The 144,179-nt window shown below is 39.0% G+C and overlaps 6 protein-coding genes across 8 annotated transcripts in view; 3 read left to right on the forward strand and 3 right to left on the reverse strand.

The window, feature by feature from the left end:
- Positions 1 to 5,056: 5,056 nt before the first annotated feature.
- Positions 5,057 to 27,337, reverse strand: cep76 (centrosomal protein 76). 3 transcript variants are annotated; one of them, XM_041792729.1, is made up of 12 exons: positions 27,080 to 27,337; positions 26,412 to 26,652; positions 26,081 to 26,302; positions 25,795 to 25,980; positions 23,639 to 23,736; positions 23,295 to 23,423; positions 22,975 to 23,166; positions 13,733 to 13,899; positions 11,005 to 11,164; positions 10,316 to 10,489; positions 8,337 to 8,554; positions 5,057 to 5,393 (listed from the first exon to the last, which is right to left on the reverse strand). In XM_041792729.1, the coding sequence occupies exons 1-12, from the start codon at positions 27,140 to 27,142 to the stop codon at positions 5,255 to 5,257; spliced, it is 1,989 nt and encodes a 662-aa protein (XP_041648663.1). In that variant the 5' UTR covers positions 27,143 to 27,337; the 3' UTR covers positions 5,057 to 5,254. The 3 variants fall into 3 exon arrangements, with proteins under 3 accessions (XP_041648663.1, XP_041648664.1, XP_041648662.1); XM_041792730.1 differs by having other exon boundaries at positions 26,087 to 26,305; XM_041792728.1 differs by having other exon boundaries at positions 26,081 to 26,305.
- A 761-nt stretch (positions 27,338 to 28,098) lies between these two features.
- On the reverse strand, positions 28,099 to 42,872 carry ptpn2a (protein tyrosine phosphatase non-receptor type 2a). Its single transcript, XM_041794129.1, has 9 exons — positions 42,662 to 42,872; positions 38,205 to 38,295; positions 38,009 to 38,109; positions 35,323 to 35,421; positions 33,852 to 33,989; positions 33,430 to 33,639; positions 32,544 to 32,708; positions 31,170 to 31,372; positions 28,099 to 29,838 (listed from the first exon to the last, which is right to left on the reverse strand). The coding sequence occupies exons 1-9, from the start codon at positions 42,716 to 42,718 to the stop codon at positions 29,649 to 29,651; spliced, it is 1,254 nt and encodes a 417-aa protein (XP_041650063.1). The 5' UTR covers positions 42,719 to 42,872; the 3' UTR covers positions 28,099 to 29,648.
- A 4,686-nt stretch (positions 42,873 to 47,558) lies between these two features.
- seh1l (SEH1-like (S. cerevisiae)) lies at positions 47,559 to 63,737 on the forward strand. Its single transcript, XM_041792546.1, has 9 exons — positions 47,559 to 47,769; positions 50,428 to 50,478; positions 50,629 to 50,775; positions 51,599 to 51,810; positions 53,987 to 54,085; positions 54,177 to 54,317; positions 54,505 to 54,659; positions 57,311 to 57,464; positions 63,460 to 63,737. Exons 1-9 carry the CDS (start codon positions 47,659 to 47,661, stop codon positions 63,635 to 63,637), a joined length of 1,248 nt encoding a protein of 415 aa, XP_041648480.1. The 5' UTR covers positions 47,559 to 47,658; the 3' UTR covers positions 63,638 to 63,737.
- Positions 63,738 to 66,491: 2,754 nt separating this feature from the next.
- LOC121513480 (gastrula zinc finger protein XlCGF57.1-like) lies at positions 66,492 to 75,511 on the forward strand. Its single transcript, XM_041793267.1, has 4 exons — positions 66,492 to 66,556; positions 72,875 to 73,372; positions 73,457 to 74,464; positions 75,468 to 75,511. The coding sequence occupies exons 1-4, from the start codon at positions 66,517 to 66,519 to the stop codon at positions 75,509 to 75,511; spliced, it is 1,590 nt and encodes a 529-aa protein (XP_041649201.1). The 5' UTR covers positions 66,492 to 66,516.
- Positions 75,512 to 79,228: 3,717 nt separating this feature from the next.
- On the forward strand, positions 79,229 to 91,283 carry LOC121513165 (oocyte zinc finger protein XlCOF6-like). The gene is made up of 2 exons (XM_041792727.1): positions 79,229 to 79,439; positions 87,075 to 91,283. Exons 1-2 carry the CDS (start codon positions 79,277 to 79,279, stop codon positions 88,868 to 88,870), a joined length of 1,959 nt encoding a protein of 652 aa, XP_041648661.1. The 5' UTR covers positions 79,229 to 79,276; the 3' UTR covers positions 88,871 to 91,283.
- Positions 91,284 to 95,569: 4,286 nt separating this feature from the next.
- The window catches only part of LOC121513481 (transient receptor potential cation channel subfamily M member 4-like), a 75,315-nt gene continuing 26,705 nt past the window's right edge, over positions 95,570 to 144,179 (reverse strand). The window contains exons 12-33 of the mRNA XM_041793268.1: positions 143,527 to 143,556; positions 141,532 to 142,040; positions 141,286 to 141,447; positions 140,554 to 140,872; positions 139,629 to 139,727; positions 138,621 to 138,728; positions 136,575 to 136,704; positions 134,710 to 134,855; positions 128,684 to 128,796; positions 125,381 to 125,420; positions 124,480 to 124,924; positions 117,503 to 117,577; positions 117,119 to 117,351; positions 112,286 to 112,401; positions 109,976 to 110,108; positions 108,782 to 108,956; positions 105,489 to 105,654; positions 105,219 to 105,400; positions 103,665 to 103,797; positions 102,283 to 102,346; positions 98,392 to 98,520; positions 95,570 to 95,688 (exon numbers count right to left, since the gene is read on the reverse strand). Coding sequence (XP_041649202.1) covers positions 98,392 to 98,520; positions 102,283 to 102,346; positions 103,665 to 103,797; positions 105,219 to 105,400; positions 105,489 to 105,654; positions 108,782 to 108,956; positions 109,976 to 110,108; positions 112,286 to 112,401; positions 117,119 to 117,351; positions 117,503 to 117,577; positions 124,480 to 124,924; positions 125,381 to 125,420; positions 128,684 to 128,796; positions 134,710 to 134,855; positions 136,575 to 136,704; positions 138,621 to 138,728; positions 139,629 to 139,727; positions 140,554 to 140,872; positions 141,286 to 141,447; positions 141,532 to 142,040; positions 143,527 to 143,556 — 3,507 coding nt within the window. The 3' untranslated portion in view covers positions 95,570 to 95,688. The remainder of the gene's footprint in view (positions 95,689 to 98,391; positions 98,521 to 102,282; positions 102,347 to 103,664; positions 103,798 to 105,218; positions 105,401 to 105,488; positions 105,655 to 108,781; positions 108,957 to 109,975; positions 110,109 to 112,285; positions 112,402 to 117,118; positions 117,352 to 117,502; positions 117,578 to 124,479; positions 124,925 to 125,380; positions 125,421 to 128,683; positions 128,797 to 134,709; positions 134,856 to 136,574; positions 136,705 to 138,620; positions 138,729 to 139,628; positions 139,728 to 140,553; positions 140,873 to 141,285; positions 141,448 to 141,531; positions 142,041 to 143,526; positions 143,557 to 144,179) is intronic.

Here is a 144,179-nt window from a genome sequence, read left to right on the forward strand (position 1 = left end):
TTACATGTTATTTAATAGTTTATATTGTGTTAATATAATGGTGTACATTTCCTCTGCCTTCTGGCTGTTGGTGAGTGCATGTACAATAAATTAACTAAAAAAAAATACTAAGCATAATGCTCAGCAAAAAAATAATAATAATAGTAAAAATTAAAAATAAAAAAAGGTTTATAGTAAGAACCAAAAAAATATATATTCTTATGGACAACATTTATCTGAAATGTGTAATCTAAATGGAAATTAATTGTTTAATTAATTTAATTTCATGATGTACCTGTTTACATTCTGCAGCCATCTGTTGATGAATGTGCTCATATGACATTTGAAGCTTTGAACGTGTGGGTTTGACTTTATTTGCAGATTTTTCTTAAAAATCATGATCAATTTCACCCTTTTTATCACATTATAAAATTTGACCATTTTGCATTTTTTGCGTCATTTTGGATTTTTCTACTCCTTTAGACTGAGAGTAGCCAACTTCCTGTTTGGATTTAGACCTCCTTTCATAGCTAGATTCAAGATTATAACATGAACTTTAACCCCTTAAAGCCTAAAAACACAAATTAAAGCCAGAAAATTCTATTATTTATTTTTTTACTTGAAATGTTCATGTCACTTTCTACTGAAATCCCCAAAAATCTAAATTTCCATGAAATTTAACTTTTTTTTTGTATCTGATTTGATACACTAGGTGTTTTTGGTAACTGATAATCAACTTGAGGGCATTTTTTATCATTTATCAGATTGTATTCAAAATATTTTTTTTTCAGTAATTTATGATCAGATTGATTAGATAGAGGTATCATTAAAGTATGTATCAAATATGATAAAACAGGCTTTAAGGGGTTAACCCTGGAAAAAAGCAACTTGTTATGGATTGAAATTGAAATAAGAGACCAGTAAGAAGGTAAAAATTTGATCACAAAGGCTCAGAGGATTTTTGACTTGTCCACTGAGCTGTGTGTAAAGTTTTGAATGAAGTGAAATGAGACATTAAGGAGCAGTGGTGGAGATATTTTACAGCCCTGTAGCTGCAGGGAGACGCTGCAGTGGCTAAGCTGAAGTGTGCTGAAAGTGACGAGAAGCGTCAGTGTGCTAATTATGGAGCTTAATTAATCATGATTAATGTGGTTAATCTTGACAGCCCTAATGTTCATTTATATCAGCTTATGATTATTAGCTCATACTTAACACAGAGCAAAACGTTGTGTCTTTTGAAAACCTACTTGCAGATAATCTGTTGTACAAACCACAACTGAGCCCACCAGATGTTAAGAGTCTTATCTCAAATTTTGTTAACATTTTTTTCAAATAGGTCAAATCAGAAGAAAGCATTAAACAAGCTTGGGAAGAAGACCTACTGGTTGAAATTGACGATGTTGTCTGGGAGGGGCACTTAAAAACATCAAAGCATGTTCAGTTAATTCTAGACTCCAGTTAACTTAATTCAAGGTATGACACAGATTACACTACTCTAAGGTTAGACTGCAAACATTTTTCCTGAGCTCTCAGCCCTACATGATAGGTGTAAAGTAGCCACGGGTGCTTTAGCTCACTACTTCTGGACTTGTCCAAAAATGTATGATTTCTGGTCTCATGTATGGTACTCAAGCATCTTAAAAACCACACTGATTCCAGACCCTGAAACAGCTCTGCTGGGTTACTCTTCTGTAGTGAGGAAACTTGACCACAATGGTAGAATAGTGCTGTAGTATGGCATGGTAGCTGCCAAGAGAAACATTTAAAAGTTGTGGAAATCTGAAGCAACTCCACAGTTGGATGTTTGGTTACGGGATGTAGTGGACGTTTTACATACAGAGACTGAGATATGTACTCTTGGGTACACCTCAGAAATTTAAGAGGATTTGGGACTCAGTGTTACAAAATACAGAAGAATAATCCAGCCCTCACCTCTTTCTGTAAAACCCTTTGTACACATTTTTTTTTCAGCAAGCAGCAAAAATGATCAGTTAATCCCAAATGTTGTCCAAATTACCCCTTTTTCCTGTCCTTTTTGTTATTTCTGTCTTTTAAATTTTTAAATCTCTGTTGTCTCTTTACCTGTCTTTTTGTTTTCAGTTGAGTATTTAGCATTTTTCTGTGCATGTAATTGTTTATAAAATCACTAAATAAAATGTAAAAAAAAAGTATATGGCACACTTAGAGATTGGATTGCACTACTCTAAATTGTTTTTAATTTTTTCAAAGGTCCTGTCCTTTTGCAAATTGAGAACAATTTCATTTTATTTCTGTTTTTGCCACAGTTTATAAAGATGAGTGTATTTCAAAAATGAAGCTATGACCATACTCAAAATAATTTTGGGGGGGTTTGAAATAATCTTTTGCAACTTTTTCACAATCACAATTTTGAGGGATACAGCTATGACATCTCTGTATTTAGAAAAATATGTAAACAAAAAAAAAATTTCTTTTTTCTTGTTGTTTTTGCACATTTGAGCAATTTAGCTTTCTACTATAGACTTATCACATACATATCATTAAAATTTGTGTTGTTAGGATAGTACTGATGGATAGCCAATTCAAATACTCCAAAAATGGCACTAAAACATGTAAAAATGTAAAAATATGCTGAGGCGGACTTACTCTATGGTAGGTCATAAAGGGTTAAATAAAATTTAAATATCCTCCAGTATTCAGCCGTCACTGGTTTATCCTACAGGACAAATAGCTGCAGTGGGATTGAATTTTGTGTTTATGACCTTAAATTTATTTGCACCAGAGTTTCAAAGTGTAAAGTAAGTATAACTCATTTTATATTTGTCCTTTTTGTTAAATTACAAGCATGTATAATTGTCTGGCCCTCTGGCAGAGAGGAAAACATAAATGTGGTTATTAAAATTATCCATCCCTGTTTCAAATTGTTGAGATTTTTCTTTTGACAAAGCGATAAACTCTCATGTTACTTCCAGGCATAATAAACAAGCACAGAAAAGTAATATGCTAAAGATACCTGCAAGGTACAATATATTTGTCCCAATCAACACCATTTTAACAAATGAGGCTGCAGGTATGGATAATCCCTGTGAAGTGTAGGTGAATCGTCAGCGGATAGAAACACTCATTAACAGCACATGCCACCTCAGAGGAGGAGAGTGATCACATGTGTGAAAACTAAAGAGTGCGTATGATCATTTAGACACAAGGAAATCTGATGCAAAATTCATTCTATAGAAATGAGGTGTATTAGCATCACTGATGATCCAAATACAGGCTAAAAGCACCTAAAACTGTTAGTCACTTTACATAATCAATCCATGCATCTGCTTTAGGCTAAGTGAATGCCTTCTTCTGAAAAAAAATTAATTTGTGCGTCTCACTGATGCAAACACTCATGTCAGCCGCGGTGTTCAGATGCAAGGTGTGACTGATGATTTTGTTACGCTCAGTTTAGCTAGAATCCAGCATCCTGTTTCTTCACTTCCTGTTAGATAAAGCAGCTCTGCCCCACAGGACCTATTAGTCACTTTCACCTGATCACTGCTGCTTAATATGGGCTGAAAACCTACCTGCGTTCTCAACATCAAACACTTCCTATGCTGTACATTCTTCCTGTGGTATATAGTAATGAGGGCAGGTGTGGTGTGCATGCACTGTGACATTCACAGAAAGGGAGGAATTATTCATTAGCTCTCTATTTCGCTCTTTCAGCCTCCCTCCTGATCCTCCTGTTCAACAACTCTGGGGCAAATGCAGAATTGCAAATGAGCTTTTGGAAATCAAATTAATTGGCCATCCTCACAGGCTTCTTGTCAAAGTTTTAGCTGATGTGTCAACGATTCCCCCACAACTTCAAACAGCCCTGCACTACACAGCGCAGAGCGGAGAGCACAAAGGAATGGCGCAAGAAAAACTTCCCATTGTGTGCCAATTAATAAAGAACTTCAATCAGAGCCAAACTTTCAGAGCTGCTTTTTACTAACAGCACAATAACTTTCTAAACCAGGCAGATGTCACTTTGCCCTCTCTGCAATTTCCCAATTAGTCATTCTCAAATTAGAAGTCAGCATTTTATCTCTGTGCTTTCTGCCGCCGCAGTAATGGCTTTCCTGTGGCTTCAACTGCTGCACATAAAGAGAATATCTTCAGGATTATAACATTAACCACAATGAGATTTCAGTTGTTGTTGGTCCTGGAGTTAAGGCCTTTCTAATGATGGTTTATTTTTAGTATGACAGCTGATTTAAGTACACAAATTTATCATCCTCTACCTGTCATGTTACCCAGTCTTCGTTCAACCATGCTCTTCTTGCGTCTACATGTCTTTTCTACTGTAGCAAACAGGGCAGAATGAAGCAGCAGCAGTTACTGAGCCAATAGTTGTGTTAACACGCCATCTAGTGCCACATACGTGTATAACAACACAGAAATTCAGTACTTATCAGATTTGACTCTCAATGCAAAGAGAAATACTGACTTGCTAAAAATTTAGTTTCAGAAACACAGAAGGTTTCCTATTAAAGACAAACTACAATCATTGGTAAAGCATGAGAATTAAAATGTGTCACAGAGGCAGGAGTGGAAACAAACTTATCACATTTACTCAAATTTCTGTAATTTAATAGTTTTTTTGAGTACTTGTACTTTTGTGAGTACATTTTGAAATCAGCACTTTCATTTCTACTTAAGTAAGGTTTGACCTTTGAGCTAAAAATTCTGAATGCACTGTATGTTATTGAATCCCATTGACCAAAACTAAAGTCAGAATTTTAATGTCACAATTTGCTTTTCAAACTTTAAATAACCAGATGAATGTCTGAAAGAATAATGAGTTTGTAGATGTTCAAATAAAATTCAAATATGCTTTCACTTGCTGTAGCATGTTTTCATCACCTCACAGACATTTCTTCTAATTATGAATGTCATGTGGAGTTTATGTTAAAGTGATGTGAGTTTTGCAAGGAAGATGAAAAGAGTGTTATGCTCTGGATTTTAAAGAATCTGTTCTTTCTTCTTTACTGGAAATGTAAATAAAGTACATAGATGATCAAGTTTCAATTTATTTATAAAAAAATAGAAATATAAACACAATTCTCTGTATACAAATAAATGGTTAAAATCATAAAATCTTCAGCATCACAGCAGTCAGAGTACAGCATCTAATGTAGGCACACTGTGGGTCCAGGTCTGCTCATGTAAATATATAAATCCACATAAACCAGACCTGGAAGGTATTAAAGGTTTCTAAATTCATCAAAAGTGCAACATGATCTGGTGGGTGTTGGGTTTGTGTTGGTCAGAGGACAGAGCGGTATTTACATGCAAACATGAGCCACACTGCACACGCGTTCTCAGGATAGAAGAACACCCGAACACGGACTGCAAGCCTCACATGGTCGCCACGACAATTCACTATCTCCTCACAGAATGGAGACCTGTGTGAAAGGGTTACAGAAGACACGGAGGGACATTTGTAATGAAACAGTGCAGAAACTGATGACCATGTGTAAATGAGACCTACCAGATGTGTACAGATTATCTGTCAGCTGAAACACCATAAAGAACACATATAAAGAGGGAGAGGAATATGTCTACGTCCTGCTGTGAAGGCTGCCATCAGTTACAGGTTCAACTGTCCAAGCTCACCTCTGTAACATGAAGCCCTCCCAACTCCCCAGCATTTCCAGAGAGTAGAGATCAACAAAGCTCAGTGCCACACACCTCCTTAGCCTCCTTCTCAGTAATACTTCTTATTTTGTACTGAGTACTCTGTTAACTGTTCAATGAAGAAACCAGGGTTGCCAGGTCTGGGTGACAAATCTAGCCCAATGGCTGATAAAAACGAGTCCAAAACCAAGCCCAACGCTGAAATTCAACATAAGCCAGTTAAACCTCTGCCACGCCACATATATTGCTTGTGTAATTGCAGGTGTGCTGCTCCTGTAAGCCTATGTGCCGTTGTGTGTCATGTTCTGTTTTCTTCTCTGCTGGTTGATTGAGTTGCATTTGAGGGTAAATAAAGTCGTTTATTCTGCTTTGGATTTTAAATACACATACACAAGACATAAAAAATGGGTCTGCTCAGGCCGGGGACAAAAAAATCTACTCGCTGCAGTACATAAAAAGTAGCCCTATTCTGCAGGAAAACCGCAGACCTGCAACCCTGAATGAAATGCACCTCATAAGGTGGATGTACTAAAATAAACTTTTCATTCATAAATTTCTCACAATGATGGACAAATACATTTAAATGTACAGTTCCACTTTCACACCGGAAGTTACATCAGAGTGGATGCCCAACCTGGGACCATTTCCAGAGCAAACGAGGAAGTAACCTACTAAGTGAGTTTCTCCTTCAATATGAGGAATTTATGAATGAAAACAAAATGTTAATTTCCTATTTAGTAAAAGAGCCTTATAATGTGTTGTTTTATCAACCTGAGTCCTCAATTTAAAGCAAGAAGTAAAAAGTGGAGACAAGTGAATCAGTGGGACCCTCTGGTGGCAGAATTTGACATTTTCTACATTTTAATTAGATGTTGCCTTTATAAATTCTGGTATATAGAACATTTTAAATACTTTTTTCAGCTAAAAATTGTCTACAAAATCCTGCATACTGTTGTAACCAATAAACCATTAAAAAGCGCTAAGACATGCTCTGTTATGACCACGACTGCAGCCACCAACGTCACATATTTCACTAAATCTGATGATACTGAAAATTTGCCTCAGTTTATTTATATTGCAAGTGTGGCTGCTTTACACCTCCGCATCCTGGGATACATACCAACACAGACCAAGTCTGTGGAGGTTTTCTCAATAATTAAATTTACAGTGAAAAGAGGGATACTGTTAGTAACTAAACAATGTAAAGTAATAATTTACTTAAAGTCTCTTCAATATAAGACAACAAGTAATCATAAAGTTAAGCTTTCAGTGTACTTGTTTATTCAAAATGTGAATATACACGTGATAGCTTTACTTAAAGGAGATTTACTTTTAATACTTCCTAAAAAAATAGTCGCACTACTTCTACAGTGTTTTTAACAACTATTCGTATTGATTAATGTATTTATAGAAGCTTTTGACGCTTTGACGCTTTACATCAGATGCTCGCAGTCCAAACTGCATCTCTTTTAATATTTTATTCTCCACACAATAAATTTCTGTTTTCATCCTAAACAGTATGACATCTAGTGCTTTTATTCTGACGGCAGAGAAATGGAAGTTCAATGCCTTGTACTGATGAGTATTTGACGGCAGTAGGCTGACTGGTTTTGCATTTGTGCAAGGACAAGTTGAAGAGTAATATTTTAAACATTGATATGATTACCTCTGCCAAGGAGGTTATGTGATCAGGTGGGTTTGTTAGTTTGTTTGTTTGTTTTTTAGTTTTTTAGCAGCATAATTCAAAAAGTTGTTGACGGATTTTAAAGAAATTTTCAAGAAGTGTCACAAATGGCATAAGGAAGAACTGATTAAATTTTGGGACTGATCCGGATCACCGTCTGGATACAGGAATTTTTTTAAAGATTCTGTACTATTGGGAGATAGGGCTAATGGCGGAGCTCTGCGCTGTTACCACTTTACACCAGGAGATGGCGGACATGAGTAACTTCAATCCCAGCAGCACTTTGGCTGTGTTTCCATTCAAAGTTTTGGAGTTTATAGAGTTTGAAAGATGCACGCCCGGTCGAGGAGACGAGTCGGATCGTAACAGAGAGAAAGACAGCGAACTGTAGCGAGAATACTCGAAATGCTGGGAGGAATAGAGGAATATTCACCCTCTGCCATGACTTCCAGTCGTCCAGTGAGACCATGGGTGAGACTGTCAGTGCATCTGTTGGCACCAGCAGGCAATTCTTCCACTATGATAGTTCACCCATAACAAAGCCAATGCTTTGCTTCACTGTGTTTCCACCCCACCGGGGAGGGAGTAATCAGAGAATGCTGTGGTGCGGGGCACATGGGGACGGATCCAGGAATTTATTTAAGAATTCTTCACTGTTGGTAAAGATAGGACTAATGGTGGCAGTCTGCGCTCTCTGAGTCTTTTCTAGTTGTTAATGTACCACTATCTACACTGTACAATAAGCTAACAAAAGCTCTATGAGTGAAAAGAGTGATAAAAAAATCAAGATAAGTTTCCTGTAATGCAATCCCAGCACCTTTTAGATCTCTCTTGTTCATTTAAGGATTTGCTGTTAATCTTTTCAGAGGCAGAGGGGTGTGTTGGCAGTGCTGCTTGGAGTTTCAATTATTGTAGTGTGCAAGAGCTAAACACTAAACAAATTTTAAGTAATATATTCAAGAACATCGAAGTTCACCACTTAGTTCAAACCTTAATCATACTTTGAAAAGACTGCCTGCTGTCTAACCTGAGGCAGGTAGCAAAGGCTCTACGAGCATTGCGGTGAAGGAAGTGGATGGGGAAGCCTTTGAAGGTGTGTCCATCCGGCACGGCCCTCCTTACTGCATCCTGGAACTCCTCGTTGCCACACGAGACGCCGTAGCAGCGCTCCAGCTCATAAGCTGAGAGTGCAGAGGACAGAAGGTAGGACAGGCGGTCATCCCACACGGTTGCCATGTCCAGGTCCTGTGTGAGGAAGATACCAGTCAGTGGTCTATTGTCCAAGTTAATGTTCATCTACTGGTGCCATACTAGACAGAACAATTTTGAAAATGTCACAGTTGACACACTGTCATTGTATCTGTTTACATAAACGCTGTTGACAACTACTGATTATATGTCAGAAGCTTGAAGGGTTGTTGCGTTTTGAAGGGAATATGACCTCTACCTTCATAACTTTTTTTAAGGAACAAGAGGGCACTTGAAATGGAGAGGTAGAGGACAAGTTAGTCAGTGGAGTGAACCCAAGTTTCCACATGACAAAATTTGTGGTTGCTCTGCAATTTATAAAAAATGCACTATATTGACTAAAGTATTTGGCCACACCTGTTAATAAATGAATTGATTTAATCAGACTTGTTGCCACAGGTGTATAAAATCCAGCAGCTCGCCATGCAGTCTCCATTTACAAAAATTAATGATCCAGAAGGGTCGTTCTGAAGAGCTTAGTGACTTCAGTCGTGGTACTGTGATGGATACCGACACAGACACTGTACTGTGGAACAGTGGAAACATGTTCTGTGCTCGAGTTCCAGTGCACAAGGGACTATAAAGACACTGATTGATGAGTTTGTTGTGGAAAAACTTGACTGGCCCTCACAGAGCCCTGACCTCAACTTCATCCAGCACCTTTTGGATGAACTGGAATGGAGATTGTGAGCTAGGTCTTCTGGTCCAACATTAGTGCCTGACCTCATAAATGCTCTACAAAGTGAATGTGCACAAATTCCCAGAGAAACACTTTAAAATCTTGTGGAAAGCCTACTAAAAAGAGTGGAGGCTGTCATAGCTGCAAAAGGGGGGAAACTCCATGTACAAATAAATGTACTTGAATACAATGTCATTACAGTCCCTGCTGTAGTAAAGGTCAGGTGGCCAAATACTTTTCTCCATATAGTATATTGTATGTGCCTTAAATTAACAATATGGTTGGAGATCCATGTTTTCTTGTTTTTTTCCTGAGGGAAAAATTATATTTTACTTTTTAACCTAACCTGACACACCAGATAAATTTAGACAACCTTCGATACACAGCGTTTGGGAAAGGGCAGAGCCTTTAAAAAAAATCTCGGAGGGTGGTTGGATGAAGGTTCTGTCTGTCACATCTCTACGGGCCAATCAGAGCAACCAAACACCTGACTTCGTAGCTGCTACCGAGGTGCGTGTGCGCAGCTACCGCGGAATAAACACCATATATGGAACTGCATAATGCGAACCATGACGACTGTAGACATGTCAGTACACAACTTTTCTTGTTTTTGAAAAAAAAACACAACTCAATGCCGTTCTTTGTTCTTCTTTTAACAAAGAAACATCGTCAAGTTCTGATAAAACCGGTGCTTTAGCAGCATCCACACTAATGTCTTCCGCCATAACAGCCTCTTGTTGCTGCTTGCTTACGTCATGGCTCCACCGTGCCCAAAAGTACTGTCCCTCATCACTGATTAGTCCTGTCACTTTGTCACCGGGTCCAAACTTTTCAGACAGAAGCTTTGCAAGATGGATTTGCCAGACAGAAACAAGGAAACGGGCATATCAATCTGCTTTGCAAGGTTATTTTTAGCCCCTTTAGGTATCAAAAATGAATGAATGACGTTTTACTTGAGTAGATCTATAGACCCGTACTTTTACTTCTGCTGCAGTACATTTTTGCCACAGTAAGCGAAATTTTACTTGAGTACAATATTCTTGCACTCTTTCTGTCACTGTTGTCCAGCACTGTTTTACCTTCCTGTGCTCAGAGACCAGGAAGCGCATCTCCAGCTCTAGCTGGTTGCTGGCAGCAGCAGGATCCAGAGACGGGGCACAGAGAGGAGGCAGAGGGGGCAGGGAGGTGGTGGAGCCCAGAGCACAGACAGATGCCAGAGCCTCTTCACTCATCGCCTTCCACCGAGACTGATTCTGAGGAAAAAAGACAGACATTTTATTGATACTTTAATCCAGGCAGACTTTTCTTTAATAAAGTAGAAACAAACTATTGTAGCCACTGATTTGTTGGAGCTGTAGCAGTTGCAATCTGTAGCAGAGATTAAGTCTTTCTTCCCAAAATCTGTCTCCTTATTTGATGACTGATACTTAAAAACATCCAGCCATAAGCTCAGTGCTGTCTGCTCCAGGCTACCCCTGCCCTGTGACTAAAATTACAGTGTTATTAAACTTTCCCAGCACAATTTAATCTGCTTTGTAAAAGAAGATTTTTATGTTTAAACCTTGGCACGGACTAATAACACAAGAGCTTCCCTGAAAAGAAATGTCAGCATTTTACTGGAAAAAACTCAACACTGAATTGTCTTAGCAGTTATAACTAGAAAAATACAGCACGAAATATGATTAAATTTATTTTGGAGATAGTTTAACCTTTAATAATCCAGTTATCATGGTGACAGTGCAGGCCTCGGGGGACGCCTTTCTCTTACCTGGAAGTCAAACACACAAAGCTCTACAGCGTCTGATGGCTGACAGTTGGCCAACAGAGTCTGGTGGTTAAACACGCAGCCCACAGTCCTGTAGGGGGAGGATGGTTTGGGCTGGGGGGCCAGAGGTGGGGCGTCAGGGTCTATGGGCCGGTGCAGGTATCTGATCAGATATGGGATTAAGAGGATAATAAATTCCTGCAGCATTTTTGGACAATTATCTTAGAAATGTTGTAAAACTTTTACGGTATCATAAAACCATTCCAGTTGTCCCTTCATCATTTGATAAATTACATCAAATCCTGATTCTGAGAAATGATCTTAAAGGTAGCTTCAGTAAATAAGTAACAGAAAATAGTGTTGTGCAAAAAAGCTGAATTCCCAATGCAGAGATGTGATTGGAAATCTGGAAACTTCCAGCAGCTGTGGTACTGCCAAGTGAAAAAGGCAGAGCTCATGTATGTCCACTGAAAGATTTGATGTGGATGAATTATTAGAAAAAATCCCAAAGCTGGAGCTGCATCAAAATGCAATCAAAACTTTGGCCATAGAGACAAAATTTCACAGCAATGCCTTTAAGCGTCTCAGATATCCTGCTGTTAAACACACAAGGAGTAAAGAGCCAATTTAGGCAAAACAAAAGGCTTCAGATCGAATCACAGAGGCAGTGCTTAGTAACAGATCAGCTCAAACTTAAGCCTTTAAAGCCAGTTGTATCATATTTGATAAACGATTTTTGTCTCTCTGTCTAATCATCATGATTAATAAATTCCTTAAAAACTTCTTGTATACAATCTGATAAAAGATCAAATATATCCTCCATTGGATTATCTACTGAAATACATGTGTAGTGCAGAAAATGTGATACAAAAATACCCCAAAAAATTTAAAAAACATGGGAATGTTTTGGCTATTATTTGAGGTATCAGGCTTTAAAGGGTTAACTCATTCACCAACAATTCTTAGAAAGAAACTGCTTTTAAAAGCCGCTTACACAGTTTTCAAGAATGTTCATTTGGAATTCACCAAACATTTCTTATCCAGGTATTGTTCATAAAAAAGAAGAAAATATACAAACACTCGAGAGTAGTGCTGCACGATTTGATAATTACATGAGTGCGATTATACTAGACAATATTGCCATTGCTATAACGATACAAAACACACATGGTAGCATGTGTCTACTTACTTGGTTATGAAGAAAATATCAGAGAATAGTAATAATTTTGAAATGTGCATTTCACGACCAGAAACATACAAATATTACATAGCATAAAAAGATACAAACTCTGAAGTTTAGACAGTACTGCTTTGAAATAAGTTAATATTTCCAAAAATCAAGGTACCTCCACAAAGAGGAATAGTGTCACAATCGTAAGCTTTAAGGCCTTTCTGCAGGACTTTTTGTACAACTTACAATTTCTACTCTGAATAACTGCAGCCTTTTGTGCAATTATGTAATTGCACAGCCTGGTAATATGATCATGTGACTTAAGCAAACTCTTTGTAAAATTTCAATGGGGGTTTGACATGTACAATGACTATTTTTGCACTTTTAAACGTTCAAATATGATAGATAAGGAAAAAAGCAATAACAGATCAGTATAAATCATATTTTACTGTGTCTCTATTGAATAAGCATTTTATAAGATTACATAACATGTAAACACACTTGATTTAAATGTGGCCAGCCTTATTTTCGTTCATACAATGTTTGATCTTAGCTGCAAAATGTTAAATCATCAATATGAACTTAGAATTTGAATCTATAAATTAAACTTTTTATTGAATGCAATAAAAGCCCTGCTCCAATAGATGTTCTGTCATTTAATAGCAGTAAATATACTGTATTTGTTTGGAAAAAATATAATATGGCTAATGTCTCTCTTTCTCTCTGGGTACTCAGGCTTCCTCTTCCACCAAAGACGTGCTCGTCGGTTCATTAGTGACTTTAAATTGGCCGTAGGTGTGAGTGTGACTGGCGACCCGTCCAGGGTGTACCCCGCCTCTCGCCCAGCTGGGATAGGCCCCAGCCCCCTAAATGGGAAAAGCGATGTAGAAAATAAAAGGATAGAGTCTCTTTTTGTGTCCAGTTGTGCTCCCCTCCCCAGATTTATCTTTTTTTTTTAACTTAATTTGTTAAGCATTCTTTTCTGATAACAGCGGGAGGCAGCCTACATTGTTCCTGTCATCAGGAACAATGTAGGCTGCCTCCATGGTCTGAACATGTTATAAAATCAGATCTATTTTCATGTATAATTTAATTTGCATTCATTACTGATGCTACTAAATATTATATTATAACCTCAGCCTCTTTGGATTGATTTCAAGCAGTACTGCTCAAGTGAGCTTCAGTGTCTTCAACTTGGCATCCAATGGTAATAATTTGGGTATTTTTTCTTTACTTCCTTTTTTTTATCCTGTTTGACTTTGTGTGTTCACCATGAATCTGATGTAGAGTTTTCTCAAGAACTTAAGAACAAATTAAAGAAAATTATTAAGAATACACCATTAAATGAGGCCCAAAGTGTCCAGTATTTATGAGTTTTTTTGTAAGACATTTCTCAAAATATGCCTAATCAAAATTTGTCTGTTTTCCCCTGAAATGTTGTAGTCCCACACAGGCCCAAGCTTCCCTCATAAAGGAAGCATAAAGGAAAAGTGTCTGGTCACTTTAACTGTCTTGATTGGGAAACACAGGAAAAACTAATAAAAAAAATAATAATAAGACCTGTGTGCTGTCAGACTTTCCCAGAAAGTGATGCTCCCATCAGTCCCACGAGTCAGGACCCAGGTGTGTGGAGTTCCCTTGTTTTTAGTTCCCACACAGACATAGGCATCGAGTTCGAAGCCCAGCAGGAGGCTGCACAGCAGGGTGGCGTGGTCTTCACAGTCCCCCTATTGAACAACTGACAGTTAGTTCAGGTTCTTTAGAGAAATCAGACGGTAGAAAAATCAGAACATCAGGGTGTATTTTAGAATCTTGTTACAATTAGATGAAACTGTATACATTTGTGTTTTAAATATTAAATTCAGTTCTACTTCAAGAGGCAGAACCTTCTATTCCTAGGTTCAATTAAGTGACTAATAAGTGATTAATTAAGTGCTTTAATAGTGTACCTGTTAAAGCTGCAAAGGTGTAAACAATTATTTTAAGTCAGGGATGAGAAGGCTTGGTTACCAAGAGGGCAGCATTAATTTTATTGTCAGTGCCAGAGGGGCAAACTGTTCCAGATTACTGGATATTCTGAATTTAACGACAGTGATTACTAATAACTTAATGAAAAGAGGAATATGTTGCTTTCCTGATAATTTATGATCCCAACATTTATGTTTCTAAACTTAAGTGCAAATAGAAATAGTATATCTAATGAGATATACACAGAATTATGCCAATTTCAAGGTGCTTTTCAATGCAGTGAACATGATAGTTGCTTGGTATTTTACTTGTATATCTTTTACAAGTGAATTTAGTGATGCATATAATTTTTTACAGAAACAATTGCAGCCAGTTGAATCTACTAAAAAGCCCAAAAAAAGAAAAATAAATTAAAAATATAAAAATAAGTTTAAGAAATAAGAGTGATGAAATAAATTAAGATTAACAAACAACAAACTTAAAAAACAAAATATTTAAAAATGAATAAAAGAAAAAAAGGATTAAATAAATAAAGAATAAATAAATTTCAAATACTTAAGTGAAACCAAATCTGAAAAATGGCTCAAATTGGAAAAAAATTTTCAATTTAAAATTTGACAAAGAATAACAAAGAAAAGTAAGTAAAATAAAATTTAACAAAATAAAACTTAAAAAACTTAAAAGAAATTAAGAATTGTATAGGTAAATTTAAATTTCTTAACATAATAGAAAAATGAAATTAATCATTTTTAACAGAAATAAAAAGAAATTAAGAATGAATACAAAAATTCACAATAAAAAAATATAAAGCAAGAAAATTAAATAAAAACACAAAAAATACATTTAGAAGTTAATAGATGAATTTCAATTTTAAAATTAAATCCAAAAACTAAAAATAAAGTCTCTCTATATCATATAAAAAGTGTTTAATTTCTCTAATTAAATCAAAAACAAAATAGTTACTAACTATATACCAGTACCAAAAAATCGTGAGAAATTTTTCTGTTTCCTTGCTTTCATTGCAAGTTTTAAAGGAGACATATTATGCAAAAATCACTTTTTCAGGCTTTTCTAAGACAAATATGTGCCCCTGGCCTGTCCACAATCCCCTCAAATACCAGAAAAATCCATTCCCTCTCCCCCTCTCTCTTTTCTCCACCTTTCAGAAAATGTGTGCTGAAACAAGCTGTTCTCAGATTTAGCTCCTGGTTACCTCACCAGGAGTGTAAGCACCCGCCCCCAGGTTTGGTTGGCCCTCCCCCACTTGGAGGAAAGTTCTGCTCTCCTCTACTGATCCTCTCAACTACTAGCTGAGGTGCTGGATAGCTCAATGGGTAATCCTGCTGACTACAGTCTGGGAGGTTGATGGTTCAAATCCCAATCAAGTTCTAACCTTCGGATAAAAGTGTCTGTAGTACCAGGAGTACTGCATCCATTTCCTGAGAGGGGTGTGGTCAGGGGTGGATTCAGACCGCTAATTACCATATAAAGCCACAGAAATGGCTTGTTCTGAGAAGGGCTGAAATTGAGTGGGTTTAAAATGTACAAAAATCTTATACTGGAGTGTTTTTTCAGCAACAAACTTCACAGGCATGTTCTGGGGACCTCTGAGACCAATTTAAGCTTGTCTTAAAAGGGTATAATATGTCTCCTTTAACTGGTTTTTAATTTTTATCATTTATTGGCATTTGAAATTGACTTTATGAACGTATTCAATGAGGTGGAGGGCCTAATGTGGCTCCCAGGCCACCAGTTGTCCAACCTTGATCAAAGTTATTAGTCCCATAAAACAAGCCAGCAGTAATCTCCTCCTCTCACAGACGACCATGAGATAGTGAACTCCATAAGCTAGTGCAAGGAAATATTTGTGTTTTACAAATATTTAAACTTAGATATATTTTACAGTTTAAAAGTAAAACCACCTAATGTCTAAAATATGTATGTAATTGTCAAATATTACAACTTTGCCAAAGTATTTGACAACTCTTTTCTCAAGAGCTATTACTGTCTTTTAAACAGAAATGACTTTTATAATTATAGAACCTCAAATAGCAACTAAAAAACGTATCTCTAAATAAAACTGCAGAAATTCAAACAAATAATATCTTATACTGAATATTATATTTGGCTTCATTTATACTGACCTTGAAAAAAAACCAAATGAAGTTTAACACAGAAAAAAATGTGTCATGTTGTTTGCAAAATTCATAATTCATTCACAAACTTTAACCAAGATGTACACTCACCAGCCACTTTTGAAGCACATCTGTTCAACTATGCATTAACTTAAATATCTAATCAGCCAATCACATGGCGCCAACCAAGTATCACAATGGGAAAGAAAGGAGATTTAAGTGACTAAGAGCGCAGCATTGTTGTTGGTGCCAAAACAGCTAGACCTAGTATTTCAAAAACTGCTGATCTACAAGAATTTTCACGCATAACCATCTCAAGGGTTTACAGAGAATGGTCCCAAAAAGACAAAACATCCAGTGAGCAGTAGATCTTTCAGAGAAGAAAAGACTGGTTTGAGCTGTTTGAAAGCTAACAGAAACCCAAACAATAAACCAATGTACACATTAAAGCATCCCTGAATGCACAACACGCCCATTGCATGAATATATTTCATATTTATTTGGGAAAGCTCCCATATAAAGTGTTTGGGAAAGACTTTTCAAAAAATTCTCATTAGGTAATTGGAGGAATGTTCTGTCCATCACATCCATGATGGGCCAATCAGAGCGACAGGCTAAAATGATGTATGCATGTGTTTCTTTTCTGGGCATGTGCTCCACTGGTGGGCACTTCCACCACCAGAGATGACAGGCTACCGCTGCCTTAGACTGTTATGACAAAGCTCTCAGGGATTAAAACTGATACCAAGGCCGGTCAGGGGATGTGCAAAAACATCTTCTCAGCCAAGACAAGCTTTAGGTGTGCCTCTATGTGCTTGATTCTAGAAAAAATGTGGTCCAGTTCTAATTTAACTGCTGCTTTCCTACGGCTACATCTGAGCTAACAGCTACCGCGGCAGCAGCCATTGGCTACATGGCCAAACTCCACCCATAATGATCACAAATTTATGCTGAAGCAGGCCCAGAGTAGAGTGAAAACATCTTTTCTGTCACAAAAAGCTTTCAGTGTTGTTTTAATAGAGAAATGTTGTCCAGTCCTGATAAAACTGCCACTGTGGGTAAGTCCGAACTCATCACTTCATTTGCAGCCATTATACCCAACCATTTACACAACAACTAACCCTCTACCCCATAACTATCACATACTCATGCCGAAGCAGGTCAACTGAAAAGAGAAAACATATTTCAGAGTTTTTTATCATTTTTGTCATACAAAAATGTGGTCCAGGTCTAGTAAAACTGATGCTATGATAAAGCTACATCCGAGGTAATCATCGCAGCGGAGACAGACAATACAAATGGCTTTGAGTATAACGAAACCCTGCCCATAGCACAACTCCATGTAGAGCTCTGCAAGTATAGTGACTCAGTGGCCAGCAAAAACCAAAAAAAACACTTCTATACACCATGTACATAGCCTCTCGCACTACTAGATCTTTGCTTGTGATGTACTGACTCTCAAATGTATGTCACTTTGGATTAAAGCATCTGCTAAATGATATTGTAACATTTTAAAGTGTTGAATTTGTAAAAATGCAGTAAAATGTAACTAAAATTCTAGATTAGTGCTCTGAAGTGTTGGTAGATTTTGTTCTTAGCTAAGAACAAATTGCAGATAAGAACACTTGTGAATGTGAGAATCTTCTTAAGAACGGCGTAAGCAGGTTTCAAGAACAAATTTCTTTTTAAGAACAGCTGGTAAATGGGATCCATTGTACTCAAATGGCCTCCACAGTCACCAGATTTCAGTCTGATAGAGCACCATTAAGATGTGGTAGAATGGGAGATTTGCATCAAGGATACGAAGCTGATAAATCTGCAGAAACTGTGTGATGCCATTATATCAAAATAGGCCATATTCTCTGAGGAATGTTTCCAGAGCCTTGTTGAATCTATTCCATGAAGAATTAAGACAGTTCTGAAGGAGAAAAGGGGGTCCAACCTGGTACTAGCATACTGTACCTAATCAAGTATCCTGTGATGTATTTTCAGACAGATCCTTTTCGAACCCTACTGCTTGTCTGATTCATCATGTCTCTATAACAATCTGTTTAAACTGGCATAAAATACCCTGTTCTCAGTGCTCTGTTAGCTTTTCTCAGAAGTGTTAAACACACAGAAGAAAAGCCTGCTGGAGAGGAAATAACCTCTGTAGTCATCAAATTGTCCATGACAGTAAGCAACTCTTATTTCACTGGTACAACTTTTCCAGTAAAGAGGCCGGGGTTGAGCTGGGGACTGGTGCTGCTGCTTTGTGCTGGCTCGAGCTTCAGGCAAGTCAGAATGATAGATGTTCCCCAGAAGTGCTAATATGGACGGCGGCATCGGTACAGGCTGGGGACTGATGAGGCTAAATTAATTTTCCCTGGAATGAAACTCATAAATCACTGCTGACAAGGGCCACTTTGTGAGAGTTGTGTTGTGTCTGTCTTGCCAGCCACTCACAGAGGAGAGGTAGGGAACATTTATCCTGTGGTGGTCTGGGAAATTCCCGACTATCTGGTTGAAAGATGAAAACGCATCAGTCAGCCGAGTCAGTGCAGATCTTTCTTACAGAAGTGACACTATCAGCTGTGCTCAGAAAGGGAGCAAATGTAAGCTGACCCAAGCCTACATGATGCAACCCTGATGGAACGAAACTGCAAAATAGACAGTTGTTTTATTAATCCAACCTCAGGGTTCTAATCTGAGGTCACATGAGAATCAAAACTAAATATAAAACAAAAGCAATTTTCTTCATAAGATCCCATACTTTTTTGAAAATTGAGAGCAATAATGCATTTAATGCATTCAATCAAAACTTCGGTTGCTTTGCTTAAAGTCTAACAGTCTGTGGATATCTGTAGCCTGCAGCTCTGTACTTTGCAGTAAAGGCATACCTCTGGACTTTTGCTGTAAAGTTTATAGCTTTGACATTCACTTACTCTTCACATTAATGTTCTCAAGCTGTCTCTCAGATATCAAGCAAAGCATTCTCTGAAAAGTATTTGCATAATGGCGACTTGTACTGTGGTTGAAAGCAGTCACATTCAAACCATCACCAGGAAGTGTCTTCCAACTTTGCAATAGAGCCAAAAAAGTCAGTGACTTCATCTTCTTTGGGCTGCCATCATTTTGATGCAGAAATTGTAAGTAGATGTAGGAAATGCTGGTGCTGCAAGAGTGAAATACATCCAAACTGCTCAGCCTTTGTTATTAACAACTTTCACAATATGTTTGCTTCTAGCAATATGCATAATCCTAGCAGAGCACTGAAAACAGTGGTGTAGCAGACATGCATGTGTTAGATTTGTTTGGCCTCATGGTTCAGTCCCCTAGATGAGCCCAGTGGATCGGCCCATTTTTACTGATACATCATCTACATGTAGAAATTAGTATCTAACTGATATTTGGTACCAGGATCAGATAGACCATTGGTTCCCAAACTGGGGTCCAGGACCCCCCAGGGGGGTTGCCAAAGATCTTAGGAGGGCAACGCGAGGCTTTGTCTGCTCTGAGGTTGCTAAAATTAGATCTGCAAATATTGACTCAAAGCATGATAAAGCAGTTATTAAGTAGTTTATATAACAGTATTTTGATGAGAAAAGCATGCATATGCCTTTTTTCAAGGTTTTATCAGTGAAACAATTAAAATATATGTTGATTTTCAATGGTAGTGTGTCACTTTTTCTTCTCTCTTGGGTCTTGAAGGGGGCTCCGCTCTTCTTAGATACATGTGTTTGTGTGTGTGTGTGTGTGTGTGTGTGTGTGTGTGTGGGGGGGGGGGGGGGGGTCCAAGGAAAAATGGTTGGGAAACACTCAGATAGATGACCCCTATCATTCTTACTCATACCATTAATATCAACTCCGAACTTTAAACCACATTAAGAACAAATACAGGTTTTTCCTGGTTAGACGACTGAAATAAAATCCCATCCAATAATCACAACATTGATCTAACCAAGTTAGTGACCTTCGATGTTGTATAAACATTTTATCAGAAAAAATTATGACTAATCTGGAAAAGCCAGCTGTACACTGACCGACTTCCAGCTAACTCTGTAATAGATGCAGTGGAAATTAGCTACAATTTATGAGTTCACACTGCACAGTCATGCAAAACCTGAGCACTCACAGTGCACTAATGAAGCTGGGATGGACTGTGACAGATGTCACAGAAGTTTTCTTTGGAAAGTCTCTCATTCAGAGGCTGACGTCAGTTCTAGTGTTTTGTTTTCAAAGCTACAAACAGCTACAGAAGCTCTCTTGCAACCTCTCTCTTATACACATAAACAGCATCACAAGCAAACACACCCGGAAGCTAAATAAAAACAAATATTCAGCAGGAGGTCCACAGGTAGGCTTATATTCATTCATTTGTGATAGCAGGAAGACCAGAGGCAAGGCAGGCTAGCTGTTTACATTTTAACTGACTGATTATCTGCCTGGATGATTATTGAGGCCTGTATTTGGCATTTGGCTGATTAGCTGCATGATAATTTTATTTTATTGATAACCAATTACAATAATTAATCAAAAAGTGCCCTAATTTGGCTCCCCTGCAATGTGTGCCTGTCCCTCTGGCTTTATTTTCACTCTCCACAGTCTCACCAAATGTCCTTCATACAACACAATCTGATTGGCTGAATGTAACGTAAGTACCAGCCAATCAGTACTTCAGCCTGAGTTCCACTGACACAGTTACCATACAGCTTCACTTCCTGTTTTCCTGCTACTGCTGTGTTGCTCTGCACAGTTTCTCATGCTGAAAGAGCTTGAAATAAATTGTTTATTTTCCTTCATTCTTTGCTCATTCAGTTTTACTTCTGCCACATTAAGTACATTTTGTATGTCATAAGAAATTCTATCAGCTATAAATATCCATTATCAGTCTCATTAACTACTAAAAAAGCTAGCCAGTTCAAACTGCTGAGACTAAAAGACAACCTAATGCTTCAATGGCAATGACTCTCACAGTCACTCAGTTTAAAGGGATTCATTTCTGAAGTTACTACACAATAAACATATTTCTTGAAGAGACAAAGTGTTGCACATGAACTTTTTTTCCTGCATCTTTATCATCATAACATCAGGCTGATTGATACCCACTCATCACTAACTCACCTGTCATCAACATTAAGTGTGGCAGAGAAATTCCAAGGCACATGAAAACAAAAAATGCTTTGCTACTTCAGTTGTGATATAATCAAGATTCTATTCGCTGAGAATACATTTAATTTCCACCTACAATTTTAGCTACAACATTAAATTTCTAATGCATTATCCCATATAACGCCCCATGTCCTGCTAACATGCGCAGCTGGATAAATGAGAGCCTTTTCCGCTATTTCTATTTTCACATTTATCTGCTTTTTGGAAATGATTACATCTTTCTTTTTAGTTTTCACACGGAAACCTCAGTCTGTTAACACTCCTGTCTCCTCCATCAGCTGTGCATTTAGGCACCATGTGCAGCTGATGAAGGAGACAGGAGTAATGGTTGACATTTTTTATGAAAACTAAGAAAAAACTAGATGTAATAATTTCCAAAATTCATAGCATGGCTGTATCTCATGAAATGGGTGTTTATAGCCTTTCGAAGCAAGATTTATATTTGCCTTTTCACATTTATATGCTTGCAACAACCTGAAACCATCTGTCTGCGACTTGATAAGCTGAATTGCAGGCAACGTTTCAGACAGCTTGATTTGAGCGGCAACGACACAGTTCAGACTGCTGTGACTGTTACCAGCAACATTCTGAGACCGCATCATGGTGTTGTGAGTCTTTGGTCTGAGCAGGGCTTGAGAGCTTCCTCATGGTTCTGGTCTCTTTGGGGTCTGTGGAGTCACTCAACCAAAATATCGAACACACCAGAGATATATCTGCCTGGTCTGGAGCAGCAGAGAAGTCAGGACGGACTTTGACAAATGTCAGAGAAGTATCCTTTGATACAGACAGACGCTGAGGTGTGATCCATTGTTTCATTTGCATGGCTCAAATAGCTACAAACTGCAAATAAAAACAGTCTTGCTCATACTCTCCTGTCTTGTGATGGCACAGTACTATGGTCTGTTCTGAAGTCAAACTGTACTGTGCACTGCTTGTTGCAATGTAAACGACAGTAATGTGGTTATGTTGTTATTTATAGTAATTTATTGTCAATACTCTTTTTATTTGTAAATTTTTCAATCTTCATTCATTGCTTGTTTTTCCAAGCGTTCAGAATTTTCAAGTGTTAAGAAGTATTTAAATTTGATGAAATGTTTGATGCATTTGTTGTAAAATTAGTGAGTAACTGTGTTTATCAACTGCGATCTCATAGTCAAGTTTTGCTATCATAGAGCAGCCCTAGAGGGAAAACACTGTCATCAAGCACAGACAAATGAAGAGTTAAGGGCCTTGCACTTCACACTAAGAATATTTGTTGCCAGCGTTCCTAAATCATTTTATATTAAATGTGTAAATACATTGTTGAGAGAAATGCCCTTAGGGAGATTAAAGGACTAAGCTTCACCTATGACAGCCAGATTGCTTTCTTTTTGATGGTGAAGAATGAATAGAGCACAACTTCAGAGAAGTTCTGGTTTGACCAGCTATAAATCTGCCATTGTGTCTGTCTTTGGCAGCAGGCATCCAACTATACAGTAAGTGCATTGTCATCTGCAGAATGAGTCCATCCCTGCTATGACTGCCAAGAAGTCAACCAATTCTCCTTACCTTCCCTCTGCACAGGAAAGACATTAATGTGCACCACTGCTCCTGTTTGCCTCCTCCTCCTCCAATCATGGGAGCCTTCTCATGAGGCAGGAGGCTGACAAAGCGGGCTGCCTGTCGAGGGCTCTCAAGGAGCCGGCCTGCCCTGAGGACATGTACGTAAGAACACACAGGCCTGTTGATGCCATTCTCATCCTGCAGAGAGCATGGAGGAACACCAAAATAAAGCAGTTGGTCTTTGTGAAATCAATTCATTTAAAAGGAAAGATTCATCACATACAATTTTAAGATTTCCCTCACAATACAAGAAAATGACGACATACCTGTGCAAAGATTTTGACCATTTTAGATTGATGTGATGGGCGTATTTCGAGAAACTCCCTCCACCACTGTTTAGCATAAACCAAAAAGAGCCTCTCCTTCTCCTCTGTCCTCTGCTTCTCAAGTGATTTCTGACGAAAAAGGAAAACAGTGATGTCAGTTATTAAATATGGAGCTTTAAAGTTTACAGCGCTGCTTTTGTTTCAACTCTGATTGACTCTTTATGGAATTCTGATGTAATGATTCACTGTTTGCTCAAGGCGTTCCTCTTTTCATGAATAATGAAACAGATGAATAAACAGAGGGATGAACAGACAGAGGGATAAAGAGACTTCAGTGTGCTGACCTGTGTGCTGATGATGTCACTGCTCAGCGTCTCTGTGAGAGGAGGGTAGAGCTCCAGACTAACAGTCAAAACACCAGCTGGGACTTTACATTCACTCCCTGTTAACACATGGGCACACACATACACGCATATATCAGTGAAAACTCGAGAAGGGACAGGCTAATTTGAGGCCTTTAAGAAAATATTGTATATTTCCAGCAATGCTGTCAATTGATGAAAAATCTTATTAATGATTAAATGCTTTATAATAAATTAATCATAATTAGTTGTACATCTACGGAGAATGGACTTGAGCTTGCAGAACACAATGTTTTTTACACCACAGATCGCACTTACCCATTCACACTCAGTCGTTCCACATTGATGGTGGTGTAGAGCGTTCAATATCAGCTAATCCCATTCATATGCATTTGAACACATTTAAACACCACTGACACAGCAGTGGGAGCAAAGCGGGATCGGGTGTCTTGCCCAAGGACACATCGACATGTACAGTGCTGTGAAAAAGTATCTGCCCCTTACTGATTCCTTTTGTCTTTTTGCATATTTATCACAGTTAAACATTTCAGATCATCAAACCAACTTCAATATCTCTAACCTTGCAAAGCAGATGGATACGCCTGTTTCCGTGTTTCTCACTGGCGAATCCATCTTGCAAAGCTCCCGTCTGAACCGTTTGGGCCCGGTTAGAAAGTGACAGGACCAATCAGCGATGAGGGACAGTACTTTGGGGTGCAGTGGAGCCGTGATGTAAGCAAGCAGCGACAAGAGGCCGGTGCAATTATTGCGGAAGACATGAGCGTGGATGCTGCTAAAGCGACAGTTTTATCAGAAATTGATGACATTTCTTCATTAAAAGAAAAAAAAGAACAGCAGTGAGCTGTTTTCTTTTCAAAAACCACAAAAGTCTACAGTCACCATGGTTTGTGTTATGCAGTTCCCTATGGAGTTTACTCCTCAGTTGCGGCTACGTCACATATTTTGTTGCTCCGATTGGCCTGTAAAGATGTGACACACAGAACGTTCATCCAATCACCCTCCAAGTTTTTTTCAAAGGCTCTGCCCTTTTCCATACACTGTCTATGGAAGGTTTTCCAGATGGATGTGTGAAACAATGCCATCTGGCAAATCAGGTTATTATATCTCACAAAGACAACCCAAATAAATACAAAATGCAGTTTCTAAATGATGATTTTATTTATTAAGGGGAAAAATCCAAACCTATCTGACCCTATGTGAAAAAGTAACTTCACATATTTCCCCTTTTATCAATTTTATCTGCTTCTTGGAAGAGATTACAACTATCTTTTTCAATTTTAGCATGGCAACTTCAATCCTGTCTCTTCCATTGGCTGCATACTGATGTGCAAATGAATTCACTTGAAATTCACTCCTTTGTTTAACTGGTGCTTAACTGCATACAGGGATACCTAGCCATGAGTTAAGTAGTGACATTGGATGGACATGTGAACAACATTCGAGACTTTGTTTACATTTTGCATGAACATCAGTGTTTGGTAAGTGGATATTAAGTGGACTGCACTTATGCATTCCCGCTTTGATGTGGCAATACGTCTCTAGCAATTCAAGATTAGCTTCCAGCATAGACCAGGAAAGAAAATTTTTAAAGATTATTTTGGGGGGGCGCGCAGATGGTCGAGTGGTTTAGGGATCGCACCATGTGCGCAGGCAGCCTGGGTTCGAATCTGGCCTGTGGCCCTTTGCTGCATGTCTCTCCCCTCTCTCATTTCTGAATCTGTCCACTGTCCTCCACTATCTAATAAAGGCATGAAAAGGCCCAAAAACATATCTAAAAAAAAGATTATTTTGGGAGCTTTTTGCCTTCATTCAGATAGGACAGCTAAAACAGAGACAGAAAATATAGGGGGAGAGAGTGGGGGAAAGACATGCACCAAACAGCGCTGAAACTGGGAATCAATCGTGCAGTGCGCTGAGAACTACAGCCTCTCTATATAGGCACCTGCTCTACCCACTGAGCCAACCATGCATTCAGGGAAGCCACTTTTAAGCGCCTGCCCCTCATGGCAGGCTCCACATACTGTGCGTTTAAATTGGGTTGGGCTTTTTTTGGAGGTTTAATTGTTCTCTAAAAACTATTAAATTTGTATTATTGCAGTCAAATCCTCTTTCCTTACCAACTCCCATCAGCTCCACAGCAAAGCAGGTCTTCCCACTGGGTGAGCTAAGGACTCTCCTCCAGTCCAGGAAGTAGGACGAGACCAGCGTTGTCTGACTGGAGGTGTCTGTCTTAATAAGAACTAAGTGAACTGGGTCACACATTGACAGCATGGTTGTTGGATCTGCCATCGTGCTGCCTTTTCCTGCAGGACAAAGTTAATGCAAAATTCAAATTCCTAACAGACTATGAATAAAGCAACATCCTCATCCTGACTGACAACACAGCTGCTTGTTCACATATACCTGTACCCTCTCTGTGGATCTCTAGGAGGAAGCCTTCCTTAAGGTCTGGTTCACAGGCACATGGTACTGGTTTGGAGTGAAACCTCTGGTTTCGGAAGTGCAGGTACAGTGTAAATGTGGAGCACACCTGCCCAGGCAAAGGCTCTGGCTCCTGGAGGTGCTCCAGAAAGGCTTTACCACCAAGCACTTGGAGATAGAGATACCTCCTTGATGGGTCAATGTCTGCTGAGAGAATTAAAAGAATATTCTCAATCAATAGTTAGGACATTTAGGTGAACATAGTTGAAAATCAGCCATGTTTTTACACTGGCTGGTAAAGAATATACCTTACTTTTTTCTAACTGAGTTACACTCTTGTCAACAAAGTGGGTAGCAGGCCTTGGAGGAGATCCTATTTCTGCATCTAAATATTCCCCATCCTTGGGAAAGTGTAGGTCCTCCATCACGTCATCAATTATTCCCCTTCTCTGCAGCGCACGCAAGAAATCCACCTCAGACAGCTGATGTGCTGAACCTTGACTATCCTTCACAGTCTCTGCCAGCACCTCCCGGATTTTCCCATGGATATCAATCTAGCAGAGAAACATTTCAGAGCTTAACAAAGTGGTTTGACATATCAGAATATCTCCATCAAACAGAAAGTTGATATCATAAAAAAGCATCCACAGCCATTGTTTTAATGCTCTGGGGAGACAGGTCATAAAAATCTTCCCTTATGATCTTTCAAATATGAATTGACCTCATAAAACAAATATGAATTGATCATTTTTGATGATGCACACTCTCTGTGAGCTGCGTGTGTGATATTAGCTTTCTTTATTGTACTTTGAAACAGAAGAGGGCAAGTGTGCAGTTTTCACAGGCATATTCATAATCACGTGCAATACTTCAGCACTACAGCACTTGACCATCTGTCTTATACATGGGAAGACCTTATGCACTTTAACTGCCAAATACCATAAAATTCACAGCAGGACTAAAGCTGTGTAGGATGCTTACCTTGAGCAGATGGTTGCGAATGACTTGTTTAAGCTCGGAGGCTCTTTCTGGAGGCAGAGACATTACAGTGGATCAGCCGTTGCTCTACTAAGACTGCCAATAGCTGCGTAGCTAACAGGGTGCTAACAAGAACGATTAATATCTGTCGTTTTGTTGTTTTGGAAAAATTTAATTCAACAATACACTTTTGTCACAGAAAAAAAAGCTAGCATGTATGACAGCTCAGACAAGAAAAATCCATAGAAACAAAACAACCGTTTAAACTGTGGCGGAAAAGGAAGCCGGAACCCGTCTACACAGATGCCTGTAAAGATTCTTTAGCCGATGTTGTGGTTTTGCAGCAATTTTATCCCATGCTTTTTTTACATCGATATTAATGTGGTTAGAAAAAAAGTAGTTTCATAGCGGTAGTTGTTACCATTCATACATTTTTTTTTAATTTGAGAGAGATTTTGTTTTCAATCAGGAACTTTTATGGTTGCCTCATTCATTCATTTTCTGCGACAGCCATCGATGGACCCTTTTGTAGTCCAACTTGTAGTTTCTGCTGAAAGTGTTCGGTGTCGATAGTGTCAGGTGGAGATTGCTGGATAGCTAGGTGTTATTTTAACTTATTCATTAATTTAACCAGTTTTAAAGATATTTTAAGCATAAAAGTATGATTTATTTAATTTTATAAAAACAGAAAAAGTCTCTTTAAATAGATAGCTAAAGATCTATAGATTCAGAACTGCCTCACCCTCACACGCCAATGTCATCCCACAGACAAGAGAAAATGAAATTACTAAAGCAGTCAATATGAGCAAGGCCTCTTCTTGAAATATTGAATCAATTCCTGGAATCCACGTTCAGAGGCCTCCAGTCTGGCTGCATTGATTTAGCTCATGGTCAGAATGAAATTATGACTACAACACAGCAGAGCAAGGATGGGAAAAGCTGTGGGCAGACTCCATAAAGCTGCTTTTCATAGAATTGAGCAGAAAAAAAAACACAAGCAGAACAAGGTTGGTAAAAAAAAGATGAATGTTTTATTTCATGAAGTAGTTTTTGTTTTGTTGTCTTTTTTTAAACACCATATGTCATGTTTTCACTGCAGTTTAACAGTGTACATAACAAAACTCCCCTGAAGTCTTACGTGAAAAACAAGAATGAATGGAATGTTATGTTTAACTGTTTCTCTTCTGGGTTAAATAAGATCTGAGAAAAAGCAGTGTCAAAGAGTGGTATCTAGCCAATCATCTCCCCACCCATTCAAGGATGTTAATGACACATCCACCTCCAGTTGCAACAGAACTTTCTACGCCGTTACTCATGTTTCATAAGAAACAGCGGCTTAGGTGAGCTTTCATCTGAACTGATCATGCTGGCAAACCTTGGAGCACACATATTTCCACTTAACTCACTTCAAGGCACATAAAGAGCTATCTCAACCAGCTAACAAACAGATAAATTTACAAGTAGGCTATCACTATCCTAAGTGGAATTTCTCCAAAGTGCTCTGCTCCAACTTCTACATTGCACTTTTACAGTTTTAGACTGGTCCCAGTCAACTGAAAACCATTTCCTTGATTCTGTAGGTTCAAATGAAGAATTCACACACAGGGCAAACTACGGCGCCATACCTTTGTAATGCAGATTTTTGTTATACCCAATGGAAATCACATTCCACATATTGGGAGCATTAGGTTTTTCATTTACCAGCTTGCTTGGCTGCAATCTTCTGAAAGTTAGACAGCTTTGCTTTGGTTTCCTTAAAAACAGTGGGAAAATCTAAACACACAAACAAACCCATCCAGTGGGTTAATACACGTTCTATGTGGTGAGGGACCAGACAAATTGTAAAAACAAAAACCTATGGAAAATGTCATGCTCTTTGAAGAGACAATAAAAGGTTAACATTCTAGCGAAGTTTAAAACACCAGCAAGGCGGCTCCCCTTGAAGTTACCAGTCACAAAAATATATATCTGGCCATACTGGGATGCCCTGCTTAATGTCAACGGAAGAACAAGTGATGCTCAGGAAAACGTCTAAATACATGCATGAAATGCAAGTTTCATTACTGGTGAAAATAAAAAAAAAATGCCATAGCTGACTCTTAGATTTTAAAGTCTTCCTACTTGTCAAAGGTAGGCTGTAAAGTCAACACAAGTTTGTTGAAATGTAAATAAAAAAAAAATCCAATGATGATCGACACACCTGACCATTTAAAATAAAGAATGCAAAACAAACCTGTCAAAATATATATGTCTATTTGCTTTGTACTGCAACTTTAGTAAGTTTCTTTCAAAGCAATTTGCAATGATACAGTACATTCATCAACATTGACAAGAAGAAAAGGAAATTAAATCATCGTGCTGGCACCAAGATCCTGAGATGTTACTATATTTGTTAAGATCTTACATGAAAAATATACACACACAATCATTTGATCCAGCGCTCCCACATTTTGACCTTAAGAAATAAATACCCTCAGTTATGCACATATTACCTTCTAAATCTACCTAGAGAAGTACCTAATCCCAGGTACTGGTGCAAAATATGAGTCAGTTAAGAGTGACCACAAATGTTTCACTGGGAGTAAATCCAGCACACCAGCAGGCCCACTGCCAGAGCTGCCCCTGCACCCACATTGAGAAGGATGGGTCTCCAGTACAGCCACTTCTCCCGTTTCCTCTCTGAGTCGTTCAGTCTCTGTTTCATCTGCAGGACCTTCTGTGTGGTGCTGGCGATCCTCTCCTCACGGTGCCGTTTCCTGACACTGGGGGGAAAAAAAAAAGTCAGTTTGGCACAAAATGTAAAGCACTATAAAATTTTTCATATTTTGTTATTTTACATTCAGCTGAGTTGTAACTTCTAACTTTCAGCATGGTCAACCTAAAGTCCAAGAAGCTCTTAGCTAAGTTAGACATACAGTACTTCAATTACTAACACCCCCTTAGTGCTAGTGTACCAAGACAAGGACAGTAATCCGTTAAATGGCATAAGCTAAAACTTTTGACTGAACTGTGCATGTAAATATATCGAGAGGATCTGGCTTTTGGTGAGCCAACTTGGCTCCTTTGCATACTAGAGGTGTATGCCAGCATTCTAATGGTAAAGAACCTGTGACCGTAATAGCTGAAAGAAGTAGTAGTAGTAGAAGACTAAAAAAGATTTTAGTAATGAAGACTTTCCATACATTAAATACATGTTTAGCTCTGTAGCAAGCTGTCCATGACCAATAAACTAGTGTAAAATCTCCCAAAACTCTTCTATTACAATCGAGCTTGCATCTGTGACCTCTGTGTATCTGCAGCAGATCAGACAGAGAAGAGGAAGCAGAAGAAAGTTGAGCATCCCTCCTATTAATGTATAATAGAAGCAAGACGCCTCATGTTAAATATGAACATCTACTGCCATTTTTAACAGCTTTTGTGCAGCTGATGCTGTGGATGTTATTGTGCAGCTGATGCTGGGATTGTTACACCCTCCTCCTGCAGATCAGCCTTCGGAGCCTAATCACTGAACAATGAGGCATACATAACATAGTAAACATAAATTGTGTAACGTATGAATCGACGGCTAAATAAGACTGATACAAGATGAGGCACTTGGAAAGTGAAGTGATTGGAGGAAGAGCAGAAGCTCTGTGTGTATTAAGAGAGCAGTGGTGTAAAAAAAAAGATTTAGATAGTTGATTTCAAATAAATAAAATAGAGTCATTTTTGAACATAAGCTGAAATTAACTTAAAGAAAAGAACTTCAAATAACATATATGTGTCAAAACTTTGTTGACAGTCTCCGATGCAGCTTCTATTATTTTTCAAATTCAGAAAAAGAAGCAGAAAAAGCCGCATGGAGTGTAAAGAAGAACAAAATTACTGCCCTAATCATAGAGATGCCACTTAGCACTGGATTAGTATTTCCTGTGGTAATAGGTTATTTGTCCTGGAATTTTTACAATGAAACTACAGACTTGGTCAATACAGACGTCCTGCATGATTATTACAAATAGGTCCCTCATTCATACTTCTCCTGTGTGAATAGGGCTATAGTCATAAGCAATAGAGACTGAAAGGACATTAAAATGAGTCTTCAGCTGTCACTTACTGTCCAGAACTATCTGCAATGCTGTGGTCTTGGCTGTCTGAATCTCCTGCAGGTAGGTGGTCTCCTGAGGCAGGTTCAGGGTCCAGACAGGGTCCTGGCTGACCGTTGGGTCTGTTATCATTGAAGTGAGGTCTTGGGGGAGGTGGTGGAGGGGGCAGATCTGGCTCCAGGTCATCAGTTGACATCACCCTCTGTTTGTTTAGCTACAGGCGACAAATACAAATACATAACAAAAGGAAAAGTGAGTTCATTTCAGAATTAAGTCCCACAAAACCAGTGAATCAGAAAATGTACTAATGGTCGTCACACCTTTGTGTTCATGTATATTTAGTTGACAGCTAGGCAATTTGAAAAAAATCTGAGATGTCAGAAATGTAGTTAGTGTCCCCCACAAAACATCACGGATGTAAAACAGGAAAGAAAAATCTTACAAATCTTCAAATACATAGATGCAGTGCCAGCAAGTCAACTTCACCTGCAATATTCATTTTTATTTGCAACAATCTATACTCATTTAACAGATGGCTTTAAAACTTAAGTGTGGGGTCTATACATTTTAGCATTGGCATTCCAAATTTTTACTGCAGTTTGATCATTTCTATGCTCTTTCTTACATATTTTAAGCACTGACCAACAGGTTGTTGCTGAAGACAAAAACAAATTAAAAAAAACATACTTGACTAATTAAGTCAATATTTATGCATTAAAACGTATGGTAAATAATGGTCAGTAACTTAGAAATTAGTTTAAAAATTTAGAATGACAAGAATTGTGATAGAATCAATTAAGTCAAAGTCCAACACAGGGTCCATAAAAATCTTCAGCTTGAGATTTAAAGTAAAGATGAGAGCTGGAGGCTGTCAGAGTGTCTGTGTTATGGTTTCAGTAAAAGCCTGTCCTCTTATCAGATACATATGGACACTAGCAGTCACCTGATCAGTCTCAGACATCAAAGTCCCACTGGACACAAGTGGGGGGACTTAGTTGTACAAATGGTAGAACAGAAAACTGCCTGGAACCTGGTATTATTAATAATTACTATTATTATTGTTATTATTACTATTATACCATTTATCATCGCTATTTATCATTGTTATCATATTATGTTTTATTATATCTCATGGAGATCTATCTAGGGAGGGGGGACGTTGCCATTTGTAATCTCTTTTTTTTTTTGTTTGTCCTTTTTTGCTTTATTTTAATTTGATATGCCTTGACGTGTAATATATAATTGTTTCTACAGTGAACTGCATATCTTTGAAAATGTTAATAAAAATTTGATCGCAAAAAAAAAAAGTCCCACTGTCACATGAGTCAACCAAAAACAGAGTAAATCAGTGCTGCACATTCTTCACAGCATTGTGAACAAACTACCTGTGCTGCTGAGTTGTCTGTCAGGATGAGCTTGGCTCCCTCAATGACAGCCATATAGGAGAAGCGGAGCTGGTCTGGGGTCTGGATCAGACCCATGCGGTATTCCCTCATGTCTAGAAGAACCTTCTGTATGTCCACTGATGACGGGTTTTTTCTCTTGGCCATCTGCAAAACAGATTAACCTGTTTATTAAAGCATCAAAGCATGTCTATCCTAAATACAGTGACCCATTCAGATGGGTTATCACAGGCTAATATTTTAATATTGTTAAAGCTGACTGCCCTCTTCAACAGTACAGCTGTTTTCTTTAAAAGCAGGATAATTAGGGAGAAAAGCTGTTTTAAAAGTGGCCCAGTCAGCCAATCTCAATGTATGTCTGCATATTTTGCACAGCAAAGCAGTTGCTTGCAAAAAAATGGGTCAGTTTTCCAATCTTGTCAAGTCCTGTGTACAGAGTGATGGTAGCAGCTGTATTTACGACCATGCTGGTGTATGCCTTAGCATTTTGTACACGTATATCAGTTGCAATGGTGTATAGGACACAGCCTGCTTTTTAGATGATTAATAGGGAATCAAAACTGTGCCTTTCACTCTGAATCTTGTTGTACTTGAACATCCTCTTCAAATTTAAAAAGGCAAAAAAAAAAAACCCTCAAGTATTTCCATTTTCCTATTTCCAAGGTATTAAACTTTGCCTAAAAATTCAACAACATGTCACAACCTCTCCCTTTTACTCTGTTACTAGGCAAGTATAATCTTAAAATCTCACCTAGCTCTCTTGCCATAACTTGAAACTCTTGAGAAACAGTTTAACCCTTTGTTGTCAACCTTGGGAGACGTGGCCCTTTCTGTTTCCACATATCTAGGGTAATTCCCTTTTTCTCACCAGGATCAGGCAGGTGTCCACCAGGGCAAAGGTCCCAGAACGTCCAATCCCAGCACTGCAGTGCACCACAGAGGGCCCATGTTCTGGGTCTAGTGATCCTGACTCTCGCACTTTGAAGAGAAATTTTAGGAAAGAGGCGGGGGATTCTGGGACACCAAAGTCAGGCCATGTGGTGTAGTGAAAGTGGTAGATCTCCCTAGATTCCTTTGTCTGTAACAGAAGACATGTAATATAAGCTATAAACAAATCATTTTTTAAGCAGAGTTCTGATAAAATAAGGCATGTTAAAAAACATATTCTTACATACAGAATTGCCAACCACATTGAAGTTTTAATCTCGCAAAGTAGCATCTCTGAAATTTCACCACTTAGCATTTGAAAAAAAGAAAGTGATTATCTAATAATCTGCCTCTCACGCTCACCATTGTGTTTTGCAGTTCTAGGACTCGGATTGTGTAATAGGATTGGTCCTCCTCAGAAAGTAGCCTGACAACAAACCCTGTGTCCGTGAAAGACATCTGTAGCTCTTCTGTGGTGGGCCAGTACTGTGCACACTTTTCCTGTTGAGACAAAATTTTCTTAGAGCTACATAGTGAAACAGAAATTCTATAGAATGCTTGCAGAATAATGAACACTGATTGAACCTAATGACCGTCCACTGTTGCAGAATTTATTCCAAAGAAAATGAATCAACAGAATCTGTCTTAGCAAGAAATGGCTTACACTGTTAATGCATGAGTTATGTACACAACACTTCTGTGGTACTGGACAACATATGACTCATTTCCACAAAGCCTAAACCTGCGTTAACCTACAACTCTCAGGAGACTCTGTTAAGTCCCTACATTTCTAAATCATGTCTTGAGAGATCCCGTGATATAAAAGACATAACGGTTTATATACTGGCAAAAAAAGAATTGAAGATAAGGGGAAATTATTCTATTTTAGATGTGTGAGGAAAAATAGAAGATAGTTAGAACAAGGGAAATAATTATAATTTTTGTCGCAAAATACTGAACAAGTAAATAACATTTATATAGACTATTTTTCCACAGTAGATATAAAACCTAAAAATACATCTATTTTCTGACCAAAAGCAAAACAAATGTTAAACTTTTGATGCTGGATCATTTTTTTAATTCCAGTCGGTTCAACGAAACACACAAAAATTCACCGTGCTACATAAGTTGCTAAATCAAACACATTGTGTCTGCGTTCATAGCATCATCTAGTGGCTCAATTGTTAACCCCATCTCCAGGGATCGTTTGGATTAAGTATCCTGTTGCTTCCTGCCTTTTGGGACATGGAACCAATGCTGTTTAATGAAAGGCTCAACTTGACACCAGGGTTTACTGGATGGACACTCAGTCTTTTTCAGCTGCAGAGCTCATGTTTATCGGTCTCTGATAAGTTCCAGTTCTACGGTACTGAGGAAGGAACATGTCCACTACAGTCTTTCTCGTGGTATTGAACAAAGAACATCACATTAGCTGCAATGTGATGTCATTTGATTTATTTATAAGAAACTCATACAAAGAAACCATTAATACTAAACAATGATGCAGATTTAAGTGCTGCCAATAGATTTTTGGATATCAGTTTTTAAATAGGGCCCCTGCCGCAGTTACAGGCAAAAGTATCAGAACCTGTCCAGTTGTCCCAAGTTAATGTTGGTCACAAATGATTTTTTTTTTTTTGCCAGGACAGCCAGCAGAGGATTTTGATCATCCTCTATGTTTTTTTTTTCTCTGAAGTCCCGTTTGGCCACATGAGTTGGTGTGAGATCTTGTGTGTGGACAAGCTTTGCCATAAACCAGTTTCACCCCAGTGTGTTATACTTGAAAAGGTGAGTTTTAAGAAATCAGAGTTGGCGGTGGCTGAAGTGTACTTACAGATCCCTTTTCAATTACTCTGTTGAGCATTATAACTGCTTTGGAACACTGCTCCCAAATCATCAGCCAGAAATGACCACAGGTATTCCTCAAAGGCCCCTGAAGAAACAAAAGGAACAAAATAAACACATGAAGACTGTTTTTCAAATTAGCGACAGGAATTAGAGGCACAAACTGACCATTTATACTGAATGTGAACAAACATCCAGTTTGTTAGGTCAGTCATTTTCAAATGTTTTTTTCTGTAAAGACACACTTTAAAATTTGAATAAATCCCAAGTCACATCAGTCAAAAGATGACAATCTTAAAAGATGAACAACTGGCATCCCTACAACTGCCAAATTACACACAAAAGGGATGTTATTTGACCGAATTAGGGCTGTACAACAAACCAAAATGTTATGTACCAATTATGGGATATCTGAGTCTCAGATGATGCAGACGGGGCAAACATGAAGCCACTGTTCCTCACTTGCTGAACTGATAGAAAAAAACATTGTGTACTCAATGTGGTAACTGTCCGACAGCAAAAGTCATCTTAATTCATAATTTTAAAAGGGGCTCAACTAAGTGCAGCATTTTATTAAATAGGGCTGGGCAATTAATGGAAAATTAGATTAAAAATGCAATTTTCAAATTGCAGAAGTTGCAATATTTCTATAACCTGAAATTTGCGTCAAAATACCAGTTTAAAACTTTTTGCAGCAGAGATGTTATGCATTACACATCATGCAATCATTCAAGATCTATTTTTTGAATAGCCAACAAAAAGTCCTACTTTCTTTATTTGTACATTTTTCTGATTAAATATGAGAATGACACAAAAAGTATCCTTCCCTTCAATACAGTAATTCATATCCAATTTACAATTCAAGTCAAAATCATCACAGTTAGATACTGTTAGATTATTCAGCCCTAGTTTTTCTAATATTGTCTTTATAATATAGAATAATTCATTGCTTGTGTTCGTTGTAAAATACATACGATGAGGAATAATCGCATATCAAATCGCAATTGCAATATTAGGAGAAAAATTGCATTTAGATTATTTTCCCGAATCGTTCAGTTCTGTTACTAAACTGACTTAAACTGGGGTCTGTTTTTGTCACTCTGAGTGCTTTCAATTGAAAACAGTTCAGCTAGAGAACAACACTGCTCTTGTCAATGGCTAAACTTATGATTATTGCAGAAAAGAATCAGATCTGACCCGCCTTTTTTCCTCTGTATTTCTTTGAAATACAGAAATATGAAGCAGATTGTTTCAAGGATTCTACAGAGGAAGACAGCTGTTTTGAGCATTGCCAGAGTTAAAAACACTGGCTGTGGACACGGGCCCTTAATTAGCTCAAAACCAAACAGACTGAATCAGTTTGACTGGGAGGTTGTCCAGACAAATCTGCAAGAGCAAATAATAAATAAGCCAATAGATCTGGCATTTTTCCATGCTTAGAGAACTGTTATTATCAAAAAGTCCACAAAACATCAAAATGATTTCCTGCACATACACTTCAAATAATCCACACATATCAACATACATTCAGAGTCAACAGGCCTAATTCACAAATATCTTAATGGAGTTATGTGGGGAGCGTGGGAGACAGGACGCACACCTGATGGCAAAAAATAATTATGGTCCTTCACAAGTATGCAGTATAAAATATGAATAAGACGCAACAACAGACCTGCAGCTTCCAGTAGTAGTTCATGCTTCTGTATGAAGCAGTCTTTGGCATTACCCCAGTGATTATAGCCAAGTAGTGTCTGTCACAGCAACTCTGTTGTAGTGACCACAGTGACATGTCCCATTACAACTTTAAAAATTAAGGATTTGTCCCACTTTGAAAATTTTGTAAATATTTGAGGTAATACACGTACTCAGTTAAAAACATTAAACACATGAGTAGCCAGTTTTTAATTAGTGTAGACTTTTCAGGGCATAAACTCTACATATGGCACCTTTAGGGACATGATATTCAGCAGCATCAGTAATAGAAACTAATATATTCTATAAAAAGATTCATCTGATTATATGAATAGCTCAGAGAGTGCATCATCAGAAAACGTGTACATCACACTATAATCGGAAAGGAGCACAAACTAGATGAACTAGAGTTCAATCTGGAGGGAAATTAACCAGAATCAAAAGAGCGAAACTAGTCATAACTTAAGTTTTTCCAAAATTAGTATGATTGGTAGGAATCTGTGGATGCACCGACACATAAGCTTCAAACTTCAATAACAGCAGATATAGACGGTTGACAAACATCGGCCATCCACAAACAACGTGGCATGAACAGATGTCAGAAGCCGGTGTTGTATCTGTTAAGTCAAATCAACCAATGCAGCTATTTAGCATACCTAGCTGCTGATTCAAAGAAGTTTTTTTTTTTTTAATTGAGCAGAAGAGGTCATCTGTTGGACAAACTCTGATCTCTTTTCATGGCATCGGCCTTTATTTTCAGGATCGAGGCATCACTCATTGAAAACTTTACAACTACTCTCTGCCTGAGACTGCTCTCAACTGTTCATAGATGTTGTTCTTCACTAAGAACAATGCACAAAAGAGAAATTTTGGTAAACATCAGAACCTCCTTAAAACTGTGTTAGTATGTTTCTGGAATAAATGTCTTCTTAAGAACTGTTTGTGAATGAGGCCAGATACATAAATGTTGCACCAAACCATACCTGAGAAAGAATGTAATCTCTTTGGGCTTCTTCCACCATGACTAAACTTGCATTGATGTAGTCATTTTCAGAGTTTTCAAGTTTTACACGACTGTGATCATCTGAAACAAAAAAGATCATGAGGAAATTAGAGAAACATAAAGACTTCAATAGAAATCACATCTTTTACTAGTATCCTTTTTCACATAAGACTCACATGGGCTGACATCTCTGTAGCGGTTCAAATTCCGATTCACGGGAAGTTTTGCCACTTTGTAGGGATATTCACTGGCTTGGTTGCGAATCTCCTATTGTAGACACAAAGAAAAGCACAGAGTCACGTATTTAGCAAATGAGGACACAGAGTGAGATATTAGAATCAGAAATGCTTCATCAATCTATGGAGGGGTTAGCATGTCATGGATGCTGACACACTGTCTTTAATGCTATGTCATTTGTGTTCAGTTTATTTTAATTGTCATCTACAGCTGGCATGTCAGCATTGCATTAGTCTGATTGTCATTAGACATATTGCGGTCATGTTCTCTTGTTAATCCAACACATAGCTTTCTTAGTGCCTGTGGGTGCGGCCATAGAGACTCCAAGCCTCAGCTGAACAGGTTTATCTTTTTCTTTTTAAGAGATAGATCAACGGAGAGTAAATAAAGGCAACCAAAGTACAAAACTAAGCTTCTACAGATACCAGGGGAGTTAGTACATTTTAGTACACATGGAGAAAACAATCCCACCTTTCAGACTATTGTATTTACCCTGAAAGTCTTCAGTTCTCAGTGAAATTATGAGTCTAGTGACTGAGTTCCTTGTATGAAGCCTTAGTTCAAACTATTTATTTTTCCATCAAAAATGAAAATAGGGATGCACAATGTAATCGGTGTAATATTGGTGTTCCCAGACAATGGTTTATTAATTACTATTATCATCAATTAGTGCAGTGGCAGACATGAAAAGTTCTATCTGCATCATGTATCCACAGAATATACGAATGCACTATCATGCTTCACTCTACAAGGTGAAGGATTAATTTTGTGAAGTTGTAAGCAGAACCAACAGACATACCTCTGCAAAAAATGTGTAATTCTGTCCTTTTGCATCCTCATTCCTTAACTAAGGCTACGTTCACACTGCAGGCCTTAATGCTCAATTCTGATTTTTTTTTGTTTGCCTGTTCACACTGCAGTCAACTTCCAAAAGATCAGATATGTGGCTTATCTGATTGAGAACCACATACGAAATGGTCAAAACGGTCAGATTCAATGTGACTTGCGCTGTTCACACTGTCTGAAAAAAAATCGGATTCAGGTCACTTTTTAAGTGCAGTGTGAACGTAGCCTAAATGGGCTCCAAAGGCCTTTACACATCAAGTCTGTTTGTCTGAAATTGCCGCAAGCTTAAAAAAACAGTAATTTTTTTGTTGTGAAAATTATGTTTGCACCCTGACTATGAAACTTTGTCCATCATTGCTTTTTTTAGCATCTGCCCAAGTCATTTAAAGGCTGACTGAGTATTTACTGCACTAGTAGAATCTCCCTTTCTTTCGCTCTCCCTCACAGTTAAACTTCACTTTAGACACTGAGCTTTGCCCATGTATTCTGTGGATACCAACCATTGAGCAAAATAGATAAAGGCCAAAATTTGTGCTCTAAGTCACATAACACAGAGACTGAATTGAATTGCACTCAGCCTCTTCAGTTCTGCACAGCGATGTGACACATGAGCTTGAGCAAATCATAACCCATACGTAGGTCTCTGTGAGGATGGATGGACCCAGTGTTTCTTTTTCCTTTTAATTTTCGTGACGTGAAAGAGACAGAAAATCAGCTTTGTTATTTTTATTCTTCACATAATGGCACCATTTGCAGCACACTGTGAATTTTTGCAATAAATAGAAAATACATTTGACTCGATGTTTGAAGGTTTGATATGTGACATTTTTCATCAAATCCAAAAAAATGCAACTGCAATTAAAATGATCAGTGTTCAAAGACTGTAAGGACTGAAATTTTAAATTTATATTACAGCTGCCTTATTTTTTTAATGGAGGAAAAAAATTATTGTGCTATCTCTACCACTTTCAGTGTCTGACTCAGTGAACCAAACTGCCAACCAGAGGTGGAAAAAGTGTCAAGACTATTTTACTCAAGTAGAGGTTTAGGTGCTGTAGAAAACTCCCTGTTCTCTTTACAGTTATCTTTGGTAAAATTTACTCAAGTAAAAGTAAAATCACTGGTTCATAAATCTACAATAGATAAGTAAAAAGTTTTTCATTAAACTTTTAGTCAAAGAACTGAGAAATGAGCAGCAATGGAGGAGCTGCAAAGTAAATTATGATAATTCCTTATTGGTAAAAACAACAAGAGAATATAAATCTCCAACCAGGTTTTTCAGGTAAAGTCACACCTTTATAATCGAGCTGTTCTTGGATGTGATATCATTCTCTTGCTATGTGCAAATGGCGATGTGTTTTCAAAGCTAAACTACTGGCCAGCTTTGTTGTTGATAGAAATCTACAACCTCCTCCTTTTCATTGTTAGTTTTTCTTTTTTTTTTTTCTTTTTTTTGGTTTTTAAAATGTAATGAGTGGATTATTATGTTGTTGACGTTACAAAACTGGCTGATTTTTTCATGGGTTCTTCTGTTGTGTGAGTTTTGTCTTTCTCACTGTGTTCTTTTCTTGTTTTATGATGCTTCATCTGTGATTCTGCTTATTGTCAAAACACTTTGTAAATCTCTGTTTTTAAAGGTGCTATACAAATAAAGTTACTATGAAGTACAATACATGTTCCAAAATAGACATAATATTAAAACCACTGATTTCAAAATGTACTTAAAAAAAGTAAGAGTAGCCTATACAAAAGAGCTACTTAGTTACGGTCATTTGTGTAATCTTTATTCCCTTTTTCTAACTTTGCTGCTAACCAGTGGAGAACTAAGATTAATTTAAAAGCTAACGTAAAAACAGGCTCTTTTTTGCTTTGTGCACTGAAGAGCTCACTGTCTTGAATTTCCCTCAGGATGTGTAAAGCATCTATTAAGGCTGTTAAAAAATACAAATTTTCAATCGCAAGTGATCTCAGTTTCTGAAGTTAATTGCAATCAATCACATCCTTTATATTTTATACAGAGTTCCTCTATTTTGCATTCAAAATTATTTTTTTGTCATGTCAGATTTTTCTGTTGTCTTTAACTAAGGGTAATGACTTCCTGTATAGATACAGACCTGCTTTTATAGTCAGATTTAAGATTGAACAATGAACTTTACCACAGAAAAAGGAACTTGTTATGGGTTGACTGAGAAAAAGGGAACAGTATAAAGTTAAGTGTTTGATAAAAAAAAGATGCAGATGCTGTTTGATTTGTCCTGAGAGCTGTCTGCAAGTTTTATAAAATGAAGTTAGACATTAAGGAGCAATGGTGTACTTATTTTATATCACATACACTGAAAACAATGTATTAACAAAAATTTACTGATTGATTGACATCACTATGGCTGCTGGGAGTCACTGCAGTGGTGGACATAAAGAAAGCTGAAGGGGATTTTTCACCATGTGATTAATCCTGACTAAAAAAAAGTGTATCAATTGTGGACTTTAATTAATTGCAATTAATCTTGACAGCCCTAGTATTTCTATATCAGTTGATAAATCTTATCTGTCTGTTACATGGTTGTCACAGAGTACATACAATCAAAAGAAGTTTGTTTTTATCCTGGATGTCTTTATTTAAAAGCCTACTTCTATCATATATGGTAGAATCAACTACTGTTGCCTTGATTTAAATTAGGGCTGTCAAAATTTTTAACTAACTTTGATTAATTAATTAGGGTGAAATATTAGACTACAAAATCACACACTAAAGCCATCACACAACTGGCTAAATAGCTTTGTAACTTTAATTGGAAGTAATGTAAAATTCACTGTGCTCTTAATGTTTAAGATTTTTATGAATAAAATCCAACTACTAGAGATAGTACTAGATTGACTAGTAAGTGGATAATCTGTACTAGGTCTCAACTTCTCCTGTTTCAAAAGCTCATAAAAAAAATCGGTGCTATTCAGAAGAACATCCTTTCTGCTTGTTTTACGTAGTTCCCTGGTATTTTAAACTAAGCTTAATACTCGACTAAACTGTAAATCAGAGTTAGTGATGACTATAAAACATCAACAGTTACATTTAGCCATCTGCTTCGCTGTTTCAGACAGTATACAGAACCCGGACCACAGCTAATATAAACTAAAAGCTGCCTTCTTTTAGACAACTAGAAGCAAACACACGCGCTTTTCTCTGGAAGTACTGCCGACTTCTCAGAAACTGCAGCTGACGTCTACCAGCGTCAGCCAGTATTAGCAAACTGAGCTCAACTATGAGGACTCTGCCGCTGCACGTTTTCTAGCTACGGAAGTCCGCGACTACTAGCGAGGACTGCTCAGTTAGTTTCCCTCTAGCCTCTGTTAAATGTAAAGACACATATTTTTCACCTCACAACATCATGAAATCTACACGTTAACACGGCAACCCGAATCTCAAAGAGACTCAAAAAGTGACCAGATATTTCTAAAGGAGTCTACGAGCCAGCTATCAAATTAGCAGGCTAACGCTAAGTAAGTTAGCAACCAATCGTCATAGAAACACGAGAGGCCCAGTGTCCCTACTTACATTGTAAAGGTTTTGCCATCTCCCGGATGAATCAATGTCGTCAAATTCTTGCTCCATGGTGCCGTGAACAGTGTCCAGAGACACACGCTGGGTGATTGCTGAGTGTTTTCGGCGACGCTTACCAAGTTAGTCCTTTCTATGAGCCATCTAAACAGCAGTCTGTGTAACCCTGGGAATCCCTGCGGGGAGTCTGCTGCTCCGGCACAATACTGCATGCACGCTCACTGACCGAGGTTGCCAGTTATGTGTTAATCTCAACCTACAGACCACATGTTCATCAGCTGAGTCACTTATTACGTCCATGTCAGTACATAAACAAACATCCAAATGAAGATAAGAAGAAGTTTTTTCTGTAGTTTTTAAAAATCTGCGCAGGAAGTTAGTGTTGTTGAAAAGATAGAATAGCTGTAATATCTAAGCATGCGTGCGTTTTACATTATACAAGTGGAAACATTATATGAACATAAACATATTATTAAGTAGAAAAAATAAATATGTTTTACACATTATTATTATTTTCTGTTGATACGTAGATAAATTACTTATTTATACTAGACCTGGCAACTCATGTATAGCAGAAACGTTAATGAAGGAGGAAAGAAGTTTATTTTAAACTCTTCAATGGTGGAAAGTAACCACTTACATTTACTCAAATAACTTTAACTGATTAGTTTGTTGGGGTGATTTTCCTGTTTTGAGTACATTTTGAAACTAGTACTTTTACTTCTTATTAAGTACATTTTAATGTTATGTCCAGCATGAGTACAGACTGCTTATTGGGTGGAGCCAGCGTTAATTTCGTCGACTAAAACTATGACTAAAAATGTTCCTCGAAAGACTTTTTTTCCATGACAAAAACTAGACTGAAACTAACAAAAATAGATCTGTGATGACTAAAACAGACAAAAAGTAATGTTAGTTCTCATCAAGATGACTAAAAGTAGACTAGAATGTCATTTAGTTTCTGTCTGACATTCAAAATCCATATTTCTCCACTGTGGGTAAATCTGTCAAAATACAATGCATCCATATCTATTCTGCTTCTAAGCTGTGGAAAGCAGGAACCCCAGGTTTAGCAGAGACCACACTACTATGATTTGGTACCAGATTTAGGCAAGAGAATAAATGCTTGGACTAAAAGGAAAAACTAAAATGTAAGGACTTTTTATGGACTAATACTAGACTGAAATTTTTCGAGTTTTCATCGACTAAAACTAGACTAAAACTAAAAAGGTTAGAAATTACTAAAATATAACTAAAACTAAAATTCATTTCATTGAAAGACTAAAACTAAAATTAAAAATAGCTGCCAACATTATCACTGGTTGGATCACAGGGTTAAAATGTGGAGAAGACGCTGAGAATGCTATGCTGATTGTTGCACCTACAGAGTAACAACTTTTGGTGGAAGCAGTATGATGGTGTTCTCTCACTGGAAAATTGAGGCTGGTCATTGTTGGAGGCAATAGCAATGCAGAGAGATATGGAGATGAGATTCTTGCAACCACTGGTAATTCCATATCTCCACAGTCTGGGACCAAACTATCCTCAAAAATGACAACGCTCGCCGCCACAGAGTGGGGTTTATCAGAGACTACCTCCAGAATTTCAGTGTGGAGAGGTTTGAATGGCCCGTCAACAGTCCTGACCTTCCCAGTGAACACTTGTAGAACCAGCTTGAGACCAACATGAGGAGGAGCCAGGCTGTTGTGGCTGTGTATGGTTCTTCCACACACTGCACAGGCTCTGTTTGTTAAACGAATCAGCTCTTAAATTGCTAGTATGTCTTTTTTCTTCAGACTTGAATTATTCAATCCACCAAACAAGAGTCAAAGTAAGCTGTTTGGCATTGGCAGAGAAGATTTGTCAAAATGTTAATGGGTGCAACCCACATACTCAGCTCTGCTGCTGATCCCACAAAAGTATGTTCCTTACAAATGTGGTACCATTTAAAAGAGAAATAAAAATGCTTTCCAGTGGTACAAGATTTATTGCCATGAATCATTGTTACAACAAAAAAAAAATCTACCAAACACAAATTTTCTTACTTTTTGTGGTAGGTTTATATCCACTGTCATCTTGTGTATTTTTCAGCAAACATTTAAATAATACTACATTCTAACCAACACAATATTAAAGAGACTAAACAACTATTCTTTCCTGTAGGCCGGGTATATGCTAGGATGTAATTAGATTAATCAGTCTGAAATACATATTGTAATTTATCTTTATCAATCACAGTAGTACATTGACAGAGCTGTTTAGCTCACAGCCTTGTAGCTATCACCATGGCAACATAACAAAGCTCTACCAAACAAGTGTGGTGTAACCATCAATATGAAAGTCAGTAGACCAGGCTGAAGAATTTTTTTAAATGTCTAATTGAAATTATTTTGACATAAAACAAATTCAGACTGCACTGCTGTATTGAGGGGAATAATCATTTGTATGTAATTCTCATTTTTATAAGAAAAATGCATGCAAAATTAAGGAAAGCTGGATTTTCTGCAAGCTATTCTGAAAATTTGACACGCAGAAATTTGTATGATGTCAGAGCATAACGTCGCTGTTGATGCAAATAAAATGTATTAAACTGCTACATATTGTGATTTAATTTCCAAGCCTTAGTATTCACGCAGTACTTAAAGTGAATTTTAAATTTAATACTTTTTACTTCTACTTGGGTAGATTTATGGACCAGTACTTTTACTTCATTTCAACCAGCATAACTGTACTTTTACTTGAGTAAAGCAGTCCTGTGCTCTTTCCACCTCTGAAACTATTTATTTTATCCATGTGGCGAATTTGTGAGGGTGAAGTTTATTTGTATACATGTAGTTATTATAAATTTGCATTTATTCACGTGGGTACTGAATGCCAGGGACCTCTCCTGTATGATTCTAATCTTGGGTAGTTTTAGGGCATAATCCATGCATAGTGAGTTACAAAGAAAGTTGCTTTGGAGCATCATAAATTAAAGTTTGGTGTGTTTATGCAACACAAAAAGGCAGAAACTTTTGTGTAACGGTGTTAAGATCACATGTAAATTATATTTTCACATACAGAGTTATTTTTTTTAACTAAAAGTATGACTGAAAATGTAAGTTGACTGCAGTGGAAAGTAATAATAATTACCTTTAATCAAATTTCTGTAATTGAGTAGTGAGTGCTTTTTAATATCACTCCTTCTACTTTTACTTAAGTATATCTTCAGGGAAGTATTGTACTTTAACATACTTTAAAAAGCATCAAGTACTGAGTAAAAAATAAGCACTGAAAGCAAAAACGAGGATGTCCAAGCTTGAAACATAAAGTGGCCGGTAGAATTACTTTCACAACAGATGTCATTGAGAAGTACATAGCAGAAGAATGAGCTCACATTTATTCCCAAATCTGCTGTTACATTTTACTTTGGTTTAAGCCACAAATATTAAAATAATAATATAAAATATATACCAAATATCCATGCATGCATCCATGCTTTTTAAGAGTGGAGTTTAATTTGCATAGTTATAATGTGTCTTATCATGTTGATATTGAATCTCAGGAACCTTTTTGCTTTCTCTGGCAAGTTTCAGGACAGAAACCATAAACAATTAATTACGAAGAAAAATCGTTTCTGAGCATCATAAAGTAGAGTCTGTTTTGCATAAACAGGTAAATTCTGAATTCACAAATGTAGTTTTTTTTTCCAAAATCATTTGACTTGAAAATATTTTTATTTATCGGTCTAGAATATAGAGTATATTTATAAAATAACTGTAAAAATTATAAATATAAATCATTTAATGAAAGTGTCTATTGCAGGGATACTCAACTTGTGGCTCTTTTGTGATGGTTTGTGGCTCTTTTATGTCTTAATTTGAAACATTATTCTAATCGTTGACACTTCTTTTTGACACTTTTATTTTGTTTTTTTGCAATTTTTGCCACTTATTGCCCATTTAAACTGCCTTTTGCAATTAAATTCCACCTATTTCCAATTTTGCCACTCTTGATGCGTTTTGCCGATTTTCTCACCTTGTTGCTGATTTTTGCACATTTTCTTTTTTTCACTTTTCACTTATTTTTTGCCTTGGTTTTGCCACTTTTGGACCACTTTTGCCACCTGTAACTCATTTTTTGACCACTTCTCACCCATTATTGCCACTTCTTTTTGTCACTTTTCACACATTTTTAACACTTTTCTCCTGCTTTTGCAAATTTTCTACCCCTTTTTGCCTATTTTGGCCACTTCTCACCCATTTAAGCTGCCTTTTGCAGTTAAATTCCACTTAATTCCCATTTTTCCACCTTTTTGCTGATTTTTGCCCATTTTTGTCACTTAACACTCTTTCTTTTTGTCACATTTTTTGCCACTTGTGGACCATTTTTACCACTTGTAACTAATTTTTTTGCCACTTCTTACCCATTTGTGCCACTTTCTGCCCTTTTTGCCTCTTTTTCTCCCCATTTTTGCTACTTTCCACCCAGTGTTTGCCCCTTTTCACCTATTTTTGCCACTTCTCACCCTTTAAGCTGCCTTTTCAAAGTACATGCAGCTTTTTGTCCATTTACGCACCTGTTTTTCTGATTTTTCGCCATTTTTCAGATTTTTGCCACTTTTAACTTGTGTTTTAGTCACTTTCCACCCATTTATTCCACATTCTGCTCTTTATTGCCACTTTTCTCCCAGTTTTTGCCCCTTTTTTTCCTACTTTTGCCACCTTTAACTTTTTAAATCGCCACTTTTCACCGCTTAGATTGCGGCTCTTGCAAAGGTATTTTTCAACAATTTGGCTCTTTGGTTGAGCAGGGTTGAGTAACACTGGTCTATTGTAAAGGTAGACATTGTCATTTCAGTACCAGAGACGATAAGTACAACTACGCCCCCCAGTGGTGCTTCCTGCTGCTCGCACCCTGCGCGGACCCGCCAAGCATCCAGACCTGCTGAAACACTGGAGTGGACACATGACAGTCTAGCTAGCTAGCTGGTTGAGCTAGTGCTGCTGCTAACCATGTTTGTAGCGCGGAGTATCGCTGCGGACCACAAAGATCTTATTCACGATGTGTCGTATGATTTCCACGGTCGGAGGATGGCGACGTGCTCCAGTGACCAAAGCGTAAAGGTAACGATAACGTGAAAAGTGCTTCAATATGCTAATATTAGCGTTGGCTAATAAGCCTAGCTTGTTAGCCCCATCCACATTATCAGTACAGTTGACTTGTTTTTCCTAAACTCCGTCATCTGTTTTTGTTGATCTGTTGTTATATGATAATAAAAACTTTTGGCTTATTCAGACCATCAGTGAATTTGGTTATTTTGCTTGATATGATTCCCTGAAGCTTGCAAACAGAGGAATAAGTACAGGCTTTTCATACTCAAGTAAAAGTATCATTATTTTGACTAGTATTTCCTTAAGTAATTACGGATCTATAAATCTGGCTAAGTAAAAAGTAAGTTAGTCAAAGTTTACTCAAAGTACAGAGTGCCTTACTTTTAATACCCAAGGAGCTTGTACGGTGAAATATAGCTTAATATTTCCTTAATAACGATAAGAGAAAACGAATCTCTAACCAGGTTAGCTGTTGTAAGTTTGACTTGACTCAAAGTAAAATTTAACAGCTGTTAAAGGATTAAATGTGCATTCATTCTTTGTATTGGCCATCGTGCTGTCAAAGCCAAACAGCAGTCCAGTTTCATGTTGTTGGCTGAAAACTTGGACCCCATCAGTTTGTTTATTTGTGCTTAATTTTTACTCTGTGTTTAAAGCTTTTTTAATATGTAGTGAAGGGACAATACTTGCATGAAAATAAACTTGAAACACAGCAAATCACTGATTTTAAAATATCCTAAAAAGTGTAATGGAATTAGTAACTTTCCTCCTCTGCATACAAGCTGAGTAAACACTGAGAAGTAGTCATAAGAAAGTTGCAGTGGCCTTCTTGCATATTCTTATTGGGTTCAAACTAATACATTCAAAATCTAATCATTTGATTCTGCTGGGATAAAGAATTATAACTCAGAATTAGTAGTAATAATAATAAATAATTGCATACTGATAATGAAGACATAACTCAAGTCACATCAAGATTTTTAGGGATCTTGACTATCGATGAAGTTACTTCGAGAGATCACATCGGTTTTGTCTTGAACAAGGTTAGTAAATCCAAGTGCTGCACAATAAATCTAATCATAAAGCCAGTCAGTGCAATTCTATGCTGTGATTTACTTTTACTCATTTTTCTTTGTGTTTTATAAATGTGAAAATATGCCAAACTAAAAATGCATCACAAACATTTATTATCCTCTCTCTTTTATTCAGCTGCAATGTTTATTTAGTTAAAAATTAACAATAACGTCTTAAATGACTCATGTTTGGGCTTCTTGATTGTGGTTTATAAAACATACTCACTGTTATTTGGATTGATATTGGCATCATGACTTAAAAACACTATTACACATTGATTTTCAGCAGCTGTATCACAAGAATTTTTGCTATAAAAATCTGCCAACATTTTTAACACTTTAACATTCAAATTACTTGAAATAACAAGCAATGAATTAAACAAGGGGAAAAAGTTAACTATGATAAACAAACTGTTAAATTAATACTTAATTATTAGGCACAATATCATTGAAATGACACCAGTATCTGCAGATATTACCTTAAAAAGTTTATTACCTCCGCCAAGGAGGTTATGTGATCGGGTGGGTTTGTTTGTTCATTTGTTAGCAACATAACTCAAAAAGTTGTGGACAGATTTTGATGAAATTTTCAGAAAATGTCAGAAATGGCATAAGGAAGAATTGATTAGATTTCGGGACTGATTCGGATCACCATCTGGATCCAGGAATCTTTTTAAGGACTCTGTACTATTGGGAGATAGGGCAAATGGTGGAGGTCTGCACTGTTACCACTTTAAACCAGGAGATGGCAGACATGAGTAACTTCAATCCCAGTGGGAGTTTTTGGGTGTGTTTCTATTCAAAGTTTTGGAGTTTATAGAGCGAGAATACTCACAATGCTGGGAGGAATAGAGGAATATTCACCCTCTGCCATGACTTCCAGTCATCCGGAAAGACCATGGGTGCATCTGTTGGCACACGTAGCAAAGCCAGTGCTTTGCCTCACTGTGTTTCCAGCCCACCAGGGAGGGAGTCATCGGCGAATGCCGTGGTGGGGGGCACATGGGGACGGATCCAGGAATTTTTTTTGAAGGGTTCTTCACTATTGGGAGATCGGGCTAATGGCGGAGGTCTGCGCTCTCTGAGTGCTTTTCTAGTGTGTATCTGCAGATAGGAATATTTTTACTGATATTTATAATCATGTATTTGCTGTAAGTATGGGCGGTATGTGTGATGTAGTTTGTGGATTTATAGGCGCAACCAACCCTATATCAGTTGAAGTCTTTGTTCACCCTCTTTCTAAAAAGTAGTATCTGCATTGGCTAAAATAAATTTGTAAGTATAGGACCATCGGAACAGCAGCAAAAATCCAGTATCATGCATACCCAAAGTTTGTTAGAGGTTGTGGTGCTTTATTCTTGTGGCAAAACCTGTGGATAAAAAACAAGCTTACTAAGCATGTAGCTCATTAGTCATCAATCATTATTATGTTGTTTTCATGGTTGTTTGAAGCCAACATTTGTCATTGAAATTGAAACTGAATTATTTGGCTATGACAAAGTCAGGAATTTAATTGACTGTCTCGTGTTAAAGGTAGTTGACAGATGATACCTAATATCAGTTTATCTTGGCATCACCTTATGTCTTCTATTTTCAGGTTTGGGACAAAAGTGAGAATGGGGAGTGGCACTGCACAGCCAGCTGGAAGGTAAACTCTTGCTGCATTTTGATGTTAAACTCTAAAAAATACATTCCTGGTAAAGTAACAGTGTGCTTGTTTAAGTGTATGTGGCATTGAATTACTGCCTTGAATTTGTGCTGTGATTTATTGACAACATTGCCTCCTTCCTTTGTTTAGACACACAGTGGATCGGTGTGGAGAGTGACCTGGGCTCATCCAGAATTTGGCCAGGTCCTGGCCTCCTGTTCCTTTGACAGAACAGCTGCTGTTTGGGAAGAGATCGTAGGGGAATCCAATGACAAGCAGAGAGGACTGAGCCACTGGGTAGGTGAACTAAAGCATCCTTAAGAGAGCAAACTACACCTCACAGGCACTATTGGAGCATTTAGACCAATCATACCCACTAACTTGATGAAGCTCTATTTGCATGGTTAGTATTAATTTGAGATCTCCAGCATTTTAAAAGCACCCCCAGTGTCAGTGTTTCATGTGCCACATTCACACCTTATAAGCAAAATCTGTAATTAATTCATTTTTTTACATTTTCTGATTAAAACTGTTGAAGCCTTGCGAGACATTTGCACCACTTCATTGTTGTACCTAACGTATAGCAGCGGACATCTCCTCAGTGAGCACTTCATGATTTGAGCTTCTTGAAAGTTCCTAATCACCTGTCTGTCTTCTGATGGATTTCAATATGCTCTTCTTGTAAATGGGTCTTCATACTTTGTGCGAAATCAGCCAGCTGAATTTGCACCTAAAGTACTGTGAAAACCTTTGTTTACAATATCAGTGTAGCCCTCACTAAAGTGGAAATGGAAAAAAGTGGCAGAAAAGCTATCAAGAATCACATTACTGGGTCACTGTTATCAGAGCATCTCTGTAATTGCTGATATATAGGATGTTTTTACCCTGGATTTACCACAAATTACACACATGGCTGATTTTCAAGGGGTTCAAAATTCAAATGACTTCATAAATGTTACATATTATCAGATCTCCCCATGAAACACTACCCCAGTTTGAGTAGGATTTGGTTTATCAAATGCTGCTGTAGATTCTCTTTTGAATCATGCTGGTCACTGTTTGTGGTCAGTTTGTTGTACACTTCTGTCTGACTCAAGTTCTTAATGCTTGTCTGTTTTAGATAAAGAGAACAACCCTGGTGGACAGTAGAACTTCTGTCACCGATGTGAAGTTTGCCCCTAAACACATGGGTCTTATGCTGACCACCTGCTCGGCAGACGGAGTGGTGAGGATCTACGAGGCTCCTGACGTGATGAATCTGAGTCAGTGGTCCTTGCAGCACGAGATCTCCTGCAAGCTAAGCTGCAGCTGCATTTCTTGGAACCCCTCCAGGTAGGACAGTGGGTTTGTTTTAAAAACAGGGATGTCTAATATGTGCAGAACATTTTCAGTTCTTTGAAACTGTGAGCTTGAACATCTCATCTTGCATTGTGTGATGTAGCAACATAATTTGAACTTTTTTTTTTCTAATTTGAAAGAACTGATTTGTTAAAAGAATCTCAAATTGAATTCAGCTTTCTTTATTCATACATCAGCTATATGAACTAAATATTTGTGTGCTTTGGGCATCCTCCATTAGGGCTAAATGATTTGGGAAAATAATCAAATTGAGATTTTTTCCTCAATATTGCAATTGCAATTTGAAATGTGATTATTTTTAGGTTTCTCATCTTATATATTTTTCAATAAATACAAGCAATATATCATTCTAAGTTATAATCTACACAGTATTAGATAGAATATACTTATGCAAAACAGTTTAAAACAAATATCTAATTGCATTTGTTTGGCTCATTTTGCGAATTTGATATCATTTGCTATATTAAAGGGATAATAATTTGATGTCATTTTAAATAAGAAAAACATACAAAAATAAAGTAGGATTTTTTATTATAAAGAAATATTTGAATGTTTGCATAATGTGTATAAGATATCTGCTGCAAAAAAAATGGTATTTTGATACATTTTGGGAATTAAAGATATTGCAACTTTTGCAATTTTCCAGTGACAGCAGGCAGTATTGCGATTTAATCTAATGTGCGATTAATTGCCCAGCCTTATCCTCCATGCAGGTAATTTCAAGAGTACCTTGATGCAGACAAGATGGCCGACATACATCCAATCCATACTGGAAGTCTCAACCAGAAGTCTGTACGTCTAAGGTTAGGCTTAGGCATTAAAACCCGAGTGGTTAGGTTCAGGGTAAGGCAGTGGGGAAGGTGATATATGAGAGATCCAGCACCAAGGGTTAGGCTTAGGCTCGAAAAAGACTGACAAACACTGGCAGCTGAGTCCAAACGAAGAAGAAACTTCCGCTTGGGACTTCCGGCATGGATTGGATGTATAGCGACACCCATGTCGGCCATCTTGACTGCAGTTGGGTCCCTCTAGGTAATTTAGTAACCAATCAGTGATGAAAAGTAATTGTTGTGGTAGTTCTAATAGAAATTAAAATTTTTCAATGAATGTGTTGATTTGTTTTCTGATTTTCCAACAATCTGTAAGGAAAACTTTGCATAAGAATAATCTTGTGACCAGCAGATGAAACTTTACAAAGCCTTGGGGTTTTCTTTGTCTAAAAAGGATTGAATGCTCTGTTGTTTCAAAATGTGCAAACAGGGACATCTAGTGCCTAAAAAGCTTATAGCAGCCGTTTAGATTACATGAACATGTACATCTCGCTGATATTGATAAAAGCCTTGGTCTCATACCAAATATATATTAAAGACCTTGAAGATAGCACAGTTGTCCTTATTACATTTAAAAAAAAAAACATTTTCTTTTGTGTAGTTTAACTTTATAATTACTGTAGATATTTGCCTGAAGTATATCAAAACCATTTAAAATGGTATGTTGTCTAACAGCCTGTATATGATTTTTTTTCTGACAGAAAATTTAAACTTATTTGATGTTTCTGTTTAGGCTCCAAAACTGGAAAAGTTGCTATTTGTAAAGTCAACAGACTGCATTTATTTGATTTTAATATATTATCAAGCAGGAGTTTTATCTTAATAGCTTTTCTAAGTGAATTACTATTTTCCTTGATTTTTCATCAATCATTTAAGCTTTATTTTTCTTTTTCAACACAAATCAGCTTACTACAAGGGCTTCATTTTTTTTTAATATGAATTCTTATGGATACTATAACTTTTTAAAAATTAGTTTGATTGCCATTTTGTTTCCATCAGATGTTCATCACCCCTCTCTTAACAGTCTAGTGTATATATTGCTGTGTGCTGAGTTCTGCTAGTGTCATCCAGAAAGTTTTCAGACCTGTAAAAGTATTCACAAAGTATTCAAATCCATAAATATTTAGTACACCCGTTTAACACATCAATACACAAAGTTATGACCTATGACCTTTTCAGTGCCTTTTCAGTTTAACTTAACTGGATGCTTTTGTTGTTTTCATACGACATACAGCAGAATTAATAGGAAAATTTTAGATATTACAGTGTTTATTGATAACTTATAAGTGTAATTTTGTGTGTTTTTTCCTACCACCCAGCTCTCGTGCCCATCCTCCAATGTTTGCTGTGGGGAGTGATGACAGTAACGTCACGTATGGTGGGAAAGTTCAGATCTATGAGTATAATGAAAACACAAGGTGGGTAAACCTTTGTGAATCATTATTTTTGAACTTTGACAAAAATCCCTGTTATTTTTGTAAACCTATAGAAATGTTTCTCTTTTTACAGGAAGTATGCTAAAGCAGAGACACTGATGACTGTCACTGATGCTGTCCATGACATTGCGTTTGCTCCGAACCTGGGAAGATCGTTCCATGTGCTCGCTATCGCAACTAAAGATGTCCGAATCTTTAAGCTTGTTCCTATGAGGTGATATGATTTTTTCCCCTGTATTGTCAAAGTTGAGACCTACAGAAGTAGTATGATTTAGATTTCTCCTATGCTGCTTTAGAATTACTACAAGTATTTTTTACAGATGTTCTCAGATGTAGAGTATATGATAAAAATGAGCGATTCACCACTGAATGAGTTAACGCTGAATCTTGGATCCTGACAGGAAGGAGAGCACATCAACGGGGCCCACTAAGTTCGAGGTGCAGATTGTGGCTCAGTTTGACAACCACAACTCTCAGGTGTGGCGTGTGAGCTGGAACATCACCAGCACCCTTCTGGCCTCTTCTGGAGATGATGGTTGTGTGCGCCTCTGGAAAGGTAGTTACTTTTTGGGTACTGATAATGACTACATAACTGTTTTCTTTCATTATAGTGATAGCCATACAGCAGGCCATTTTGGTTTAAAATATTTTTCACTACTAGGTAAACAGCGATTCTCACCAGATTTAAGGTGACCTATTGGTTGCGATCTGTCTGTGTCACACTTCCAACATGGTGGACAAGTTAAATTTATTTATTTATTTATTTATTTATTTATAAAGTGTATTTGATAGGGACAATGCAAATTACATAGTAAAATTTCAGCCTGTTACAAACAAGCTAAAAGCAACTGATGTTTCACATCTAGAGATTATAGCTATTGCTAGTTTCCATCTCCTGTCCCTAGTTAGGCTTTTAGAAAATGAAAATGAAAGAAGGTAAAAGTAAAGATTTACATAAAAATTGTGTAAAGACAGTTACAATTGATTAAAAGAGCAAAGTTAAAAGACAAAATAGTAAAATTTTACATCATAGTTACATAAAATTACAGCAAAACATAGAGTAGGCTATTTAAAAGTGCTCACATCTCTGATTTTGAATAAACAAAGATGAGGTATAATGCTGTGAAAATGTATCTGTCCCCTTCCTGATTTCTTATTTTTTGCATATTTGTAAAAGATATTAACCAAAGATAAACTGAACAAATACAAAATGCAGTTTTTAAATTTGGATTTTATTTATTGAGTAAAAAAGCGTCCATTCCAAACCTACCTGGTCCCATGTGAGAGTAATTCCCCTCTTTATTTAGGTGAATCATCATTAATGAACTCCTATCTTATAATGGTACTAAAAACCTAATATAATAGACTTTATTTAGTTTTAGCATGATTAATAAAGCTAAAGTTTCCTGTGGGATCTCAGAAATACTGCAGAGAGTTCACCAGTTCTTCTCATCATTATTTTTAATCTGCAGGAGGCTGTCACTCTTGTTTAAAGGGGAATAGAAGAGAAAACAATTTCCTAGAAATTGCTGCATAATTGCTCAGCAGATGATTCTTTGCAGCGGCAGCATACAGATGTGTAGGAATGAGAAAAATATTTCTTTGATCTAAAATTAGAACCCCTGTTTATGAGACCATGTCTACAGTTCGTGCAACATTAACACCCTGCACAAAGTTTGAAACATGCTGCCCTGCATCTCTCTGTGACACGCTCAGGATCCGCCGGCAGCCTCACAGTGGGCTGTCAGCACAGAGACCGACGTGCTTCCACAAGTCTATGGTCAGTGACAAAGCCCACAGGCTGTTAGATTTTTTTTTAAATAGATTTAATTACCTCTCTGATAGTCCACGTGTGCAAAATGGAAAAGGTCTTTCCGTCTGTCTTTGAGTGTGCTTTAGCAGACTCATCCTCATTCCAGTCGGTCAAAATGACAGCCTTTAAAAATGTGTCATCCTTCAAAAAAATCTGTTAGTGATGGAGAATTTTCTGTTAACACGACCTCTGGTTTACGTGCTGTTAGAAGGAGTAAGATTTATGTAATATATGAGCTGTTTGTGTCTTCATCTAAGGCCAGCCACACACTACAGGATTTTAAGCCCGATTTGGTGCAAGATTTGACTCCCCCAACGATCGTGGGGGCGTATACCAACTGGAGCCTCGTCGCAAATGTTTCTTTGTCTGAGTAGTCGTCGTGTGTGGTGTCAACACGATTAATTTACTGCTTCAAATCGCATTGTAGCCTCCCAAAACCGGAATCGTAAATATCAAACATGTTTGATGTTTATGATTCTAGGTTGTAGTGCCGCTGACAGAGTACCCACAACAACCAATGAGAGCAAACACACCGGGTAGCGTCATCAGACGAATCATATGTACTTTCACTACTCACAACCATAAACACAACGTTACCTTAATTCCAGCAAGGATTTCCTGAGTCTCTCCCTTGTTTTATGATCGTTGCTGCACCTGTAACGCTTGCCAGGACAGCCTGTTGTGGAGAGACAGCAAGATGGTATTGACAGACATCCGTGGGTTTTTTTCTGAAGTCATGTGGTCACGAAAGGTCATAGGCAGGTCGGCAGGTGTGTGGTCTGCAGTGATCTGACAATCTGGCTGAGTCGTCTAGTGTGTGTTCAGAGGATTAAAGATAAAAAATTTTTGGAAATTGTCCTGAAGTCTGTGGTTTCTCACGGTTTTAAAATCGTTTCAGATTAAAAAATCGTCTAGTGTTTGGCCGGCCTAAGTCAGGTTCAGGTAACTTTATTTGTACCCGTAGGTAGATTTGCTTTGCAGTCAGTGAGTTTGCAATATCCATTTTAAAATGCAGGTCACAGGACAGAAGCAACAAGAAACAAACAGGAGAAATGTAAGGTTATTTAAAACCTCCTAAGATATGACAAAATTCTTGATTGCTTGATACTTTTGAAGCTGACTGGATTAGACTTGTGGTAGTTGGGCTCTTGTCCTAGCATCCCTGGGAGGTCAGGTAACAATTTTCTGCACCTTGAACACATCTTTATTCTGTTTCAGAGTGTGTCAGTAGTATTTATTGGCAGAATAAGAAATGTTCTGCTCTGCTTAACAGACTTTGGAGTAAGAATGACAAACACAAAAGAAAGAAATTCACTTTTACATTTATATTTTTATTAAATCAAATTCAGTATTGATGTGAGCTTTGATTGTTATATCTTTTTTTCTCTTTTCAGCAAACTACATGGACAACTGGAAATGTACAGGCATCCTGAAAGGGGACGGCAGCCCACTCACCGGCTCCTCTGGCCAGCCCACAGCTATGAGCACTGTGGTGGGCTCCTCAGTTCAGACCTCCCAGAATGCCTTGAACGGGATGGCTGCCGGAAGGTAGGTGGTGTGGTTCTTGTGATGCCACTCACCCAGCCTGACTGAACCAGTCAGAACTGACAACTTACAATCCCTCACACTGACTGGGACTACGGCTGCTCACTTACAAACTCTCCGGGCCCGCACTGACCAAATGTTGCACTTATGCAAAGACCTTGGCTTCCAGCATCCGGGTTGTTGGCATAAAGCCTGTGAAGTTGGATTTTTGTGTGATTTTTTTTCTTGATTTGTACTTCTGCATGTTATAAGGGTGGTTTCTTGTTCCCACTTTAGGGCTAACCATTTTCATGGCATAAAGAGTCAAATAAACTTGTTTATATAAACTGATATGTGACTTTTTTTTCTAATAATGACACAATTGAGCAGTTTCAGTTTTCTGCATCTGGACATTGCAGACAAGCAATTAAATCAAAGCCCAAAAACATTATTTATTCCCTTCTAATTTTTCTGTAAACCTCGAGCAACTCTTGCCAAACTCTTTGCGGAGCTGAAGCACAGCTTGACTGAACCACATTAACACTCTGTGATAACATCAGGAATGTTTCTGAAGAACTAAAGTGTTTTTATTAATCCAGTGTGTCGCAGTTATGGCTTTAAATTAAGACTTGCCTTGGGAAAGACACCAGTTTAACCCCAATTTGCTCCCACTGCTTCGTCAGTGGTGTATAAATGTGTAATGGTGCGTATGAATGGGATTAGCTAATACTGATGGCCAAGCCTCCATAGAAACCTCCGCAATCAGTGTGTAAATGTGGATTGTTAGGGTGTGTATGGGTAGGTGTAATAAGCGCTTTGAGTAGTCAGATGACTAGAATAGCTCTATCCAAGCTCAAGTCCATTAATCATCCTGTCTCCATTAGGTATGCTCAGGGACTTTCATCATCAAACTTTACTATATGTCATCACAGGCACCTGTCAGTGGCTAAACTTAGTAAACATGGAGGCAGTTTTCAAATTTTACTACCCTCATCTTCATCTTTGACTTGTTTTGACTGCTACAACGATAACACCCAAAATTAATGCATCCAATTTTTTAATATCCCATCTAAGACTGGGCAATTAATCTGCTGCAATTTTCAATTTGCACAGATTGCAATATTTCTTTAACTTAAAATTTGAGTCAAAATATCAGTTTAAAACTTTTTTTGCAGCAAAGATGTTATGCATGACAAATCATGGAATCATTCAAGACCCATTTTTTAAAAATAGTCTACAAAACATCCTACTTTCTTTATTTTTGTACATTGTGATTGATTAAATATGAAGATGATATAAAATAACTTTCCCTTCAATACAATAATTCATATCCAATTTGCAATATGAGTCAAAATTATAGATATTTTTCAAACATTTTCAGCCCTAGTGTTATCTAATATTATGTTGGTTATAATATATAATGATTTGTTGCTTGTGTTTATTGGAAAATACACAAGATGAGGAACTTAAGTAATAATCGCATTTTAAATTGCAATCGCAATATTGGGGACAAAAATGTAACTGGATCATTTTCCCAAATCTTTCAGCCCTAATCCCATCATTGATGTGCCATCATGTTCTGCTCCATAGTTAATCTACCATGCATGGCAGCAGCAGGATACAACATAACGCTCTCCTGCTTTCAGTGATGGAAAATAAGGACACTACTGCACCTTTTGAATTTCTCACTTAACTTGGAGACAGCTCAGCGGACAAGTCAAAAGTATTTTGTACCATGTGATAACAAAACCCTTTTTTACTGGTCCCTTTAGCTTTTTTTGTTTATTTCTCTATCTGTAGCAGAATATTTTTGCCCCATGGTTAAGCTTATGTCAAGGTTCAGTGCACCATAATCTTTTTTCTTTCATAACAAAAACGGGTTTTCAAAACAGGAAGTGAAGTAGAAATAATAAGAAAAAAGCATAACAAAGAACAGTTTTTCTTTAAAAGTTCCTTTGGCTAAATGATTCATTTTAACAGGGTCACTGAGGGAAAGCAACTAAACTGGAAGTACTGAAACATGTAAATGCTGTTGCAGCTACTATGAAAAGTGCTGTGCAATTTGGTAAAAATGTGCAGTTGCAATTATTCTTAACTGGACAATATAGCGAGTTGTGATTTAAAACATACATGGTATCTTGAGTCTACTAAGTAGACTACTTGCTTGGTTATCAAGGAAAAAAAACAGAACAATGACAGTTATGAAGCATGTATTTCTCAACTCAAATTATACAAATATTAAGTAGCATCAAAATACAAGTTTTCGCAGTACTTCTTCCGAGGTAATATTTTTTTTTTAAATGTTTGTTTTTTTAAGAAAAGGAACTTCTTAAAATTGCGATAGTAGCACTATTACAAACTTAAAGGCTTTTCTGCAAGTATTTTGTAAACTATTCCAGTCCTACTTAACGCAAAAATAATTGCAGCTTCTTATGCAGTTACCTGATTGCACGGCATGGCATTGAGATTGCAATCCGATCAATCGTGAAGCATGGTATAGTGTTGAATTGAGTTTTTCAGCAACACTTTTCAGATGTCTCCCATCTGTAAATCATGGTTTCAGATCACACTGGTGAAGCAGCACAGCACACATTTAAATGATAAACTCAAAAGTCAAGATTGTACATCTCTTTAAATCAATTTGATTACCAGATGACGACTCTGTAAAGAATTGTTTTACAATGTCAGAATGAATTTAGATTTGTGTTTGAAATGGAAAAAAATTAAATTTTTAAAATATTTTTGAAGATCAAAACACAGAGATTCATTGTGATGAAAAAAAGATATCTTATCTTCGGATATCTTAAATTAAGTTTTGACTAGGCAAAACGATGTTGCAGATATCTGTAATTACGACAAATTCGGCCCGCCTCCTACTTTAGGCGGTGAGCGGAGCGGGTTGTTCAAATTATTGGATCTATGGAAATCCGCTCGCCATACATGTCACGTTGTAGGCCTACCTGTGTGAACTTTTGACTGTTGATTAGCACCACGTCTGAGGAGCTGGGGGTCGATGGAGTTTTTAATGGTCTTTTTAATGCTGCAGCCCGTGCATCCTCCATTTATGAAAATAAGGGAATGAACCCACTTCTTGTTCGATTATGGCGGGGAGGAGAAATTACGTATTTCCGGATATCTAGAATAGAGCAACGTCATTAATGACATTTGAGATATCTTTATTTCTCATTCTACCTAGGCGAAATTGAATTAAAGGTAGATGTGTGATGAGTTGAATGATGTTTTTGGTGACGTCATTGCAGATATCTGTAATTCATTTTCGCCTAGTCAAAATTGAATTACAGATATCTTGAATTAAAATTCCGACTATTCAAAATGTAATTACGACTAGTCAGAAAGACGTTGTTGATATCTACAATCTTAATTCCAGATAGTCAAACTTAGCTTTTAAATGTTAAAACGGCTTGCTATAAACATGGTCCTTTTTCTGTGGTTTGGCTGATGTCATCATCCTCAACCTACCTATAAAAGCAGATCTGTATCAAAACAGGAAGTCAGTTGCCCTTAGTGTAAGACTGGAAAAATCTAAAAAGCACAAAAGTGTTTAAAATGCAAAATAGTGAAATTTTAAAATACAATGAGAAGGATGCACTTAATTGTGATTAGCAGCAGGCACTCTGAAATTAAAGATTTTAATTGTTTGACAGCTGCAGATACCGTCACTGATAACTGATAAAACATTCATTTGTAAAATAATGTTTAGTTTGCTCTGCTGCAAACTAAATAGGGGACTGTTTTTGTCACAGTTGGTGTACTGTGTTAAAATTTAACGCCCTTTAATGGCATTACCACTGAATTTACCTTCCTTGTTATTCATGAATCACCTCTAACACGAATAACACAATATCTTTGTGACTATGACAGTTTCATACCTCCATAACCAAATTCATCTGTGCTGTCCATTTTGTTAAATGAGTAACTGAAGTCCTCAATAATAACATAAATGATTGGATTTATTGCAGTGATGTGATGTTGTACTGCTTATTGCATGCAGGATTGCCAAGAGAGCTCCCTTTGCCCCTCCCCTGCGGCAGCTGACCTCTCCAAAGATACACCAGCAGCATCCTGCATATTACTAATGTGTCCTCTGCATCAGCTACTTATTCCTGGGTGTCAGTGTGCATTCAAAAATGTGTGTCATCTGAAAACTATAGTATATGTAGTGTAACCAGGTAAAGGAGCAGTGTGTAAGATAAAGTGACATCTGGAGGTGGAGTCAAAGATTGTAAGCAAAACCTCCTATGGCAGTGAAGGGAAAATGTATGATAAAGAATCATTCTTTGGTTTATTTGGTTTTGGCTCCTGATGAAACATAAAATCCTTCCTGACAGTCTATCTTAAAGGGGCAAATGTAGACTCTAATCCAGGGGTGTCCAAACTATGGCCTGGGGGCCAAATGTGCCCTGCAGCCTGTTTTTAATTGGCCTGTGGCAAATGCTAAAATAACTATGGCCCACATTAGAAAAGAAAGCTTGTGCCTGACTGTATTGCACTTCTTAATTTCAGCGAAGGCAACCCATAAGGAGGGATAAAGGGGAGAGCTTTCTGGGGCCATGGATAATAACCACACCGCAACATTTTTTTCTATTCATGCTGTTGTATATAGCCTTCAAAATCAACATAATACAGGGACAAAAGGGTGGCTTAAATGGGCTAAAAGTAGAATTGAAAACACAAGCAAAGAGGGGTGAAAATTAGCTAAAAAGTTGAATTAATATGGCAAAAATGCTTTAAAAGTGGGGAAAAGTGGTTGAAAAGCTGCAAAAGTAGGTAAAAAATGGTGAAACAGGATTAAAAAGTGGTAAAACTTGGTGAAACGAGGCAAAATGGGGTAAACAGCATGTTCAGTCACCAAGCATATCTCCCCCTACATACGATTGGTTTTACTAAATGTAATAACCTCAATATAAGGTATAGGAAAGCGGCCCCACCGCTGTTTTGTATTTCTGTATGTGTCCCTCATTAATATAAGTTTGGACACCCCTGCTCTAGTCCACAGATAAAGATGTAAACACCTTGTTTTAACCCATTTAGACCTAAAGCTGCCTTGAAAATCTCTATTTTAAAGCAACATCCAAAACCTGCTGATTTTCTGAAAAGCTGCACAGCATTTTAAAATTTACCAAAACCTTTATTTCTCAGCCTTGGTATCAGAAAGAAACACAAAGGAAGAATTACCATTGAAGTCTTAAATTCCTGGATTAAAGTGTGAAAAATTGAGCTTGTTATATAAAGCTTGTTGTTTTTTCAGAACCACAAACATCCTCCTCTCGTAACAGTTCTCTTATCCAGAGCCCTGGACAGGCCTTGACTAGCAGATCTAATCTAAGTTGTGTCCACTGTTGTTCTCGTTGACTAAAATTCAGCTGTGTTCAGCCTCTGTTTGCTTCCTCGCTTAGTTTACCCATACACCTTCCAGTGTGCCTAATGCAAATCATGTCGCAGTTAGTTGGTGACATATTTTAAACACATTAAGATCATCCAGAGTGCGCCGACATTACATCAGGTCATAAAAGTAGAAGCACATTAGCATCTCATCCAGTCTAAATGGGTTAATGCTTCAAAAGTTGTCATTTATTTTATTTTATTGTTTTTTGTTTTATGAAGTATAATATTAGAACAAAAAAGCCTGAAATATTTGATTTTATGTGTAATAATTGTAGAATAGATGAAAGTTTCACTTTTTGAATTGAAAACTGAAAAAAGATCTTTTAATCTTTTGGATGCTCATGTATTGGTTAAGGTCTAGGGGTTTGTTGTGCAGTTCTTTCTGTCCATTTCCACCCTTTTTATTCCACCATATTTTTGCCTTTCATTTTTCTTTTTCACCCACTTTAATTCCCCTCTCTTTGTTTCTGTAGCATGTATACGGCCGTTCTTAATTTTAATCTCTCATTTCTATTTCCCTTTTTTGTGTTTCCTTCCGTTTCCTGTCGTCATTGTCTCCACCCCGTCCATGTATTTGTTGTCTTTGTCTCCTTCCATTTTTTTGTTGCTTCAGGTATTTCTTTCCACCTCTGGATACTCCCAGAGAAGGGACCAGGTATGGTCACCTGTTGCCTCCCTCCTCCCTCATAGAGCACTGTGATGTTGAGCCCATTCAGACTCAGCAACAAGCTCTTCCCCACAGACTCTCCTCTAGGGCTCTGCTGCCTTTACCAGAGGCTGAAGGGCAGTGATGGGGAGACGAGGCGTGTGTTTTTCACCTGCATGCAATACACAGTCAATGACAATTTTGTGACATTCAATAACACTGCCAAGTAAGCAATTTTATAGCCATTAAATGCACAATGTAAACAAAATAATGGTCTGAATGTTTTGTATTGGGTCTTGATTCTGTGGAGTCAGCAGAACAGCACGTCTAAATGTTGTTTTGTTGCGTTTATTGTTGGTTTGAAACAGAGACTAAGCAAAAAGTGCAGACATGGACAGATTTAACATTTACATTGCCAGTGGAAAACTACGGTGCATCTGGAAAGTATACACAGTGCTTCACTTTTTCCACATTTTATGTTGCAACCTTATTCCGAAATGGAATAAGCTATGCCATTCAAAATCGAGCTCAGGTGGAGTCAGTTTCCAGTGATCATCCTTCAGATGTTTCTACAACTTGATTGGAGTCCGAACCTAACCAAGCCATGAAGTCAAAGAAATTATCTGTAGACCTCCAAGACAGGATTGGCTCAGATCTGGAGAGGGGTACAGGAAAATTTCTGCAGCACTGAAGGTCAAAATGAGCCAAAGCCTCCATCATCCTAGAAGGACAAAGTTTTGGAACCAGGAGATTGGAAAGAAAATTATACACAAGCATGCAAAAGGTAAAGGCTACAAGACCATCTCCTAGTAGCTTGATGTTCCTGTGACTACAGTTGACCATAATATTCAGAAAGTCCATGGGACTGTAGCCAAGCTCCGTGGATGTGGCCACAAGAGGAAAACTGATGAGAAATTGAAGAGACAGATAATATGGATGGTAACTGCAGAGCCCAGAACAACTTCCAAAGAGATCAGAGGTGAACTTCAAGGTCAAGGTACATCAGTGTTAGAACCTCCCATCCGTCGCTGTTTGAGCCAAAGTGGACTGAATGGAAGACAACAGAGGAAGACTCCACTGTTGAAAGCAAATCCTGAAATGCAAGACCAGAATTAGCCAAAATGCATATCAACAAGCCACATGGCCTCTGGGAGAATGTCCTTTGGATATATGAGACAAAACTTGAACCTTTTCGTAAGTCACATCAGCTCTATGTTCACAGACGCGAAACTTAAGCAACAAAGAAAAGAAGACTGCACCTACTGTGAAACATGGAGGAGGCTTGGTTATGTTCTGGGGCTGCTTTGCTGCATCTGGCACAGGGTATGTTGAATTTGTGCAGGATACAATAAAATCTCAATATTATTAAGGCATTCCAAAGCGAGGCAAGTTTGGTCTCAGCCACAGGTCATAATCCAACAGGATAATGAGCCAAAACAGAGAGCAAAAAACTGCCAAGAATGGCTGAGAGCCAGGGCCGTCACTAGGACTGAAAGACAGGGGGGCTTAGCCACAAGGGTTGCAGATAATGCTTGGCATAAAGCATGCACCAAATTCTTTTTTCCACACCTTAAAATGCTTAATCAATTAATTAATTAGTTATTAGTTGTAGTGCATTTATCAGGACTTATAATCTGGCTCACTCCCTTTTCATTGGAAGACTGTCCTTTCCTGAGCCTTGAGGAGGTCTTCCTTTTTTCTAATAACAGCCCTAGTGAGTTTATAAGTTGGTATTTAAAGGTCTATGCTGGTGAGGTCATGGAAAAGATGTTGGAAAACATCCATTAATGCATTTAGTTAAATATAAATGTGGTATAGAATTTCTAAAAATATAGTTTATAACTCCTCTCTTTCTTCTTTCAGGCTGTTCATGCTTTCCAAATAAAACTAGTTTATCTGTGTCTGAAGACAGTCTGTACCAGTGGAACTCAACCTTTTTCTACCCAAGAGCCTTTCTCGAGAGCCACATCCCAAAACCGAGGATGTAACGAAGATCCATAGATTAACTGATCCACACTGGGACATTTACTGTAGTTCTGTGGCTTTATTAACACAAAAGAGATTTTTTTCCCACTCATTATTGATGCTTTTAGCTGAACGGGGAGGGGGCTCATAGTGATCTTTGCCCTGGGCCTCCAAATGACTAAAACCGGCCCTGCCTTTTACCTACAGATCTCCCAGACACATCGTTCCACCTACATCATTCTGAAGCTTTGGTTCACTGTTTCTGCTCTTTTGACAGCTTTGATTATCAGTATCATTAAAGATCAAGTGAAACACCCACGTTTGGACAAGTTTCACTAGATATTACATTATCTCAACCTGTGATCCGGCTGTGTGTGTGTGTGACTGATGACCAATGGCATGTGGCACAATGATCATCATAAAATACCAGCGTGGAAGAGCATGGGCAGAAAGTGACTGAAGAAACTTGTTCAAAACGAGGACAGACGAAGCTTCAGTTTGAACACAAGACGGCACAACACACTACAACATCATGCATCGTGGATAAAGGAGTTTCTTTCAGGCTGATACAGAACAGACAATGGCAGGTAATTTTGTGAATTTGTGCACACCATGCATTTAGGAGACAGTGTGGAGACAGTATACATGTAAAAAAAAAAAAAATACATGATATTTTCAGCAGTTTTAAAAGTGGGCATTGTTGGAGTAAAATTCATGCCCAAGTATTAATCAGATGTTATGCTATTGCAAAAACTGCAGGTCAAATGAAGGCCAAAGTGTTCAAGAGTCGGTTGTTCTCCTGTGGAGGGCAGCAGTGAGCCTTGGTGGCGTATAGTCTGCAAGAAATTTAAATGAAGAAGAAGAAGAAGCGGGGGAAACGCGCCAAATAGTCGGTTGAAAACATCGGGGAACTTTACAGCTGAGTAAAGAACACAAATGTTTTCAGTGGAGAAGTTTAGAGATGTCAACGAGCAGCCAACTGCTGCAGCTTAGGAAATCTGTGACGATGCTACAAGAGCTGCCGACGAGGACGAGGCAGAGATCAACCGTCAGCGCAGAATGCTGGGTATCAAACCTCTCATCCTCTTACACAGAATAGGTGAGAACATACGGTTTAAGATTTGTATTAGTGTTCACAGATGCTGTTAATAAGACGAAATATAGGTCTTAAATGTTAAATACACACAGATTTCTGAAGATTGAGTTGTAATGGGCTAAGGTTAGCTTTAGTGATGCACGATAACTATTTTTCTGAACCGATACCGATAACCGATAACTTCCGACTCCTTATGGCCGTTAACCGATAATAACCGATATATTTTTTTTCAATTGTTGATTTAACAAAAGAAGTTTATTTGATGTGTTTATGCACATCTGGGGGTAAGAAGGGGTTAATATGTAGTTAGCAAAGATATTTATAACTCATTTTAACTAATATTACTCATGTATTTCAAAAAACAAAGAACCATTCTGACTTTATAACTGTTATTATAGTTCACTTTTCTTAGTTAAACTTTTGTGTACCAAGTACAACATACACAAACAACTGACATAGGTTTTTCTCCCATAAAACCAAATGATAACAGGCTTTTATGCTTAACAAATGGAGATATTCGGGGGTCTGTTTTTTTTTTTTTTTTTTTTTTTTTTTTGCTTAAGCCAGAATTAAAGCGAGCTGATGTTTGACGTAAAGATTAAAAATATGCAGACATAAGTAATATAAGAGATAGGTTAAGAATGTAGCCCACCGTAGTCTGTGGCTAACTTCTGTTCATAACGTCGATCAGACTGAATGAAACCACATCAAACAGAGCAGGCAGGTACACGTCTATGAAAGTAGCGATTGATCAGGAGACTGTCAGACTGATTTTGTTATTATAAAGTTGCGCCTTTTGGCTCTGTCAAGCTTTCTGCAGTTCTCAATGCCTGCTAATGCCTGCGGCTGAGGCTAGTGTCTGCTGCTTCTTCGTTTTAACGTCGTTAGGAAAAGATCCATCGAGGACTTCTTTCTACCCTTTGAGACCTTTGCAGGGCAAATTCTACACACACGGTCGTGTTATCCTCCCCATAAATACTAAACAACGCCACCGTGTTGTTAGCATTTTAGCACAGGGGCTGCTACTTTCTCTTCTTCTTTGGTGCTTAAATAGCAGGTTGTGTATTGCGGCGCCGCCTGCTGTTTCAGAATGTGTAGTCTCCTGAGAAAGAAAATAAATGCCAGCACTGCTGTGCTGACAAAAATATATATGTTATCGGGGCTCGTCATAATGATATCGGACCAATAAGAATGACGTAATAATTTCCTGTTATCGGCCCGATAGTTATCGTGCACCCCTAGTTCGCTTACATTTTCTGGTGAAAGGGAATGAAACCAACTAGGGCTGCAGTAATAGTAGATTCTCTTTGTTATTGAGTACTCTGCTGATTCTTTTGGCGATTAATGGAGTACTCTAGTAAGAAATATTGCATTTTATCGATCAGTCACTTTTGTTTTTTCAAGAGAAGTAGTATTAGACAGATGAGAAAATCAGCAGGGTTCCTTAAATGAACTACTTCTATATTAGAAATTGGTAAAGGTGTGGACTCGAATTTACAAAACCCCCTGAAAAAATAGTAAAGCACATTATTATTTCTTGATTAATATGTGAAATTATAGTTATTTACTTGCATTCCTGAACAGAAAAATGAGTTTTAGTGGTTGAATGTTATGCTTGATTAATTTCTGACTTCTCAGAGAAGCCCAGTGAGCTGGCTCAAATTTGGGTATGAAAAGGTAAATTCAGTTTGAAATTCCTCATTCCTGTTCAAAATGGTAAAACGTGGAGAGCTCTCTGAAAATGAAAGAGTGTGCATTAAAGCACTTCATGATGCAGCTGTGGCTTAACTCTTACTTTGGGTGGTGGTCTAATAAATTCGTTAAGCACTGTAACTTGAGGTTAAGAACTGGTTATAACAGCTGAAACCAAATAGAGGTGTTTCAATGGGTAAACCAGGTAAACCCAATGAAGAAACTGGAGCACACGAATCACTTGATGACGTTTAATCAGGTGCAGAGGACTAACGTTTCGACGCACACTGCGTCTTCATCAGAGTCAAACAGCTTTTGACTCTGATGAAGACGCAGTGCGCGTCAAAACATGTTACGTAACAGTGAAAACAAGAGCATTGTGCCACATAAATAGCCATCAGTGCGAAACACAGGACGCCGTGCAACACATGGCACGATACAGCTTGGGCGTACATGAGATATGACTAAAGTAACCAAAGCCTTGAAGCAGATAATTAGCCTTGAGGAATTTTTTTAATCGAATCACCCAGATAATTCAGGGATTCATGGCTAGGTCCGTTTGAAAAGTCCAGAAAATCACCTCTCAAGTCCTTGGGTTGTGGAGTGGCACAAAGGGACAAAAACTTGCAGAAAAAGTGTCGAGAAGAGGTTAAAATGTGGCAAACCATTAGTATTAAAGTAAAAAAAGGGACAATGGGTATATCAAAAATGGGTGAGAAGTGGCAAAAATGGTGACAAAAGTAATGAAAAGTGGCAAAAAATAGACAAAAAGGGGCAAAAATTGAAAAAGAAGGGATAACACAGGCAAGAGAAGTGGTTTAAAAGAGTTAAAGAATGGCAAAAAGTTGGGTTATAGAGGCAAAAATGGTGAAAAAAGTATCAAAAATGGGTGAAAAGTGGCAAAAAGGTGAAAAAATAGCCAATGGCAAAGTAGTGAAACTGCAGAAAGTGGGTTAAAGAGTGATAAAATAGCAAACATGGGTTAAACATGGCACAAAATGTTGCAGAAATGGCAGAATGAAGCAGTGAAGTAGTGAAAAGTGTTAAAAATGAGTTCATATTTGTGCTAAATCATAATTGTTGAGGGCCAATTGTCTGGTATTTTCAGGAGCCCAGCCAGTTCTGTGGGCATGCCTGTCTCCTTGTGGTCTACAGCATTATATATTGGGATATATCTCACTGGTATTGTGTAAAAATGTCCTGCGATTTGACAGAAAATACAAATACTAATAAAATAAAATGTTAATCAGAACAAAATATAGATTTAATTTTTCTTTTTGTGGAAGTCTGGCCCCCAGAGACTGTCAACAATAAATCTGGCCCTTGTGCAAATATACTTGATGACCCCTGTCCTAAAGTCTCTTTAGGACGAGGAACCCTGACTGTGAACATCTAGAACAGCAGAAACTTTTCTCTAGGGCGGCAACAAATGATTATTTCAATCATCGATGAATTAGATGATTATTTTCTCGATTCATTAATGAATAGGACCCCCCAGTCGCGCGACACAACGAATCAATACATAAATTCAATAATCCAACTTTTTTAATGATCAATTTTATTGATTCTTTGTAGCAGACCTACTTTTCTCTTAATCTAAACTGTCTGCAAAGTAAATACAACTGGATGAATAATATTCAAGTCCATTTTTTTCGCAATGATATTAAATTGTTTTTTTTTATTCCCTACCTATCCATTCCTTTTTTATTTCTGTCATCTCTGTTAATTCTATTAGTCTACTCTGGTTATGTCTTTATTTAAGATCGTTATGTGAAAAGCTCTTTAAACCGCGCCTTACTTTTGTAATTATGATGATATATATATAATAATCACAGTATGGCAAAATGTAAACTTTATTGTAGGGCTGACAGCTTTAACTCAATTGGTCGATTAATTGACCGAAAAGCTTTTGTTCGACTAAGATCACCCTGGTAAGTTAACACCCCCCAAAAGACACTGGTCAGGGGGCAGAAGCAGTGTGCAGCTGACTGATAGAGAGAGACGTGCTGCTGTGGACGGGAGCATCATATTGAATCAATATTAGTAGGCTGTTGCTACAGACCTCCAGGCTCCAACTGTAATTATTTACAAGCTATAGGTGACATGCTGGATAGAGTGTGTGATTTTAATATGGAGGTGGTGTTTACAGGAGATTTAAACCTTGACTGGTTTGCACATAATTGTCATTTGAAACATCAGTTAGCAACTATTACTGATGCATCCTGTTTGAAACAAATGGTGACACAACCAACCCAGTTAAGCACAAACAAAAAGGGTACTAAAACATGATCTTGTATAGATCATATTTACCTGAGTGACACTGACTACTATTCTAAGGCTGTATCAGTCCCTGTTGGCTTTCGTGATCACAATGTGGTAGCAATAGCTAGAAAGAGTGAAGTACTCAAGGCCAAGCCCAGAACTGTGTACAAGAGATCCTATAGAAAGTTTTCTCAGGATGCTTTTCTAGTGGATGTAAGCAATATATGTTGGTCTAACATTTACAATGAAAATGAACCAGACGGAGCCCTCAATTTTTTTCTTGAAAAGTTTCAACCAGTTATGGATAAACATGCTCCTATTAAGAAACTGACAGTGAGGACTCGTCGAGCACCGTGGGTTGATGAAGAATTAAAAGATTTAATGTCTCAGAGAAAGAAAGTAAAAGAAAAAGCTCAAAAAAGTAGTTGTATAATTGACAAACAAAAATATTGTAAACTGAGGAAAAGTTATGCCATTTTGAATTCAGTGAAATAAAAGTGGAAACTATTGATAAATTGATAAAGTTAACTTGCACAGACAAACAACCAGGTATGGACAATATAGACGGTAAACTGATCAGGTTGTAAAAAAATTACATTTTACACCCTATTTGTCATATATTGAATGCTAGTTTGAAAAACAAAATCTTTCCACAGCTCTGGAAGGAAGCAAAAATCATACCACTGCCAAAAAACAGAAAAGAAACACTTAACGGTCCTAACAGTCGGCCCATAAGCTTGCTATCAGCACTAAGTAAGATCCTGGAGAAGGCAGTATCCGATCAAATACGGGAATACTTTTCAGAAAATAATTTGATCACTGATTCTCAGCATGCCTATAGAAAAGGACACTCTACATGCACAGCTCTCACGCAAATGACAGACGACTGCTACAAAGAGTTAGACAACAAAAAGATATGTGGAGCAATCTTATTAGATTTTACAGCTGTTTTTGATGTGATCAATCACAAGCTTCTTCTAAGTAACTTGGATGGAAAGCTATCTGACAAATAGATCGCAAAGAGTTTTCTTTAATGGAAGTTTTTCAGACAATGTCTCCTCAGAATGTGGCCTTCCCCAAGGTAACTGCCTAGGCCCTCTGCTCTATTCTATTTACACAAATGATTTACCTTTTGTTCTATCCGATGCTAAGTCAATAATGTACGCAGATGATATTACAGTATATGCATCAACAACTACACCTGCTGATTTGACCACCACCTTGAACAAGGAATTAAATATCATAGGAAAATGGATTCAAGAAAACAAGCTTATACTGAATACATCCAAGACAAAAAGCATAATTTTCAGGACTAATCATTCTCTGAGGCAAGAGCCAGAGCTTAAACTCTGCATCAATAATTCACCTATAGAGCAAGTAAAGGAAATTAAACTCTTGGGTGTTACCTTAGACAACAAATTATCCTGGTCAAAACATGTAGAATCTATTGTCGGTAAAATGGGAAGGTCCTTGGCTATAGTAAGGAGAAGCAGAAAATTTCTCACCCCTGAATTAACTAAACTTGTACTGAATACTCTTGTTCTCTCACAGCTGGTCTATTGTCAATTAATATGGTCGAATGCAACAAAAAAAGATTTAAGTAGACTGCAGCTCATACAAAACAAGGCAGCACGCCTGGCTCTACAATGTCCATATGATACTAATATCAGCTGCATGCACCGAAGTCTGGGCTGGCTAAAGGTGGAGGACAAGATGACTGCTTCATTACTACTGGCAACATGGAAACTTTTGCAATTTAAAACACCTATTTATCAGTATAGGAAACTAAAACTGAATTTAGAATCATATAGATACAACACTAGACAGGCAACAAATCAACAGTTTTCACTACCAAAAGGAAACACTAACCTCCTAAAACGTACAGTAGAGTATAGAGCAATGAAGGCATGGAATTCCTTACCTCTATTACTGACTAAATTAACACAAAAATTTATTTTTAAAAGTCGTATTACAAAACACCTTGGCACATCATATTTGTAGGACACTAGCCGTAGACAGAGTGATTGTAGTTTTCTTAACCTAACCTTGGTATTAATGTTTTGTGGTTGACATTTGTTTTATTTTTGACAGAAATTATTGTATAATTTCAATGGACATATTAAGTTTCTGGATTTCTGTGAACTTTGATTTAAATTCTCTTTCCTATATATGATGGTTTGCACAGACTGTGTTGCTTTCTTGTAAAGTTAAATGTATATATGATATGCCTGTAAATATGTTTGTTTTTAGCCTGGACCCCAGGGAGACTAGCTGTGCTCCATGGTACAGCTAATGGGGATCCAAATTAAATAAACAAATAAACTAATGACATGTTTCCTCCTCCTGACTTTGTTTTTGTATCTCCAGATGTCCCACAGCAACATGTGTGTAAGGAGGAGGAGGCTGAGCAGCAGCTCTGTCACCAGGAGAGGAAGTCCAGTCTGGATCAGGAGGAGCCAGAGCCTCCACAGATTAAAGAGGAGCAAGAGGAAGAGCAGCTCAAACAGGAGGAGACTGGCATGTTGAAAATGACTCCTACTAAGGAAAGTGAGAACAGAGAAGCAGATGGAAAACATGAACAACCGCTCCTTTCTCACAACTCTCATGTTGCTGAGAATCAAAATCCCAACAAGCAGAAAGACTCAGAGATAACTGTAAAATCAAAACCGAGACAAAAGAGAGACAGAAAACAAATGGGTGAGAGGCTGTATTCATGTGAAGTATGTGGAAAAGATTTTAAACAGCAATCGCATCTAAAACAACACATGATGACACACACAGGTGAGAAGCCTTACTCCTGCAGCACCTGTGGAAAAAGATTCAGTCAGAAATCACATTTGAATCTGCACATTCTTATTCACACAGGTACAAAGCTGTTCACCTGTGGTGACTGTGAGAAATCATTCACACAGAAAAGAACTTTGGACCAGCACTTAAAAATCCATACAGGTGAAAAACCATACACCTGCTCAATGTGCAACAAATCTTTCAAACTTAAAAAATATTTGACAGTCCACATGAGAAGTCACACAGGTGAGAAGCCTTACTCCTGCAGCAACTGTGGAAAAAGCTTTAGTGGGAAAACAGCTTTGAATTATCACATAACTTCCCACACAGATACAAAGCTGCACAGCTGTGGTACCTGTGGGAAAAGATTCAGTCATAAATATAACTTGACTCAGCACATTCATACTCACACAGGCAAAAAGCCATACACCTGTGGTACCTGTGAGAAATCATTCGCAAGTAAATCTAATTTGGACCACCACATAAGGATCCATACAGGTAAAAAACCACACACCTGCACAATGTGCAACAAATCTTTCAGACGTAAAAATCATTTGAAAGACCACATGAGAACACACACAAGTGAGAAGCCTTACTCTTGTAGCACCTGTGGAACAAGATTCATAACAAAATCAAATTTGAATAAGCACATTTGTACTCACACAGGCACAAAGCTGTACATCTGTGGTACCTGTGAGAAATCATTCGCACAGAAAACTACTTTGGACCACCACATAAAAATCCACTCAGGTGAAAAACCACACACCTGCACAATATGCAACAAATCTTTCAGACATAAAAGTTATTTGACAGTCCACATGAGAAGACACACAGGTGAGAAGCCTTTCTCCTGTAACACCTGTGGAAAAAGATTCTTTGAGACATCAGATTTGAGAAAGCACATTAATGCTCACAGAAATACAAATCTCTACACCTGTGGTACCTTTGGAAGATCATTCACCAAAAAAAGTAACCTGAAAAGCCACATAAAACTCCATACAGATGAAAAACCGCACACCTGTATATTGTGCAGCAAATCTTTTAGAAAAAAAAGTTATTTGACAGTCCACATGAGAACACACACAGGTGAGAAGCCTTACTCCTGCAGCACCTGTGGAAAAAGATTCAATGAGAAATCATCTTTGAATAAGCACATTCGCACTCACACAGGTATAAAGCTATACACCTGTGGTACCTGTGAGAAATCATTCACAAATAAATCTAATTTGGACAACCACATAAACATCCATTCAGACAGGAATGGTTGACCTCCTAAACATGTTGCAGGTCTCTCAGAATTGTTGCTGACTTGATGGTTGATGAGAGAAGAACTGACACTGCTGAGAAGCTGTAGCTTTGATATCTGAGATCTGCTAGAAAAAAGACTTTGACTCCTCAACTTTTTCATAACTAGTGCTAGGTCAAGTTGTTTAAATTACCTGTCCGGTATTGGTCACACACACATCTACGCATGACAAATTCCCTTTGTGTCTTCATACTGAAATGTTGCATGGCTGGCTAGCTATGTTGTTTCATATTTAACTGTGACAGTTTAATTGATGTTTGATTGATGACTTTTATAACCATTTATGCTATTCCTACATGATCCTAATAAATTACTAATTTGATAAAGAGTGGTTCACAAGGTGACGTGATCTCCCAGAGGAGGGAAAACTCAGATGGAGTTGGCCCTCCCTCTTTTCTCTTTAAGTGGGCATCAGAACTCAGTCTCCAGTCGAGAGTTTTCCTTTTACAAGTCTTTTGTCTTTCCTTCCTTTTTCTTCTTATGTTTAATGGAGAAGTCAAAAAAAAAAAAAGACTTCAATAACTTGTTTCCTTCTTTGTTTCTTTCAAGTCTGAGCCAGGTTCAATAATTTAATTGAACCTCGACCTTTGTTTTGATCCAGCACAAATTCTTGAATCTTTTATAGCCTTTGCGCTCGTTTTTGCAGCAGGGTTTTTTTTCTTTTCCTCGCATATCCAGACTCCATTGCTGTGATCCAAAAATCAGAGTGATGTTGACCGTCCTGAGACATTTATTTTGATATTAATTGGATGAATTAAGAACTGTTTTTTGGAACGAGACGAGTCCATCAGAACCCTTGGGAGAGACCCATCTTGCCGTGTTCATCAGACTTTCTTCTCTGAGAGATCCACCTTGGTGTTGTTGCAGAGCAAATCGGCTCAACGATCAAAAATCCGACCAAGCTGATATAAACGGTAACCCAGGGTCTTCAGAACCTTCCTACACAGTTCATCTCCTCGTCCCTCTTCTATGGCAAACAGTAGGATCTGATCCAACTCATCAGGGTTGACTGTGTCTCCAATCGTTCCATTCAAACAATTAATTCAATTTTTTTTTTCAATTAACATCCCAAATTGTAGGCCGTTAATGATCTTTTTCTTTATTTTCAAATCATCTACTCTCCATCAAACTAAAGTTATATCCATATTAGCCACATGATATATATGTATGCATTGTGCTCTTCGATTAAATAATAAATCTTAAGAACGTCAGTCGTCCAGAAATCATTATTAAGTTGGAAAATGGAGTCACCGTCATGAGGACTCATTACTCGAGATATGACATTGATTCGTAATAACTAAATTAATTAATTAAAATTCATTAATTATTACCATTTTTAATTGTTTATTAAATAACAAATCACATAAGTGGTGGTGTCCTTTTATTGATATCATTTGAAGTTTGTTGATAATATTCGCAGAGGTGTGGACTTGAGTCACGCAACTTGGACACAAGTCAGACTCGAGTCACAATTTTGATGACTTTGGACTCGACAATATCGTCAAAGACTTACAACTCGACTTGGACTTTGACATCAGTGACTTTTTGACTCAGACTTCAGTCCAATGACTTGAAAATACTTGAGATTTTCAGTGAGTGTGCTGAGTAAAATGTGCCCCCATTCAAACTCACGCAGTGTGATACTCAACCCGCGGCTCTCAAGCCACATGTGAAACTCTTTAGTGACCAGTTGCAGCTCTTTTAAGGCTTACTTTTAAAAATCGTCCTGAAATCCTCCACAAATATAAGTCCACACAAAGAAGACAGACTTTAACTTCCAAATTAAAATGAAACATATATTATTACCGTTGGATGCGCCCTGGACGGAAGAACGTGTTACATGTCTAGGTGTGTAGATAAATGACACATGACGGCTTGTCACTCAGAGCCTGTGTATTCAGCAGCTGTGAGTACATTGAACTGCAGGATGTCAACATAAGGGTGGGTATATATATGATAACATAACAGGCCTTGTCCGCTAGAGGGAGCTGTTGACTAATCTATTACAAGACACCATGTAACAGAACGTGCGTAAAAGAGCGCAGAGGAAGTCCGCTGGTGGCGCGTGTCTTCATGAAGGTAATTCGTTGATGTGAGCTGTCTTGTGTCCCAAGATAAGCTTTTAATGCCCTCGTTTTAATACATTTCTTCAGTCACTCCCTGCCGATGCTCTCCCGTACTCGTATTTGATGACTCTTACAACGCGCATCATCATCAACGAGCCAAACACACACACGGATCACATTTTGAAATAATGTAAAATTGAGTCAAACTTGTCCAAACGTGGGTGTTTTATTTGATCTTAAACATACTAATGATAAATACTGTCAAAAGGACAGAAACAGAAAAATGAAAGCAACAAACTGGCAGAACGATCTGTGAGGGGGAGATGCAGGTGTGAGGCAGGGCCGGTTTAAGCCATTTGAAGGACCAGGGCAAAGACCAATATGGGGACCCTCCCCCTTTAGCTAAAAGCAATAATAATGAGAGGAAAAAAATAGAAAGCATAACTTTAATTTAACAGAGTCATGGAACTACAGTAAATGTCCAAATATGAAATATAAATACCCAAACAGACACCCATGATTCATCAGCTCTTTTTTTTTTTTTTTTGTTTATTCACTAGGAGGCAGTCATTGTGTTCACATAACTTGAAGCCTTATAACTTAATACATAACACATACAGAGCTCAACAAATTTATTAGACCACCACCCAAAGTAAGGTTTATGCCACAGCTGCCCTAAATTAACAGCATTGGTAATTACCAAAATCATTTTTTATGTTTCTGCAATGGTTAATACACCAATATATAAATGTAGAAGCTCTTTAACTGAAATGATGTTTTTAATGCTAAAAAAATTATTATTGTTGTTATCCATGAATTTTCATATTTACGGATTTACAAAAAAACTGAAAAAAAAAATAGTAAAGCAAATTATTATTTCTTGATTAATACGTCAAATTATAGTTATTTACTTGCATTCCTGAACAGAAAAATGAGTTTTAGTGGTTGAATGTTATGCTTGATTAATTTCTGACTTCTCAGAGAAGCCCAGTGAGCCGGCTCAGACACTTTTTAATGTTCACCATCTGTGAAGTGCACCAGTCCCTCCTGCAGTAAAACACCCCCACAACATGATGCTGCCCCCCTGTACTTCACAGTTGGGCTGGTGTTCTTGGGCTTGCAAGCCCCTCCCAAATGTAAATGATGGTCATTATGGACAGACGGTTTAATTCCAGTTCCATCAGACCACAGCACATTTCTCCAAAAGTTAAGCTCTTGGTCCCTGTGTGCATTTGCAAACTGTAATTGGCCATTTTTTTTTTCCAATTTTAACACATTTTTAATATTTAATAGTAATGGCTGACAAGTGAATTAAAACTATTGGAATATTTATTGCTTTTGGGGTGGATTTAACAGCTGCAGACATTCAAAGCCAAAGATACTCTTGAAACCACAACATCTTCTTTTCCTGCTTTTCTGAATCTAAAGATCTTCTGGGGGCCAGACAGGAAGCTTTGGGGGGCCTGATTTAGCCCCCCGGGCCACCAGTTGATGATCAGTGGTTTAGAGGAAAGGATATGTTACTGACAATGAGCATATATTTTTTTGTATTAATGCACTTCTACCCGGTCTAATGGCGCGTTGAAATATTAGTTTGAGCTCTGAGATGATTTTCAAAGAGCTGATGAATGATGGTTGGCTGTTTGGGAATTTGTATCTCACACTGGGACATTTACTGTAGTTCTGTGGCTTTATTAACACAAAAGAGATGCTTTCTAATTTTTTCCCACTCATTATTGATGCTTTTAGCTAAAGGGGGAGGGGGCTCATAGTGATCTTTGCCCTGGGCCTCCAAATGACTAAAACCAGCCCTGCCTTTCACCTGCAGCTCTCCCAGACACATTGTTCTACCTGCATCATTCTGTAGCTTCGGTTTCCTGTTTCTGCTCTTTTGACAGTTTTTATTATCAGCAGTAACTAAAAAATCAAGCAAAACACCCACGTTTGTGCAAGTTTCACTAGATATTACATTATCTCAACCTGTGATCTGTGTGTGTGAGGGTGACTGATGACCAACGACACGTATCGCAATGATCATCATAAAATATGAGTGTGGAAGAGCATGGGCAGAAAGTGACTGAAGAAACTTGTTAAAACGAGGACAGAAGAAGCTTTAGTTTGAACACAACACACTACAACACAATGCATCATGGATAAAGGAGTTTCTTTCAGACTGATACAGAACAGACAATGGCAGGTAATTATGTGTATTGGTGCACACCATGCATTTAGGACTCATGTTTGATGGTGTAACAATAATGTTTTATTTCAGGTGTCATACAGCCCAGCCCATGAGCAGATTTCATCTAACCAGCAAGGTGTTTTGTGGAGACAGTATACATGAAAAAAAAAATAATTACTTGATATTTTCAGCAGTTTTAAAAATTCCTGCCCAAATATCAATCATATGTCGGCTACTGCCAAAACTGCAGGTCAAATGAAGCCCAAAGAGTTCAAGAATCGTTTTTTCTCCTGTAGAGGGCAGCAGTGAGCCTTGGTGGCGTCTAGCCTGCAAGAAATTTAAAAGAAGAGGAAAAGGAAGCAGCAGGGCACGTGCCAAACAGTCGATTGAAAACAGCGAGGAACTTTACAGCTGAATGAATAACACAAATGTTTTCAGTGGAGAAGTTTAGAGATGTCAACGAGCGGCCAACTGCTGCAGCTGAGGAAATCTGTGACGATGCTACAAGAGCTGCCGACGAGGACGAGGCAGAGATCAACCGTCAGGGCAGAATGCTGGTTATCAAACCTCTCATCCTCTTACACAGAATAGGTGAGAACATACGGTTTAAGATTTGTATTTGTGATCACAGATGCTGTTAACAAGACGAAACATAGGTCTCAAATGTTAAATAAACACAGATTTCTGAAGATTGAGTTGTAATGGGCTACGGTTAGCTTACATTACTGATCATCAACTGGCGGCCCGGGGGCCAAACCAGGTCCCCCAAAGCTTCTTGTCTGGCCCCCAGAAGATCATTAAATTCAGGAAAGCAGAGAAAGAGAATGTTGTGGTTTTAGGATTACCTTTTGGTTCAGATGTCTGCAGCTGTGAAGTCCAGCCCAAAAACAATTACATTATTTCAAATAGTTTTAGAATGACTTCACGTTTCATCTGTTTTTACAAAAATTTACTTGTCAGCCATTATTAGTAAATATTTAAAAAATGTGTTAAAACGGGCAAAAAAGGCCAGATAAAGTGGCAAAAAGGGGTTAGAGGGTGGCAAAAAATGGGCGATGAGATCCAAATGGGTTGTGGAGTGGCACTAAGGGACAAAAACTTGCAGGAAAAGTGGCGAGAAGAGGTCAAAATGTGGCAAACCATTAGAATTAAAGGATAAAAGGGGCAAAATGTAAACAAAAATGAGTGAGAAGTGGCAAAATAGGTGACAAAAGTAATGAAAAGTGGCAAAAATATACAAGAAGTGGGGCAAAAAATGGGAAGGGGGGGATAAGACAGGCAAGAAAAGTGGTTTAAAAGAGTTAAATGGTGACAAAAAGTTGGGTTATAAAGGCAAAAGTGGTCAAAAAGTATGAAAATGGGTTAAAAGTGGCAAATGGTACAAAATTAGCCTATGGCAAAGTAGTAAAAAGGCAGGGAAGTGGGTTAAAGAGTGATAAAATAGTGATAAAAGTGTCAAAAAGGTGAAAAAATAGCCAATGGCAAAGTAGTGAAACTGCAGAAAGTGGGTTAAAGAGTGATAAAATAGCAAACATGGGTTAAACATGGCACAAAATGTTGCAGAAATGGCAGAATGAAGCAGTGAAGTAGTGAAAAGTGTTAAAAATGAGTTCATATTTGTGCTAATTCATAATTGTTGAGGGCCAATTCTCTGGGATTTTCAGGAGCCCAGCCAGTTCTGTGGGCATGCCTGTCTCCTTGTGGTCTACGGCAGGGGTCATCAAGTACATTTGCACAAGGGCCAGATTTATTCTTGACAGAGTCTCTGGGGGCCAGACTTCCACATAAAGAAAAATTAAATATTTAAATGTTTTTCTCTGATTAACGTATTATTTTATTAGTATTTGTATTTTCTTTCAAAACGCTTGACATTTTTAGGCATTACCAGTGAGATATATCCCAATATATATATTAGACTAATGCTGTAGATCACAAGGAGATAGGCAAGCCCACAGAACTGGCTGGGCTTAAAGTATCCAGCCAGTTGATGATCAGTGGTCTACGGCATTATATATTGGGAAATATCTCACTGGTAATGCCTAAAACTGTCCTGCATTTTGAAAGAAAATACAAATACTAATAAAATACTATGTTAACCAGAACAAAATATTGATTTAATTTTTATGTGGAAGTCTGGCCCCAGAGACTCTGTCAAGAATAAATCTGGTCTTTGTGCAAATGTACTTGATGACCCCTGATATATAATGAAAATAGAACTGGTCCTAAAAGTGAACCTTGTGGGACTCCACAGCTCAATCCAGAGTGTGGAGACACATTTTCAGAAATTGACACAAAAAACTCTCTATCTGATAAATATGAATGAAACCATTTCAGAGCTGTCCCTGATAAACCAACCCAGGTCTGCAGCCTTTCAATCATAATTTTATGGTCAACAGTATCAAAGGCAGCGACTAAATCTATCAGAAAACAAGGACAGAGCACACACCATCATCAGCCCATCTAGAAAGATCATTTGTTACCCTAATAAGCACAGTTTTGGTACTATGATTTGCCCTAAAACCTGAACTTCTCATAGATGTAATTTTGTTTTAGTACTTCCAGTAATTACTTGCAGACAAATTTTTCAAGAATTTTTGCAATAAAAGGTAACTTAGAGATTGGTCTGTAGCTACTGCAGTCAGATGGGTCAGCACCAGGTTTTTTGAAGAGTGGATGGACACTGGCTGTTTTTAAATATTGTGGAACACTTCCAGATGATGAGGAGCTGCCAATTATTTTAAGTAACCAAGGAGCTGTCGCACCCATAAGTTCCATGAAAAATGTAGGAGGCAATACATCAGTCGGGCTTGTAGAGCACTTTAACTGAGTAACAGTAGTTATCAGATCATTAAAAGAAATGGGCATAAAACTAGATAAAATAGCATGATTGGGAGAGGGGACATCAATAAATGAGTCAGGAAGTATATTTGATTGAATTTCACTGGTTTTGTTATTAATTTTTTTTTTTTAAATCTCAAGCATTCCTCACCAGATGATTTACACTTAATAACAGTAATGGCAATACTAACAGTTAATACGAACAGGATTTAAAAGACGGTCAGCAGTGTTAAACAGGACTCCAGGGCTGTGGTTATTAGTGTAAATTAAATCAGAGAAATAGCTGGTCCTTGCATTCCTGACCTGTTCATTAAAAGAGATCATACATGCTTTCATTTGTTGATAATGTACTTCAAGCTTTGACTTCCTCCATCTCTGTTCCACTCTTCTATATTCTCTTTTATTTTTGTGAAGGTCATTGTTTATCCATGGTGCTATTTTTGATTTTTGCACGGATTTGGTTTTGAGAGTTGCAACATTATTTAAGGTGGGCATGCAAAGGAGGTTAAAACTATTCATTAGGGTCTCTGTGTCTGAGTATTTGGACACTAAGTGGCAATCTGGAAAAGCTGATACAAATTTTGAGACCATTTCATCATTAAAAACACGAGAGAGCGTTTTATCTCTGTCTTACTTCCCACTTCAGTTTGAATAGCACTGGTAAATGAAATACATGAGTGACCTTATATGAACAGGTCAGTTCTAGAAAGAGAGCTTATACTCAAACCATAGGTAAAAATCAGATCCAGGGTATGCCCATGACTATGTGTAGGCCCGACAACATGTTGCTTTAGACCAAAAGAGTCAGTTGCATCCATAAAGTCTTTCACAAAAGGATCACAAGGATCGTCAACGTGAATATTAAAATCAGCAGCAACAAGGATGATGCTATCACACATCAGGACTAAAGATGATGATACATCCAGGAATTCAGGTAAAAAGTCTGATTAGTCAATCTAATCCCATAATGTTCTTAGGGAATGTAAACATACGTAGTTCAGTACTCCAGTAAACAGGGCGGACCATAGATGCGAAGTCACAACAGAACAAAAAACTAGTCCGCTCAGCGCACTTTCTGAACAGATTTATCAATGAAAAGACATGAAGATGAGTGAGACAGAGAGTCATCTGGGATCAGTATATACACCTGTGCGTTACCAAAAATTCAGCCACCGAAAATTTTAAGCCGAAAATGGCCCAAAAGTGCATTTTCGGTTTTCGTTTGAAAGACTTTTATCACCGAAACAACAAGGCCGAAACACAATGTTTCTCAAATAGGGAGTACGCATGTGAAGGCACTCCAGGGGGTACACGAGATTTTAAAATACATGCCGGCTATTTAGAAAAATAGCGCCTTTCTTTGCACGTCAGGAGCGACATGATTTTGCGAGTATATTACGTACGTTCTAAAATCACATTCGTGCTGCAAACGTCTGCGGTGTGTTTTCTCTGTCCTCTGATAAACAGTGATATTTATTGGAGCGGAAGATAAAAGGAGGTTTGTCCCTCTGTCCTTTACTCCATGTGTAAAGCGGCACTTCAGTGCCGTTTTGTTTCACTGTTTCATTCACTGTGCCAGCCAAGTTTGTAAGAGGAGGGACTGACTTTTCATTCATTCTATGTCAAATATGATCAATAAGAGTAGGGTGCAGCTGAGGCTCGCTGTGAGAGGAGTTGACTCCCTCCACAGCACACAGACTGGCTCACCTGTTTGTGTTCCAGACTGATCAGAGGAGTCATTTAGCCGGTTGATCCGGTGCTCTATAAGTCTATAGTGATCTACAAGTCATATGTCTGAGGTCAGAGGAGACTGTGTTGGTAAAAATTTCACAAAAGTCCTGTTTAGAAACAGCTCCAGTTGTGAGTTTCGCTCCGAGTGCACATAGTGGTGGTGGTGGTGCTGATTTTTAAGGCAGACGGAGGAACAAAAGCGTTCTCCTCTCTAACACCACCTGATGTTTGATATCTCCTCATATCTGTCTGTATCAGTGCTTGTGTTTTTGCCTCATGTAGCCTGGTAGAGAGGGAGACAGGCAAGAGGCTGCCTGACATGTCTATGTGAACGTAAATGCCCTACTTAAATATCTGCAGCAATGTCGCGCTGCGAAATGATGTTGCAGGTGTGGAAGCTTGCATTGATTCACTACAGGTTTGAAATGTAAATATTTTGTGTGAATAATTTGCATGAAAAACTTGTGTATAAAGTGTAAGGACCTTAAATTTATAAACTGGAGTTAATATTTTGTAGGCTCTTAAATTTAATCACCCTAAAACCTCCTGAGTCTCCCCCATGGCAGGATGGTTTGACCCACACTGGCACATGCCTGTCAATCACTGTATTCACAACCTCTCCATTCATAAAAAGGTTCATGATTTATTTTTTTTGTGTGAATAAATTCTGATCTATAACTAAGTTCTCGATTTTAGTTTAAGAAGAGATCTTTATTATGATCCCAAAAGGGGCACTAAGCTGTCTTTTTTATAGTTAGTTTATTATTTAGGCTACAGGTTTTAGTTCTCTCTAGTTCTATGTTTTTATTTCCAAATTGTTCCAGAGAGACCACTGCAGCCCAGCTGAGTTTTGCACACTTCTGGGTTTAAAGCCTTTCCAGTCACTGTTTTCAATAGCTACATTAATTTGAATTCCCACATTTAGTGATGAAAAGATGTGCCATGCATTTAGTCATGCATTTTTCACATTTAAAATGTATGAAAAAAAAATCTAATATTTGTAATTTAAAGTGATTATCAGTTACAAAGTTTGATCAATCAGACGCCTGTCACAGCACTCTTTAATGTCTTTCTTTTTGGCTAAAAAGCTTTGTGCTGTATAGGGGGTACTTGGCTGAAAAAATACTTCACAGAGGGTACATGACTGAAAAAAGGTTGAGAACCACTGATTTAATGTATACATGAGTGGGGTCAAGTTCAACATTTTATTTTGTATTTTATTTTATATTGTGCATTGTTGGAATGTAAGTGCTTAATAAATATTTACATAAATTTGTAATTGATTTATTCTTTGAAGCATTAATATTAGTTTATGCAATTGCAATTGATTTTAGTGAGGTTAGTACACAGTCATAGCCATAAATGCAATGGTTTCCTCACTTTCGGTTTTCCGTTTCGGCCAAGAATTTTCATTTCGGTCCATCCCTAGTTAACATGAACAGTCATCTGATAGAAAGCTTAGTTTTAGCAGATAATCAGCTGGTTATGTCTGCATACATTTGTACTGTATTTATTCTAATCAAAAATCCACATTTACAGTGTTTGGTATCAGTGTGGGATCACAAACACCTGCATGAAGAGAAACCTGCAGTATATTTAAAGGTACAGTGTGTAGAATTTGGCAGCATTTCGCCGAACAGAGTAAATGGGATATAATGTTTATAGATTTATGAGAAGTATGTTAAAATAAGTGTCCAATCATTAGAGCTGTGAAAAAAATATCGATACGGCAATATATCGTGATACTTTGACATCCGATACAATATCAATACTTGAACTCTTAATATCAATTTTTTGGTAAAAAATACACATTCATATTTTAGCTGATTTGTTAGTAAAATACGACTTGCTCACACATTTGTGTGAGCACAAGCAGCGAGTAAAAGAAAGGAAATGCCGTTTGCAAGCTCTGTCTTGCTGCCGTGAAATATAGCGGAACACCACCAACGTATTGTATGATTTACATATACATCATCTCTATATTTTTCTTAGTTAACTGTGTAGAATATCGCAATATATCACAATATTGTGATATCCTGATATATCATGATACTATTGTATCGTGACCCAAGTATCGTGATGCGTATTGTATCGTGAGGCTCTTGCCAATACTCACCCCTACCAATCATCCCCTTAAAGCTTTAATTTTCTTTTTAAAAAATTAGAAAAAAAGCTTTTTAAATTTACAGTACAGCAGGTCGCGCTCACGGAGGCTGACATAACGAACCGCCATGTTGTCCGCGGCAACGTTTTGGGGACAGAAAGAGCGAAACACGACTTTTAATACGAACCTGCCCGCCAGTCCTGAAATCTACATGGAAGGCAGGCGGAGCTTACAACTGACCTATAATCTATAAAAATAATGGTTACAAAAATGAATGAATAAACCCTCACCTCGTCACTGCTGTAAACGATGTCCGGCTCACGATCCTTTTTGGTCTTCACAGGCTCTTGTCGCTTAGTGATGTGATGTGTTGATAACATTCTAAACTCTGAACGCTAGATGTCACTAAAATTCCAAATTCTACACACTGTACCTTTAAAATCATGCAATCTTTCTACCAGCAGATGCTTTATTATGAAATAATTTATTAGCTTATTCAAATGTGAAGGCTGATGATCAAACCTGGCGCTCACTAACGATCAGACTGATAACCTGTATTGACCCCATGATGGATTTACAGTGTTTCTTACTGACAGTCAGACTGCTGCTGTATTAATTCTCCTCATGACCTAATAAACTGAAATAACTATTAGAGTAAAAGTTTATATCTGATATTTTTTATTTTATTAACTTTTAACATCATTCATTTTTGATGGTGAATCAGGACATAAATGAAATATTGAACTCCATCCTGTTTCACTCTTTAATATTTATTTTATGAAATTTATTCTCAATATTTCACTTTAAATACTCATTTTAAACACTTTTTAAATCCCAGCCCATCAATTATTGAGTCTTTAAAAACTGCTGGTGTTTATATTCTGTTTAGAGTCCATTTGTCATCCATTATAAACTCTGTTTCTCCTCTATTATTTATCTCTGCTGGTGTTGTGAAGTTGTGTTGATGTCCACTGTGCAGCAGCGTCCAATCAGGGAATGACATCCAGTAAAAGGGCGTGTCTTTGATTAAAATGGGTTTTTGGAAGCCTGCTCTCATGTCTCTCTGCTCATTGGTCTTCAAATCTCATTCCTCAGTCTTTAGACCAGCTAAGAGTCTTTGGAATGGTCCTTAGGATGGTGGATCAGAAACTGCTTTCCGTTCGACTGAGGACTGATAAATAACCCACATGGGATATGGCTAAAATAGACAATAGCTGTTTTTACACAGAGATTCTGCAACAAAGGCGAAAAGGAATGCCTGTCTGTTCCGCAACAAGCAATTCACACAAAGGTGTAACAGAGCCGTGCCAAAATCTTAACAAAATCTTGACCTAGTAAAAGGTTGCAGTGATTCTCTATGGAACAAACAGCAACATGTGTACTCACATGTAAACTTTTCCTATTTTCATGATCAGTCTTTAAACTAACAAAGAATGTGTCGTTGATATCATGTGGTGTTGAATAAATATAAGACATTTTGGCGGAGCAAACAGTTGTATACTGGCACTAACGACATGTTTTCTTCCCTTGACTTTTTGTTTTTGTATCTCCAGATGTCTCACAGCAACATGTGTGTAAGGAGGAGGAGGCTGAACAGCAGCTCTGTCACCAGGAGAGGAAGTCCAGTCTGGACCAGGAGGAGCCAGAGCCTCCACAGATTAAAGAGGAGCAGGAGGAAGAGCAGCTCAAACAGGAGGAGACTGACATGTTGATAATGACTCCTACTAAGGAGGAAAGTGAGAACAGAGAAACAGATGGACAACATGAACACCAGATCCTTTCTCACAACTCTCATGTTGCTGAGAATCAAGATCTCAGCAAGCAGAAAGACTCAGAGATAAGTGTAAAATCAAAACCAAGACAAAAGAGAGACAGAAAGCACACAGGTGTGAAGCCTTACTCCTGCAACACCTGTGGAAAAAGATTCAGTCAGAAATCACATTTGAAACTGCACAATCTTATTCACACAGGTAGAAAGCTATATACCTGTGGTAGCTGTGAGAAATCATTCACAAATAAATCTACTTTTGACCGGCACATAAAAATCCATACAGGTGAAAAACCACACACCTGCACAATGTGCAAAAAATCTTTCATACTTAAAAGTAATTTGACAGTTCACATAAGAAGTCATACAGGTGAGAGGCCTTTCTCCTGCAGCACCTGTGGAAGAAAATTCTATACAAAATCACAACTGAATCGGCACATTCATACTCACACAGGTACAAAGATGTACACCTGTGATACCTGTGAGAAATCATTCGCAAATAAATCTTATTTGGACCACCATGTAAAGATCCATACAGGTGAAAAACCACACACCTGCACAATGTGCAACAAATCTTTCAGACTAAAAAGTCAATTGACAGTCCACATGAGAAGACACACAGGTGAGAGGCCTTTCTCCTGCAGCACCTGTGGTAGAAGATTCAGATGGAAATCAAATTTGAATAAGCACATGCGTACTCACACGGGCATAAAGCCATATACCTGTGGTACCTGTGGGAAAAGATTTAGTCAGACATATATTTTGAATAAGCACATTCGTGCTCACACAGGTACAAAGCCGTACATCTGTGGTACCTGTGGAAGATCATTCACACAGAAATCTGTTTTAGACAAGCATTTAGAGAACCATACAGGTGCACACACCTGCACAATGTGCAACAAATCTTTCAGACGTAAAAGTTATTTGACAGACCACATGAGAGCACACACAGGTGAGAAGGTTTACTCTTGCAGCACCTGTGGAAAAAGGTTCAGTTGGAAATCAGGTTTGAATAAGCACATTCGTACACACACCAATACAAATCTCTACACCTGTGGCACCTTTGGAAGATCATTCACAAAAAAAAGTTACTTGAAAAGTCACTTAAAAATCCATACAGATGAAAAACCGCGCATCTGCACAATGTGCAGCAAACCTTTTAGATATAAATGTGAGTTGACAGTCCACATGAGAACACACACAGGTGAAAAGCCGTACTCCTGCAACACCTGTGGAACAAGATTCTTAACAAAATCAAATTTGAAAAGGCACATTCGTACTCACACAGGTATAAAACCATATACCTGTGGTACCTGTGGAAGATCATTCACACAGAAATCTGTTTTAAACAAGCATTTAAAAATCCATACAGGTGAAAAACCACACACCTGCACAAAGTGCAACAAATCTTATAGTCATGAAAGTAATTTGACAGTCCACATGAGAACACACACAGGTGAGAAGCCTTACTCCTGCAGCTGTGGAACAAGATTCTATACAAAATCACAACTGAATCGGCATGTTCTTAGGCCGGCCACACACCACGCGATTTCTAAATCTGAAATGATTGTAAAATCGTGAGAGACCACAGTTGTGTTCATGGTTGTAAGCGGTGAAAGTATGTATGATCTGGATGTGAAGCTATCCGGTGCGCTCGCTTTCATTGGTTGTTGTGGGTACTCTGTCAGAGGCACCACGACCTAGAATCGTAAATATTAAGTGTGTTTGATATTTACGATTCTGGATTTTGGAGGTTATGACGCAGTTTGGAGCACTAAACAATTGTGTTGACACCACACGCATGCAGACTACTTAAAGGTGCTATACAAATAAAGTTATTATTATTATTGTTATTACTACTCAGGCAAACAGTTGTTTGCAACAAGGCTACTCTCGGGATACACCCCCAGGATCGTCGAGGGAGGCAAATCTTGCCCCAAATTGGGCTTAAAATCCTGTAGTGTGTGGCCGGCCTTACACAGATAGAAATCTCTACACCTGTGGTACCTATGGAAGATCATTCACAAAAAAAGTAACCTGAAAAGCCACATTAAACTCCATAAAGGTGACAAACCACATATCTACACAATGTGCAGCAAATCTTTTAGAGATACATATACATTGACAGTCCACATGAGAACACACAGGTGAGAAGCCTTTCTCCTGCAGCACCTGTGGAACAAGATTTAGTGAGAAATCTTATTTGAATCAGCACATTTGTTCTCACACAGGTTCATACACAGGTATGGTACCTGTGGAAGATCATTTACCAAGAAATGTTTTCTGGACAACCACGTAAAGATCCATTCAGACAATAATGGTTAAACTTCCTAAACATGTGGCAGGTCTCTCGGAATTGGTGCTGACTTGATGGTTGATGAGAGAAGAACTGACACTGCTGTGAAGCTGTAGCTTTGATATCTGAGATGTGCTAGAAAAAAAACTTTGACTCCTCTACTTTTTCATAACTAGTGCTAGGTCACGTTACTGTTAAAGTTACCTGTTACTTGTATTGACGTCCCCCATCACAAACACCTCTCTGCTATCATTACCAACATCTGTGCAAATAAAGCCATCTCACCGACTAGGTCTGTGTCTTACCAAAGCCATAAAACTTTTACCTTCTTGAACTGACGAATCATAAAACAAAACCTTCCTACTTCTAAACAACCAAACCAGATGGTGATCATAGATAACTTGTTCTCTCTGCAAGACTTACACTGTATGGGCTAGAAGTCCCATAACTACTGTAAACATCATATGTTTCAACAGGAAATGTTTGTATTCATTTGAGGTAGCTCCCATGGAACACCACGATATGTTGCATATTCCTCTAACATGTAATATGGCTGAGAGATTCATTTGTAATTTTAATTCAGATGTCTTCCATGGACCAACAGTGCCATCTACTGTCCAGTATTGGTCACACATACAACTACGCGTGACAAATTCCCCTTGTGTCTTCATACTTCAATGTTGCATGGCTGGCCAGCCATGTTGTTTCATGTTTAACTGTGACAGTTTAATTGATGTTTCATTGATTCTTAATTGATGACTTTTATAACCATTTATGCTATTCTTGCATGATCTTATTGAATTACTAATTCGATGAAGAGTGGTTCACAAGGTGACGTTTGATCTCCCTGAAGATGGAAAACTCAGATGGAGTTGGCCCTCCCTCTTTTCTCTTTAAGTGGGCAGTCTCCAGTCTAGAGTTTTTCTTCTACATGTCTTTTATCTTTCCTTCCTTTTTCTTCTTAAGTTATTGAAGCAAGTTTTTTTTTTTTAACTTCTCTGTTAAACACGTCTCCTGCTTTGTTTCTTACAAGTCTGAGCCAGGTTCAATAATTTAATTGAACCTCGACCTTTATTTGGATCCAGCACAAATTCTTTAATCTTTTATAGCCTCTGCGCTCGTTTTTGCAGCAGAGTTTTTTTTCTTTTCCTGGCACGTCCAGACTTCATCACTGTGATCCAATAATCAAAGTGATGTCGACCATACTGAGACATTAATTTTGATATTGATTGGATGAATTAAGAACAGTTTTTTTGGAAAGAGACGAGTCATTCAGGACCCTTGGGAGAGACCCATCTTGCCGTGTTTGTCAGACTGTCTTCTCTGAGTGACCCACCTGGCACTGTTGCAGAGCAAATCGGCTCAACGATCAAAGACCCAACCATCTGATACCAACGGTCGCCCCAGACTCTTTGGAACCTCCCAGGCAGTCCATCTCCTCGTCCTTATTCTACGGCAAACAGTAGGATTCTGATCCAACTCATTAGGGTTGACTGCGTCTCCAACAGTTCCATTAAAACAATTAATTCATTCTGATGTTTTTTTTTTTTTTTTTTTAATTTACATCCCAAATTCTAGGCCGTTAATGATCTTTTTATTTATTTTCAAATCATCCACTCTCCATCAAACTAGAGTAGCATCATTCCTTTATTATCACATTTGGTCATTATCTGTTTATTCACTCGCATTATATTCACATTAGCCACATGATATACATGCATTGTGCTCTGTGATTAAATAATAAATCTTCAGAACATCAGTCGTTGTCCAGAAATCATTAAGTTGGGAAGTGGAGTCACTGTCACAAGGACTCAATACTTGAGATATGAGATTGATTCATAATTAATAATTAAAATTTTAATAATTACAATTTTTAATTGGCTATTAAATAAACAATCCACATAAGCAGTGGTGCTGTGTTTTTATTAATACTGTTTGAGGTTTATTGATGATATCACGTTAAATCACTACAATGGCTTTTGTTTGTTTTTTAATCTTCTGTAAAGCACATTGAGTTTACAACTGTATGAAATGTGCTTTACAAATAAAGTTGAATTGAATTGTTATGTTACCAGATTACTGCCATTTAGGGATGGGCGATATGGACTAAAAAATTTGTTGCGATATTTTGCTGTAGTTATTGCGATAACAATATAAATCACGATAAAAAAATAGCACCATTCAACACTACCTTTTTGGCTGAATGCCGAACTAGAGCTGGGCGATTATGGCAAAAATCAAAATCATGATTATTTTAACTTTTTACCTCGATTATGAGTAATGGATGATTATTCCAACCCCAACCTCTGACTCTGTTCTGTAAATATTTGAATAATTTTAAAACAAACAACTAAAAGGAACAGGCACAGATGAACAATTTATGTGTATTTATTGAAACATTTGACATCAAAACATCAGCTAAAATGACAATGTTTATTGTAAAAAGTCAAAGTTTTCCAAGAAAAGGGGAAAAAAAGAAATAATTGACATGGCATTGGTTAGAGGCTCTAAATGTCAGTTTCGATAATTTTCTTATTAATTGCCCAGCTCTACCCCGAATCTCTCTGATCATAGGCTTTCATACCTCTTAGTCCATGTGTGCACGTAATATGTGTCTACGTGCATCTAACTGAACGCTTTTGAATGTTCACCATCTGTTTGTGAAGTGCACCAGTCCCTCCTGCAGTAAAACACCCCACAGCATGATGCTGCCACCCCTGTACTTCACAGTGTGGCTGGTGTTCTCGGGCTTGCAATCCCCCCCAAATGTAAATGATGGTCATTATGGACAGATGGTTTAATTCTAGTTTCATCAGACCACAGCACATTTCTTCAAAAGTTAAGCTCTTGGTCCCTGTGTGCATTTGAAAACTGTAATCTGGCTGTCTAGGTTGCTTTTGGAGTAATGGCTTCTTCCTCACTGAGTGACCTTTGAGCCCATGTTTGTACAGGACTCCATTGCATATTAATTTGGAACAGGATTGTCTGTAGCAAAAAAGATGATCAAGCAAGGCTGTTGAGAAAGGTGGCTCATAGCCTGGAAAACCAATTAATTACTGCCGTGCCAGTAAGATCACATCAAGTCAAGTCAAAGTGCTCAATGAAGAAATTAAACAAAATAAAGACTGTAAAACCCACTAAAAAAGAAAGATGAAAAACACAAAACAAAGCAATTTTATGGGCTGAGATTTGTGCCATTAGAAACTGAATTTGAATAATGATACTGAATTTGAATAGCATGATTTGAATTTGAATTGAATCTTTTGAAATTGAATTTAATGTTTTGAAATTAAATTTATTTGCTTTGAAACGGAATTTATTTTCTTTGAAATTTAAGTTTTTAATGTTTTGAAAATGAATTTAATGTTTTGAAATGTAATTTATTTTCTTTGAAACTGAATTTATTTTCTTTGAAATTGAATTTTTTTGCTTTGAAATTGAATTTGCCTTGAAATTGTATTTTAATCACTTGTGCATTCAACTCTATATATTCCTTAAATTGAAAAATAAAAAAATTCAATTTCAGTTCATTCAGTTCAAATTCAGTTCTACAATTCAATTTCAGTTCAGCGTGGCACACCGTTTACTTCATCCACTTCCATGAGGAAGAGTAATCGAGCACAGATTCTCAACTGAGTGGGACTGCTGAAAATACAAGAACTGAGCAGAGCTGGTGCCTTTTCTGTGATGTCTCAAGACCAGGGACACAATAATCAGGTTTGTTTTAAACTTAAAATTATTCATATTTATCATCATTAACAGGAAAAAAAAAAAACAATGCAAGTCCTGACATTTAAAGGAGACACTGGATCCAGATGTATCGTCATGTCAGCAGAAACATTCAAGACACAGGACATCAGAGAACAACAGAAACCCACCTGTAACTTGTTGCCTATTTGGGCCACAAGATGGCACCATTGGGCAAAAAGTCAGTCACCTGTGTGCACAAAAGGCAGTACTTAAAAACTCTCTCTCTCTCTCTCTTTATTCTGGCATTTAGCAAATACAGATCATTTTAGTATTTCTAACTGACCCAAAACAGGAAAAGTTTAGTCTGATTTAATGTCAGACATTGAGAGAAAAAGGTGATGTGTTTTTATTTACAGTGTATGTAAAATTCACACATAATATGTGCTTTTCATATTGTAGCAATAAAAAAGTATTATTCATCTTATTCTACTTTCATTGAGCTCCTTTATTCAACTACATTTGACCTAAACATTGATATTTAATATTCTTGAATTTTTAAAGATTTTAACCCTTTAAATGCCATTTTTTTTGTCATGACTGTACCATGTTTTTAGATGGAAAAAATAGAAGGTGGCATCAATCTCTCTCCAGTCTGGGATGTCAGGGCTTCTCGCAGGTTAGTATCAGATTCACCATGTCATCGGTGATGTACGGATCGAGTATATGGAGTATATAGCTGGGTACGGGTGTTGGTGGGGGCCCCAACACCCACCAACCTGCTTCTGGAAGTCTATGTTGTGGCTTCTGCTGTCTCACCGTCCCCACTGTCAGAGGATGCATCTGAGCTCTCAGAAGAGAACTGAGATGACGGTATGTGCGTTTCTTCCTCTTCTCCAGTATCTGTGTCTTCCATGTCTGATTCCTCTTGCTTGCTGTCGTCAGACTCCATCACAACATCCAAAACTGCTGTGCTACATCTTGGGAAAATCTTGCTATCTTGCCAGGTAAGAAATGACCAGTTCCACTGGTTGCCTTTTTTTTAATAAACTCTGGCTGCAGGTGCAGCTGTGTAAACAACTCATCATAAAGATCGAGTCTGTTATTGTTTCTGTTTCATCTTTGATATGATTGAAGATGCCCCATATTTTGGTTTACTTGAAGAGGTATGCTTGTGTAACTTTGCAAAGCAGATTGATACACCCCTTCCTGTGTTTCTCACTGGCGAATCCATCTTGCACAGCTCCCATCTGAACAGTTTGGGCCCGATTAGAAAGTCACAGGACCAATCAGCGTCGAGGGGCAGGACTTTTGGGTACGGCGGAGTCATGATGTAAGCAAGCAGCAACAACAGGCTGGTGGAGTTATGTCGGAAGACATTAGCGTGGATGCTGCTAAAGCACCAGTTTTATCAGAACTAGACAACATTTCTTCATTAAAAGAAGAAAAAAGAACAGCAGTGAGTTGTTTTCTCTTCAAAGTCGTGCACTGACATGCAGTTCTGTCTCTATGGAGTTTACTCCTTCAGTAGGGGCGCAGCTCAACAGCGGTTTTGTCACGTGTTTTGTTAACCTGATTGGCCCGTAAAGATGTGACATACAGAACGTTTATCTAATCACCCTTCGAGTTTTTTTCAAAGCCTCTGCCCTCTCCCAGACGCTGTATATGATAGGTTGTCAGGTTAATGCTTGTGTGTACGGACCTCTATGTGTGCGTGCATGCAAGCGTGTGCGTGTGTGTGTGATTGACCTTATGTCATTATGAGCAAAGGCTTTCAGGCAGCACTGTTTTTCATTCATTCTGTTTCATTTGGTGTTAGTGCAGATGTTCAAAATTCAAAGTTCAATTTCAAATTCAGCTTTTAAGTTGTTAAAGTGTATTGAGAGTACTTCATAATTTGTGTTTTTTTTTTCATCTGAAAACATGGTGCCATCATGACACAAACATGACATTTAAAGGGTTATAATCTTTAAAAAATCATATTATTTGATATCAACATTTATGTCAGATGTAGTCGAAAAAAAATGAGTTCCATGAAAGTAGAATAAAATTATAAATTTATAAGATTTTTAATAGCTAACCTTTAATATGAGGAGTGCACATTATGTGCTTAAGGTCCCAATTGTAACTCTTTCCTTTTATGTCAAGTAATCTTTTTAATAAGGATTTGTCAACAGTCGTTGGAATACTGAGTGTATTAACTTGTTATCGACACGCCAAGGCTGTGTACCATAACTCCCAGTGTAGAGGCGCATCATTTTTTATGTGACAGCTGGCTTGACTGCTGTTTTGCTGATGACAACTCACTTGACTGCACTCTCACTCAAAAGTGTTAAAAAAAAAATGCAATTCAACCATATGACTAAGTTTGACCACAACTTGCTCCCGTAGTCCTCCAGCGTGCATGTTTACGTGCCTGGGGGTGAAGAGGTGAGAGGGTCAGTCACAGCCAGCAGTGATGAGTGAGGAGACAGATCCAGGTCTGCAAAATGGCAATTTTCTTTTAAAAACACTGGTGAATGTTAGTAAAGATGAAACCAAAATTGTGGGTACATGCTGCAGTGATGAACTGTCTTTACTCCGAAGCACAACAAGTCTTAAGTTCCACTTTCCTATAACCTATAAATGTGGTATATAATATCAAAAAATATAGTTTATAACTCCTCTCTTTCTTCTTTCAGGCTGTTCATGCTTTCCAAATAAAACTAGTTTATTTCTGCTGGCCACTGATATTTCTCTGTGTCTGAAAACAGTCTATACCAGTGGAACTCAACCTTATTCTACCCAAGAGCCATATTGTCTTAAAATACTTTAGCGAGAGCCACATTCTAAAACCAGGGATGCAAGAAAATCCAAAGATCAACTGATCTATAGCTGAAATAAAATGAAATAGTAAATTGTTGGATTATTGTGTAGTTAGATAAGATGCAATAGGCCACTGATCATCAACTGGTGGCCCAGGGGCCAAATCAGGTCCCCCAAAGCTTGCTGTCTGGTCCCCAGAAGATTATTAAATTCAGAAAAGCAGGAAAAGATGATGTTGTGGTTTTAAGAGTATATTTTGGCTTTAAAGATCTGCAGCTGTTAAATCCACCCCAAAAGCAATAAATATTCAAATAGTTTTAGAATGACTTCACATTTCATCTGTTTTTACAGAAATTCACTTGTGAGCCATTATTAGTAAATATCTAAAAAATGTATTAAAACTGGCAAAAATGGACAGATAAAGTGGTGAAAAGGGGTTAGAGAGCGGCAAAAATGGGCGATAAGATCCAAATGAGTTGTGAAGTGGCACAAAGGGACAAAAACTTGCAGGAAAAGTGGTGAGAAGAGGTTAAAATGTGGCAAACAATTAGTATTAAAGAAAAAAAGGGTCAAAAAGTATATCAAAAATGGGTGAAAAGTGGCAAAAACTGTGACAAAAGTAATGAAAAGTGGCAAGAATAGACAAAAAGGGCAAAAATGGAGGAGGGAGGGATAAGACAGGCAAGATAAGTTGTTTAAAGGAGTTAAAGAATGGCAAAAAGTTGGGTTACAGATGCAAAAATGGTCAAGAAGTATCAAACATGGGTTAAAAGTGGCAAAATGGTGCAAAAATAGTTAGCCTATGGCAAAGTAGTAAAAAGGCAGGGAAGTGGGTTAAAGAGTGATAAAATAGTGATAAAAGTGTCAAAAAGGTGAAAAAATAGCCAATGGCAAAGTAGTGAAACTGCAGAAAGTGGGTTAAAGAGTGATAAAATAGCAAACATGGGTTAAACATGGCACAAAATGTTGCAGAAATGGCAGAATGAAGCAGTGAAGTAGTGAAAAGTGTTAAAAATGAGTTCATATTTGTGCTAATTCATAATTGTTGAGGGCCAATTCTCTGGGATTTTCAGGAGCCCAGCCAGTTCTGTGGGCATGCCTGTCTCCTTGTGGTCTACGGCAGGGGTCATCAAGTACTTTTGCACAAGGGCCAGATTTATTCTTGACAGAGTCTCTGGGGTCCAGACTTCCAAATAGAGAAAAATTAAATCAATATTTTGCTCCGATTAACATATTATTTTCTTAGTATTTGTTTTTTCTTTCAAAACGCTGGACATTTAAGCATTACCAGTGAGATATATCCCAATATATAATGCCGTAGACCACAAGGAGACAGGCATTCCCACAGAATTGGCTGGTCAGCTGCAGGTCCACGGATAAGAATATCTCCTGCTCGTTTATTTCCTTTATCATAGCGGGGTGCATCAGAAAGTGACTCCAGCGGTTGTCATGGTAATTTAGGACGTTATCTGATCATTTACAAAGGAAAACAATCCCCCAAAGTTGTTTATTCTGCTCATGTTTCTGCTCTGACTGTGAAGTGTCTGGAGTTGTATGGCCAAAATATCAAACATGCCAGAAATCCTCATGACTAGTCGGGAGCAGGTCGTAAGGTCATAGTCGGGCTGTGGTCGGCCGTCATACTCCCAGTACACAGCACGACAAAAGGCACCTGATCCGTCTGAAAGTCGGCCCGACTTCAGAGTGAGTCATGCGGCTCTAAAGTCGTGGCTGAATCACAGGGAAATTGCACAGTGTACACCTGGCCTAAGTGCAGCGTTTACCGCTGCATCTCTTCATACACCTGTCTCATTTAACGCCACAGCTCACTCCTAGGACTCAACATGGACTTATTAAGGGAGTCAGGAGTTTAAACACATTTGATGGATGCAGTAGTCTTGTCATTTCCGTAGTGAGACATACTCTTGCCACTTGGCTGCATGTCTTTGACTGAGATGTTGACCTGAACCAGGTCCAATCAGCTAATGAAATTATACAGTTGTTATGGGACGAAACTCAGATTTGCGCCAGTAGCCATGCTGTGTTGTGTGCGTCTCCATGGGGGGGGGGGGGGGGGGGGGGAACGGGTACCCCGGCGGGGAGAGAAAGAGGAACGCAGAGGAATTTCAGAAAATCTTGATTAATTCGTTCTAAACAAAAAAAAATTGAATTAATCGAGAGACAAAAAACAAACAAAAAAAAAACCATATACCGCACAGGCCTAAGAATTATCTAGAATTAATTAAAACCAGAGCCCCCCACACAAACACACCTTTTCTAGTTTTGTCTAGTATTAATACTAGATAATACTCACCTACTGTTCAGATAAGTTCTGAGTAGAGTTGGTCTGTGGAGGCATACGCCCACTCTGACACAGAGCCTCAGTAATCCTGGAGAGAGTTTCGCAGCAGACTGACGAGTGCTGAGCAAGAAGAGCGACCAGCTGCAGAGAAATCAGAGACACAGTAGTCAGAAAAACCAAAGATAAACCAGTCCACTGGTTAGAGAAGGGTCTAACTCTAAGGCCCCGTCCACACAGAGACAAAAACGATAAATTGCCTTTTTTTTTTCTGAAAAAGTTATACATATACAGCATGTGCGCCGCGGGTTTGCTCTGATTGAAAGGCGAGCGACCTCGCCCACTGTAAGCGAGTCTAGAGTGCAGCGCCGCGGCGCGCAGCCCTGATCAGCAGGAAGAGATCATGGGAAAACTGTGAGTTCACACGGGAATAGTATGTCAACAGCGGACTGTTTTACCTTTTGGGGTTAATTTATCATCCTTTCTGGTATAAGTCCATGATATTTTTGCTTCTGCCATTGAGTGAGTACATTAGGAAGTTAATTGATTAATGTTTGTTCAAAGGATCTGTGGTTTTATGCAAAATTCTTTGGCTACATATCCCCAAAAGTTAATTTTTCCCCGTCAATGATGCTGTTGTAGCTCTGTGACCCACTGACCTCTCAGTGACCCTTTGCTCTCGATGCAGGATGAGACGTAATGTTGATATAGTGATGATTTACGATCAGCAGTCTGTGCATTGGGTTTTATTTTGAAAGAACCGGATGTTCTACGCTTGTGACTTCCATAGTTGGTGATTTCTCAACAACAGAGAATTTAGGTTTGGCAGAGGCTGGCACTGAAAATGGACCTGTAGTGTATCTGAAACGAAGCGGAGTGAAGTCCTGCTCCAGGCACGCACCGCTGCCGGTCTGGAGCACCAGCTATGGAAATGCTCTGATAGACTAGAGAGGGAGCGAAGTGCTCTGCAGTACGATTCACTGGCGTTCCGCAGCGCGCACGCTGTATATGGAAATTGGGGTTATTTGACATTTAAAAGCTTGAGTCAATGTGCTGAAAAGAATGCTTTTTTAGCATAATTGTAGAGTTTTTTAACTGTCTAATTGCAATAATAATAAAGAAAATAGTCATTTGTGCTTAAATTGCTAAATATTTCAATATAAATAAAAGGTGTGGGCTGAAGCAGGAAAGGTATTAATTAGAAATGAAACCTTCACTGACAAGGGAGAGCAGCAAGTGTTATATGTTTAAACTTGCAACTGTGTTATCTGGTGTCTTTTCAGCTGAAAGTGTCAGTGGTTGCTGTAGTTAAAAAAACGTATGAATCACTCAACATTTTGTCTTATGTCTAAGATATGCTAAGAAGATATGAATATAATGAAAAACTAAACAGACTCTTTAAAGGGGCTCTATGTAAGATTTTTGCTTTAAAACTTCCCACTTTTGAGTATATAATGGTGCGCACTTTATCCTGATGTGAAGAATGAGGCTCTTTATGTCTTCCTTGTTTGCCTGTATAAACATGTGGAGTCATTTCTCTGTGAAGAACTCGGGCCGAATTTTTCCGCGAAATCTCTTTCTTTTTTTTTCTTTTTTTTTTTAATTATTAAATTGCAACACCAAAAACTTTGTGTAACAAACAAGTACACAAGACATACAGGCAAACCGAGACAAAGTACAGACGAAGTACAGACAGGCCAGTTGATTTTACAGACTAGTTGATCAGTTGGTCTAAGTAATATATTTAATTGTGTGAGGGAGTGTGGGGGTGTGTGTTTTGGGGTGTGTGTGTGTGTGTGTGTGTGTGTGAGTGTGTATGTGATTTCCTCTGAAGACAGAGCCCCAAGCTTGACAGAGAAACAAAAATAAAATAAAATAAATAAATAAATAATAAAATTAAAAAAAAGAAATAAAAATAATAATAATAATAAAATAAGAGGTTGCAAGTAGTCAGGCCGCAAAAGACACATATAGAATAAAGCTGAACTAATGCAGAGAGCAAGGCCTTCATGCCCTATCTATTAAAGCCATCAGACAGCTAGAGTAGCAATCCCGATACCACTAAGGAGACTAAATAAATTAACTAATAATTTAATTGTTATATAGTGTCCAAAGTCAGTCCTTAAGAGGAGTGCAGACCATACCGTCTCCCAAGGCAGCCGGACCCAGTTCAGGCACCGCTAAGGTGCATCAGATTTCGACAGCGCAGTTGTTCAAGCAAGTTAGTAAGACAAGTTTTCCATCTATACCTCAAGACAATTATTATTTTTTTTTTTTTTGCCCTGAGGATTGTTTAATAAGCCAAAGACCATAAGAGATTGGACCTCCTCTCGCGACAAACAGCCCCCAGACCCTCAGGAGGGAACCTATTCATCAGAAAGAGCCATGGCCAATCATGTGAATTCTTTGCCTCTTAAAAAAGGGCTTGAATTGGGCTTGGTCCCCTGAGGGACAGCCCCCAGACCCTGCGGAGGGAAACTGTCCCGCGAAATCTCAATGGAAGTGACGTCAGGTACTACGTAATACGCGCACCCCGTTGCTCTGTTTATACTGTTTAAAAGAGAGTGTAACCGACGCAGGGGGACATGGAGGACAAATATCAATGGATCATTTGAGAAATAGAGGGAGCTATGCTCGGCGCTCAGGATAAATACCGATCCAGAGATGGCCGTCTTTCTGTGGAAAAGGTAAAGTATCACTCTGGACCATGAAATACAATTTAGTGTTTTATGTTGTATAAACCATACGCTACATCATGTTACCTTGCTTACAAAGATGCTATCCAAACAACGAGAATGTCACGTTACTCATTTAGTGTTTTCCGGGTAATATTTCATCTTTTTCTTGTTTCCTGGCACTGGACTCAACTTACTGAGTTTATGTTTTGATACTTAGTTTGTAAAATATCTTCAACACATAATGTCAGCTATCTGATATCCGTGGTCCAGGCACCATTATCAGAGCTAAGCAATGTTAGCCCTGTTGCTTCTGCTCTAAAATGCGTCCCATTCAATACACATCACACTTTACACACGTAAAAATACAATTAAATTGGTCAGTGCTGCACTAAGTCGCTAAATTGTTCATTCATAGAAATGGTCGTGAAAATATCGTCCTTTTTTTAATAGCCTTTGTGCCGTGTCCGCACTAGAGGTTCAAATATGCTTTATTCATTTTCATTTTTAGTTGGTGAAACTTTTAAGTGTTACTTCACTTACCTCCTCTGTATAGACGATGCCGGTAAATCACCTTGGTCTGTGTGTGTATCAGCTGAAAAACTGGAGGCTCGTTCATGAGCAAGGAGCGTGCTGTCGTGGACGAGCGACACAATATTGTTGTAGTTCGCCTAATGGCCGGCGGTGTCGCTACACTTATATTTTTCCAAATCTTGCATAGAGCCCCTTTAACTTTTAAATATCTGAAATTCACTTGTCACCAGTTAACACGGTCACTCGTTTAACCATAACACTTTTGGAGAAACAGGATGTGCTGAGTAACTCAGGGCTCCACAGACAGTGTAGGCAGTATGTCAGTGTAGGCACAGCCCTGTACACATTACAGCTACTGAGAGCTAGCGCTGCTAACGCTAACAGTGCAGCTAACCTCCCCTACACCTCCTGCTGCACATACTGTACAGGTGTAAAACACACATGTAAGTATGTCCACTTAGGCTTCCATATATCACTTTTGCCACAGTTTTTTTCCACATTCACAACCTACTGAATACATCTCTGTGACTCACTTTTGTCTTGACCCACCAGTGAGAAGCAATGATTTCAAAGAGAGGAAGTGAGTCTTTCCTGGTTCAAAGCATATCTCTCAAAGAAGTAATGAAGCCTCCATATCTCTGGCCCTAAAGGCACATGTAAAGCTCACTGGTTATGAATAAGTCAAAGTATTTCTGACCTCAGACTTGAGCCTGCGGTTTTGGTCACGGATCTCTGCCATCTGCTTCAGCATGCTGTCCACCCTGCACACAGAGATAAAGAGAGTCCAGGATTTTATTATAAAACAATAGAAGTGAATGTTAGGAAATCATGAGTTTAGAAGAGAAGCCACTTCATGATTAAACTCCCTGTAGGATTATTCTTAGATGGCGCCCTCCAGTGGCCAGGGGGTTTGTTGATATACAGTTCGATCAGAACCTCCTTCACTTTCTCAGTTTAATGTTTGAGCCTGATGTTAAAAGCATTGAAATTAATTTTTCTTATTCATTTGCACTCAGAACTCCATCATACCAAAGAGAAACCAGAATGTTGGAAATATCTAACAACTCTGGAAATTAAAGCTCAGGCTCCTCCTCTGATCTTTGCTGAAATGTTTCTACACCTTCAATGGACTGACAATAAACCTGGATCAGAACAGGACTGACGATAAACCCGGATCAGACTGAAGATAAACCTGGATCAGGACCAGACTAAAGATAAACCTGGATCAGGACCAGACAGATGATAAACCTGGATCAGGACCAGACTGATGGTAGACCTGGATCAGAACAGGACTGATGATGAACTGTTTACCAGAACCAGACTGACCATAAACCTACACCAGAACCAGACTAAAGATAAACCTGGATCAGAACCAGACAGACAACCCCTGGATCAGGACCAGACTGATGGTGGACCTGGATCAAAACAGGACTGATTATTATCTTTTTACCAGAACCAGACTGACCATAAACCTGGATCAGGACCAGACTGATGATAAACCTGGATCGGGACCAGACTGATGATAAACCTGGATCAGAACCAGACTGACGATAAACCTGGATCATGACCAAACTGATGGTAGACCCAGATCAGAACAGGACTGACGATGAATTTTTTACCAGAACCAGACTGATGATAAACCTGGATCAGGACCAGACTGATGGTAGACCTGTATCAGAACAGGACTGATGATGAACTGTTTACCAGAACCAGACTGACCATAAACCTGGATCAGAACCAGACTAAAAATAAAACTGGATCAGAACCAGACTGAGGATAAACCTGCACCAGAACAGGACTGATGATAGACCTGGATCAGGACCAGACTGATGGTAGACCTGGATCAGAACAGGACTGATGATGAACTTTTTACAAGAACCAGACTGAGGATAAACCTGGATCAGGACCAGACAGATGATAAATCTGGATCAGGACCAGACTGATGGTAGACCCAGACCAGAACCAGAGTGATGATAGACCTGGATCAGAACCAGACTGATGATAGACCTGGAAAAGAAAGGGGGCACCGTAGAGGGAAGGGGGGACTGCAGAGAGGCCTAACAGCAGAGAGGGTCTCACCTCAGTGATGTGGATCTGAGTTGGGCCGAGTCGCTCTCTCTCTTTCTCTTGTTCTGAGGTGAATTCAGGTTTTCTTTCTGGTATGCCTCCCACCTGTAGAGCCGGCTTGCCTTCTTCTTCTCAAGGTCCAGGGCTAAGGACAGAGGACAGAGTTGACCCAGGACAGGAATCAGACCAGACATACAGTCCTTAACAAATTTATTAGACCACCTGTCATATTTGTCTCAGAGACCATCCAGCATCATGAAGTGCTTTAGTCCGGACTCTTTCATTTTCAGTGAGCTCTCCACATTTTACCATTTTGAACAGGAATGAGGGATTTCAAACTGAATTCCCCCAAATTTGAGCCGGCTCACTGGGCTTCTCTGAGAAGTCAGAAATTAATCAAGCATAACATTCAACCACTAAAACTAATTTTTCTGTTCAGGAATGCAAGTAAATAACTATAATTTGACATATTAATCAAGAAATATTAATGTGCTTTACTATTTTTTCAGTTATTTTGTAAATCAGTACATTTGAAAATTCATGGATAACAATAATTCTATTTTAGCATTAAAAATATCATTTCAGTTAAAGAGCTTTTATGGCGCGCCGGTAGTCGAGTGGTTAGGGTGCGCGCCATGTACGCAGCTGACCCAAGCTCGAATCCGGCCCATGGCACTATTTCCTGCATGGCTCTCCCCGCTCTCTTCCCTGTTTCTGACTCTATCCACTGTCCTACCAAATAAAGGCCAAAAATAAATCTTAAAAAAAAAAGAGCTTTTACATATTGGTGTAGTGGTGTATATTGCAGAAACATAAAAAATGATTTTGGTAATTACCAATGCTATTAATTTAGGGTAGCTGTGGCATAAACCTTACTTTGGTTAGGGTTAGGGTGGTGTAATAAATTTGTTAAGCACTGTACTATAGTTCTTCTTTGGTCCCTTCAGGCCGGCTCAGACTAAACCATGTTTTTGGTGGTTTATGATGGAACCATGTCAGACTAGGTAAAGTCCTGATCCTGGCCACGCTACCCGACTAATCCTGACCTCTCATCGTATGCTGGCAACACCACCGTCTCTGAGACTGTGAGAGTTCACAGGTCATCGGGGGGCGGGGTCAAAGACTGTCAATCACTCTACAGCAGAAGCGCTCTGAGTGATTGTAGCATCTTTAGCTCGTTAAAGAGGGAAACAACAAACCAGAAATAACTACACAGAATTTAGCTTATGGACTGGTATCAGGGTTTGAGCAGCTTGTTTCTTCTATTTTAGAGTTTTTATTATTTAGGTATTTGATTATGTGATTTGCTGATTATTGTTTTGTGAAAATGGGTATTTTTCTCCTTTCTGCTACTTTTCCTTCAAAGTGGAAGATTTTATGTTGGATATGAACGGTTTTGTTTTGCTTAATGAACTAATGGTATAAATAAATCAAATTTTAGCTGAAGCGGCTAAATTCAGAGAAACTCTAGAACGGTCTTGGGTGGAGAATCTTTGGGCTGCGCTCGGCAGTACAAACATAAAATTGGTGGTAACCTCTGTCCTTATGTCTGATCTAACATCTCACCAAGGTACTGTCTGTGGGCTGATGGGATGTCTCGGATGAATCTCTTGATGAACAGATGAAGGTGTGAGATGATGATGAAGGGCGGGGCTAAGTAGGGCTTGGAGTAGTACTCCATGATCAGGTTGTAGCGCAGATATTTCCAGTGGATGTCGCTGCGCTCCTGGACTACGGTAAAGGTGTAGCTGTGGACAGAGAGATTAAACCTGATTATGCCTTAGAGAAAACATCAGCCAATCACTGCTAGAGAAGGAGACGATCTGAATGTCTCACCTGAACATGGCGATGAGCAGGTTAACCAGCACGATGTTGGTGAACAGCAGGAAGATGATGAAGAGGATGATGACCAGCCAGTTAGCGTACGGGTTCAGACACGGCTCGTGCCCGGCCTTGATCAGCGTGGCGTTGTTTGTACATTTATCTTCCACCTGTACATCAGCTGGATGAAACAAAGAGAATTAAAACACCAGAGGATCTGTGCTTAATATTTAGCATGTATTCAAAGGTCACATATTATGCAAAATCCACTTTTTCAGGCTTTTCTAGAAAAATATGTGCCCCTGGCCTGTCCACAATCCCCCCAAGAATGAGAACCCACTTCTGCCTTCCTCTCCTGATCCTCATGCATTTCCTGAAAGGGGCGGAGTCAGACAGCTCATTAAAGCCACAGAGACAGAAACGGCTCGTTTTGAGCAGGGCTGAAACAGAGGGTTTTTTTAGACATGCAGAAGTCATTGCAAGCTGTTTTTAGATTGCCACTGCCGAGTTCGGACCTGCTGTACCAACTCAATGTAAGCAGACGGTATTCCAGCTTTCCCTCATCAAACTCATCAAATACACAATCCAACAACTCCAAAACGCTCTCGTGGACAAGTTGTGACCTTCACATTTACCACACTATAAAATAATAACGTATAATTGTGTAACATTACGACGCATGAAGCAAATACTCAGAACTATTTCTTGAGTAAACCACTGGGCAGAGTGACACAGTGCAGCAGCCATGCCTGGAGTGTAGTTCTGGCTTTGCATTTAGCTTTAAAACATCTCCGTCTCCTAATGGTCCATGATTATTTCATAGCGTGGTGAATGTACAGGTCACAACTTGTCCACGAGAGCATTTTGGAGTTGTTGGATTGTGTATTTGATGAATTTGATGAGGGAAAGCCGAAATACCGTCTGCTTACATTGAGTTGGCACAGCAGGTCCGAACTTGGCAGCAGCCGATCAAAAACAGCTTGCACCGACAACTAAACGTAACGAACCTATTACCAAGACTATAGGGATTATGGCAATGGATGAATTTGCCAAAATGTTGAAGTATACCTTTAAGAGCTCTCTATGGAAGTACGAACATTTGATCTAAATAGAACAGAAAAAATTAGCATTGGTTAGCAAAAAGTTACCAATGGCATCTTTAAGTGGCGCTAGAGCGGGAATAGATGGGAGATACGTGGGAGAGGAGCCGCCAGTACGGGACACACACTCAATCTAGCGAACCCCCTAGCAACTATGCAGCATTACTGTGATTGGTCAACCGATACTCACTTCCTATTGGCTGATAGCAGTTTTGTTTTGTGTGTCTGCAGTTTTGTTTTGTGTGCAAGCAGAAGTAATCTGAGAGGAGAAAAGAGACGTGAGCGCACAAACAAGGTTTTGAAGGAAAAATATGAGCACAAAATGACGGACAAAGTTTTGCTCTCAAAACATGTAAATCTGCTCTCAAATATGAAAAATGCTCTCAAACAAAAAGGCTTTGCTCACAAAACTTGAAACTTTACTCTCAAAAATTAGAGCATGCTCTCGAATAAAGATAGGATTTTAATTCCATAATCTCAGACACCTGTGATCATTAGTTTGCCAGGTGAGCCCATTTAAAGGAAAACTACTTAAGAAGGACGTTTCACATTATTAAGCAGGCCACAGGTTTCAGCAATATGGGAAAGAAAAAGATCTCTGCTGAAAAGCCTCAAATAGTGCAATGCCTTGGAAAAGGAATGAAAACCTTAGATATTTCAGGAAAACTTCAGCGTGATCATCATACTGTGAGGAAATTAGTGTCGGATTCAGAGCACAGATGGGTTCATGCAGATAAAGGCATAATGAGAAAGGTTTCTGACGGACAAATTCATCAGATTAAGAGAGTAGCTGCTAAAATGCTATTACAAAGCAGCAAACAGGTATTTGAGCTGCTGGTGCCTCTGGAGTCCCACCAACCTCAAGGTGTAGGATCCTCCAGAGGCTTGTGGTCGTGCATAAACCTACTATTCAGCCACCCCTAACCAATGCTCACAAGCAGAAATGGTTGTAGTGGGCCCAGAAATACACGAAGACTCATTTTCAAACAGTCTTGTTTACTGATGAGTACCGTGCAACCCTGGATGGTCCAGATGGAGGAGTAGTGGATGGTTGGTGGATGGCCACCATGTCCCAATGAGGCTGTGATGCAAGGAAGGCACGGAGTCATGTTCTGATTCATGAGGAGAGAGCTGGTAGGCCCCTTTAGGGTCCCTGAAGGTGTGAAAATGACCTCGGCAAAGTATATAGAGTTTCTGACTGACCACTTTCTTCCATGGTAAAAAAAAGAAGAACCGTGCCTTCTGTAGCAAAATGATCTTCATGCATGACAATGCACCATCTCATGCTGTAAAGAATAGCTCTGTGTCATTGGCTGCTATGGGCATAAAGGAGAGAAACTCATGGTGTGGCCCCCATCCTCCCCTGACCTCAACCCTACTGAGAACCTTTGGAGCATCCTCAAGCTAAAGATCTGTGAGGTTGGGAGGCAGTTCACATCAGAAAAGTAGCTCTGGGAGGATATTCTGACATCCTGCAAAGAAATTCAAGCAGAAACTTTCCAAAAACTCACAAGTGCAAGAATAGTGAAGGTGATATCAAAGAAGGGCTCCTATGTTAACATGGAACTTGGCCTGTTAAGAAGTTTTTGATTGAAATAGCTCTGATTTCAGTAAATATGACCTCCTAATGCTGCAAATTCAACAACTGACCATTTTCAGTTCTTTACAACCTATAAAATGTTTTAAAACTCTGTTGTGCTTAATAATGTGGAACAGTGCATTTTGAGTTTTTTATTTTTGAAAAAAAAAATTGTTATCACTGGGAGGATTGTTGGATAAAATATGAACTATGCTCTAACTGTTGATGACCCTATTTTGACCCTATATCAAAAAAAAAAAAAAAAAAGTTATAATTTGGAGGTTTGGTCAGTAAAATCTGAATTATGCTCCAATGGTTGATGTCTTGAAATTATGCTGGCTGTCATTTGCATCGATTATTTAGGAATATCGGAGAAAAATGTCATGTGGATAACAACTTAGAATGTGGTGTACTATAGTTTGACCTGACACGGTCACATGTCTGGGACGCTGCCGAGGCTCTTCTGTCAGTGATCTAAACGATACTGATACATCCCTCCCAGGAAGTGAAAACCTCTCAGAGGTGTGCAACCCTCAGGCAGCAGCTCTAGTCCAACTTTACTTCCCCATGTTGACAGTGGTAAACAAAAACTCCTGGTTCCAGACAGATTTAAGATTGAAGTATCTCACCGTCCATACTAATGTTGGGAAACTGTCCAAAAATGTACATGTATGGTTGGTAGAAGACTTGATTCAAGATCCGTATTGGACTGGGATCGTAGGAGTAACGCAGTGCCTTGCTGGCTACTCCATATGCTATGAGCCACACGGCAAGGAAGAAGAGGAAGAAGATGAGGTCCTTCATCTGGGGGAGAAAAAGATGAGAGAAGCATCACTGCAGACATCATTTTTAACATGCCTACCTAAAGCCTCTTTAAGGCCGGCTCAGACTACACACCATAGCACCAAGCCAGACTACGCTACAATAACCTTGTCCCGTCTTGGCTGACAGACTGTACACTACAGCTGTTTCTCAAATTTCCTTCCTCTGTGGGAAGGATCCTCCCGAGTCAGGTCCCTTGGAGGCAAGAATCTTCCCTAGCGACTCTTGAACGCACGTTAAGAACAGGCTAGCAAGTGTGTGTGATTACATCATAGGAAATAGGAGGGACACAAACAACAACTTGTACAACTTTTACCCAGCGCCATCTAATATGCTATCATATTATCATAAAAAAATCTAATCATTAAATCATATTCATCATATAAACATATAATATTATAATATAATATAATCATATTATACGCCGCAACTTTTAGCCGTTCAGCTTTACGTTGATGCGGTACAACAATGATGACAACATATTTACGGTAAAAACAGGACATTTAAAAGTGTATGGAGCATTTGAGGACATGGTTTCCCTCTGATAGTGCGCATTGTATTTGGTTTTCTTCTCACAGAGAAGGAAAACAGTGTGCATTGGATTACGGGTAATTCTGTAATCTATAGCACCAGTGCTATAAGAGTAGCCTCTGTAGCGCCAGTGTTGTAAGACTAGCCTCTGTAGCGCCAGTGTTGTAAGACTAGCCTCTGTAGCACCAGTGCTACAAGACTAGCCTCTGTAGCACCAGTGGTATAAGACTAGCCTCTGTAGCACCAGTGGTATAAGACTAGCCTCTGTAGCACCAGTGGTACAAGACTAGCCTCTGTAGCACCAGTGGTATAAGACTAGCCTCTGTAGCACCAGTGTTGTAAGACTAGCCTCTGTAGCACCAGTGCTACAGGCAACAACAGTTGACTTGCAGCCCTGGTTAAATTTCTCGTTGCTATGACTGAAGCTGTTGCCATCCTGTTGTCCGTACAGTATTTTTCAGCATTCTTACCATCCGTTTCACAATGATGATCTTTGGTCCCAGCACTCTGTGGATGGTGAAGATGTGAAGCAGTCGAACGGTGAAAACTATAAAGTCTAGGGCCATCATTGCTCGACCAACCTCATATGATGGAGAGAACATTCTGGAAACACAGCAGTGCACATAAGGTCAAACACTCATCAGCCACTTTATTGGGTACACCACGCTAAAATCAGGCTCTTTTAGGTCTTTGTGGCATACAGTAGATTCAACAAGGTACTGAAACATTCCTCACAAAATTTAGTCCAAGATTACCTAATACCATCACGCTGCTGCTGCTGGAGGATGTATGAGTAGCAGATCAGTCGGCTGCACATCTGTGACTAGAATCCCCCATTCTATCACATCCTAAAAGTGCTCAACTGGACTGAGATCTGAAGATTATAGAGACCATATTTAACCTCTCAAAGATGACGGGTTTTCAAGTTTCATTTCCGTCATCAGGCAGATCCATCTCCCAAAGCTTCAAGCTGATACGACTGTTCCTGGAACTACCGGAAGTGTTTGACCAGAGAGAGGTGGCAGCTACAGGCCTTCTTTATTTAGAGTGACTACATAAGGCTCTTTTCTGTCTTGGAAAAAAAAATCCCCCAGAAAACCTTAAAAAAGGATTTTGACCTCTGGAGAGCCACATCCATCAGTTTGTTTCTTTCACTTAAACTGTCGGCCTTAAATGTCAGATTAATCATCAACCTTTATTTAGTCTATATATTTCTATTAGATGTGTGAAATTCAGAAACCTTTACTGGAGAAAAAACGTGAGATAAACATCACTGATTCTTGAGAGAAAGAACAAAACATCTATCAAATTTGACTTTTTACTTTTGCTTCTAAAATAGTATGGTTGAGGTTTAAACTCACAGTTGTGTGTAGGAACAGATTTTTAATTCAACTTATCTTTTTCCAAATATGACTATATCTTATGACTTTTAAAATCTTGATTTTTGTCAGCTCCACCAGACACACTAAAGAGTATTTCATGTTTGTTTTATTAATTCAAGATGAATGTCAAGTTTTCAGTTATCTAACACTGGTATTTGGAAATGATATTCAGTTATAAAATGCATAATTTTCCCTTATCTTTATTCATTTGACATCTAAAGTCTTATCCCTACATATAATGATTTTTCTAACTTTAACATTAACAACATTATACTAATTTTTTAAAAATAAATTAGTTATTTCTGCATATAGATTAGCAGGTCTTTTAACAAATAAGCTGAAAACATGAACAGAATTTTTTTTTTTTTTGTAAAATGAGCAAAACCATCTGACAGAGTTGACGATGGGGATCAAAAGTATCAGTTTATTCTGAGTTTAGCTTTTTATGGATTATTGATGTATTTAGAGCAAGGGGTGTGAATCAAATACTTACAATATACAGTGCTTAACAAATTTATTAGACCATCCTAGCCCTAACCAAAGTAAGGTTTATACCACAGCTGCCCTAAATAAACAGCATTGGTAATTACCAAAATCATTTTTTATGTTTCAAAAATGGTTGATACTTCAATATGTAGCTCTTTTACCCAAATTATATTTTTAATGCTAAAATAGAATTATTATTGTTATCCATGAATTTTCAAATTTACTGATTTGCCAAAAAAAAAAACTGAAAAAATAGTAAAGCAAATTAATATTTCTTGATTAATATGTCAAATTATAGTTATTTACTTGCATTCCTGAACAGAAAAATGAGTTTTAGTGGTTGAATGTTATGCTTGATAATTTCTGACTTCTCAGAGAAGCCCAGTGAGCCGGCTCAAATTTGGGGGAATTCAGTTTGAAATCCCTCATTCCTGTTCAAAATGGTAAAACGTGGAGAGCTCACTGAAAATGAAAGAGTCCGCATTAAAGCACTTCATGATGCTGGATGGTCTCTGAGACAAATATGACAGGTGGTCTAATAAATTTGTTAAGCACTGAATATGATAATTATTGGATTCACCACACCTGATCTAAACACTGAAAAACAAACAAAAATAAGTTTTAAATTACATACATAAAAATAATATGTAACTACAATGAACGAACAAAATGGTTCAATGGCATGGCTGAAATATTTAACAAACACTGAAACATAGAACTACATGCCATGTGACTGGTTGGTGAGATATTGTTGTTTACAGTTGAACAGGTGAACCAGCCGCAACATGTTTTTGTAGCAGCAATCAATCTTGCCGCCGGTAACATATTTGGCAGCAGGAGAAACATTTTTCAGTTTTAATACTTTGACTGCAGGTTCTCTTCTATTTCATGTGGGCGTGTCTGAGGTCTGACCTGCAGCAGAGAGCGAGCAGGAAGAGAAAGATGGCTGCGAGGTCAAACTTGTTCCAGTCATCCATGATGTACATCTGTATCCTCTGAATCATGCTCTTACGATCCTCCGAGAACATCTGTGAAGAGGAGAAAATGTTTATTTCTTTAATGTTGGCTTTCACAGGTCAACCATCCAATGGCTGAACACTGAAGGTGTGTGAGATTTCTGGGTACACTGGACCATGGCTGACTTTTCTGATTTAATGTTCTGTCAGAAAAGATCTGTAAAAAGTATGGGTGGGCTGCACTGATGTTTAAGATGGTAACTTTCAGCTGAAATAAAGCTGTTTAGGGGCGCAGGTGGCAGAATGGATAAGGCACGCAGGCGGCCGGGGTTCGAATCCGGCCCGAGGCCCTTTACCGCATGCCTCTCCCTGCTCTCTTCCTTGTTTCCAACTCTATCCACTATCTTCTCCTCTATCAAATAAAGGCACAAGATTCCCAAAAATAAAAAAACCTTTGAAATAAAGCTGTTTAATGCTTATTCCCTACTGATTTCTGTCACTCATCCTTTCTATAACTCTGCAGCTGGAACAGCTGACTCGCGCTGCATGTGGCTTCACATTCATGCTTTTACAGCCCACCCACCAAGTGAGAGCATGGGTGTCTGTGGAAACGCAAACTATTTTGGGGTTTAGCGTATCAAAACCATACCAAACTGTACTGAATCAAACCGGACCCCCTGATGGAAACACGGCTTTAGTAGTCTGTGTAGTCAAATCCATTCAGGCCTGCAGCTTTTGAGAATTCCTTTGGATTTCTAAGGAGGGGGCTTTCTGCCTTGGAGGAGTCAAACCTGACACTTCTGATTAAAGACAGATCTCCAGAGGCAATCATGCCTTAAAAGTTGCTGATTTCTGATTGGATGGCAGTGGACCATGTAGTCATCATGGTGACTACACGAGTGTTAAGCAAAGCTGCAAACTCCACACCTTCAGAAGTTTGGATCATAAACCCTTACACCGGCTCTCTGGATGTTTCCCATCTCTGGACAAACAACAAAACCAGATGGTGAATGTAAATAACTTGTTATCTCTGCAGGACTGAGACAAGAATGACTCCATATCTCAAGAAGATGTAGTCGTAGACAGGGAAAATGAAGTACAACAACATAATTTCTGTTCCTGTATCATTTAAAATGGCTGGGAAATGAATTTTCAATTTTAATCTAAGTATTCTTCCACGGACCAACAGTGCCATCTAATGTCCGGTTGTCATCACCACACATCTCCATGTGACCGACCTCTAAGTGCTTATGTGTCAGTTATGATGTTATTCATGTTTAACTGTATAGTATTCAATTGATGTGATATTATCCCAGGATTTTAGAACCATTATGCTATTCCTGCTTATACTGAATCATTAATTTGATGAAGAGTGGTTTGAGACATGATATTTGATCTCCTAGGAATTAAGGAGGTATGGAACCCAGCCCTACTTCTTCATATTATATATATTAGCATCATATGCAGCATATTAGCAACATAATGCAACATATTAGTACCATATGCAGCATATTAGCGATATAATGCAACATATTAGCAACATATGCAGCATATTAGCAACATATGCAGCATATTAGCGATATAATGCAACATATTAGCAACATATGCAGCATATTAGCGATATAATGCAACATATTAGCAACATATGCAGCATATTAGCGATATAATGCAACATATTAGCAACATATGCAGCATATTAGCAACATATGCAGCATATTAGCGATATAATGCAACATATTAGCAACATATGCAGCATATTAGCGACATAATGCAACATATTAGTGAAATAATGCAGCATATTAGCGACATATGCAGCATATTAGCTACAAATACAGCATATTAGCAACATGTGCAGCATATTAGCAACATATGCAGCATATTAGCGACGTAATGCAACATATTAGTGACATATACAGCATTTTAGTGACATATGCAGCATATTAGCGACATAATGCAGCATATTAGCAACATATGCAGCATATTAGAAACATAATGCAGTATATTAGCGACATAATGCAGCATATTTGCGAGATATGCACTATATTAGCAACAATATGTAGCGTACTAGCAACATGTGCAGCATATTAGCTACATATGCAGCATATTAGCAACATGTGCAGCATATTAGCAATATTAGCGAAATGTGCAGCATATTAGCAACATAATGCAGCCTTTTAGCGACATTTGCAGCATATTAGCGACATAATGCAGCATATTAGCTACATATGCAGCATATTGGTGACATAAGCAGCATATTAGTGACATATGCAGCATATTAGCAACATGTGCAGCACATTAGCAACATGTGCGGCATATTCGCAACATATGCAGCATATTAGCGACATATACAGCATATTAGCTACATATGCAGCATATTTGTGACATAATGCAGCATATTAGCATCATATGCAGCATAATAGCGACATATACAGCATATAAGCAACATAATGCAGCATATTAGCAACATATGCAGCATTTTAGCAACATATGCAGCATATTAGCAACCAATGTAGCATATTAGCGACATGTGCAGCATATTAGCGACATTTGCAGCATATTAGCAACCTATGTAGTGTATTAGCAACATATGCTGTATATTTCCGACATATTGAGTATAAGAGCAACATGTGCAGCTTATTAGTGACATATGCAGCATATTAGCAACCTATGTAGAATTTTAGCGACGTGCAGCATATTAGCAACATAATGCAGCATATTAGCGACATATGCAGCATATGAGCAACATAACACAGCATATTAGCAACAGGGCCTCAGGATCAGTTTTTTCCTGGATAAGTTGGAGAAAGTTTTAGCGACACATGTAGTATATTAACGACATGTGCAGCATATAAGTGACATATGTAGCATATTAGCAACATATGTAGCATATGTGACCGAAGCTGGTAAAAACTATTTTTGAGTTTTTACACATTATGAAAGTTTAGATTCCAAGCTTTCAAAAGGTGTATAGTACACCTTAATCTGAGCATATTTTACAAAGATATGCTCAATTGAATGTTAACTTTGAGTTTCTGTTTGTTCTGAGAAACCCAGGCTCAAAGTTTCAGGACTTTTCATATCTCAGGCAGGTCAGGTAATGGGCGTGAACAACAGGGCCACATTAACAGAAAGTCCACCCAAACCAAGCTTCTGAAACCAAGGAAATCCGCCTTCATCAAACTTTAACTGTCGAGTGATCCTGAAGTCGTCCCAAGTCTGTTGATAATTCTCGCCACTTCTTCATCGTCTCTTCTACCTTTCTTCACTGCAGGGTGCATCTTGAGGCTTGTTGATAAAAGTGACAACTAGAAACAGCTGTATTTATGTGCTGGGGGAGGGGTGGCATTTGAGCCATGCGGTGTTTGTTATTGTCCATCTCAATGGGCCAAACTGGGAACAATGGCAGACTGAGTGGCCAACTATCACCCAGCAGTTTCGCTTTCCCCTCCCCTCAATCTCCCCGCAGAAACTCAGGAAACAGGGCATTTTAAAACACAAAATTAACGCTTTTAAATATCGAATTTGTATTACTCTTTTTCATCTGATGAGTAGTTTAAATGTCAGACTTGCTTGAGAAAAAAATGAAAAATTATCATTTTGAAGAAAACAACTTTGTATTCATTTTTCTTAACCACTGGAATGTCGACTTGCAGGAACTTTTTCTGGCTTTTTCTGGTCACATATTAGCGACATATGCAGCATATTAGGGACATGTGTAGTATATTAGCATGTGACAGCGTCACCAAAAAAGTAAATTAAAATGAGTTCATTTAAACATATGGTAATGAATGGAATGATGGAAAATGGCAGGTTTTCTTTGAACATGTAAAATGAAATATTCCCTGTAAATGTAATGGTATGATATAGGGGTACCTGCTGTCATTTTGGTATGTTGATGTCATTCCTATATACTGATATGAAGTTAAAATGATAAGGAGGATGTGTTGTGGAGGAAGAGGCAGAGAAGGAAAAAACCAGGATAAGAGACAAAGGAGAAGGTGGACCTAAGAGATTAGGGCCTGAACTAAAAAGTAACAAGCTGAACCGTTTAAAAAGACCAAAATTTAAAAGTTAGCGACAGTTTACGAAGACATTAAACACTGTCTCGGTTGGATTCTCTGCGCAGAGGCTGGAGCGTGCGTCAGGAGCAGGAAAAGGATTACTTCCCTGGTGGAATATGCTTGGATCTTGGTGAGATCATCTCTAATTTTTCACTTTTTTACCTGGTATACTGGCATTTAGCGATCGATCGCATATTTTCATTTTTGGGCTGTTTTTGTCACAAGGAGTTGTGTTTTGTCCTTCGTTTTCTTGAGGATTATAAACTGTTTTGCATTTGTGTGCGTCACAAACTTTAAAAAAAGACTGAAAAGACACTTAAAAGTGCTTGGAGAGGGACAAGGTTGAGTTTTTCATTAGTTTGGGAATTTTAGTTTATTTAAAAATTATAAAGACTGTGATCAAATCATTATTTTCGTTGTGACCTACTTTTAACTTTACGCACGACGTGCGCGTTTATCCTGGTGTTGGTGTAATTAAATGGGAAGTGCTTTGAATTAATCATGTTCTCTTGAGAGCTTTATTGATTATATTTGTTAAAAATTGTTGTTTCCTTCATTGTGAAATATTATTTAAATTAGAGGGTTTTTCCTTTTTCCTTGTGTGTGATTAACGCTAGCTTGAGAAAAGTTGAGTGTTACAAGTGACATGTGCAGGATATTAGTGACATACATAGCATATTAGCGACATTATGCGGCATAGACCTTCACTGTGTGTGTGAATAGCCCACCTGTCGGATCTCCTCACACATGAAGGTGAAGACCCAGAAGTAGAGCACATACTCTGAGATGGATGGGCCATCAGGAGGTGGGGGCTTAAAGTCCACCAGCAGAATGTACGCAAACAGGCAGAGGAACAGGAAGTACATCAGCACGTTACTGAGGAAGGAGGTGACAGGGGCGAACCAGAACTGCTTCCACCGAGACACCAAGAATGACTTCTTAGACTTAGGAGGAGAAGAGTCTGAAAACGAATTAGTCAAAGCCAACATTTACATGGCACGGTTTCTTAATATACTACACTGAATCATACTAACCCTTTATAGTGCATCTTGTGGATAAACATGGCTGATAAAGAAAACATTAAAATCTGCTAGATAAAGATGCCAACCTACCTTCCACGTCTTTATTTAAAGTTTCACACTCCTCTGGGGTTTTCTCACTGCAACCAAATACAGAATCAATAAATGCTGAGATATTAAAAGCAAAAATAGGTCATAAAAAGGGGGGGTAATTCAATAAAACCCAAATTTGTTCTTGAAACAAAAAACAAACATTAATGTGCAGAAATGTAAAATGTATTGACCAAGGCTAGGGTCACTGTTCCCTCTAAGGTGTTTTCCACCTCTCTGTACGCTCAAACATCCCAGACGAGTTTTCACTGTTTTCTCCAATATGCTCTGTGAACAGAGGCACATTAAAGCTCAGCCTACAGGGCTGTACGTTAACTTTTTTTGCCTATAGTGCTTGTGCTACAGAGGTTGACAATCTTGTAGCACAGAACAGAAAAACCTGTAGCGCAATATATAAAATGTTTCTTATAGCTCTAAAACCAACATGTAACCAAAATATATGCTTAGTAAGTGAATGTAGCTGAAAAACAAAACCAAAACAGCCTAAATTACAGCTCTCAGTTAATGTCTAATGAAGCAAACAGCCAATCACAGAAAAGAGACGCTGACAGTTCATTTCCACATTTGGACACAAAACAAAAGCAACCTGCAGGAAACTGACTAACTTTATAGAAGTGTGGTGCTTGAGGATGATTTTTTTTTTTTTACATTCTATTTTATTTGTTTATTTTGACAGGGACAATTTACAGCTACTTAGCTGTACCAGAGTTAGCTATTAGCTAATTTACATCCGTTGTCCCTGGGCAGTAGACAGAGACAGAGTCTCTGATAAAAGCAAACAATTCTCTATAAAATTATTGCACAACAATACATAACACAGCAACAACACTAAACATGACAAAGCTAAAAAGCATTACATTATATAAAAAAGCTACACCAGAATACCACAACCACCTGCATGTTAAGATTAACAATATTAAAACACTGTAAAGCTAAGAACACTACATTTTAAGAAAAAAACAGCAACAAAACCCCAAATAAAACTGTCTCATAGTAATACACTATCACACAGTAATAAAACAATAAAACAATGCAACATTATAAAATAAATTATGCAAATTCATGTGTCTAAACCTGATGAGTACATGATTGTGTTGATTTTAGCCATGATTTTATCTCATGTTTAAATTCGGTGAAGCTGCTGCACTCTCTGATATTACTTGGAATAGAGTTCCAGGTATTTGTTGCTCTGATGGAGCAAGCTGATTTACCAAACTCAGAATGTCTGAGCTGAATTAGACAGTCACCTCTGTTGGTTGTCCTGGTTGTTCTTCCTTTGTGTTCATGTAGTGATATGAACTCATTTAAAGGATGGGGAGCCTGGCCATTGACTACTTCATACACTAGAGAAAGTTTTCAAAGGTTAAGAGGTTGTACCTCTGAATGATTTTACAGTAGTGATAGCTTTTTGGCTTTTTGTCCAGTACTTTCAGTGTTTGTTTGTACAGTGTTTTATGGGGGGGGCAGTATTGTTTTCCCAGCTTGTGGCCAGCTTGTGATGCAGTATGATATATGTGAAAATATCATTGAATGCATAAAGAGTTTTGCTGCATCATTTGGTAACTGCTGTCTGATAAACTGGAAGGTCCTGACATTAAATCTGACCTTGTTACAAAGTTGTTTAATGTGTTTTTGGAAAGACAAATGTGACTCTATAAAAATTCCCAGGTATTTAAAATGGTAAACTGTCTGTAACATTTTACCCTTCACACTAATATCAGGTTGATGTCCGTTTTTCCTAAAATAGAAATACATACAGGCAGTTTAACTCACATTAAGTGTAAGGCAGGATTCTGAGAGCCAGTCCTTAATCTTGGCCATAGCTAGAGTTAGTTTTTGCCGCCACTTCTTGCCTGTCATTTCCATGTGCATAAATGACCTTTTAAATTTTGTATTGATATTTGACGTGTGCTGCTGACCTCTTGGCCAGGTCGCCCTTGTAAATGAGATCCTGATCTCAATGGAATTTATCTGGTTAAATAAAGGTTAAATAAAAAATGACGTATTAATTTCCGAGCAGACAAGTGATAATTCATTAACGTATAGACTAAATAAAAGAGGTCTTAAGACTGATCCTTGTGGGACATCAATACTACAATTAATAAATGATGATGTCCCATTTCCAAAACTTGTACACTGTCTCCTCATTGTTAGATAGGACTCCATCCATTTAATGGCATTTGCAGAAAAGTTAGAATTTGACAAGCTTGAGAGAAGAACATTGTGATTGACCGTATCAAAAGCTTTGCTCAAGTCCAAAAATGCTGCCCCTACAGCATTCCCGCTATCAAGTTTTAATTTAATTTTTTCAACTAGGCAGCAGACAGCCATTTCGATTGAAAAGTTTTTTCTGAAACCAAATTGCATGGGATGAAGTGATGTTTCAGCCGAGTTTAGAAAGTCAGTTAGTTGTTCAGCAACTGCTTTCTCAGCAATTTTGAAAACTACTGGCAGAATGCTGATTGGTCTGTAGTTACTTATAACAGTTAGATCTCCTGTCTTAAAGATGGGAACAACAGCTGCAGACTTCCATGCATTTGGAAATAGTGACTGATTGATTGTCAGATTAACCAGGTGTGTTATAGGAGTGCTGAATAGGGCTGCATTATTTTTTTTTTTAAAGTCGAGTCCCACTGATAAACATCTTTTGCCCTTGAGGACTCCAGGGATCTTAAAACTTTTCTAATTTTTTCCTCTTGGATTTCCCTTATATTAAAAATCATTGTTTCTTGGGATGCAGTTGATATTTTTGTAATCCTTGTGCCAAATGTGGATGCCAGATTCAGTACTGAATCATTGAAGTATTTATTGAAGGAAGAGGCAATTTCATTGCAATTGGTGGTTAAAACTCCTTGTATATTCAAATCGTTTCCTATTCCCTGATTCTGTTTTTCAGTCTTAGTTAATTTATTGATATTACTCCATATAGTTTTGCTATTTCCTCTTGCCTCTTTAATGATATCCATGCCTTTAATGATATCCATGCCTTTCTCATTTCATTAATGACCTTGTTGCGGAGGTTTTGAAAAGTACGCCTATCGTTACTGGATTTTGATTTAAGTGAAGTTTTTAGGGCAAAGTCGCATTTTTCATTAGATCCCAGAGTTGCTCATTAAACCATGGTAAATTTCTCTTTGTGCATCTGTTTCGAAAGGTTTTGGTATATTTTTCTTTAATGCTATTAATTTTGGTTATAAAGAGTTCACTTACTGCATCAAGGTCAGTGTTGCACAAAAATTCACTCCAATCAAGCTGGTCTAGTTCATTCTTGAATCTGCTTAAGTCCTGTTTTGGTATTCTATTAGAACTTTTATTCAGATGCTGTTGATAAATGAACCTATTTTTTGTTAATTTTCTTGAAATAAGTGTCATATTGTGATCTGACAGCCCGGTAAGCAGAGTAAAGGATTTAATAATTCTCTCCAGCTTATTAGTAAAAATTAAATCAATTTGAGTTTTAGATAGATTTGTAATCCTGGTTGGTCCTTCTATTAATTGAGTGAGTTTAAATTTATTTGTAATAGTTTTAAGCTTTTTCCTTGTCGTTATTTCTGCCCAGTTTAAATTAAAATCCCCAACAATTATGCACTCTTTCTTTGTATCTAATTCCTTGAGCAAGTTTTCAAAGTGTGTATAAAACATTACATCAGAGGAGGGGGGCCTATACGCGCCAATCACAGTGAATGACATTTGCTGAGACAGGATGGTAACAGCAATACACTCCATCTCATTTGCGCATGCCAGGTCAATTTGTTTGCATTTAATGTCATCTCTCACGTACGATAGTAGCCCACCCCCCCTTCCTGTATTTCTGTCTTTTATAAAGACACTGTATCCCGGCATAGTGTATGAAGCTACAGGTGACGATTTAGTCAGCCAAGTTTCAGAAAGACACAGAACGTCCAGATTTGAGTCTGTCATTAGTTTTTCCACTTGTTCGCATTTTGGCTTAATGCTGCGGATTTTCAGGGCCCCCCTAGGAGACCTCTCAGCTTTGATCGTGGATCCCAGATGATTTTAGAGTGCTGGACAGTCTGAAAGAAGCCAATACTAAAGTGTTTGCTGATGGCTGAGTTTTGTGATCCACTACTGTTAAAGAGTCCGCGTGTATCAGCGTTACCTTGATTGGAAAGTATCTAAGCTGCAGGCTGCAGGTTCTGTCGGGAGACCAGCCCTGAGTTCAGCTGCACGTCACCGGCCAGGAGGAGGGTGGTAAACAGGTAAATGAGCAGCCTTCTGTGTGCTTGCGTATCCTTAGCTGTTTGTATTTCTATGTTCATTTGGAGCAGTTGCCCTGCCGTTTCGTAGAATAGCGGTGTATGAGGTTAATTGGCTCCATGGATTTGGTGAGACACATTGTGTCAGCAGCGATTCATTTCCACGCAGTTGCGTCAGCTGATTGATCCTGCTGCAGCGTGTTGAGAGAAACAACAGCTATAACATGTAGATTAACGGTATAGATCTCTGCAGAAATTTCTCAGACTTCAGTCTGTGTTTGGTGTCAGTGCTGCAGATGAAATCACGGCTTTTGTTGGCTAATTTAGCGAGTGATGATGAAGTTAAAGTCAAAGGTGTGAAGAGCAGGTTAGCAGCTCCTGCCAGTCTACCTGCCTGCTCCACCATCTTTATCCATTTTAACAATGTTATTTGGAAATCAGACTTTGACATAGATCAGAGGAGAAAATGAGTTCCATTCATGCTGCTATTTGCTGCTGTAACGCTTTGTTTGTTTTCATCATTTTTTTTTTAACTTTTGGCAGGACCAACAGACAGCTGAAGTCTTTTTCTGTGTTCATCCTATTTACTTAAATATTAATGTGTTCTAGAGACTGAAGTTTGTGTATTTGCTCATCATTAAACTGTTTCAAGGACTGAAGTGTTAGGTCTATGCATTTATGTATTTGTATTGATCGGCTAAATTTAATTTGTAAACATCCCCATATTGTATAAACCCCAATACTGTGCATTCCTAGTCAAGGTAAGAAATAGAGTAAAGTTTTAGGTTCTTATGTGGGCCTTTTTGATAGATTTCTTGCAGGCCAATTTAAAAGGACCGAGGGCCACAGTTGGCCCACGGGCCATAGTTTGGACACCCCTTATAAATTAACTGAGAGTAATAGGAAAACATGTCTAACATTAAAAATTCATTAAACACTGTTAGAGTTTGGTTCATATTGTACTATCACACTGGGGTCTGATGTTTATAAAGCTAATGTAAATGAACAGATCCTTCTTTTCTCTATAACAGTGTAATGATAACAAGGGTAGCTGGCTACTGGAGTTAAATTGCAAGTAAAACAAAAAAATCTATCAGCAAAACGTGGTCGGCATGTTTAAGAGGAGTGCTGCTTTAATCCCAAGTTTTTTAAGGCACTTAGGCTACACGATGTCAGAAACGAATATCTGCTAGCTTATGTCTCCGTTCTCCTCGTCCTCTCCAATTATGCATGCATGGCCGCAGTGAGTTAGCCATCAGTGAGAGGACACAGTGCTCAGTGTGCGCTAACTTCTTTTTTTTTTTTTTTGTTATTTTATTTGATGCTCAGGGTTTACAATTGATAACAACTTACATCATTTTGGGTCATTAACATAAATGTTGCACGAGGGGGTAGGAAAAGGAGATGGTTGAATACATTACAACAGAGAACATCCGACAAGAGGGTACACAGGGAGTATTAGCTATGTCCTCCCAGGTTAATAGAGAGTTAGTGTGCGTTCACTTCTGATTTAAGGTTAATGTATAAAACGATGCATTTTCTCTTCACTAATATCGTAGCTGATGTGGTTAACAAGCCATCATGCATCTGAATGTAGCATACAAGCCCGATATGACACAGACAGACAGACAGCAGTGTGACGGAGAGATGAAGGAGAGAGAGACACCACTCGAGCGCCACACGCAGAGGATTACCCATGGCGAGAGGAAAAAACATTCCGCTTGAATTAAAATCTGCCAGAAATATAAAATAAATGGACTGGGCGTGAATTTCAAGTTTCAAATCAAAGTGTAATTAAGTTTTTGTGGCAGCAAGTCAAACCTGAAGTCTTATCTTCGTGCCTGGCATGCACGCACCTCTCTCACTTTGTCATAGCACCTGTGCGATCAGGAGTGACAACCTCTTAGCACAGACCAATTTTCTTATTGCATTTGCGACATATACATTGCACTGTACAGCCCTGGCCTAGCTGGTATTGTAGCCCAGGGCTTCTCCCTCCATGGGGCTTCATAAGTGAGAGATGTAAAGTCTGACTACCACATAATGCAATAGCAGACACCGATGGCAGGGCCTGATAGTGACAGCCACCAGATGTGGGTGGATTCTAGCTGTGGAGGGTTCCTAAGTGAGGGACTATAGTGAGCTGAATTTATCAGCATCACAAACTCCACCTCCTTCTAACTGTGCTCATCTGTTGGTGCCATCCATCCATCCATCCATCTTCTTCCGCTTATCCGAGATCGGGGTGCAGCCTAAGCAGGGAAGCCCAGACTTCCCTCTCTCCGGCCACCTCGTCCAGCTCTTCCCAGGGGATCCGAAGGCGTTCCCAGGACAGCCGAGTGACATGGTCTCTCCAGCGTGTCCTGGGTCTTCCCCAGGGCCTCCTCCCAGTGGGACTTGCCTGGAACACCTCACCAGGGAGGCGTCCAGGAGGCATCCGGACTAGATGCCCGAGCCACCTCATCTGGCTCCTCTCAACGCGGAGGAGCAGCAGCTCTACTCCAAGTCTCTCCCGGATGGCCGAGCTTCTCACCCTATCTCTAAGGGAGAGCCCAGACACCCTGCGGAGAAAACTCATTTCAGCTGCCTGTATCCACGATCTCGTTCTTTCGGTCACTACCCACCACTCATGACCATAGGTGAAGGTGGGAACTTAGATTGACCGGTAAATCGAGACCTTCGCCTTTCAGGGGTTCAGATCAGGGGGGCCGTTCCTCCCCATCACCCCCTTCCAGGTCTCACTGTCGTTGGCCACATGAGCACTGAGGTCTCCCAGCAGGACGATGGAGTCCCCGGAAGGAGCACTCTCCAGCACCCCCTCCAGCGACTCCAAAAAGGGTGGGTACTCTGAGCTGCTGTTCGGTGCATACGCACAAACAACAGTCAGGACCCGTCCCCCCACCTGAAGGAGGAGGGAGGCTACCCTCTCGTCCACCGGGGTAAACCCCAATGTACAGGCTGCCAGCCCGGAGGCAATCAGTATGCCCACACCTGCTCGGCGCCTCTCACCAGGTGCAACTCCAGAGTGGAAAAGAGTCCAACCCCTCTCAAGAGGACTGGTTCCAGAGCCCAAGTTGTGTTTCGAGGTGAGACCAACTATATCCAGCCGGTACCGTTCAACCTCACGCACAAGCTCAGGCTCCTTCCCCACCAGAGAGATGACATTCCACGTCCCCAGAGCCAGCCTCTGAAGCCAAGGATCGGACCACCAAGGTCCCCGCCTTCAGCCGCCGCCCAGCTCACACCGCACCCAACCTCTATGGCCCCTCCTACGGGTGGTGAGTCCATGGGAGGGGGGACCCACGTTGCCTCATGGGTGCAGGCCCAGCCACCAGGCGCACGCCATCGAGCCCAACTCCCAGGCCTGGCTCCAGGAGGGGGCCCCGGTGACCCATGTCTGGGCAAGGGAGATCTAGTACCTTCCTGCCGTTCTGCAATATACGGTCTATGAGCCGTGCTTCATCTGGGCCCTGGTGCCAGTGTGTGTGAATTAGATGCTTGTTTCAATGAGGGAGGATTTTTTCCCAGAAGTAACCATGTGGCTGAATCTATCTGTGCATCTGTTCTGTGCCTTTGAGCAGGCACTATTGGCTTCGTGTCATTCACACAGCGACACAAACACTAACACCACTCACAGACAAACACATGCTAATGTGTTGGTGGTGTAGATCTGAGGCTTCTGTCTGCAGAGGAGAAAACCATTCAACACAGAACTGAACTTTTCTCCTCTCTGACCATGGTGCATTGCGTCAGAGCATGAGAAAAGATCATGTGTTTTGGCTCATCCCAGATGCTCTAGGGTTCTGCCTTTTTATATCAAACTGTAAACTTTCTTAATTTTTGTTTCCTCCTGAGGACAAATGCTCGTAAATTAGAATCAAAGTTTTCTTTTACATTTCAAAGGATTATAAATCAAGTTCAAATCAATTTCAGCACGCTAAAGTCAACCTTTATTCTATTAAATGGTATTTCCAGACAATTGTGGCTAGTTCAAACTGAGAGTGGCCTGTGAGTGATTGAATGGTGAAATTCATGACTTCAACAGTGATTATTAATCATCATAGTTTTAGTGACTCGTAATGATATTTGGGGTTGTAGAGGTGATGCTATGGCGCTGCCATGTGGACGTATGCATCAGATGTCACAGTTGCTGAAGTAGGAGCTCAGGGGAGTTGAATGTCTGTCCAGGGAGGGAACATTAGTGAGGGTTAACCCTATGCATAACCCACAAACGCATCAACAAAAAATACGAATGACTCTAGAAATACACAATACATTTTCATGAAGGGCACAGAATTAAAAAGGTGCAAACTACATTTCATTCGACACAACTAATGAAAAAATCCCTTTGAATAAATAATAAATATTTTATAAACCCTTAAGAAAAACATTTAACATATAACAGAAACTTTTAATTTAAAGCTTAGTTCAAAGGAATAAAGCTGTAAATGATGGAAGCTTTTCTATCAGCTGATAGTCCATGTTAACCTCATTGATAAATCTGTTAAAGTGTGCTGAGCGGACTAAGTTGATTTCCTGTCACTCCTTCATAACTGTGGCTCGTCCTTAGCACTGGAGTAGGTTTACATTCCCTATGAATATTATAAGACTAGAGCCGTGTTTCCATCAGGGGTCCGGTTTGATTCAGTATGGTTTGGTATGGTTTGGTATGCTAAACCCCAAAGTAGTTTGCGTTTCCACAGACACCCGTGCTCTCACTTGGGTGGCAGGGGCTGTAAAAGCATGCATGTGAAGTCCCACACAGCGCGAGTCTGCTGGGATGAGTGACAGAAATCAGTAGGGAATAAGCAGTAAAAAGCTTTATTTCAGCTGAAAGTGCTTTTTAAAAAATAATGACATCTTAATTATGTTAACCACTGTCAGTACAGATCCTCAGCTGATGGAATACGTGTACAGAGATGGTTTGAGTTGTAACGCTACGTTAATATGTGAATATATCTAGTCTAGAACAGTTTATACGACAAAATATGAAAGTTTAGAGCTGTATTGTGAGAATTCGCCGCATTAAAAATAAAGTAAATGTTCAGCTGGTGTTAAAATCAAGCTAGATTAAGTCAGAAATCCGGGTCGCGCTGATCTAGTTTTAAAACAGTCTGCAGCCCAAAGTTTTACAAGCCTGTTCGACAACCACAGAGCGATGTTTTCACTGGTTACCTAATGTAAGAAGTAGATTAATAAATAGTTACAGATGAGAATGAACAGTTCAAAGGCTTCGTATTCACAAAACGTAAGCATTAATTTAGTTTCTCATCCATCGCAGATGGATCAGGCTGATGTGAGCCTTTGGGCTCTGCTTTGCGTTCTTAAAGTCAGGTCCAGATAAACTTATTTGTGGCCAGATATCAGTATCATAGACTAGGAAACAGTTTGGATCTCCATTGAGTCCAAATATATCCCATTTAGGCAGATATCAGTCAATTTTCTCCCGTTTTTACCCGCTTCTTACAACGCAGACTTCTGTGTTTGAAGCCTAGAGGTGAACAGCTGAGTCGCGCTCTGACGTGACGTCAGTGCAGCCCCTATTGTTGTGTGTGTAGCTTCACCTTTTTGGTACGGGTAGGTAAGATTGGCACCCCTGCGGAAGGGTGCTGAAAAGTGGGACAGTACAGTTCGTTTTTTGGGACCCTTTCCAACTTTTGCTCTATGGAAACGCAAAAAAATGCATGCCGTACCGCACCGAACTGAGCCGGACCGCTTGGTGGAAACGACCTATAGAATGACTACTCAGTTATCAGTCAAGCCCTCAGGCGCTGTTAGGGGAAAAGAAGAGTTGCTTTTGTAAAACTTGAATAATAAATATGTGGTTGTATTTTTACATATTTTTGAGTTTTCAAAGTCATGAAAAGTTGATCAGTCCCAGCCTGAGATACGGTGTGTTTTTGTGCACAAAATATTAAATTCCTGAAAGTCTCAGTTTGTCATTTCACAAATATTTACATGGTTGAGGAAATGGCAGTGATTAAAGCAGAAGCTTGATATAAGTGTGGCTCATTAGAGCTCTCTCTACTCACACACCTTTGGCAGGTGTGAGCTGAGGAGTAATTGAGCGTCTGTAGCGCTCAGGTGCTTCACACAGAACTTCAGACCCTGTGTCAGAATATATACTACGGCATCATATGAACTTTTGTATGATGTTTATATTGTTTATGAATTAGGACACATGCCTGATGGTGGAGAGGGGGATCCTGGTTTTGTCACTTCCCTTCACGACCTCAGAGTCTCTGATATCACCTTTAGACATCAGCTCCTCCTCCTCATCCTCCCTGAAACACAAACAGCCATCTTCATCCATTTTATAAGAACAATGAATTTTCAAATTTACTGATCTACAAAATGACTGAAAAAATAGTAAAGCACATTGTTATTTCTTGATTAATATGTCAAATTATAGTTATTTACTTGCATTCCTGAACAGAAAAATGAGTTTTATTGGCTGAATGTTATGCTTGATTAATTTCTGACTTCTCAGAGAAGCCCACTGAGCCGGCTCAAATTTGGGTGAACTCAGTTTGAAATTCCTCATTCCTGTTCAAAATGGTCAAACGTGGAGAGCTCACTGAAAATGAAAGAGTCAGGACTAAAGCACTTCATGATGCTGGATAGTCTTTGAGACAAATATGACAGGTGGTCTAATAAATTTGTTAAGCACTATATGTTTCTGTGCATATTTGAGTAAATGGTGTGGGCATCTGTCTGAGGCGAGGTGGACGGCTCCATAAAAACATCTGCCTCAAGGTCCAGCACGTACTAACTATGCTGCTGGCTCTGCAGTTTGGCCTCTTACAGAGAAACACTATTTTCTACTTCAAACACTTTTCTCTAAGGACAAGAATGGACCTGATGAAAGAATTAATCCCTCAAAAAAAAAAAAAAAAAAAAAAAAAACACATATCAAAACACAATAATCCCGCTGACACACACCTACCTGAAGCTGATGAGGTCTGTGTAAATGAGGGGGAGTATGAAGAACGTCAAGAGGAACTTCCAGACCTCCGTGTCCTTATCCATGTCCCCCCACCAGATCTGAGACAGCAAAGACTGAACACAGAGTAGGATGGTCAACAACAGTATACCTTCAGTTATGGCTAAGGTCAGGCTGCTGTTAACCCAGAACCACCAGGGATCTCTCACACAGCCAGCAGGTTAAATTTACCCTTTACATGAGTGTATGGACTTTCACAAAGAGCACTGATCAGGAAATTAACCAAGAACCAAATTAACCAAGCAGCTATTAACCACAGAGAGAGACAACAGGATCATTGACTGATGATCAATCACAGCCATGATCATCTCAGGACTGGTCGATCTGTCCTGACACATGCTGGCTGCTTGCACTGGCAACAGACGCATAGAAAATGTTCCCATAACAATAATAATAATAATAATAATAATAATAATAATAATAATAGCAATAATGAAAATATTAATGATAATAATAATAATAATAATAATAATGATATCCGGATGTGAGAAGACGCTGGCGTGTATGTCATCACTTTACAATCCTAAGAAAACTGTCTGCTCAACAACGCTTGTATCTTGTGGTTCTGCTGTTCCTAATCCAATCAGTTGGGTGCTGATTGATATCAGTCAGCTCTAACGTTGTTACATTGAACCTTGTGTTGCTGTCAGTCGGAGTACTCACCCCCTCACAGCTGTTTGCGTCCTCAGGTTTGTTTACTCCAGCCATACCATACCCTCAGTACAGTCGGACCGGCACCCCGCCCACTCCTGACAACGTCATCCCAACAAACCACACGTGCAGATCAGTAACCTGAGATCTACCTGTTGCACCACCATCTCTCCCACTGCTCTCTGCTCATCATCTTCAAACATTTCCATGACATTTATGCTGCAAAATGCTTGGTCCATAAAAAAATAAAGCCTACCTCATTCATGATATCATCACAGACAGGAAAGTACACTTCTTATGCTTAACTGAAACCTGACAAAATCCAAACGACTACACCACACTAAATCAGGCAACCCCACCTGGCTATGTGTATATGCAAAAACCTCGCACCACTGGTCGCAGTGGGGGGCTGGCTGAGTGTCTAATCATCTCTCTAACTGGATCAGCTCTGCGTCAGATAGTCCTCATCTACTGGCCTCCCAAAGCAACTACCACCTTCCTGTCTGACGTGTCTGAGCTCCTCACCTCTGTCTGCTCCAAGTCTTCTTCCACACTCCTCCTCGGGGACTTTAATATCCACGTCAACTCCACCAGCTGCACACTCACCTCTGAATTTCTATCACTACTGGACTGCTTCAACATCACACAGCATGTCCAAGGACCCATCCACTCCAAAGGTCACACACTGGATCTTGTGTGCTCCACTGGTCTCACCCCCTTCATTCCACAATGCCTGGACCTAGCAATCTCATATCACCATGCTGTTCTCTTCTCTATTAGGGCTGCAATGATTAGTCACCATAATCGATTATGTCGACTATAAAAATTAGTCGACATGGCAATTCAAGTGTCGACTAATCGTATTATTGTTTTTGATATTGGTAAAATCAAATACCAGCCGGTAAAAACTCATCTGTACTTGCAGTTCACTACTCAAAGAAGAGAGCCAGCCTCACACCAGAACATGGTGACATGTTGTTTCTGCACTGTAATTTAAAGAAATTATAATCGATCTATTGTTCAGTAACTTGGGCTGGAAGTTTGATTTGTTTACATTAAGCTTTTTTGGTACTTTTGGACTTTGGATGGGTGATTTGCTTTATTTACTTTTATAGACATACCAGTCACTTTAAAGAAAGCCATCCTTTAGTTATTTGTAACCTGCAAGGCAGGTGAACTGCTACTATCTAAATTGCTACTATTTATGCAAAATGGGGATCCAAAATAGTATGCCAAATAACTGTGATTAATCGACTAATCCGGAAATTTATTGATAGATTAGTCGACATAAAAAATAATCATTAGTTGCAGCCCTATTCTCTATCCCCTCTCTATCTCACTCATACCCCATCCCAGTTAACCAGGGCGTGCCTAAAGGCTCTGTTCTCTGACCTCTCCTCTTTACCATCTACATGCTTCCCCTTGGACAGATTATTCACAAACACGGCCTCAGTTTCCACTCTTATGCAGATGACATCCAACTCTACCTCAGCATAAAACCATCCACTCAGCTCCCTCCCCACTCCCTGGTAAACTGCCTCCATGACATCAAAGCCTGGATGACCTATAACCACCTCAAACTCAACATCATTAAAACAGAGCTCATGGTCGTGGCCCCCAAAGCACTGCTGCGGAAGGTTGGAGATCTCATGCTCCATGTGGATGGGACCTCCATCTGTCCGTCCTCCGAGGTCTAAGACCTGGGCGTCATCCTGGACTCCACCCTCTCCTTCCAGTCCCACATAAAATCTGTCACCAAATCTGCCTTCTATCATCTCAAGAACATCTCCAGACTCAGACCATCACTTCTGACCCTGTGGCAGAAACACTCATTCATGCTTTCATAACCTGCCTGAACTACTGCAATGGAGTCCTGTCTGGGGTACCCAGCAAAACCCTGGACAGGCTCCAGTATGTCCAAAACTCTGCTGCTAGAGTTCTCACCTGCACAAGACTCTGGCAGTACATCACTCTGACCCTCATCCACCTTTACTGGCTCCTTATCAAGTCCCGTATCAACTACAAAATCCTCCTCCTCACATAAAAATCTCTCCATGCCCTGGCTCCTCAGTACCTTTCTGATCTCCTCAATCCATACACACCTTCCCGCAACCTTCGGTCTTCAGACACTGGCCTACTTTCCATACCCAAAACCAAACTCTGAACCTTTGGAGACAGAGCCTTCAGTGCTGCAGCCCCCACCCTCTGTAACACACTGCCTGCAGACATCCGTAGCGCTCCATCTCTGGACATTTTCAAAAAACGTCTCAAGCACCACCTGTAAACCAGCCCTTACACTCATTCTATCCCTGACATAGTTTGTCCATGTCTTATGTGTTCTTGTAAAGTGTCCTTGGGTTTCTTGAAAGGTGCTATATAAATTCAAAGTATTATCATACTATTATTAATAATAATAATAACAATAATGACAGTAATAGCAATAACAACAACAATAATAATAATAATAATAATAATAATAATAATAATAATAAAAGCAATAGTAAGAATAATAATAGTAATAATAGCAATAATAATAATAATAATAATAATAATAATAATAATAATCTTAATAATAACAACAATAAAAATTTCAATAAAATTTGTCGCAATTATTAACATAATTATTTTTGTTGATATTATTTTAAAGTTACCATTTATGTATTTAAAACAGTTATCTTTGGTAAAAACAGCAGTTAATAAAGAGTAAGGTATTAGTAAGGTATAAATCCATCTATCAAAAGTCTTATCTTCTTGGGCGCAGGTGGGTTCCTTTTCCGGTCTGTGGCCCTTTCCTACACTGTCCCTAACTCTCTCATTTCCGTTTCCAAGTTTGTCCACTGTCCTCCTCTGTCAATAAAGGCATAAAACGCCCAAAAATAAATCTTAATTAAAAAAAAAAAAAAAACTATTTTTGAACAGTTTGATCCAGTCTGCTTCATTTGAGGAGAACAAGGCGGTAATTACAGGTGAGGTGGGTGATAAAAACAATGGCTGCTGGTTGAGTTTTTGCACATCTCGATAGGCTTCTGCATTAATTTTGGTCGCCGCCAAGCTCTCCCATACATACACAGCAGCGCTAGCCTGTATAGCTAAGGTTAGCCTTATAATAATAATAATAATACATTTTATTTATAAAGCACTTTTCAAGAACTCAAAGACACTGTACAAAAATGAAAAAATACATTACACACAAGCCAAGACAGGACAATATCACAATCAAACAAACAAGCAGTTAAAAGTGACAAGACAGAATCAAACATTAAAAGCCAGTTTAAAAAGGTGTATTTTGAGCAGTGATTTGAATAATATAATGTGGATGAGTCCGTACAGTCTTGGATATGTTTAGGGAGTGAGTTCCAGAGGGAGGGGGCAGCTACGGATAAGGCTCTGTCCCCCCAGGTTCGGCGCTTGGTTCTTGTTGGTGGGGAGAGGAGATTGAGTTTTGAAGAGTGGAGATTACGGGACAGGGGTATGTTGGTGCAGGAGGTCAGAAAGGTAAGGAGGGGCCTGTTGGTTCAGGCTTTATGGGTGAGGAGGAGGATTTTGAATTTGACGTGGTAGGGGACAGGGAGCCAGTGGAGGTTTTGGAGGACCAAGGTGATGTGGTCATGAGAGTGGGTGTGGGTCAGGAGACGTTCTGGATGCACTGAAGTTTATTGAGGATTGCTGAGAATGTGCCATAAAGGATGGAGTCGGGATGTAATGAAAGCGTGGATGAGAGTTTCAGCTGCAGGGAAGGAGAGTAGTTGGCGGATGCGGGCTATGTTTTTTAGGGGGAAGAAGGCCGTTTTGGTAAGCTGGGTGACGTGTTGATCAAAGGAGAGGTGACGGTCAAAAATGATACCAAGGTTGCGGGTGTGAGGTGAGGGGGACAGACTGAAGGTGTCGATTTGAAGGCTGAAGTTATAGATGGATTTGGTGAAGGATTTGGGGCCAATTAACATGGGTTCAGATTTATTGTAGTTTAGAGAAAGGAAGTTGTTATTCTCTCAGGCTTTTATTTCAGAGATGCAGTTGGTTAGTGATGAGTGTGTGTCTAAGGGGATGGAGGTGATGGAGGTGTATAGTTGGATGTCATCGGCATAACAGGGAAAATTAAGTCCATGGTGGCGAATGATTTGACCAAGGGGGAGCAGGTAGATCATGAAAAGGAGGGGGCCAACCACCGAACCTTGGGGGATGCCTTGTGTTAGGGGAGCAGTGGAGGAGGAGCAGTTGTTGATGTGAATGAATTACTGTCTGTCCATGAGGTAAGATTTCATCCAGCAAAGTGCAGTACCAGTGATGTGGAGTGAATGTTCCAGACGGGAGAGCAGGATGGAGTGGTTGATGGTGTCGAATGCAGCTGAGAGGTCCAGGAGGATGAGGATGTTGATATGGCCAGAGTCTGATGTGAGGAGGAGGTCGGTGGTAACTTTCAGTAGTGCTGTTTCAGTGCTGTGTTGGGGTCGGAAGCCAGATTGGGAGGGTTCAAAAAGGTTGTTATGGGAGAGGTGGGACTTGAGCTGTGTGGCGATGACACGTTCCAGAATTTTTGACAGAAAGGGGAGGTTGGAGATGGGCCGGAAGTTAAACATGTGATCAGGGTTGAGTCCAGGTTTTTTGAGGATGGGGGTAGCAGCTGCGAGGTTAGGGATTGGGGAAAAGAACCAGTGTGAAGAGAGGAGTTGATGATGGAGGTGATGAGGGGAGAGATGGCTGGAAGGTAGTTTTTGAGAGGGTTAGATGGGATGGGGTCAAGGGTGTTTGTGGAACTCTTCATGCCAGAAGTTATGGTGGCCAGGTCAGAGGAGGATACAGGAAGGAACTGAGAGAGTGGTTGGATGAGGACACATGGGGTTGTAGGTATGGAGGCAGGGATGAGAGCTGGAGGGGAAGGGAGGGTTGGTGAAGCTGCTGTAAATATTGTCGATTTTGGTCTGGAAATAAGAAAGGAATGTGTTGCATTTGTCAGTCGTGAAGGTTGAGGAGGTACTGTCATGGGGTTTTAGGAGTTTATTAATAGTGGGAAAGAGAGCTTTGGGGTTGGAGGAGCCAGAGTGGATAATTTGGGAATAGTAGGTGGACCGAGCAGAGTAATATAGCCGCACATGTCCACTACCTATTCTGTCTCATCCCAAATCTCGTCTCTTCCTGTGAGCTTTGAGTCTTGTCACTCCTACCTACTCAGATATTTCCAGCTCCAAAAGGGGGTAAACATTAGCTAGCAGGCTAACACCGACACTCCTGATCTAACGCTTTAAATGGTCATAAATCAGATTTCTGTAGCCATGCATTAATATCATCCTGTTAAACCTGGAGGAAGTCATCATGTGTACCTGGATGCCATCATGGCTGAAGAACAGACGGGCATCTGCTGCTGTCGCCATCTGGAGACACGTAGCTCTGCCCCACACTGGCGATTTATTTAGAAGCAGTATGAAGGAGCGACTTCCACTGTTCTGATAACACTCTCCGAACATGTCTGAAGACAAACACACACAGTGAGTTTGGAGAAACAGGATAATGGTCAAAGCTGACGGGTGTTTGAATTGAGCATTTTTTGGGGGATTTTAAGTGTTCATATGTTTATTATCCCGGTTAAAGAAGCTAATTAATAACGAAAGATGTGTTTTTGAGTATCAGTGATATTTTAAAGTGGACATATTATGCAAAAATAGCCTTTTCAGGCTTTTCTAAAAAAAAAAAAAAAAAAAAAGTGCCACTGGCCTGTCCACAACTAGTGTTGTAGTACTCGAGTCCGAACTCGAACTTGAGTCTAACTCGAGTCCTGATTTGGAGGACTCGTGACTTGACTTGAACTTGAGTGCTGATGACTCTGACTTTGACTCAGACTCTTTAACTGTGTCAGGACTCGAGGACGAAGAGAAGGACTCTAACCTTTTTTGCTGAAAACTATTTTATTTTTTAATACTTGTTGTTTTTGTGTGAGAAAACTCCTCAAAACTGATCAGTGTTCACGCAGCGCCCGGTATGCGTTCACCTGCATGCGCGTTCATGTGAGTCTAACCGGCTGTCTGTCCAACCTACCAGAGGAAAGAGAGGAGGAGGAGCCTGGGTGACAGAGAGAGGAGCTGATCGGTTGATAGGTAGCTTAAACCTGTGGCCCTTCTCTGTATTCCCCCATTAATATTTACAAGAAATTAAACTAAAATGCAGCCAGCCCACCTTTGAATCGCTGAAAATCTCCATCAGCTGCTCAGACTCATCATATTAGCTGTTGCTGTTGTACAGCAATCCTCCTCAGTCTGACACAGAGTGAAAAAAACTCTTTAACCTTGTAGTCAGTCCCGTTAGTAAAAAATCTCTAACAATGAAATCTACGTTAACATCAGCGAGAAAACAAGCTAAACAAGCTGAGATACCGAAAAATAAGATGTGTTTCATGACAACTCAGACTTTAGAGTATCGAAGGGGGGATGAAGTTAAGACCTTTTGATGATGTGTTCAAATGTCCCACAGAGAAAATTGGAATTTTAAATTTTAGTGAGAAATCTGAATAAATCAAGTCATTTTAAAGGAGGAATATTTACTAGTCTAAGATAGATGTGAAGCATGAGTTCAGTTAAAAACATCTAATTTTCCCCCCCAAATACACAAATAATCCTGTTACTATAACTAATATTATAGATGAAGAGTGAAACAGCTCCTGTAGTCCTTTAGATAAAAAAGTTGAAGAAATTCATACCTTAACAAAACACATCAGCGTAACCCACCTGGAAAGCTGGAATAGCTTAAAAATGATTTAATTTGGCACTAGGGGACTGACTCGGACTCTAGCATAGAGGACTCAGATTTTTCTTTGGTGACTCGGACTTGAACACTAGGAACTCAGGACTTGACTCTGACTTGAGGTTTGGTGACTCAACTACAATACTGGACAGAACCCCCTCAAATACCAGAACAACCCCCCCCCCCCCACCACCTTTCATAAAATGTGTGCTGATGAAACAAGCCGTTCTCAGATTTTCCCCTCATGACTCATGTAAAGAATTAGCCATTTAAAGCTACAGAAACAGCTCGTTCTGAGCAGGGCTGACACAGAGGGGTTTTTAGACATGCAGAAATCAATACTGGAGTTTTTTTTTATCAACAAACTTCACAGGCATATTTTGGGGACCTTTGAGAACAATACAAACTTGTCTTAAAAGGGTAAAATATATCCCCTTTAAATGTGTCTGACCGCGTGCAAGGTTCTCGAACTTCTGAGCGAGTTCCTCCATGGCCAGCTGGTTCTCCATCTCAGTCTCCCGCTTCGACATCTCTCTGAGAAGTTTACAGCCACCAAGAGCATTCAGCACCGACTCCCCCGCCTCGAACACATATGAACAAACACACACACAAAACAAAAAATCAGTCTTGTGGCCTTGCTTTTAAACCCTGTTGTAATCTCAAACATGCAAGAAAGGTTTGGTGTATGCTGGGCTTGTGGCACAGTTTTTAAATGGGCTCCTGTAGTGATATCTATCAGTCACAGAAAAGTTGGACAGCTAAGAACTGTCATGTCTTTTACACCAAACATCCAAGCACCCTGAATGCTCAGGCCTTAACTAGGGCTACAAGCAGCCCTGAAGGGGCCCTCACACCTTCATCTGGCTTTGGTGTCCAGTGTTGCCACAGCCTCTGAACATGCTGATCAGAGGAGACACAGACACGCCTACATGCTCTCTTATGTCTGTGACACTCAATATGGAAGAAAAACGCTGAAGTATCTAGTGCAAATATGACTGGGTTTCGAGCATCGGAGACCTTTGGAAATATGATTGATACTGGCTTTTAGAACTGTTGAGAAGAGCTCTGTAACAGAGATGGGTACAAGTACTCATAAGCCACGTTTCCATCAGGAGGTCCAGTCTGATTGAGTACAGTTTGGTACCCTTAACCCCAAAATAGTCGATGTTTCCACAGACACCCGTTGGACTGTTGAGGCTATGTGTGTGACGTCACCGTCAGCGTGAGTCTGACGTTCCAGCTGCTAAGCTGAAGAAAAGATGAGTGATAGAAATCAGTACGGACTAATCAGATAACAGCTTTATTTCAGCTGAAAAGTGCTGTTTTAATGACTACTACTACTGACTATGTTATTATTCATCTGCCTCGGCCGGCCAAGAGGCCAAAGAATGCCGCGAGGTCTCCCCTGTGCGTTGGAGAAAAAAGGCAGCCTTTAGCCAGCTTGATACATACAGCGACGACACTTCAGAGATGGACTTTTCTGACCCAGACTCTGAGGAATGGCTGCCGAGTGAGTGGAACAGATCTTGTTCTCCGTCGCAGAGCAATGGAGGTAAGTTAACGTTAGGAACACACTGATTATTCAGCCAGATTTATCGAATGAAACCATCACTCATGCTCCTGTGATTTCAGAAGCAGACTTGAGAGAAGAACAAGCCCCATGCAGTTGTACAACAACGTCTGTTGGCAGAAAAAGAGGTAAGAACAAAAACATTTCTATATTATAGATTATATATAATATATATAAAACATATTATATATATTATATTACTTTCATAATTTACAGGCAGCGCCCCAGGGAACACGCAAGCAGGAAAGGACGTGGGCATATCGGTGGTCCCGTGGCGCCGTCTAGTTGTATTGTGTTGTATTTTTTATTTATTTGTATTTATTTTACAATAAAATAACATTTGTAATACAATTTTCAGATGTCTTTTATGTCATTAAAGACAAAATTATAACATTCAAATCACTGCTTTGCTTTCACAAAAATGCATTTTTCTCAGCTTTCTATAAAAAAGTGGTCTTTTTTGGGGAAACTAGCCTCTATTCAACTTAAGATAAATCAAAAATAGAACAGGCTGCAAACAAACATTTTTTTCCATGATGAAATAGAGAGTTTCTTCTTTCATTAGAGCTATTTGGTGTTTTCAGACTCATAGTACAGAATATTCTGTGGGTCTTGAAAGGTTACTTAAAATGGCCAAAAACACTGGCACAAGCCACTTTCCATTTTATAAAAGGGCTGGCACTCAATGAGTCAAGAAGTAAACCCAGAAGGATTAAGACCTGCCTGTTTCTAGCATTTTCAGCATGATTGGAGTCAAAGAAAACTCCAGTAACCCAACAGGTGATTTCTCTCAGGTTTGCCCCTATCTTCCACAGTCCAGTATTAATAATGTAAATTAGATGATGATAGTAGATGGTAAAAATACCATTATGCAACACTAACACAGATATGATCATATTTTTAAGCGTTTAATCAGGTATGTCTCACCATCTCCCAGAAGTATAATGCCATCTCAGCGCGGTTCAGTAGGACGGCCCAGATGAAGAGAGCCGACCACGGTGAGGGGCAGGAGTCATTTTTCTCTGAATTCTCTTCCTGCAGGAGAGAAGTCAGGCATTACGTGATTTACATCACATCCATAAAAGCCATGCTTCTTCATTGGTCTCATGATTCAATTGACCTAGGGCTAAGCCATGCCCCCTCCACTCACTCGGACAAACAATGAACATTCAGTGACAGGCGATGGCAGGTGTCACAGTAGGAGACAATTCACAGGAGGCCACTGATGATTTTTGGAGACAGAAAGATCATATATCATCTAAAAGTCACCAAAAGGGTCTAAACTATGCATTGGAGGGATATATTAACCTTTTTTTTTGTTGAGAAGGTCGATAAAAAGCTTCAGTTACAAGCCCAAATTTACAGGCCCCAGTGCAAACGTGATAAACTGCATCTCGTTGCCATCACAATCTCAGACCACAAGATAGAGGATCAGCATCAAAGTGCCACTGAAGTTAAGGTTTTAGGCTCAGAATATGAGAAAAATACAACGGCCTTTTTACCATCTTTACCAAGAGTGGCTCTCCATTAGTTTGGTGCTACAGTATTTACATTGAATCATTCAGCATAACGTTTGCCAACCTTTGTTATCTCAGCTATTACAGATAAGTGAATTTTCTGAATTAATAAACTGTTTATGAGATGTCAAACGTTTAGGGCACTATACATATTTTTGGTCATAAACATCCAAATCTGAGGATTTCGTTTAATGCCTCTATACTGTTGAGAGAATCGACTTTCTGGAGTTATTGAATTATTTATATAAAGTTGGCCAGAGAAGGGCAGGTCTTAGTCAAACTCCCTCTAAAACAGAAGAGCTTTCACTGGTAAAAATCAGACTTTGATGGCCTTAAATTTCAAAATCTAAGACTTTCAAGGATGTGCGGGAATCCTGTAATTGGACACAATCCTGCTGTAATTCAGGTTCTTCCTCACCTTGCACATCTCCCCGGCGCTGGTGTTGTGGTCCCGACCCTGAAGATGGTAAAATGGCTGACAGACATCACCAGTCAGGTTCCACAGCATACGGGACACCTACATACCACAACAGTGGGTTATTTTAAAGACATACACATTACTGCTGAATTATCATGAAACATGAAGAGATCCCACTCTCCCCAACCCAACTAAAGTTTAAAGTTTTCAAACCTCATAATAATGCAGGTTAATATTAGCATCAGATAAAACATGAAACACAAAGAGCAGCAGTTCTCAAAGGATCATGCCATATAACACACCACCTACTGTGATGAGAAGTAGGACACAAATTTAGGATTCTTCTGAAATTAATTCAGCAAAAAATGCTAAAGTTTTGACCTTGAAAGGAACACAACAAAAGGCTGAACAAAGAGACTGGTGAACACTTTGGGAGGACATGCCTGCAAACATTTCACTCCACTATGTTTTACCATTAGAACACATTTTGGTTTGGTTTCAAAATGGCAACAAGACATCTACAAATTATCATATGAAGACTAACTTTCTTGAAAATATTTCCATCCAGTACATTGTACAGGTGATGTTCTTCCTGCTTGGCATTTCTGGCCTGCCGCACCTCCTACGGTGCCCGTCGGGTCAGCTACAGGGTCGTCAGCTGGAGCCACCATTCACTGATGTTTCGCCCCCTACCCAGTACATCTCCTGGTGGGGGGGCAGTGGCTGAATGGGGATGTGTCCCCACCACCCCCTGCAGCTGCCCTTACTTGGGTGTTACATCCCAGTAACTGTCTCTCCTCCATATCCACAACCAGTAGCTGGCTTTCTCTGACTCCTCTGCCAATTCCCTGATGGCCTTACACAGGTTTGCCCCCATCAACCCAGTTGCCCGGAGAAGTCATATGGTTGAACTGCCCACAAATACCCTGCTTCCTACTTCCACAGGGTGGAAGGTTGCAGCCCAGCCCATGTCTCTGCACTCTGAGGCCAAGGCGGAGTACTTCGTCCGCTTGAGCTCATGTGCTGCTGGTATTCCTTCCTCCCAGGGGACAGTGAGTTTGACTATGAGTACCCTCTTGGCAGTGCCCGACCACATGAGAACATCCGGCCTTGGTGTTGTCAGTGTGATCTCCGGTGGGAACACTAGCTGCTTTCGAAGGTCCACTCGCATCTCCCATTCCTTCCCAGTAGCGAGCAGAGATGTCGGTGTCCTGGCTGCTGGCTTGGGATGGTTCTCCCCTGGTCTTACAAATGGGATGGCCGGCTGGGGGGGACTTGCCACGTTGTTAGCTCCCACTCTACATTTCTCCAATAGCTCTGCCAGCTTTCCCAGACCTGGCTATGCCGCCACCTAAAGCGCCCCTGTGCCAATGTGACCTTGCACCCTGAAAGGATGTGCTGTAGGCTTGTGTTGTCTTGGCTGTACAAAGGACACTTATCCTCACTTTCAAACCATTGGGCAAGGTTTTGGGGACAGGGAAGGGCATCATACGCTGGCCTTATGCAGAAGCTAAGTTGCGCTTGCAGTGTGCACCAGATGTCTGTCCAGCTTATGACCCGGCTTGTGGTGTCCACCCATCGGGTCCATGCCCCTTGCTTGCCCTGGGACACTGCCTTAATGAGATAGCGCTCCTGTTCCAACTGCGTTATCTCCTACAAAACTATGGTCTTCCTCTGCTCCCTTGTGGCTTTCAACCAGAACTTGACAGGCTCTTCCCAGTCCAGCCCTGCCTGGCTGTCCTGCACTCTTCCCACGACCTCTTTATGCTGCAACCTGCTGATGGCTTGGTCCACTTCTGGCTGTGCCTTCCACTTACATCTGGTACGGACATGCAATCTTGCGACCTGTACCATCTGGTCTCTGGACTCCCTTAACTCAACCACAAGTCAGGTCTTCTCCTGCTTGAATCCAATGTTAATGGACTTCAGGGGCAGTTGCAGCATGTTCTTGCCAAAAAGGCTTGCGTCTGAGAAGCAGCGAGGGAGGCCCAGCCACTTCCTGATGTAGGTATTGGTAATACCATCCATCTTGCTGACAGCTGTAGATGGAACTTCACTGACTTTCAACAGCCACATCAACCTCTGGTACAGCTTGAATTGGTTGCACCAAACTTTCAGCTTCTGGGGAAGCTGGCTGCTGTCAATCTTTGCCAGCCCTTCGTTCAGCTGTTTCTGGATTACCTTTCCCATCTGCCTGTCTGAGAGCTCTGATGTATACTGCCTCCCGAGATTTCGGATGGGTGTTTCTGCCAGCAGGGGGATCTTCTCTCCTCCAGCCATGAACACTGTGCTGTTCCCTTTCACGCCTCCCTTGATCGACAGACTCCCGGACTTTGAGGGCTTGATCCTCATCTTCGCCCACCGTGTTAGCTCATCTAGCCGGTTGAGTAGCCTTGCCATGCATGGTGCCATCTGCAGGATGGATGTAACGTCATCCATGTAGCATCTTTTATAACAATTTGTAGAGGAACATTTCTTTAGCAGATGAGAAAAGCTATTCCATAATTTGCTACCTCTATACCTGAATGAAAATTGACCTCTGCAAAGTAAGAATTTTTGGACGATGAAGATCAGAAGAATGACGGGTAGAGTAAGAATGAACCAGTGAGTTTTCTTTGAAATATATCTTAAACTGTTCAGGAATATTCCCCTCACTTGAAAGTATCTTCTAAATAAATACACATATTTGAAAAACATTAATGCCATAAATGGTAAGAATTTTGAGTCTCTTCATAAGAGGAACTGATGATGTACGTGACTCAGACCGGGTTGCAATTCTATCAAAACGTTTCTGGAGGACCAAAGTTTTGTGACGAGTAGTAGGAAATGTACTTGCCCAAATTAAGTTACAATATGAAAGATAAGGATAAATTGAACTGTAGTAAATAGTGAGGAGACAATTTGTGGTGACCAGGTGACTAACCCTCCTTATTATACCAATAGATTTATTTATTTTTCTGTTAACCCAGTCAATGTGTTCTCTCCAACTCAAAGTCTCATCAATAATAATTCCCAAGAATTTTGTATTTGACACTTGTGGCATCTTAACAGACTCAATTGAAATTCCCCAAATCACTCCCAAAATCTAATCTGTTCTTCCTTATGCCATTTCTGACATTTCCTGAAATTTCATCAAAATCCATCTATAACATTTTGAGTTATGTTGCTAACAAACTAACAAACAAATCCTGCCGATCACATAACCTCCTTGGCGGAGGTAATAAGTGAAAATCTCAAGAAAACAATCAGAATTTACTACTTTTCCAGCAGAATAAAGTATATGGATAGATGTCAGCCTAGGGCTTCAATATCAGAGATATTTTTAGACCTTTTTGTTGTTATTTATTTATCTGTTTTTCTGAAACCAGTTTGCGACCCACTTTTGGGTCCCGACCCACCAGTTGAGAACCACTGACAAAGAGGACCAAAAAATATGTGAATATGAGCTCATTCAGGTTTTTATGAACATGTAGAGCAGCTCAAATACCTTTGAATCTGAGCTCTCCTCAAAGTCAGTATGAGCAGATAAATGTTTAAGTGCTCGTATCTAACAGCGGTACTAATCAAATCTATTAGTTTAATTCTCTGTCCATCCATACAGGTTCCAACCTTCTTTAGAAAAAAGGACCATGAGAAATACCCAAGACAAAACAGGAAACTCAGCAAGAGAACAAGGAAGCACAGAAGAACACAGGGAGGGAAGGATCACACAATCAAACATTCAAGACACAAAAAACTACAACCAGGGAAATACTACAAAGAAACACATCAGGAGGAAAGGAACAGAGGAGGTACTGTGGTGTTTGTGGCACTTTTTCAGTTTATTTTGAAAGTCTTCCAGAGATCTGTTTCCTGCCTTGTGTTGTTTGCTTCTGTCTTCACAGAGATTGGACCCTACCCCGCACTGGTTCTCACAGCACTCTCGCACCTGCACACAACCACGACAATCACCACTTCCTCATAAGCTCTGCTGCGAGGATCCTCTAGCGCCAGATTATTCGCGCATCAACTGTGGTATCGGCCTCATGCTCATGCTTTTCAATAACTCTCTGAATTATTGCAAGTTTCCAATGCTCACCTGTGCCTGTTACTGATCCAGCTTGTCCTCCGTCTCTTCCAGTGCCTTCCAGTGCCACCAGTGCCTCAAGCCCAATCTCCACAACACTGCCCAACTCTCACTATGGACTCTCTCACTCACCTCCCCCTCAGGACCTCCAACCTCCTGGATTCTCCCTCACTATCTGCCCCCCCCAAAATTCCTGCACAATAAACTTTTTACACTGTTGCTCCTGCTTCCAGTCTGCTTCTGGGTTCAAATTAAAGCATACATCAATCATTACAGGTTTGAATGAACGAATAAAATAGAACACACAAGAACACTCAAGGAACAAGGAAAACAGTACAGGAGAACAGCAGGAGAAAACGCTGGGAATGACAATCAGGTGCCAACAAAGGAAGGACGTCAAACAAGACAAGAGAACTACAAAATAAAACAGGAAACACTCAACTAAAGGATAATAAATTCATCCAGACACGAGGGAAGAGAAAGGC

The sequence above is a fragment of the Cheilinus undulatus genome, linkage group 8 (assembly GCF_018320785.1).
Source record: "Cheilinus undulatus linkage group 8, ASM1832078v1, whole genome shotgun sequence".
NCBI classification, from domain to species: Eukaryota; Metazoa; Chordata; class Actinopteri; order Labriformes; family Labridae; genus Cheilinus; species Cheilinus undulatus.

Bases quoted from the DNA above. Each gene is read 5' to 3' on its own strand.
- ptpn2a (XM_041794129.1), bottom strand. From the start codon at position 42,718: ATGGAGCAAGAATTTGACGACATTGATTCATCCGGGAGATGGCAAAAC. The intron at 35,422-38,008 runs GTATGGTTTGGT...TTGTTTCTTCAG, and splicing joins GAGATTACATTCTTTCTCAG to GGGCCTTTGAGGAATACCTG. The intron at 32,709-33,429 runs GTGAGAAAAAGG...TCTGTTTTGCAG, and splicing joins TGGACACCTGCCTGATCCTG to ATGGCCAAGAGAAAAAACCC.
- cep76 (XM_041792728.1), bottom strand. From the start codon at position 27,142: ATGTCTCTGCCTCCAGAAAGAGCCTCCGAGCTTAAACAAGTCATTCGC. The intron at 10,490-11,004 runs GTAAGAGAAAGG...TTTTTTCCTCAG, and splicing joins TTTGTGTGTTTGACTTCCAG to AATCAGTCTCGGTGGAAGGC. The intron at 8,555-10,315 runs GTAAAACAGTGC...TTCCTCACACAG, and splicing joins TGGTCTCTGAGCACAGGAAG to GACCTGGACATGGCAACCGT.
- LOC121513165 (XM_041792727.1), top strand. From the start codon at position 79,277: ATGTTTTCAGTGGAGAAGTTTAGAGATGTCAACGAGCGGCCAACTGCT. The intron at 79,440-87,074 runs GTGAGAACATAC...TTGTATCTCCAG, and splicing joins CATCCTCTTACACAGAATAG to ATGTCTCACAGCAACATGTG.
- seh1l (XM_041792546.1), top strand. From the start codon at position 47,659: ATGTTTGTAGCGCGGAGTATCGCTGCGGACCACAAAGATCTTATTCAC. The intron at 50,776-51,598 runs GTAGGTGAACTA...TGTCTGTTTTAG, and splicing joins AGAGAGGACTGAGCCACTGG to ATAAAGAGAACAACCCTGGT. The intron at 54,660-57,310 runs GTAGTTACTTTT...TTCTCTTTTCAG, and splicing joins TTGTGTGCGCCTCTGGAAAG to CAAACTACATGGACAACTGG.
- LOC121513480 (XM_041793267.1), top strand. From the start codon at position 66,517: ATGCTGGGTATCAAACCTCTCATCCTCTTACACAGAATAG. The intron at 66,557-72,874 runs GTGAGAACATAC...TTGTATCTCCAG, and splicing joins CATCCTCTTACACAGAATAG to ATGTCCCACAGCAACATGTG. The intron at 73,373-73,456 runs GTACAAAGCTGT...AAATCCATACAG, and splicing joins GCACATTCTTATTCACACAG to GTGAAAAACCATACACCTGC.